The 144,179-nt window shown below is 43.0% G+C and overlaps 1 protein-coding gene across 1 annotated transcript; it reads right to left on the bottom strand.

The window, feature by feature from the left end:
* Positions 1-18,471: 18,471 nt before the first annotated feature.
* LOC117356043 (serpin B10-like) lies at positions 18,472-89,980 on the bottom strand. The gene is made up of 9 exons (XM_033935298.1): positions 89,963-89,980; positions 89,686-89,753; positions 70,653-70,842; positions 57,761-57,880; positions 51,821-51,955; positions 42,944-43,061; positions 28,222-28,364; positions 22,395-22,562; positions 18,472-19,109 (listed from the first exon to the last, which is right to left on the bottom strand). Exons 3-9 carry the CDS (start codon positions 70,818-70,820, stop codon positions 18,705-18,707), a joined length of 1,257 nt encoding a protein of 418 aa, XP_033791189.1. The 5' UTR covers positions 70,821-70,842; positions 89,686-89,753; positions 89,963-89,980; the 3' UTR covers positions 18,472-18,704.
* Between the last annotated feature and the right edge of the window lie 54,199 nt (positions 89,981-144,179).

Here is a 144,179-nt window from a genome sequence, read left to right on the forward strand (position 1 = left end):
TTATTGAAAGACTCATTAGACCTTTACCATATAGGGTAACGTAGAAACTTCTAGCAGTGATAATGGAGTGAACGACATGACCCAGTTCCACAGGGAGCACAGTGGTTAGAGCTACAGCCTCAGCACCCTGAGGTTGTGGGTTCTAATCCCTCGCTGTTCCTTGTGACCCTGGGCAAGTCACTTAATCCTCTCCATTGCCCCAGGTTCACTAGGTAGAGTTTGAGCCCACCAGGAAATATGATAAAGTACCTGAATGTAAAACCACTTAAAAAATAAGTGGTATATAAATAAGTAACTAAAATAAATGTCTCTACCCATCCCATCATGAATAACCTTCAAAACCGCATGCATCATTCACTGTATACTTTACGGAAACTCCGCAGCTCTTCTCATCCAATTCTTCTCCAAGGCATGGTCTACTTCCCGCAGAACCCTCAACAGAATACTTCTAAATCTCCCTTCCACAAAAAAATCTGCAATACAAACGTGTTTTCCACTCCATGCTCACCTTTCTAAGCGTAAAAACATGGAACGACCTTACTGAAATGACCAGGACGGAACCTAACCACACCAAATTCCGGAAGAAACTGAAAACTCATCTATTTGACACCTAATCACTTGTATCCTCTTCTCCTCCTGTATCTTCCTGCTCTCCATTGTCCTCCCTACCCTCTTCTAATCCCTTCCTCTGTAATGTCGCCAAGAGCTTGCATAGGTATGTGCTACGCACAAATGGAAGAAATCAATAAATAAATATTATCAAGGAGGGTGCTGGTCTGCTGTCTGGAGAGGTTTCTCCTGCTCTTCATATTTTTTCTAGAGGTGAGGCTCCTTGTCTTTTTATACAGACAGGGTATGTCCGTAGTGTTCCCCGCTGCATCAGATTTTAAGCAGACATCCTAAGCAGTATGAGATTGCCTCTTCTTTAAACCCCCCTCTTGGTTTCTTATGCAGATTTTGCCGTGTGAGTCATAAGTTGTTATCCCTTTCCCTAGGTCAGGGGAATGATCAAGCAAAAGGCATTTTAAAAGCACAAACAGAAACCATTGTTTCCATGGAGAGCAGATAGCTGGGTATTCCAGCTGCTATTCTCATGACTCCAGTGTGATCATGTTGGCACACAGAGAACAGGCAATGCCTTAATTAGGAACAATCTTAATCCAAACTAACACCCTTGTTCAGTTTTTCCTTCCTTTAGGACAGCATAATTGGCATATACAGTGGCATGCTAGGACATGATTACATGCCTCTTTGGTTCTACAACTTCACAGGTGTGAGGAAAAAGCATGTTTTAAAGTACTGTAGTTTTATGAACTCTGGAAATCCGTTTATAAAATCATTTTTCCATGTTACAGCTCTAACAGTTCAGGCTTCCAGCAAGATGTGCTAACCATAATATCAACTAGACTGGCTAGATGTTTTGGATACTAATCTCACTAGTTTTGGTGAGAAAAAGTTTGTGTGTGGGACTTATAAGAATTGAAGAGACAGATGAAAAGATCTGGAATGTTCAGTGAAGATGAGGGCAACAGCTACTACTGGTTTAAGAAGTGGGATTTATAGCATATACTCATCTATCCAAAATAGTAGAACATCAGAATGGAACATAATTGCACAAACTACAAGGGTGACTTGCTTCCATTCTCTATTATGTTACTATGGGGCTAATACATTAACCAATGGCTGTGGTCTTCATTAATTTTTAAGCTAGGGCAACTTTGGATTCTAATGAGTTGAAGGAGAACGGTCAAATATCTTTCCACGTTAAGCCCTAACACTGCTGACCAATGTGTGTCAATGACATCCATCCTCACAGTTCACCTTCAAACTTCATTGGGGGGGGGTATCCTCAAGGTTGAAAGTATTTTCAAATGCATTCTCTTTTGTCTACTGAGAAATGCCTTGTCTTTCAAGTATGCAGCTCTTCCCCCAACCCACTTCCCCTTTCTGTCCTGAACCTAGATAGAGAGGCAGAAAAGCAACTAGAAAACTAGAAAGACAATGGGGTCATCTTGGAGATCTTTGGGCCTATGGGATTTCCTGTGGTTAGAAGTTTGCACATGTATAATATTTAAATAGAAGCAAACAAGCACCATAGAAAAATCACATACGATAGGTCATACTGGGTTAGGCTAGAGGTCCACCAAGCCCAGAATTCTGCCTCTAAAAGTGGCCAATCCAGATCACAAGTATCAAGCAGTAGGGCATGTCTAATTTAGCAAACTTTACAAACTAGTGACTAAATTAGGCGGTTTTGCATGGTGAATCTAAAGCTATCTTTAGAAACTGCTCAAAGTGAGTCTTGCATCAAATCACAATTGAAATATGTACATAGAAATTAAGTAATTTATTTGAATGTGCAAATAGTCTGAACTGCATCTGCAGCCACATAATTGTCTTTAAATGTCATTTATGCAATTAATTTAATGTTATTTAACACAATCCAGCAAAGAGACCAGATTTTGTTTCAGCTCATGAGCTCCTTGCTATCTGACCCCTGATATAATGTTCCCTCCTTTCCTGATTGTACGCATGATCAGCATCCTCAGTTGTCTTATGTGTACGACAGAAGAGTGGGACTTGGGCGTGATAGTATGTGATGATCTTATGGTGGCCAAGGTGACAGCGAAAGCTAGAAGGATGCTAGGGTGCATAGGAAGAGGTATGGCCAGTAGGAAAAAGGAGATATTGATGCCCCTGTATAAGACTCTGGTGAGACCTCATTTAGAATATTGTGTACAATTCTGGAGGCTGCACCTTCAAAAAGATATAAAAAGGATGGAGTCAATCCAGAGGAAGGCTACTAAAATGGTCTGTGGTCTTCATCATAAGGTGTATGGGGACTGACTTATAGATCTCAATCTGTATACTTTGGAGGAAAGAGGAGAGAGGGGGGATATGATAGAGACGTTTAAATACCCTCGTAATGTAAATGTGCATGAGTCGAGTCTCTTTAATTTGAAAGGAAACTCTGCAATGAGAGGGCATAGAAGTTAAGAGGTGATAGGCTCCGGAGTAATCTAAGGAAATACTTTTTTTACAGAAAGGGTGGTAGATGCATGAAACAGTCTCCCAGAAGAGGTAGTGGAGACAGAGATTGTGTCTGAATTCAAAGGGCCTGGGATAGGCACGTGGGATCTCTCGGAGAGAGAAAGAGATAATGATTACTGTGGATGGGCAGACTAGATGGGCCATTTGGCCTTTATCTGCCATCATGTTTCTATGTTTCTATGGACTGGATGTGGATGGCCAATCTGGAACCACCATAGGCTTGCTCAGAAACAGTGGCATAGTGAGGGTAGGAGGTGCCCGGAGTGGTGGTGCCCCCCCCCCCCTGTTCTTCACCCCAATTCCTTCCCTGTTGCGTGAACACCTTCCCTTCCCCCGTACCTCTTTAACTTTTCACTAGTGCAAGCAGCATCTCCAATTTGCTGCCTTGGCTTTCCCTCTGATGTTACTTTCTAGTCCCGGGATTAGGAAGTAAATTCAGAGGGAGGGCCAAGGCCGGTGTGAGCAGCAGGTTGGAGATGCTGCTCAGGCTGGTGAAGAGTTAGAGGTATGTTGGGGAAGGGAAAGCGCGTGCAGTGGGGGAAGGGTGGGGAAAGAGCAGGCGGTGGAGAGGAGAGGTGCTTGTGCCTTCACCAATACATTGCATGGGGGGCGGTTCACATCCTGCTCCCCCCTTACTAGGCCACTGCTCAGAAATGCCTTGATCTCTGATGCTATGGTACAGGTAAGAGGAAGCTCAGAGATTCCTGAGCTCCAGTCAAGTAATTGGGTGAGTGTAATTGCTTCAGTGTTGATGGATGGTGTTTTCCTGGGTCTCACTCTATTGTTTCCAAGCTGTGTCTACTCATTCTAGCCATATAACTGGCAGATGTATGCTTTTACAGAATAAATGTGTGGAGCAATCTCCCAGTAGAGGTGGTGGAGAGAGACTGTGTTTGATTTCAAGAAAGTCTGGGATAGGCAGTGGGATCTCTTAGAGAGAAGAAGAGATAATGGTTATTGCAGATGGCAGATTAGATGGGCCATTTGACCTTTATCTGCAATCATGTTTCTATGTTTCTATGCGCGTGCTAATATTTTATGCATCTCCGGGCACAAAGGTGCATACACCCTTGAATAGCTTGGTATAGATTTATCCTTGTGCTGAGATTGAAAAAATAGGAAATACACTGTAGACACCATCCCTCAAATTCTATATATGGGGCTTTGAGTTGCGTGTGCAAATTTGGGTGCATGTCCAATTTGTAAATGCAACTTAATTGAATAATGGGTCAGTTAGGGCCAGATTCTATAAACATCACCGGTATCGGCAGCTGATCGTGTGTCAGTCACACACCAGTGCCATTTGTAGATTGTGGCTTCGTGAAAGGTAGATGCTGAACATGTACTTTCATAGTTTCATAGTTTATTTAAGTTTTGATTAAACGCTTATCCGAAAATACAAAGCGTTGTACAAAATATTAAAAAAATAGCTAAGGAACAAACAATTTTAAATTAATTAATTAGGCATACAAGAACTGATTATTAGACATACATGAACCAAACAAACGTACTTATGACTTGTAAACAATGGGAAAGGAGGGTTTTCAAGGCCTACATTTCTGACACCTATCTTTCATATGAAATCACGGCTAAGGAAGCATTTTATGATGCCTAATGCCATTTCTGGCATTAACCACGCCTACCATGGCATTAGGCATCATAAAGCACCTCCGTAGCTGCAATGCAGGCGTCTACATTTTTTCTCATTTTTTTTTTTTTTACTGCATTTTGCACTTATGTTAGGTGCTGGGAGGTCAGCAAGTCGGGCTAATTTTGGCTAAAATGTGTGCACAGCACTACATTACCTAGCAAGGATAAAAAATTTATATCTCGGATTACACCACGGAAACAGTAATGAAGCGCTCTCAATTTCTTGCCCTACGCCCATGCTTGAAGGCTCTAGATGTGCACTATGGCCTTTTGGCGCCTGTCCGTATGAAAATTACTTTCAAAATAAGACCTCCATGTTTCACTTGCCAGCGGATTTGCAGGTATTCATCTTCGATCAAGAAAATCTCGCCCGGATGGACATGGCCAAAGACCAGGACTGATTAACTGTTAGAAACTCATGGACTGCATGGAGATTTTGCCCAGGCGCCATTTGCAATACCTATCGCCAGGGTTTTCTGGGACTGTATTCCAGTGGTGGTTTGACTTATGTTCTCTTAATGCCTGCTTTAGAACTTTTTGCATTCCTATAGTGATTTTTTCATTATCTGTTAAGCTATTCAGAATTCTTTTTCTGGCTGAGGGGGGAGGAGGGTGTATCGGTTTCCATTATCTGGGCTCCTCGTCCTTCAAGTTTGATTATGTGTGGGGTTTTCCGGTTGGTGACTGGGAGGGGGGGGTGTATGAATGATAATGGGGGGTTAGGGTTTCTTTTTTGTTTAAGGGGGTATGACTGTGTTGATGAGCGATATATGAGTGATTGGTTATGGATGTTTTTTCATTGGTGGACTACTTTCTTGTATGCCAGTAGCTGGGTTTCCGCAGGCTGTGTGTGCTGCCCTGTGAGCGAATTGGATACTTCTATCTGCTGAGATAAATGCTCTTCAAATAGCTTCCCTCAGTGTAAAAGGTATTTCACATCCCATCAAATGTAAGAAATTACTATTATATTTTAAACATTTACATGCTTCCATCATTTTCCTACAGGAGACCCATCTAAATTCCACTGAATCACACAAACTCAAGCGAGAGTGGGTGAAAGACTGTATTTTTACCCCTGTTGTTGGATGCAAGGGGTGGGGAGGGTGGCTTTCCAAACACCTCCCTTACACGATAGAAGTTTCCTGCCATGAAGACGCCGGTAGATGGGTTCTGGTTATACTACTTATTGATTCTTGTAGATATACATTGCTTAACATCTATGGTCCGAACCAGGATGACCCTCCCCCCTTTTATCAAAAGCTTCTCGCCACGCTTACTCAACACCCCTCAGATTATTATATAGTTGGAGGTGACTTTAATATGGTATTAGAGTCTCATCTTGATAGAAAATCCAATAGTGCATATAGACCCCATAAGGCTCATTCACACTGGTTACATATGCTTCATGAATTGTCTGGCGTCTTTTTCACCCGACTACTTTAGATTATACCAGGGGTGCCCACACTTTTTTGACTCGTGAGCTACTTTTAAAATGACCAAGTCAAAATGATCTACCAACAATAAAATTAAAAAAAAACACAACGCACACTGTACGCATAGAATTATTAATTATCATTCCTATTCTGGGGTTTTTTCAAAGAGGTCAAAGCAGATGACTCTATGCACTGTCACCTCAGTAACAACCATACAAAAATAGATAAATACCCATCCCCCTCCCTTTTTACTAAACCACAATAGCAGTTTTTAGCGCATGGAGCTGCGCTGAATGCCCAGCGCTGCTCTCGACGCTCATAGGCTCCCTGCGCTAAAAACCACTATTGCGTTTTAGTAAAAGGGGACCATATTGTAAAATATAGACAGCAGATATAAATTCAGACACATTTTGATCACTAAATTTAAAATAAAATCATTTTTCCTACCTTGTCTGGTGATTTCATGAGTCTCTGGTTGCACTTTCTTCTTCTGACTGTGCATCCAATCTTTCTTTCAGCCTGTATGCTTCCTCTCCTCCACACCTCATTCCCTCCCCCAACTTTTTCTTCCTCTCTCCCTGACCTTTCTTTCTTTCGCTTTTCATGCCCCCTTTTTTTCTGTTTCTCTTCTTTCCTTCTGTTTCCCTGCCTGCCCCCTTTCTTTCTTTCTCCCTGCCCTTCCCCAATCCACTGCCACTGCCGCTGCCATTGGGGAACAGGACCCAAACGCCACCAATGGATAACAGGCCCCAAAGCCGCCGCCGCCGCCGCCGCTGCCCCATGCTCTCCCTACTTTGGGCCGACCAGCATTCCTCTCCCCGAAGTCAATTCTGCCGTCGGAGAGGAAGTTCCGCCCAGCCAGGCAGCGATTGGCTGGCCTGAACTTCCTCTCTGACGGCAGAATTGACGTCGGGGAGAGGAAGACTGATCAGCCCGATAGATCGCCAAGGCAAAGTGAGTCCTGGGTGATCGACTCACTTTGCCTTGGCGAGCTACCGGTCGATCGGGATCGACCTATTGGGTACCCCTGGATTATACCTTCCATTCGATGCTCCATAACTCTTTCTCCCGACTGGATTACTTATTTGTTTCCAATACCTTAGTCCAGTCAGTTCTGTCTACCTCGATAGAGCCCATTCACATCTCAGATCATGCCTGTATCACTGTCCGTCTGTCTTTCTCTTCACCCACAATCCGAACCAAGAAATGGAGATTTAATTCAGAACTTCTTAGCGATACGGATTTTGTGTCTCATTTTGTCTTGGACCCAATAATTTTTTTCAGTACTATGACACAAAAGATCTCCCATATCATGTCGTTTGGGATGCCTATAAGACCTATCTCAGAGGGAACATCATTAGCTTTTCTGCATATAAAGCCATAATTCAGTCCCAATTTCTGTCTCAATTGGAGCACAACATCAAGCAATTGGAATCCAGATATACTGTTCTACTGACAGTTGATTTACTAGCCCAGATCCATAAACTAAAATATCAGTACAGCTCTCTGTTGATGGAAAAGGCAGGAGTGCTTTTTAATAAACAAAGTGCGTTCTATCATATGCACCAAAATCGATCTGGGCATATGCTAGCCAATTTCCTTCAATGTAAGCAACGAGCCCTCAAAATTCAAGCTTTGAAGGTAGGAGATCCCCTTTTACACCAACACAGCAGACATAGCGAAGCAATTTATGCTTTTCTATAGAAAGTTGTACACGTCAGGTGTCTCACCCTCTCACGACGAGATATCTGCCTTTCTTAACACTTTCACCCCATCTCCTCTCTGTGTTTCTCAGGCTGCAGCGCTTAATGCGCCTCTCACACTCTCTGACATTGGTCTGGCAATTAAACATTTGAAATTGCGGAAGGCACCGAGTAGTGATGGCTTTAATGCCGAATTTTATAAAGCCCACTGTACAATATTAGGCCCTAAGTTGTTACAACTTTACAACTCTTTCAATGCTACCGCATCTTCGGCGGGAACCTTCACGGAAGCCACTATTCTCATATTACTCAAACCTGGGAGGGACCCCCTGAGTCCTCAAAATTATCACCCCATTTTGCTGATAAATTACGATTGTAAAATTTATGCTAAAGTTTTAGCGGATTGTCTAGCCCTCTGCTTGCCTACTATTATCTCTCCTTCCCAATGTGGCTTTGTCCGGGGATGCATGGCTTCCGATAATACCAGAGTCCTTAGCCACCTTCAAATTCAAGCTATTAAATCTAGTGTGCCCATCTGCCTTATGGCCCTAGATGCCGAAAAGGCATTTGACCACTTTGAATGGGAGTATCTCTTTTCCACCTTACATTGGTTCCAACTTGGTACTCCTTTTATAGATATGGTTTGGGTCCTTTATTCGTGTGTGTTTTTCTTGATAGGTGCTACACGGATTCTTTTTTGCTTTCTCGCAGGGAGACCGTTATCACCCTTCTTGTTCAATTTGGCATTAGATCCTTTACTACGTAGCATTCAGTCACATCCCCTCATTCAGGGAATATCGGTGGGTGACTCTTCCCATGCAGTCATCAAATTAACAGCTTTTGCAGATGATGAGCTTTTGTATCTATTGCATCCTGATAAATCCATCCCAGCTGTCCTTGCCTTATTGCAACACTTTGGTTCCCTCTCGGGGTACACAGTGAACAAAGATAAAATGAAGGTTATGCCCTTCAATATACATTGCACTTCCCACATGATTTCAGCATTTTCACTCAAATGGGTTCCCAACTATATTAAGTACTTAGGGCTTCATTTCTCTTATAATACTCACACTTTTCTATCCTCCTTAAAGACTACTTGTCAATCCTGGTCCCCTTTGTGGCTTATATGGTGAGGGAGATTGGAAGTGATTCGGTTGACACTGGCTCCTCAACTTTTATACATGCTACAGATGTTACCTTATTCCTTTCCTGATACTTTCTTCAAACAGATTGACTCTATTCTGACCAACTTTCTCTGGGGTGGGAAACGACCTAGCATATCTCTCAAGACCGTAAAACATACCAGAATGGCAGGTGGAGTGAATTTCCCAGACTTCAAATGATATAAAACTGCATTTCACCTTAGAGGTGTATGTTGGTGGGTTACCTCCAACCCAGTAGATCCCTCCCCTGTTTGGCTTTCCTTGGAATCTGAGTTAGTGCATCCGACTCCACTAGTGGTCATTATTGGGTCTCCTAACTTACCAGTTATATTACATAATCCTATACTGGACGCTGCGCTTAGGGCCATACACACCTTAGATGCCTGGGTAGCTCACCCCCATAATACTACCTTGAATATATCCCTGTGGGGTAACCCTGCCTTACAAATAGCACATAAATCTATCTATTGGAAACAATGGTATAGCGGGGCATCCATACTATGTGTGATATATTGATTAATAACACTGTTGTTCTCTTTGCTGATTTACAATCCACTTTTAGTCTTTTAGACTCGCAGCGCTTCTCATACACCCAACTAAGTCATTGTGTTCGACGTTATCTGAAGAAACATACGCTACCCCTGGGAGCTTTGATGTCAGATGTTTTGCACCTTTTGCATGTGGGTTCCTTGCAGCTCCATGCTGCTTCATTTTATTATACCTATATGAATCAGGATGCATGCCGGACAACTCATCCCATACTATCCATCTGGGCCGCTGACCTTAAGACTAACATTTCTGCTACACAATGGCAGTCCTTTTGGACTAAGGTTTCACGGCCATGTGGGTCAGCCTCTACCTTACAATCTCTGTATTATTTAGCACATAAAGCCTTTTGGACTCCCATTAAGGGTAAGATGATGGACAAATCATGTTCGGATAAATGCTGGAGTTGTCAGGGAGCCATGGGCACTTTTCAGTACCTTTTGTTTGAGTGTCCTTCTGTTCACATGTACTGGGCAGAGATTTGGAGCATAGTCATGGATATTTTACAGATTAAGGCCCCATTTACCTATGATGTCCTTATCCTTAGAGCAGTGGGACTTCCTGATGTAATGTCCCTGGAATCTTCTCGTTTCTTTAATATCCTGTTATCAGTAGCTATTCAAATTGTTCTGTCCCATTGGAAAAACACCACGCAAGCTACTGTTCCCCAGTGGTAGAATACTATAACACTGTTAAGTACCTATGAATATCATAATGTGGAACGTTATAGGAAAATCTGGTCTCCTGTGGCACAGCATTGTACATTTGCCACTTCTCCTTGATTCCCTTTTTGTACCTATATTTTATGTAGTTTGGTATTCCATACATGCTACTGATGCTTATCCTATTGATGCTATATTATTCCTCTCACTACTACTTGTTTTTCACTACTATTGGCATGCTGGTCACTATTAGTTAGCCATGATTTTGCTCAGTAGCTGATGCAGCTATGTTAACTACATATTCACTCATCTATTGTGGTTCCATATTACTGTATGATATATCGGTCTGTTCTTTTTTCTGTATGTCTTTTCTTTGGTATTTTGTTTCAAAACTTAATAAAATGATTGAACTGAAAAAAAAACCTCAATCAGACACTCAAGCATTATGTCCCTACCTGTCCCGGTGGGCTCTAAAGTACCAGGGTCATTTATTTATTTATATATTCATATCCCTCATAACCAAAAACCGATGTAGGATACAAAAGAAAACATAGGTGAAAAAACACACCTTGATTTTAATCCTTTAATTGGCAGATGGTGAAAAGGCTGCTTTACGTAACTTGATGCTGAACGAGAGCAAAAGTGCCAAGTTACAGGCATTTGAAGATGCAGATCTCCCATAAGAGTCATAGAAGACACATGTTGCTTCTGAGCAACAATGCCAAATGAAGGGTTAAAATACCAACATGCAGTTTTTAAACTTCACCAAAATATACAATCATACAAACTATAAAAAAAAATAATGATCAAAATTTTCAAAACATCTAATATAATAAAATGGTAGGACGCGCATGCGCACTAAAAAAACGTGTTTCCTGATCCGTGGCGAAAACATGAGTGCGCATGCGCGGGTTTTACGTCACCGAACTATGTTCCTCCTCCACCATGCCACGCCAGCCATGTCCGCCGCCGGCCTCGAGCTCCTGGGGGCCCCATGTCCGCCGCCGGCCTCGAGCTCCTGGGGGCTGGCGGCGCGAGCCGCCCGGCCGGTGCTGAGGCCCCGCTTCCGCCCTACACGCTCTTCAATTCCTCCAGGCAGTGGCAGACCAAACAGGACCCGATTGGACACCAGGGTTCTACACACTCGTGGAACCCAAGCTAATGTTCACAAATAATTAATTTTTAAGTTCAGCAGACCCCAAGGTAATGTTGTGGCCGAAGTTATTTTTTAAGTTCTAAGCCGCCGCCGCGGCTCTTCTCATGAGCCGCACCTGCGTCGGAGAAGGCTTCTGACACAGGCAGGGATCGTGAGAGAAGCAGAACTTAAAAATAACTTCGGACACAACTAAGGGAGTCATGGCTACAAAACATTGGGCATTACTTGCGATCCCGGCCGCTCCTCACACCCACTAGCCTGCAAAACAGCTTCCCACGAGGAAATAAGCAAAATGGCCCTACACTCACAGACCCGCGAGCAGGGTTGCCATGGAAATGCAATCGCAAGGGTCAGTGAGAGGGGATCAGGAGCGACATGCACAGCAGGGGCTTAGAGGGCAATACAGTTGCAGTTGGAGAAACTGAGGAAGGGAATGTTCAGATAAAGAACTGAGACTGAAGAAGGAATTTTTTTTTAAAAAAAGGAAGAGACACCTACAGGGAAGTTAGCAGGAATCAGGAACAGGACAGGGTAGGTAAAAGGAAGGGAGAATGTACAGGGGGAGCAGGCAAGGGGTGGTGGTGGACAGCCAAGGAAAAAGAAAGATAGAAAGCGCAAAGGACAGAGAGAGAGAGAGAAAGAATTAAAGACAGACATACACACATATATTCTAGCACCCGTTAATGTAACGGGCTATAAGACTAGTATAGATAATAAAACAATAATGTCAAATTCTGATAACATCATAACCCATCACAGATTTTAAAAAGCCCTCTGAAAGAAGCAAGCCTTCAAATATTTATGGAAAAGTAAAAATGAAGAGATTTGGTGAACATTTTCTAGAAGGGCATTCCACAACTGAGGACCTGCCACCGCGAAAACCCTGGAACGAATAATTGACTTAACCATAGTCCGTATAGGTGTACTCAATTCATGCCAGGGTTTTGTCAGCTTAAATACCTGCCCCTAAGTTAGGCGCCTAATTCGCAAAGAGGTGCCTAACTCTAAAAAACACCCATGATCTGCCCCTAACCTCGCCCACTTTTAGGTAGGCGCTTTGGAGTAGACGCCTAGTTTTTCTAGAATACTGTTTTTCAAGTTAGGCGCCTAACTGTCAATGAAGTCAAATTAAAGCCAATTATGAGGTATTAAGTGCCAATTATTAGTGCCGATTGAGCCAATTAATCAATTACGTTAGGCACTTACATGGCTAGGCAGACTATATAATCTAATCTAAGCCTTAGATTTATATAATAATAAAAATAATAATAATAATAATTTATTTTTGTATACCGCCATACCCAGGGAGTTCTAGGCGGTTCACAACAAATAGATGAGTTACATACAGTGCAGTTGAAAAAGAAGAACATAACAAGACAATCAAAGGGTCAAACTAGTTTACATTGACAATTTAAGTAAGGAAGGACTAATACAGAGCATAAACGGTATTTACCGTAAAAGAGTACAATTGAATTTGAGAGAAGGGGGAGCAAAGCATATTGTATGAGAGGAGGGGGCAGGGATCATTGGGAGGGGGGAGGAGGAGGGGGAAAAAGTAAAGAAAGGTGGGCCGTGTTGAGGGGGGGGGGAGAGAAGGAATATACCATATCATTTCCTGAAATAGGGGCGTGACTCAGTTTACATAAGACTTCAAAAACCAGGGAAATCAGTTTAACTAACAGGGAATTACTAAACAATAGACAATTAACACTGCTTAGTACCATTTCCCCAAAACTGTTGAAATAGCATTGTTTTCATCGATTTATGAAAAATCTGGAGAGAGAAAAGAGTTTTGATATAACTAGGAATTTCATTCCAAATTGCTGTAAACCTATATGAAAAGGAGCGAGAGATATTACCAACAAGCTTTATCCCTTTCACTGAAGGAAATGAAAGTTTGTACTTCTGAGAATTCCTTGAAACAACAGGCCAAAGAGAATTCCATGTTAGAGAGAATATAGGCAAAAATAGACCATGGATAATTTTGAATATCATACAAGCGCATTTAAATTGTATTCTAAGAAAATTCTTAGAAAACTTGATTTGCGTTTTATCAAAATTCTAATAAACTTGAAACTTGATGAACAGGGAGCCAGTTAACGGTGTGTTAACAATATACTCTGTACCTTGGAAGTCAGTGTATATTCTGAACTGCATTAACAACTACAGTGGGATGGGACTAGAGGAAGGAATACATGGGGGCTGTGCCTTACAATTAAGGAAGAACAAGTTATCACATGTCATCTGCTAATGAGGTAGGCAATGCTGTGCCTGTAACACTACCTGAATAGATGCAGCCAACTGCATTATGTTGTTTCTGTGTTAACTAAATAGGAAACTGCTGGAAACACACCCAACAGTTAACACAGAAGTCTTTCAGTTTGTCACATGTAAATATCAGCAATTAACACATAGCAATTGCAAAGTCTTACTTTGGGCTCATAATTCCATTATCATTAAAACCATTTGAAGTCATATAAATTAATTAAATCATATGGTATATGTATTTATTTTAACAACCTTATATACCACAGCCATGCAGATGGTAACCCGAAATTGGAAGAACAATGACTGCCTAAATTTTCCATTATGGTGGGCAAATTTGTGCTTCAGCTATAGATATGAAAACATGAATGCCGATAGTTTTGGGCACAGTAATTTATTTAAGCTGGTTTGGGGGCCGTTGACATCATATATTACCTCACTATAGTAGGTCTTTGATTATGAATCAGTTTTGGTTTATTTTCGTACACATCCAGGAAAGGGTGGGTTAGGGTGGGGGCTAGTTCTGTCCTAATTTGACTTTTTGAGTATGTCCATCAGGGGTGGGAGGATATTTTTAATCTGAATAGGGCTGTGTTTTATTGAATAATCATTGGGTGGGGGAGGGGGAAAATAGTTGGTTATGCATATTTGTAAGTTGAATGTGCTTTTATTAACATATTATATGATATATATTTGTGTAATACACTTTTGAAGTTTGGAAAATCAATAAAGAATTTAAAAAACAAACAAAAAACCCTTTTATACCACAAATATTTTCTTCAGTTATATGCAAAAAAAAAAAAAATTAACAAAAATAAACCAAGCTTTGCAAAGAGTTTTGGTAAAGGTGCCAAGTCAAGTTCACTAGATAGCCTTACACAGATATAAGACAGGTTTATTTGTAACTGGCTATTACACACAGACGTTTCATTTCCACTGGTTATTTTTTTTTTTTTGTAATAATTTTTATTGAGAAAGCAGTCAAAAAGAACAAACAACAAGGCCCAATCTAAGGACCAAAGTACTAGTACAAAGGAAGAGGAGAGTCTTTTGCTGCACGTCTCTGAGCCCGAATTGGACGTGTTCCCCCTTTTATTTTATTTTATCTTGCGGATTTTGGATTCATCCCAAGCGATTGTTTCGTATGCACCTCTCCTGTTGCACGGTTTTGTATTCACTGGTTATTTTAATCCTTTCACGTCTAGACATGGATTAATAATACAACATTTTTGTTCCATCTAGTAGGATTCTGCATACAGAGGTGATTTACTATACATAATCATTTTGATAAGAATAAGCTTCATCAGAATAAAAAGTAGACAGCTAAATAGCTAATTATCAGCGCAAATAAAATCTTTCATATGAAAAAAAAAATAAAACGAAACCCTTGGCCTTTTGTAATATTTCATTTATCCATGTGTATAACATCTGCAACTTTTTCAACTACCATGGCCAAGCTTGACTCTTTGGGCTCATTTTACAAAGCTACGCTAGGGTCTTAACGCGTGGAATAGCGCGTGCTAAATTGCCCCGCGCGCTAGCCGCTACCGCCTCCTTTTGAGCAGGCGGTAGATTTTCGGCTAGCACGTGCTAATCTGGCGCGCGCGCTAAAACCGTTAGCGCGGCTTAGTAAAAGGAGCCCTTTGACATCAACTTGATTTGTTCAGGAACTTTTCTGTATGTACAATCTCAATCGCTTTCCAGTAAATTATAAAGGAACCCAATAGTTTAAGGTCGTATCTCTCAAACCTCTTTAGCTCCGGCACACTAAAAGGAGCCAATGTTTTTTGCGGCACCTTATAATTGAAATGATAAAATTACAAAACCAACAAAAAATGAAATTTGAAAGTTATTCATTTAAAGTTCTTTAAGCTACTCGCAGTCGCATATTATTTAATATGTAATTACAGTTCTAAAATGGGGGAAAGGGGGAGGGAATTGGGTATATTTGCTTTTAGTGATAATGTTTATTATATATTAACTCTGTAAATGTTGATTTTCTTCTTGCATTTGAAACAATTTTTTTTTACTATTTTGTTTGTATTTGAAATTTAATAAATATGATTTACATTAAGCTATGTATAGGTAATTGTAACAACGGTTGTATCCTTATGCACACAGGTGCTAATAACATCAACACTTTTGCGTACGTGACGTACATGTCATCTATTCTAGTGTATACTTATGAAGGGAACTTTTAAAAATAAAGTAAAATTCTGGAATCTCTCGTGGCTCACCCGGATTCTCTTCGGGGCACGCCACTGTGCCTTTTGCGATACACTGCTTTAAGGTATAGAATAATAGTGAATTAAAATTTAAGTTTATCAGAATACTTTTGCTGTGATCTCCTTTTGAGAAAAATAAATCTAAATCAATCATCTCACTTTCTGCTCGATAGGAGTCTCGGTTGCCACAATTCATGACTGGGTCATTGCTGGGAATGAAACAATATATTACACAGAGGAGGGGAGTTGCCATGGATGCATTTGCTGAGTTTCCCTTCTTTAGTAAGTATTGGGATTAAAAATCCTGGAATTTCGTGTGGTCCTTTATTTTCTGCTGTGTATAGCTAGTTATGCAGGTGTGCTATGAAGACGTGAATGTATTTGATAAAGGAGTGCAGGGTAGTTTGAATGATATAAATGCACTACTTTTATTGAAGTACAGTCAAACCTCGGTTTGCGAGTAACCCGGTTTGCGAGTGTTTTGCAAGATGAGCAAAACACTCAGCAAACTTTTGACTCGCAAGCCGAGTGTTGACTCGATTTGCGAGCACCCCCCCCCCCGATCTCTCCCCCCCGCTCGCAAAGGCCCCCTCGCTCCAACCGGCACCCCCCCCACGTGAACCCGCCCCCCCCGCCCGAACAACTTAAACTTACCCCCCCCTCCTCCCCCTGTCTGGAACTGGCACGCAGGTACAGATCGTGCTGGTGCCTAGAAGATCTTCTGGCTTCTGCCTGTCTTGAGCATGCATCTGCGCATGCTCAAGGACTTCTAATTCTCCCTCTCGAGACTATGTCGGGAACTCCCTACAGCAATTTCCTGATGGCGATCTGCACGGGGCAGGAGCGTAGGAAGATCTCTCCTGCCCCGAAAGCCCCCTAGTCCACCAGGTAAGGCCGGGAAGGCGGCAGGGAGGTGGGGGTGGGTCAGAGCCAGATAATCGCGGTTTTTCGGCATTCGCAGTCCGGCTCTGCCCGTATCCCCCGCGAATGACGAGATAGAAGTGTACTAAATCACACCCCCCCCCCCCCCTCACTGGCAGCAATGCTGTTGGAGGACTTCTGTCCAGCTTAAGAGGGAACAGTGGAAGTAGAGGAAGCAAGAAAGTATCCAACCTGTTGAACGATTTTACAATAGCTAAGTGCTGAACTACAACTTGGGCATCTACAAGAAAGGTTGTCACTACTTGCTTCTTTTTCACTGGGCAATTTAATCCTAATATGAGCACTACAAGGGTTATTCTCTTTCTGTGCCTATGGAAAAACTCTTAAAAATAGAACCTTATAAGGACAATTCTTCATCCAGGCCAGTGCATTTTCATGAGTAAGTGGCACTTTAATTGGCATTTATGTTTGCAAGTGTGCCTAAAAGCCATGACACGCACTAGTACTTAGCACGATTCTATAAGGTTCACGTACCTTTTACAGAATTGCATTAAATGCCATTATAGTTGGCACCTATTTTTTGGGTGCCATATATAGAATATGGCCCTTCATACCTGTATTCTGGGGTACAAAACATGTTTTACATGGGATTTAGAAAATTATAGCATTATTTTATCGTATTATTCTCATTGTTCTGGTTTGGTTAGACTTTAGTGTTGATATTCCTGTATTAGAAGAACACATGGGGCAATTCATAAATAGGCCAGGTTTTAAATTTTAAAAGAGGCTACCTATATGATTTTTTTCTAAAAATTAGGAAGTGGAAAGTAGACAATGAAAATTATCCTTTTACTATTGGCACAGGTGAGGAAGAGAATGAAAAAGTGCAGATACAGACATTCCACATCCTAAGTATACCCACAGAAAGCACATCTTTTACCCACATCTATAACCAGGGAGACTGTTAGCCATATTGGAGAAATGCAATTTTTATTCAGGCCATTTCACCATATCAAATATTTTTAGAAATTACCACCTGAAAAGCTCAGAAAGGTGCAGCAGGATGGGTTAAAAAAAATAAATAAATTATTAATTCTGCCCAGTGCATAGACTGTAAGTTGAGGCAGACCTCGGCCACCTATTTCTATGAATGTTTTTCCCAGTGTTAACCTTTTCAGATACTCCTTTTGAGCTAGTTAAATATCCTTATTATTGCTTTGGCATAATCATTTGTTCTCATTTATAGTGGTTTGTGGAAAAATAGAGAAATGGAAACAATGTACATGAGGTGTATGGATACTGTCAGTGGCGTAGCGAGAGCAAATGGTGCCCCTCCCCCACCCTCTTCTCCTCCCCCCTGCTCCTTCCCCCCCCCCTCCCGTGCACTCGCCCCTTCCCGTGTACCTTTTAAATTTTCCAGGTGCGAGCAACCTCACTAACTTGCTGCTCACATCTATGTCGGTTATCCCTCTGACGTCACTGCCTAGGCGCGGGGCTTGGAAGTGACGTCAGAGAGAGGTGACCACAGATGCGGGCGGCAAGTTCGTAATGCTGTTCATGCAGGGAAAATTAAAAAGGTATGAGGGAAAGGAAGGGGCGCGCACACGCATGGTGGGGGGAGGGGCAGGAAGGAGCGGGGCGGAGAGGAGGACAGGTGCTGGTGCCTTTACCAAGACTAACCCCCTCTTTTACTAAGGTGCGCTATGCTTTTTAGCACATGCTATATATTAGCACACGCTAAACACTAATGGGTGCATGTTATCCTATGGACGCATTAGCGGTTAGCGCATAGGTTGATTTAGCACGTGCTAAACATTCCTAAAATGGTTAGCGCACCTTAGTAAAAGAGGGCCTATGTCTTGGGCGGAATACCCTCACCCTTTTTACTATGCCACTGGATACTATATAAGACTCAGGCAGTGTGCAGGTAGCACAGGTGCTTGTGTGGATAAGGAAATGCTGCTTGCTCTATGGACGGCAGCATCTGCCATTGAAGAGAATGGTATTGGTTTTCTTCTTTATGATGAAAAAGAGGAAAGGGTGATCTGCCTGAAACTTTACAGTGATCTCTCTACTTCGCCTCATCACGGTAGCACCCGTTGCGGCTGCAGCCTCTGTTCCCTCCTCATTAATTTCCACAAAGGCCTTGTGAAACACTTTGGACAAGTACAGATCGTTTCCTGTAGACATTCCTGACAGATTGGCCTTATCCTGACTGAAGACGTCGCTCATTCCCATGAGACTCAGAGTTTCCCTAAGGTCGTTTGCCTCTTCGAGCTTGAACTTGGGCAGATAGACTTCCACAGTAACCTTTTCCATCACATTTGGACTGGTGCACTCCAATAATTTTTCTAGCGTCAATTCACTTTCCAACTACAGAGGCAATAAATAAATAAAATCCATCATATGTATACAAAACCTGAATTATTTATATTGCAGAGTTTATGCAGTGAAGTAGGATTATTTTGCAACCATTATATATATTCTCAGACAGACCAGGTTTAACCATAGGGCAATTTGCTAAATAGGGTAAGAACTACAGCTCTCGTTGGCAAACTAGCAGTTAAACAAAATAGAGAGGTATTTTTTCCTATTAGACACTCATCCTAAGCAAATCATCCTAAACTGTATGCAGTACTGTATGCCCTTACATGTTTGAAGAGTGGGTCACTTTAAACACCCTACATAACTCCATTACAAGTGACAATATGTTAGGTGTGTTCAAAGATTCACAGACTCGGCTATTACAGTGCCTTTATACACCAACTATGTAAAAACACAAAAGTGGGCAAAATACTATAAACACCCATATCAAGAGATGTGCACAGGAAATCATTTTTGGTTTGTTAACATTTTTAGCCTTTTTCCCAGTTGTCAGATGTATTTTTATTTTACATATTTGTGTTACTTTTTTTTTTTTTTTAGCATGCATTAGAACTTTTTAATATGTACAAGTCAACTTACCCTTGTTAATTTGTAGTTTTAAAGCAAGTTAAATTGATTTTCCATACACTACATTTTTTAAGGCATGCCCCTTGGGATCCAGGTATGTGTATAGTTTGGCACCCTGACATAGTAGCTCTGACAAAATGGCCCCAACAGAATAACTGTGTAATAAAATAGCCCTGTAACTAAAAAAGCCCTTAACAAAATGGCCTCTGTAACACAATAGCCTTTCTTCTCCAGCATCTCTCTTCTGTGCTCCTGTTCAGCATCTGCTTTCTTAGTGACCCTATCCATTTCTTTTCCAGCCTTTCCCTTTCTCTATTCTTACTCCATGCACAGTATCTCCTGTCTGTGCTCTGTCCCTCCCCTTCACTTACCTTCCTCCCATACCCTAGGTCCAGCATTTCTCCTTCACTATCCTCTGCCCCCCTTCTCATAGTCTGGCATAGCTCCCTCTCTCCATCTGTGAGTTCAGCATCTCTCTTGCATCCCCCACCCCTCAACCCTGTCTCCCTCTTCCATTGGGCCTGATTCTATAAACTGCATCGCTTGATTGCTAGGCACCATTTATAGAATCACGCATAGCGGCTCCTCAGTAAACTTTGGTGTTGCTAGGTGTCCTGGACATAGGCACTGCTCCATTAGGCCCGCCTAATTCAGTGGCGCCTATGTCAGACACCTAATGACACCTAACTCAACCACGCCTATTCTCCACCCATAATCATGCCTACTGTTTAAGATAGGCATTGTTAGGCATCCTTAGGCATGGGAGGGCGCCTCCACTTCGGCTTTGCTAGGTGTCCTAAGAGTTTGGCGCCAAACTCTTAAATTGTTGCATGGTTTTGGGGTTTTTTTGATTGGCTGAAAATCGATGTGGTCAATTACTACACCAATTAAAAAATAAAAAGCACAGATCCTGAGCTTAGGTGTGCTAGGCGGCTGCAATTAGGGTATCTATTGGCGCCTAATGTAGGTACGGTTTATAGAATATGGCCCTTAGACCCAATTTCCACACCAAACTTTGGGCATGAGGATTTATACATTACATTACATTAGTGATTTATATTCCGCTTGTACCTTGCGGTTCTAAGCGGATTACATTAAAAGATGGCTGGTCATTTCCAGGCGATGACAATACAATACTTTACATTACTTTACAAACTTTGCATACCTTACTTTACATAACTTTTCATACATTACTTTACATAGCTTTACGTAGATTTACTTTGCATTACTTTACATTACCTTACAGTACTTACATAACTTTACATTATTTTACATAGCATAACTTTACATTACAGAAAGCTAGATTCAGTTTATAAGTAGAGGTATTGGACGTTTTGAGATATTTAGTGGTTACAATGTTTCCGGGTATGTATTGAAGAATCGTCATAGAGACTTGATTAGATGTTGCCTGAAAGAGAGGAATTGCAAGGAAAGTGCGGTAGGGATAGGAAATGAGGAGAGATTAGGTTGTTGGGATGTTTTTTTTTGAATAGTATGGTTTTGATATCTTTTCGGAACGCTTTATAGTCAGTAGTTGTGATCAGCAGCTTGGAGATGGTGGGGTCAAGTTTCGCCGCCTGTGTAGCAAGTAGGTTGTCATATAGTTTTTTGCGTCTAGTGCCTTTGAGTGGGGGGTAGGTGAACGGGATCTGGGTTCTCCTTATTCTGGGTGAAAGGTTTCGGTGTAGGCGGTTGTTTAGGTAGATAGGTACAGTTCCGTTTAGTACTTTTAATAGTAGACAGTATTGTTTGAATTGGGTTCTTGCTCGTATCGGTAGCCAGTGAGAGTCTAGATAGGCATTGGTGATGTGATCATATTTTCCTAGCGAATAGATGAGTCTGAGAGCTGTGTTCTGTACTGTCTGTAGTTGTTTAATACTAATTAAAACGTAGTGTAAATCCTGGCACATAAGTTAGACATGGTTCCCTGGTGTTCTACAATGCTGAGCACAATATACCATGACTAGTCTACTCCCATGGCCACATCCCTTTTTCAGTTGCATGCTATACGATTTGTGTGTAGATCTTTATAGAGCAGCGTGTAGCATGCTGAACACGAAAATCCAAAATGTTGCCAATTAGCACCAGCAATTGATTATTAGCACCCCAATTACTGGTGCTAATTGGCCGTTAGCCAATTTAGTTGTGTGTTTATCTCAGGATCATACAAAAAAACAAAAACTGCTCCACTCTGTTAGCTAAGAGTAATCGCCTAATAAGCAATGTTATAAAAAGTGTAGAAACATAAACGTGGCGTCTCTCAAAAGCCAACGTTTCACGGATCACTACCACTTCTTCAGGGCTTTCTGGCACCCCACTTCTTCACACAATATGTGTTGTTTGCTTACGTGATTTCTTCCGCTTCAACACTTTTTATAACATTGCTTATTAGGCGATTTGTGTCCCAAGCTGAAATTTAGCCTAGCGGCAAGTGTAAAGTCTTTACGGAAGTTTTTTGTAGCCAATGATGTGGGTGGAGGAGGCTTGAGCACGTTTGCCTGCCTAAACAAACCTAAGGCTTTTTCTTTCTTAGCTAACAGAGTGGAGCAGTTTTTGTTTTTTATATGATCTACATTTATCCACTTCACTAACGTTGATTTAGTAGTACTTATCTCAGGATCATACATAATTATGTGTGTGAAAATTTGTGTGCCGTTTATAGAAAAATAACCTTTAATTCTATTCTGATTCCAAAAGATCGCTTACCTTTTCCAGACCAGTGGAATTATCATGGATCTCATTAGGGAGCATTATGAATAAGCTGAGGCCATTATTATCATATGGCATCTCAAGAATCATGGTTTCTAGAGAATCATCATGGTAGATGTTGTATTTGTCTTTCTTGTACATCATTTGCACTGGTTTGCTTGTTGTCTATATAAATATGATGAAAACAGAGAGAAATTATTGTACAACAGAATGAAATATTTTTTTTCACTCAGAGAACAGTTAAACTCTGGAATGTGTTGACAGAAGATGTGGTAAGAGTGGTTAATATAGCTGGTTTAAAAAAAAAAAAAGGTTTGGACAAGTTCCTAGAGGAAAAGTCCATAGTCTGCTCTTGAGACAGACATGGGGGAAGCCACTGCTTGCCCTGGATTGGTGGCATGGAATGCTGCTACTATTTGGGTTTTTGCCAGGTACTTGTGACTTGAATTGGTTTCCATGAAGACGGGATACTGGGCTAGATAGACCCAGTAAGGCTATTCGTATGTTCTTACGTGTTAATTGTCTTACCATAGTTAACAGTAAGTGATCTGAATGCTCAAATGAAACTAGTTTCCTATTTTTTTCAGGGTCAGCACAGCAGATAAAGTGATACATTTATACAGGAGAATGGCTTCAATAACTATGGATGAAGTGAAATTCCAGGCACCATAAAATTATCTTCTTACCACCATTACATAGAATAGAGGTAAGATTATAGGGATAGAGGTAATTTATAAAATTTAGTCAGAGACCACTGTTCAGGCAGTGGGCCTGATGGGCCGCCACGGGAGTGGACCGCTGGGCGAGATGGACCTCTGGTCTGCCTCAGCGGAGGCAACTTCTTATGTTCTTATATACAATTCTTTAAAAACTTTTAGAACTTTAAGAATTGTTCTGAAATTGAGATGGGACAAAGTAACAATAGCCAATGACATTTTGAAAACACCCTCACAGTTATGTTCAAGCTAAAGTCATCTTAAATGTCTGTCTTTAGGAGTTAAGATGTATATAAGAAGCCATTTTAGAAGTCTTGTGCAGGGTTTACATATGTAAATGGCATGCATATGGAAATACTGTCTTTTAAATGCTATGTATACATGCAAATATTGTGGGATAAGAACATAAGAATATCAGAATAGCCATACTGGGTCAGACCAATGGTCCATCTGGTCCAGTATCTGGTTTCCACAATGACCAATCCAAGTCACAAGTACCTGACAGAAAACTGAATGTGCAAGAGTCAATTTTGACATGTGTAAGTATTGGCAGTTGTTTTTAAATCTACACATATGACAGTATCTAATTAAGGAGCCAAGCTTCTAAATCAAATATTTATGGTCATTTAAATTACCAGAGGGTTAACCACAAGTCCCCTTCCCCCCATCACTCCTCTGAAGCTCTACTTCAAACCTCCTTCCTACCTTAAAAATTTGTATTTAATAATATTTAGATATAATATTAGAGTAAAAGACTAATAAACTAAGGGTGCATAAACCTGTCCCTATATTTTATTAAAATCAATTAATAAATATATGTTGTTAACTTAATTTACTTTCCCCCGATGAAGGTTAACTAATAGCTGAAACGCTCTAAAACAGTTTGAGCGTCGGGTAGCTCATAAACCCACCAATGCTGGTCCTGGCTAGGAAGCCACTAAGATAAGTGTTGCTGTTCTTCTTTAATACAAAAATATAAAAATACATTTGATGGACTGAATGATAGAACATCATAAAGTAAATTAAGTTAATAACATATATTTATTAATTGATTTAAATAAAAGATAGGGACAGGTTTATGCACCCTTAGTTTATTAGTCTTTTACTCTAACTAAATATTATTAAATACAAATTTTTAAGGTAGGAAGGAGGTTTGAAGTAAATGATTACATTACATTACATGCATTCAGGATGAAGACTTGAAATAACATCCAAGTTATAAGAGGTCTCTTTACTGAGAACCATACATCCTTTATGATACTTCAACCTCTTAATTTACACAGCAGGTCAATACACTGATAGTATGGTTGGTTTGTATATTACACAAAAAAATGGTCTTAGTGATAATTAAGTATTCACAAGAAGTAGTCAGACATTGATGTGTAGTAAATGAATCTATTAAATTAGATGTTGTATAAATTATCCGTATTAACCCCCTGTTTTTTCTTGATGATTATTGTTGTGGGTTGGATAACTTGAATAATGATCCGATTGTTTAACAGAAAACTGAATAGTAGCAGCATTCTATGCTATTGATCCGAGGGCAAGCAGTAGCTTCCCCCCATGTCTGTCTCAATAGCAGACTAAGGACTTTTCTTCCAGGAACCTGTCCAAACCTTTTTAAAACCCATCTATGTTAACCATTGTTACCACATCCTCTGGCAATGAGTTGCAGAGAAAAAGCATTTCTTCCTATTGGTTTTAAAAGTACGTTTCCCTATAACTTCATTGAATGTCCCTTGGTCTTTGTAATTTTTTATAGAGTGAAAACATGACTCACTTGTACAGCTTCAATGAGCATGTGCTCTGGGCATGGTTTTCAGCAGTCCAAAAATTATACATGTATTTGCAATCTTGCATGGAAATACACATCTATTAAAAAAAAAAATCTCCATCAGTTTTGTCAGCTCTTCTGAGACGTATATGTGTCAGACAATTGCTTGTTTTGGAATAGAGCTTCAGAGGAGTGATGGGGGGAAGGGAACTTGTGGTTAACCCTCTGGTTATTTAAATGGCCATAAATATTTGATTTAGAAGCTTGGCTCCTTAATTAGATACTGTCATATGTGTAAACAACTGCTGCTTACACATAGAACTGCCAGTACTTACACATGTCAAAATTGGCATTTGCACATAGAAGCTGCTGAGTGATTTACTATATTTCCTGTGGACATAAACTTTTAGAACTTTCACAAAAGAATCCACATTCAGTGAGCTTGTTGTAAAATAGCCAGGAAATTGTGAATGTCTTGATTTGAACATCCCATTTCCAACCTAGACAAATGCAAAAGTGGGCTTCACAAGTCCTCAAAGGGCCAGAAATAGTGTCTGCACTTTTGGATGGCAGATGACTAACAAGCATGAGATGTAGTCAGCTGGATCCAAAGAGCTTTAGGAAGCAGATAGGAGAGAGAGACAGAGGCAGTACCAGAGAAGAGGGAAAGAAGAGACAAAAAAATAAGCAGGATGATAAAGTGGCACTTAAGCTGAGGTGCTCCAATGCTGTGCCCTTATCATCAATTCTGTAACAATATTATGGCACAAAAATTATAAAATACCAGCATAAGTCAGCATTGATGCACGCATGTTTAGGTGTACAGTGCTCCCCCGCGAATTCGTGGTCCATGGTCCCGGTCATTCATGGTATTTTCTGACTGCGAAGGGGAGGCAGAAAAGGGCAGCTGGAGAGGCAGGAGAGGTCAGCCGGAGCGCCGGCGAGTGAAGGAAATCACTCGCGGTATGCTCCGACCGCCTCTTCCTGTACTGAAGTCGGGCCTCACCAATCAGGAGCTGCATGTCAAAACAGCTCCTGATTGGTGAGGCCAAACTTTAGTACAGGAAGAGGCGGTCGGAGCATACCGTGAGTGATTTCCTTCACACGCCGGCGCTCCGGCTGCCCTCTCTTGTCTCCCCTGCCTAAAAACCATATTTGTGGTTTTTCGACATTCGCGGGGTTTCCTGGAACGGAACCCCTGCGAATATCGGGGGAGTACTGTACATTTTGGGCCTGATTCTATAAATGGTGCCTAATTGCGCCTAACATTTAGGTGCTGGTTGGCATGGCTGACAATCAAACACTAGGTGCCACTTATAGAATCATGTTTAGTGGTGCCTAGGCATGCTTAGGCATGGCTGGACATTCTAGCAGCGCAGGATTAACCAATAGGTCAAGTAGGCACGTGCCTAGGGCCCGAAATGGTCAGGGGGGCCCAATGAAGGAAGGCATCAACATTGTTTTTTCCAAATGGCGATGGGCCCCTCCAGCATTGATCGGCAATGCATGCCCCCCCCCCGATTGGCAACATGGGCCCCACCCCAATCGGCAATGCAGCCCCCTCCCATCGAAGGAAAGTAAGACAAGCAAGCAACGCGGGTAAGAAAGGCAACAGGAACTGTAATTGTGCAAGCGGTGCTGCTTGCCCAAAGCTTCCATTTGACACAGCTTCCTGTTTCCACCTGAGTGCATGGTGGGGTGGGGCGGGGCAGGGGGCCCAGTGTACTTGTGTGCCTAGGGGCCCTCGACAAATTAACCCTGCCCTGCATTCTAGAGGTAGATGCTGGTACATTAGGCCAAGTTTTACTTGGCTTAATTTACCAGCGCCTAATTTGGACTCCTAGCGCCACACCTATTCTCCGCCCCTATCCATGCCTACTTTTCAGGTAGGCATCGTCAGGTGCCAGAGGGTGCCTCGACTTAGGCGTCACTAGGTGCTGAAAGGATATCCGTGCACAACTCAAATTATCAATTAAAAATCAGTTTATAATATCATTTAACCAATTTAAAAAAATTAGGTTTCCCATGGATTTAAGTTAGGCATCCGCGACTAAGGTACCTAGCAGCACCTAACTTATACGCCGTTTTTTGAATCAGGCCCTTTATGCCATGCCAATGGCAAGTGTAACCTGGAGAACTTAAATGAGCCAAGTAACATGTGTAATATGTGGAGGGGCATTTTCAATATGACATCTAAATCCAAATTTAGACATTTTGGGAAAAATGGCCATATATCCAGTAAAGAAAATAACCATTTTGAAACCAGAAAAAGCGTCTATCTTCCCCTCCCCTCCAAATGGCCATTTTTGAACCATTAAAAAAACATGTCCAAAGAAAAAATGCACAAAATTCATCCATTGGGACGTAGGAGGAATCACCAGTCTTAGCAGAATGTCCACATAGACATCCCAGAAGAGCAATAAGGCAGCCTAGGGGGCAATGCAGTGAACTTCACACAAAAGGTCCCAGGTACACATCTCACCATAATCTTCTTACATTGTATGGTGAGCCCTCCAAAATGTGACCCAAACCTACTGTACCCAACTATATACCACCCCAATAGCCCTTATGCCTGCAGGTGTCACCTATATGTGGGTTTTGAAAGGCTCACACTCTTCACCGCAAATGTACTAGTTAGGGTGGGATGCAGGCCTGGTTCTCCTTCTCTGCAGTCCACTGCACTGACCACCAGACTACTCCACAGATCTGCTTGCTACTCTAATAGTTTGACCATCTTTTTTGGCACTTATTCGTTATTGAAACAGGTCTAGTCTCAGTCGTCCGAGATTTGCCCTGAACTTTTTCTGCACTGTTCTTTTATTTGCAGAAAAACATCCAAACCATAAATCTAATCCCTCCCACAACACCTCCCCCAACATGCCCCCTTAAGGTTTAGACTTAGGGCAAATAAACAGCAAAGAAAACCATCCAAGGATAGGGGTCTTGAAAATGGCAATTTGGTCATGTTAGCAAACCAAACATCCAAATGCTCATTTATGCCACTTTTGAGACTTTATATCTTTTGAAAAATTAGCCCCATAGTAGTCTATAAACTGCACACATAACTGGGAGACACACCAGTTAAGTGCTATGGCACTTAGGCACTACCTTATGGAGCAGAGCTTAGGTGCCTAGCTGTCAATCAGTGGCACTGTTGATGTGGCTAAGTGCCATATATCTCTTGGCACCAGTTTATAAGATTTCCCATAAAATGTTTTTTTTTCTGTTTTTTTGTAGGGGAGGGAGGGAAGAGCTATAGAGATTTTTGCTATATTCTTCAAGCAGATATTTCTGTAAGTTATCTGATGTGAAACACTAAATTGTAGTTACTTACCTTGCTCAGTCTGAAGATTCTTTCTTTTGTAAGTGATTTTTGAAATTTATTTTCCCATTTTCCTTTGAAGTAGACAGCATTGGCTAGAACCAGTGTAGTAAGTGAGTTAACAGAGCCTTCAGGCAAGAGATCCTTGATTTTATCTATAGAAAACATAAAAATGCATAATTCGTGTTGTATTTTATGATTAGAGGTCTTAGAAGTCACGTGCCATTTCCATTCAGTAAAGGATAAAGGGTTGTGGATATGACATATTACCTTTCTGTGATGCAGCCAAAGTGGTTTACATATGTTATATGTAGGTAACTTTCTCTATCCCTAGCAGACTCACAGTCTAAGTTATGATACTAGGGGCAATGGAAGGCTTATTGACTTGCCCCGGATTACAAGATGTCTGGTGAGAATCAAACTCAGTACCCCAAGTTCTTAGCCCCCTAATATGCAATAACATACTATATCACTCTGCCTACTCATAATTTAAGTGGCTGTCAAAATTACAGTATAATTGCATGCACCATTTTGTTCAACATTTAAACACAGAGCTGTGCAGAAATAGTATCAGTTTAATATTCTGTCCCAGCTTCATATTATTCACATGGACTCTTCAGCTTCCTACTGAAGGACAGACCAATTCTTAAACTACATAAAGTATTGCTGAACACAAATGGAAACACCTTAGGGGCCCTTTTACTAAAGTGCATTAGGTAGTCAATAGGTGAATTAGTGCTCAAGTATGGTAACTGGTTTTGCATTATTTTAATGATTAGCATGCACTAATTCCCAAGTTAAGGGGATATTAAGTTAGGAAGCGGTAACTAGATAGGACAGAGCAAAGATAAGGGTGGAGAATATCTTGCAGTTAGCACATACTATGCACTGACAATTGTGCAGTGAGCATAGTTGCCTTAGCACATTCTAAATAGGATGTATTAAGTGCATCTATGCTAATTGAAATCAGACTGCTATGTGCTAATAGACGTTTTAACATTGAACCTGCAAAGAACATGCTTACCACCCCCCCCAATAGTGCCAGTGTTACAGTACCTGTATAATTTAATGCATGCTAGTAAAGCAACCCCATTGATATTACTGGAGGCAGTGGCGTAGCGAGGGTGAAAGGTGACCAGAGTGGTAACACCACTCTCCCGCTTTCTTCTCTGCCCCTCTACTTCCACATGCTCCTTCTCTGCTCCCTCCTGCTGAACTCACACCACTTCCCTTCCTCTGTACCTCTGTAATATTCCTGGCGCGAGAAGCAACCCCCAAGCTATTATCATGCTAGTGTCAGCTTCTCCTCTGAAGTCGCTTCCTAGGTGCAGGTCAGAGGAAGAGCCAGGAATGTTACAGAGGTACAGGGGATGGGAAGCTACATGCAGGTGTGGCAGGGGTGGGGGGGAAGGAGTAGGGAGGGCTAAGAGGAAGATAGGTACATGTTCCCTCACCAGGATGGCACATGGGGTGGACTCCCCCCCCTGTCCCCCTTACTACACCACTGACTGGAACATAAGAACATAAGACTTGCCGCTGCTGGGTCAGACCAGCGGCCCATTGTGCCAGCAGTCTGCTCCCGCCGCGGCCCATAGGTCAAAGACCAGTGCCCTAACTGAGACTAGCCTTACCTGCATACGTTCTGGTTCAGCAGGAACTTGTCTAACTTTGTCTTGAATCCCTGGAGGGTGTTTTCCCCTATAACAGCCTCCGGAAGAGCGTTCTAGATTTCTACCACTCTCTGGGTGAAGAAGAACTTCCTTACGTTTGTACGGAATCTATCCCCTTTTAACTTTAGAGAGTGCCCTCTCGTTCTCTCTTCCTTGGAGAGGGTAAACAACCTGTCTTTATCTACTAAGTCTATTCCCTTCATTATCTTTCGATAATGTTATGTTTCGATCATGTCCCCTCTCAGTCTCCTCTTTTCAAGGGAGAAAAGGCCCAGCTTCTCTAATCTCTCAATGTATGGCAACTCCTCCAGTCCCTTAACCATTTTAGTCGCTCTTCTCTGGACCCTCTCGAGTAGTACCGTGTCCTTCTTCATGTACGGCAACCTTCTTCATGTAGTGCTGGACACAGTATTCCAGGTGGGGGCGTACAGTGGCATGATATCTTTCTCCACTCTGTTTGTGATCCCCTTCTTAATCATTCCTAGCATTCTGTTCGCCCTTTTCGCCGCTGCCACGCATTGCACAGATGGCTTCATTGACTTGTCGACCAATACTCCCAAGTTTCTTTCCTGGGGGGTCTCTCTGAGTACTGCACCACACATCTTGTATTCGTGAATAAGATTTTTGTTACCGACATGCATCACCTTACACTTATCCACATTAAACTTCATTTGCCATGTTGCGACCCATTTCTCGAACATGTTTGTCATGTTGCCGGTCTTCACAATCCTTCTGTGTCTTCACTACTCTGAATAACTTCATATCGTCTGCAAATTTAATAACCTCGCTCGTCGTACCAATTTCCAGGTCATTTATAAATATGTTGAAGAGCAAGGGTCCAAGCACCGAACCCTGCGGCACTCCACTTGTACCAGTTAAAGCTTGAGAATTATGAACCCAAGTGTTGACTGGAGGAGTCTGTGGCCTGATGACGTTGGTGGAGCTGTAACCCTGAATGCCGTTGAAAAGAAGAGAAGTTTGTATGATACCGGCAGAGTTGGTTAAGTAATAGCAAGTGTTCTGGCGCCAGAGCTAAGTTATATCTTTTTTATCTACCTTTCATCTGTTTTTTGCCTTTAGAACAATGGGCTTTTTTGAAAATTTAATAAAAAGTTAAAAATTAAAAATTATACTATTTTTACTGTGCACAGTAGTGGGTTTTGTAGCTCTCTAGATCCCTACATTCCGTTTGGTGTGAGTTTTTTGCCAATGACAAAAACAACACTTAAAAAATCATCAATAATTGCTACGTGTTAAAGTATTTCTTGAGGCTTTTTCTCCACGTTTTTGGATTGAATGGGGGATCTGAGAAATTGAGTCCACTACTGGCGAGTGACATTTTCATATTTTGTTGTTTTTCTACCACTACGATTTACTGTTTGAGAGACATTTCATCTAAGTGTATAAGAATATAAGAACATAAGCAGTGCCTCTGCTGGGTCAGACCAGAGGTCCATCATGCCTAGCAGTCCGCTCACGCGGCAGCCCATCAGGTCCAGGACCTGTATAGTGATCCTCTATCTATACCCCTCTATTCCCTTTTCCTTCAGGAGATCATATAATCCCTTCTTGAACCCCATTACCGTACTCTGCCCTATTACACCCTCTGGAAGCGCATTCCAGGTGTCCACCACCCTTTGGGTGAAGAAGAACTTCCTAGCATTGGTTCTGAATCTGTCCCCTCTTAATCTTTCCGAATGCCCTCTCATTCTTGTAGTTTTCGAAAATTTGAAGAATCTGTCCCTCTCCACTTTCTCTATGCCCTTCATGATCTTGTAAGTCTCTATCAGGTCCCCTCTAAGTATTTGCTTTTCTAGGGAAAAGAGCCCCAGTTTCTCTAATCTTTCAGCATATGAAAGGTTTTCCATACCCTTTATCAATCATGTAAATTGCTATATCAACTTATGAAAAAAAATAAAAATTGCCATTTTTGCTGCCTTTCACAGTTGACATAATAGCAGCCTGAGTATAAAGCAGTTCAATTTTCATCCTATGAATGTTGACAAGAGAAAGGAAGATGGACTGTAGAATTACATGGGTTAGTATATTTAAAGGGACTTATATAACAGCAGCCACTAAATGTAGAAATCTCCTATCCTTGAATTTTTGGCCAAACTGTGGTTCTTATTTTGGAAGTGCTATTCGAGTTTTAGATGAGCATAAACCAGTATTTATACGATTATATACAAAAAAGTCTAAATCCCAATTTTACAAAACAGAAATACACATCTAAAATTCAAAAATGTGCATCTGGCAAGCGGAGTGATCTGGGCATATTTTGATTGGGATTAGAGGGGTCCACAAAATACATGTGTATTCCCCATTTCAAAAAAGAAAAGTATATCTATGTCCCATAAGACTGATGTCAGGATTTACACCTGCTATCCATAACGTGACCATACATTCCGTTTTTAATTGCCTTATCCCGTTGTTCCGAAGCACACCTGAAATGTCCTGTTTTCGGAGCCCAAGATTTCTTCCTGCGTCTCCCTGCTTTTCCCATGCAGCAACAGGTCAGGTGCTGCAGCGACTACACTGCACAAGTGCCGGGCACAAGCCTTCCCCCCCAACATCAGTGATTGGCTGGCCTAGAACTTCCTCTTCGATGTCAGAATTGACGTTGGGGGGGGAAGGCTTGTAGGCCTGGTGCTTGTGCAGTGCAGTTGCTGCACATGCCTTGGTGCTGTGTCGGGGAAGCAGGGTACGTCGGTGGCAGGGGAAGCAGGGTGCGTCGGGGAAGCAGGGTGGCTTAGCTTGGTGGGGGGAGGGTGCGTCGGGGGCAGGGGAAGCAGGGTGCATTGTGGAAGCACGGTAGCTTGGTATGGCTTGGGGGGCAGGGGAAGCAGGCTGCGTCGAGGAAGCAGGGGGGCTTGGGGGGGGCAGGGAGAGAGAAAGAAATAGGGCAGGGAAAAAGAAAGAAAGGGGGCAGGGAGAGAGAAAGAAAGAAATGAAAGAAATGATGCACACTTAGAAGGAAGTACAACCAGAGACTCAAGAAATCACCATACAACAAAGGTAGAAACAATGATTTTATTTTAAATTTAGTGATCAAAATGTGTCAGTTTTGAGAAGTTATATCTTCTGTCTATATTTTGCACTATATTTAATGGGGTCCGGGATCTAGGGAAGGGTCTGTGTGTGTGTGTGTGTGTGTAGGATCCAGGGGTCCTGTCCCGTTTTGAGGAAAGAAATAAATGGTCATGTTAGCTATCCAGAATGTCTAGATTTCAGAAGGGTCCTGATTTTGCACAGTGCACCACTGCAAGGATTAGGGGAGATTATCTACTTACTGGGGGATGCAGTAAAATCAGCGATTGTCTCTAAACAGGCAATCATTGTGCGTGGCTTCGGGGGTGTCCAGCAGGAGGAATTGGGCATCCCTCCTGCTGTAATCTTTGTGGGGGGTAAGGAACTCACCCCTCCTATGCCTAAAAGGTCTTGGTTTGAGCGTTTGGGACTTGGGCAAATTTTTGGTCGGGAATATGTTTTAAAGATAGATGTAGTAGCGGTCTGGGCAATTAAATGCCTGAACATACAGGTAGGCCATTCTCGAAAGAAACCACATTTTGAATATTTTTGTTCGAGAATGGACATTTCCCTGCTGCTGACTTTGGGTGTCTAGCACCTTAGGCCAAAAAGGGACTTAGACATTTTTTTTTTATTATGCTCTTCCACGGAAACAAGACAGAAAGTAGATTGGCTCATTTGAGCTTTGGGGCTGGAGAAGGATTTTAGGTGTGACGTGGACTTCCAGAAGAACTAACAAATCAATTCTAGAAGAGATCAAACCAGCTATGTCACTCGAAGCCCAAATGATGAAGCTATGACTGTCGTATTTTGGTCACACCATCAATAGAGATGTCTCTTTTCTTAAACTATGAAGATGTAACTTTGCCACCCTATCCTTCACATTTCGTGTATGTCTCATAAGTGTTAGTTTTAAGTTATTTTGTTTACTTATATAAACCTGTTTTATGAAGCTGTAAATCACTTAGTAGCTTGAATAAGCGATTCATCAAATATAAATAAAAACTTGAACTTGAAACTTGAGAAGGACATCATGTTTGGGAAGATCGAAGGAGCAAGGCGAAGAGGGTGATCTGCAATCAGATGGCTGGACACACTGAAAACAACCATGGGGATGATGCTGGCAGACCTTTCTGGACTAGCACAAAACTGATATCTTTTCATTAAGTCGCTTGGACTCCAGAATGAGTCGATGGCACCTAACAGAGAGTCAGTGGTCTATATATATTCATTGCCATTGACTATCCAGAGAGTGATAGTGAATATACATGTTTTAGTAAACACCATGTCCAGCTTTGTGAAAAACAACAACAAAAAAATACCCCAACCCCCAAAACCCACCGACAACTGCATTTGAACCCATAGTGTTTCTACTCTTAAATCATGTAAATATATCTCATGCAATCATCCGACACTAGCATACATTCTGTGCATTGCTAAAAAGAACATATTGTGAAACAGAAGTATTTTTATTTGCTCCACACTCTTTCCTTCAGCATTTTATTTATTTATCTAATTTTCTATCCTGTCCTCCCAAAAATCTTCTTTTTTTAAAATTTCCTACAGTGGTCACCGATACTACCTTGGGAGTAGGGTGGCTAAGTGTATATGACCATGCTGCTGTTTTTGCTCTCTTTGTTCTTTTTATAGTCTAATAAAAGATGTATATTCAGACACCAATCAGTACAGTAATAGTTTCAGTAAATCTTCAATTACGAATTGCACTTTTATTATGTCATTACTTATGGCCTATTCTGGTTTACTGCCAGAGTACCAGAAATTGGTGCAGAGCTAGACTTTTACAGGAAAATAATTCTTATATTTTCTCATTCAAAACCTGGTACTTAGAGGTTTGTTTACCAATGCATAGTATTTACTTTGATTAAATAGAAATAATGTGCTAACTCATAGGCAGCAGAATGCTTTTTTGTATGGAGGGGCCCCAAAAGCTCACCCCAGACCTGCCCAAGCTCTGCCCCAGACCCACTCAAGCTCCACCCCTGACCATGCCCCATAATAATAATAATAGTACTAATTGTAATACCATTTTTCCATTCATTTTTCATATATATACATAAACCCTTAATTTTTTTTTGTCCAGAGTTCATTCAGTACACCACTGGTGAGAAGGCATTCACAGAAATTACCCCAAATCACTAGAGAGCTAAAGACTCATGCAAACCAGCTCAATAGCAATTTGAATGTAGCAGATCTATTCACTGAAAGCAATAATTTGGCAAATGAAGTGAATGAGTTGTAGCTAAGCTGTTTTGTACACACTTTACTCCTGACAGAATTCTGTGCAACTGCACAATGCAGAATTACACACGTAGGATTCCCTTTTCCTGCACAGAATCTTGACTGTATCAGCATCTTTGGGTTGCGGTATCAGCAGCAATTCCCACACGCTGTCTGACACTAACCCGAAAGTGTCACGGCAGAGTGGAGGCTTCCGGGTTAGTGGCAGGCAGCATGTTAGAGTCACTCTCGATACGGAGACCCAAAGAAGCAAGCCTAAGATTACACTGGAGGAGAGGAAGGAAAGTTATTAGAATAGGTGGAGGGAAGAGGGAGAGGAAGGAAAGATGCTGGCACAGGGGGAGGGGAGAGAGACATGCATAGTGAGGGGAAAGGATGAAATTGCACATAATGGAGAGGAGGAAGGGAGAGATGGTGCATGGAGAGGGATAGAGAGATTTGACATAGGGCACAAGGAAAGGAGAGAGAGGTGTTAGATATGGGAGTGGATAAGAGGGAGAGATACACAGAAGAAGAAGGGGGAGAAGGAGGGATATGTTGGATCCAGAAGCAGAATGGAGTGATGGAGAGATACCTGGAATGGGAATGAGGAAAGAGAGTAGGAGAAATTCTGAATCATGGGGGAGAGCACAGAAGGGAAGAGATGTCAGGTTACAAGGGTGGGGAGTGAAGGAAGAGAGAGCAGATGCTGGGCTATAAGGGTGGAGGAAGGAAGATGCTGAGAATGGTAGATACCTGAGGGTGGCAAGGAAACGAATGAGTGGATAGTTATAACAGAGGATAGAAATATGAGAATGGAAGTAAATTGAAGATGAAAGGGAATGGAGGGCTGAAGAAGGAAAGAGATGGGGAATGGGAGAAAAGATGGAAATTTAATAGATAGTTGAAAAGTAAAAATGAGGAGAAGGGTTGCAAGAAAGAGGCAGAAAAAAGCTAAAAAGGAATGATCAATATGTCTGAAGCAGGTGTAGTGAGGGAATAGACAGGAGAGAGTAGAAAAGTCAAATGGATAACAACCACTTGAAGGAGAATTAGCAGATGATAGGAAAGCAGAAAAAAGAAACTGGAACCAACAAGATGGAAAAAAAAATACCCAGACAACATTTTATTTTAAATGTTTTAAATGGAATATGGATAGCAATTAGCAAAAATATTGTTTAAATTTTGACAAAAAAACTTGCAGAATTTGCTAATTTTGTGCACAGAAATCTGACATTTTTTGTACAGAATTTTGAATGTTTTTGCACAGAATTTCACCAGGAGTAACACTTTATTTAAAAATAGATGTTACAAACTTCAAATCGTATGAAAATATTCCACAAAGTGCCCGCTGATTTCTGCAAGTACTCTCACAAGTTAATGCACTTTCTTCAATGCCTTTTCCTCTCCCTCCAGATGTTATAAAAACATCTCATGTACAGGATGACTTAAGACCTATATTGCAATCCTGTCCAGGCAGCTCAATTCAGCAGCAGACTTGCTCACTCTGCTTATTCTTTACTGGGTGATAGCTCTCAGCATAGGCAACTCCTCTCCACTCCGACTGCTGCTGCCCCTGGCAGCTGTATCCCAGCTACTGCCTTCCTGACAGCCTTCTCTTGCCAAATAACTAATTAGCCCCACCTGTACCCTCTAACCAGGATCACATTCCTCTGTGATCAGTACTTTCTCCTAGTTGGCTTTAGGGTATGTTTAGCTGGAACTGGAGCTCCCAGAATCCTCTCTCTTAAAGTGTCATTACTTCTGAGTTTCTGTTTAATGCTCTCTATTTCACCTAAAGTCCAAGAAAAAGTTTCTGCTTGTTTGGCTGACATTGTTGCCTGGTTGTCCTGCCGTCATCTGGAACTAAGTATATCCAAGACTGAGCTGCTACTCTTTCCTCCTAAACCCTCTGCTCCTCCTCCTCCTTACTCCATCTCTGTAAATAATTCTGTCATTGTTCCAGTCTCCTCTGCTTGCAACCTTGGAGTGGTCTTCGATTCTGACCTCTTTTCTACGTATATCCAGCAAGCTGCTAAGACCTGTCGCTTCTATCTCTTCAATATCACCAAAATTCGCCCCTTCCTCTCTGAGCACACTACCTGGACCCTTGTTCAAGCTCTCGTAACCTCACGCTTAGATTACTGCAATCTACTCCTAACTGGTATTCCTCAGTGTCGCCTCTCCCCCTTGCAAAAAGCTTTAATTTCCTGTAGCTTTTGAAAAAAAATCCCAAAACAAATATTATGCAAGTATAACTGTGAAAAAGTACGGTTGCCTTATGCTTAAATTTAACCCTTAGGAACAAAACCATCACGGTATATTTTTGCACTGTTTTGCTTGCAGAACTCTCTCCCAAAAATATTGTTTCCTCAACAGATGATATATTTATTTTTTAAAAAACAGAGCAGGTAAGAGGCAGGATGAAAGTGGAGAAATTAACTGAATTTCTGCCAGAGAAAGGAACTGCAAAGTACGGTATCTTGAATCTACCTGATTACAGGATTCGAGACAGCATATTTGATCAGTTAAAAATCTAAAACAAATCTGATATATTTTTTTTTTTTTTTAGAGGGATAACAGGAAGTTTATTTTGGAAAAGAATGACAGAAAGTTAGGTTCAAGATAGGTAAGCATTTTTGCAGGGGATTGAGTAATCTACAAGGGGATCCTAAGGTTGTGAGCTGAGATAGAAAGTGGTTGAGTAATGCACATGACAAGATGATCTTAAATAAGTTCACTCAAAGGAAAGTTAACATGGAATTGAACAGGAATTTGTATGGATGTCATTTATATTTAATATTTTCATAAGCAATATCTCCAAGCTGCCACTAGAGAAGATGAAATTAAGATCTTGTACACAAAGGGCCGGATTCTGTATAGGACGCTTGGTCTCAGAAGCCACCTAAGCGGCTTTTGAGAATTGCACATGGGCGTCCTATATAGAATTGCGTTGCCTAAGCCCACCTAACACCACAATTCTCTAACCGGCATCCATTTCACAGGCGCTAGTCAGAGAATCGGGTTGCCACTGAGATGAATGTAGCAAAGGAATCTCCCTGCCGCGATCAGTTCCAAACAGGGGCAGAAAGATCAAATCTGACGTAACTGCTAGAAGCCCTTACCCACTACTTAGGAAATATGCAAATGAAATGAGTCTTACAGTGTCAGTACACTGCAGAGCCCTGAAGAAATGATTTTTTAAATCATGAAACGTTGGCCTTCGTCGGCACTTCTGAGAGGAAGTTTTTATGGTGCCTGCATCACACAGTCAAACCTGTATGCTACTAAGCAAAGATAAGTGGTGCTTGCACGTTTCAAATTATTTATTAATTATGCTACCGTTTAAGCCACTTCAACAGGGTTGCCTATGATAGAATGTTGGAGGGAAGCTAATGAGTTATTTAAGCTCCCCTTCATAGCTCCAGAGCAGTGATTGCCCTGCAGCTTCTGAGGCAACTTCCCCAGCAAGTGCTTACTTACTGAAATGAATTGAACCGAGTTCATAAGACATAAAGTGGTTAAATTCTGAGCATTTGCTACAGCATTTATACTGGAGGTTATTAGTTTTTTGTTATTGTGATATGGAAACCGCATAGTTGTATGCAGTAGATAAATTTTTTAATAAATAAAAAAATAGGGTGTTTGACTGTGGCACAGTGAGGGAAGCTCCAAAGTGTTAATAGTGCCCTGTCTACATTAGGCCCTCAAAATTTATTTATTGAGATTTATCAACTGCCTTTATGAAGAGATTCACCCAATGCGGCGCACAGCAGGTATAAATCAACATAAAATTTACAATTTTGTTATCAGCATAACAATAGTAAAAACACCAAACATAAATACAGTGGAACCTTGGTTTGCGAGCATAATTCATTCCAGAAGCATGCTCGTAAACCAAAGTGCTCATATATCAAAGTGAATTTCCCCATGGAAAGTAAGGGAAACTCGCTTGATTTGTTCCACATCCCCCCCCCCTCACGAGGCCACCAGCGCTGCTCGCTTCCACCCCACCACATCCCCAAAAGACCCCCCCAGGCCACTGGCGCACTTCCACCCCACCCCCGAGAACCGTCATCAACCCCCACCCGTGAACCCCCACCTTCGAGAATCATCATGGCCCCCCCGCCCATGAGCCCCCACCCCGAGAACCGGCATCGCCCGCCCAAACACTTACCATAATCTGGCACTGACACGAAGCACCAACCCACAGTACGTGCCGGTGCCGTAAGAGCCTGCCGCTTGCCACTGATCTATGCTGGATTGGCCTTGAGCATCTGTGCATGCTCAAGGCCTTCTGGCTTTCGCTCTCTCCAAATTTTTTAAAAACTTTTTTTATGTAAAAGAGGAGGTATTAGTGATTGTAAGTGCACACCAGGCACTAATTATAAGACAATAATGAGCCTCAATGGACTCAATTGTCACTAACAATTCGCATCATTTTGCTCCTCTAAATGTGTATGCTTATGTGTCTCATAATGAGAGCAAACCCAGTGAAAATGATAGGAAAAGGAGAACCATGTCCAAGGTAAAAAAATAACAGAAAATGAACGCTATCTACTAGCTCAAAAATAAATAGCCTACACATTGTTGTTGATAAACGCTGTTATTTATAAGTGTCAAAAATTGAAAAACCTATCCGATTTGAAGCTCTGGACTGATACATGCTTCCTAGCTCCAGACAAATGTCAGCAAATGATGGCAATGTATATGGCAAGGCTAGGAGGTTGAGAGACAGGCGGATTGACATAAGGAACGTTATAGTTGAACTAATACACTGAAACTAATCTCAAACTCCAATAATTTAGGATTTGTTAATTAGAGTATGGTAAAGTGCAGTTACTGTGACTTAGTTGCAAAAATTAATGTATGGTAGCTGAAAAGCCATGTGGTAAGTGTTAAGAGGTGTGACCAGCATCTCCTTATGCAGTTACCCCGGATTCTGTATACTGTGGCCAAAATTGCATGTGCAAATCTGTATGTATTACCAATTTGAGTGGGTAAATTAATTGCTTAACAAGCCAATCAGTGCTGATAATTGCTAATTATAAAGCAATTATTGGTACTAATTAGAATTTACACACACAACTTTCTAAGCGTATTCTAAAATGTAGTGCACATAAAGGGGCCTAAGGCTTTAAGCGCCCAAAATAATCTCAAAAAATTGTCCAAAATGTGGGTTTTTTTCGAGAATGGCCTACCTGTACGTTCAGACGTTTAATCGTCCAGACCGCCACCACGTCTACCTTTAAGCCCTAATCTCGAAAAAAAAAAAAAAAATCACCCAAGTCCGAAACACCAAAAACACAACCTTTTAGACATGGGAGGGACGAGTCCTTCACCTAAAAGCACGATTCTTTAACTGGCATCTGTCATAAGCGTCAGTTAGAGAATCATGGAACCATCCAATCTCTCCTGCCAGAACTTGCTGCAACCCCCCCCCCCCCAAATTATTGCTGGCAAGAGAGATGCCCAATCTCTCCTGCTGGAATCTGCCGTGACCCCCCCCCCCAATCATTAAGCAGAATTCCAATAGTTTACATTCTGGTAATGACTCAGGGAATCTATGAATCGGAGATTATATCTCCGAGAGCAGTTTTCTAGGTCGTCCAATTTGGCCGCGTGTTCAGCTAGTTGTTTTTGCAAACGCTGTATAGTGGGACCCATGGCGATGTCAGTATTTTCCAAGATAGAGATTCTTTTTTCCATTTCATCCAGGTGACTTGTTGTATCCACTAATAAGGTTTCCATATGAGCAATTTGGGATAAGTGTTGCTCCATCCGAGAGTCCAAAGCCATGTTCACCTCTGAGGTGAGTTGCAAAGTTGTAAAAGCCATGGCATCTTCCAGGCCATGTGGTGTCATTTTATCCTTGGGTATGCAATTCTTCTCCTTCTCTTTTTTATGCTTTTGATTCTGTTCTAAATATTTGTCCATACAGTGATGAGGAGCGATATGGCTTAGTAGATCCGCCATTAAGCCAACAAATGGGAAAAAAATATTGAGGTTGAGGCCTCCTGTCCTAAAACAAGAGCTTAATACGCAAAATTTAGGAACATGTTGTTGATAAGAGTTGGAAAGCTAGCTCATGGTGTTAGAAGAGGAAGTTGTGGTCTGTGTAGCTAGGAAGACAGACTGCTGCATTGTACTCCCGGGGTGGGAGAGGAAGTGGTGAGGGCTAGGCTTGAGTAGTGCAAAGAAGAGATAGTTGGGAGGTGAGCCTGGGATTGAGAAAGAAGGAGGTTGCAAAGGGAGGAAAGGAGTTGAGCTGACACGTCTGCTAGGATCAAGGCATCACGTGATCCTCCTCTGGAAGCTTTTTATAGAATTGCACTAAACACTGACCTTTTCGCCACTGATATTTTAGGCAACATATATAGAATTTATCCCTTACTGTGCGGAGTGGATCTATACTGTTTGTAGAAGATATTTCTACAATTTTGTACCTCCATTTAGGCACCCGAAGGATGCATGGTAGGAGCCTATTCTATAGCAGAATATGTGTGTCTAGGTTCAATTATAGAATATTAGCATAAACAGGGATCAGTGTTCCTAATATTTACACACCTACACCAGCCATAGACCTGGAATAACTGCAGGCACAAAAATGCGGCAAGGTTGCATGTAATATCTGCCTATGTCTCACCTATTCTCTGCTCATTGCAAGATAAACTCCCAAATGTAATCTTTTCTGTTTAAACAGTGTTTTGACTTACACCCATGTCTATGCCAATTTTCATTTACATGCTAAGTAAGTCAGGCGTACCATTACAGAATAATGCTTAGTCACCCTGCTGGCATTTTCATGGTTAAGTATAGACTTACTCGCATAAATGCCAGAATTCTAGAGAGTTACACGAGCAAGGAGCATGTAAATGCATGTAACTAGATTATAGAATTGTCCTTCGTGTGGGTCACAATGTATCAAAGGGGACACAGGTGCAAAACAATGCTCTTCCATCCCCCCCCCCGTCATCTCCCTGACATTCCTTAACGATCCCCCACTCCTCTAACTGTCCTGGCTCTTACCTCTAGTGGGGGCAGAAGCGATTTCCAGACTGGCCTTCCCTGTTATAGGCCTGGGTTCAAAATGGCACCTCTAACTCCTAGTGGTACTCTTTCTGTATTACAACCAGGGGTCAAGCTGGCAAATAAGGAGTGTGCACTCAATATATCAGGCTTTGTGTGCGAACAGTCCTAGCCTTAGTCAAGTTAAATAAGATTACTCAATAACAAAGCAGAAGAAAAAGTTCCAGTGTCAGGTTCCCAGGCTTGTGTGCATAGGACCCAAAGGTTCTACATTATATTCAGACAAAGAGATATTACCTTATGGTAATATCATTCCATTTCCCCTCCGTTGTGAATATTGAGCTTTACTTGTTAAAGAGCGTTCTTAGAAAATCAGGGTGAATGAAAGCACTGCCTTTGATTTCTACTGTTACTTCTGCTTCTTTTTCATGCTGAAGCAACGTTCCCCAGCATTTTGTTCAAGCCACATTAGGTAATGCAAGAGTAAAACAATTAAGGCGTTTTGATCAAGGCAAGAGGTCCAGTTCTTTGTGGCACTGAAGTAAATGGGAAGGAAATCAATTCTAAAGTCTTCTTCAGTGTGTGTTTACTTTCTTTTCCCTTGTCACTGTAATTACATTCAAAATGATGTAGGTGCTTGTGAAGACAAGTTTTAAAAATATATAGTAGATTTTGATCTTCAAGTCCTTTCCATATGGTCCTGTACGAAAAAGCTTGATTATGCTTTTCAAGTAGAGAAAAATGTCAGTTTAAGGCTGTTTTACACTTACTGTCTGTTTGGTTTTCGACCCAGCGATTAATTTCTTTTCTGGCATCTTCTGCTGCTGTTGCAAAGTTAACAGTTTGTGGCTTTGCATGGAAGTATGTCTCCATGAGTTCTAAGTATTCCTTTAAAACAAAAGGTGAAAAGGGCATTTTAAAATTCTCTATATTATCAAATGAAAGAGGGTCTATGACTTTAATACAAGTGAAGGCATGGTTCTAGAATTGGCAGTGCATTGTAAATGATTTGTTTTAGTATCCTAACAATAAGTAAAAAGAAAGTTCTTCAAAGTCTAAGTCAGGGGGGAAGTTTTGAATAGCCAAGGTTGTACATGAATACTGTAGATCAACATTTTCAGATTAGTACATGACTAATTTCCGACGTGATTCATATTGGAAATTAATCACGTAGTTGCAATATTGTGAAATCTGTGGTTTGTTCTGTCTACTCATGTTGTTTTTGTGATGACACTATTGTTGTATTTCAGTGGGAGAAATTTGGGAGTGCTTCTTTCATTGAAACTGAAATAATCTCCTAAGCCTGAAATAATTGGTCAGAAAAAGTGTGGTGGGTTTGCTTGATATCATTCAATGGAAGAACTTCAGCAGACCGTCCCTTTGAAGAACTTTTACATCAGAGAGAAAAATAGCACTAATTGTGAGTCATCATGTGATATACATAAGAACATACATAAGAACATAAGCCGTGCCTCTGCTGGGTCAGACCTGAGGTCCATCATGCCCAGCAGTCCGCTCACGCGGTGGCCCATTATTCTATGCACGTACCCTTTGGTGTACAGGACTAAACAGCTAATACATCTATGGCTCAATGAACATGAAAGTTATTTAAAGTGATTTATAAATACTACAAATAAAAATAAAGACTAGGATGTGTTCTGTTCTGTGTGTGGCTGATTGGATAAAGAAATGGCATTTTGTTGTAGATTTTAGATGGTAAGTCATTGATGCAGTACCTGTGAAGGTACTGGGAGGGGATTTTGACCATGTTTTTAATTTACAAGAACATTATTGGACTTATATTCTAAGGTTAGTTCGCCTGCTGGATTGACATTATTTTATTTTGGGAGATGTGCTCTGATAGGTTGATCTGAATGGAGGATTCTTCTTGGAGATAGCTTTAAGGCCTGTCGACACTGTGTTTAACTGAGCATCATGACAGACTGAAAAATGGAAACTTTTTTTAGACTATTAAAGAGAAGTCCCTTTTGAAGGTCGGTTTGAAGATTTCATGTGAGATTCCATTTCTGAAGCAAAGTGTTGGCTTGAAACATATTGTGTCAGGTATTATTTAAGCATTTTGAGAGGGCTCTCCAAAGTTTGAAGCTAAATCTATTGCACATTTCTTTTGAAGATGAATTTTGAAAAATATTGTCCCCCAGATTCTACACATGATACTCAAAATTAGGCACAGATTTCTGCATGTAGCTTAATAGGTTAATTGGCTCTTAATTGGCAGTAAGATTTAATCAATTGACCTTAACAAGTGTGGATTGGAGCCAAGAGGTTATGCACAGAGATACTGCAGGCCCTATACTAAAACTCCCGTGCCTACTTTCCATTGTGTTCAACTTCAAAATGGGTGTATTCATAGGAGTATGGACGGATCAGAGGTGTGACTGGAAATAAGGTGCATGGTTACAGTATATTATCATTACCGTGCCCAGTGTCAGTATTTACATCAGCCTTTAGCTAAAATAAATGCTTGCGCCTAAAGTTAGGCATGAGAATGCACACTAAGCTGGTTTTCTATAAAGACCATTCCACACTGTAAGGTCTTTATAGATTCACTAGTGTTTAAGCCCGTTACATTAACGGGTGCTAGGATATATGTCTGTCTGTCTTTCTTTCTTTCTGTGTCTCTCCCTGCCCCTGTCTCTCTCTTCCTTTCTTTCTGTCTTTCTCCCTCCCACTGTCTGTTCTTCTTTCTTTTTGGTTCTCTCTCTGGCATCCTGTCTGTCTGTCTTTCTTTCTTTCTGTCTCTCTCCCTGCCCGCTGTCTTTCTGTGTGTCTGTCTTTCGTTCTAATGCGCTGCTTGCCTGCCTGTCTTTCTGTATCTCCATGGCCCCCTTCTGTCTCCCCTCCCCCAAAGCAAACCAAGATTGCTCCCAGGCCCCCTTTCCCTCTCCATCCCCTCCACTTCCCTGTGCAGCAGCAGCAGCATTTCCCTCCCACCCTTCCCTGTGTAGCAGCAGCATTTCCCGTCCTTCCCTGTGCAGCAGCAGCAGCATTTCCCCCCCCCCCACACACACACTTCCCTGTGCAGCAGCTGCATTTCTCACCCTTCCCTGTGCAGCAGCAGCGTTTCCTGGCCTTCCCTGTGCAGAAGCATCATTTCCCCCCCGCACACACACTTCCCTGTGCAGCAGCAGCATTTCTCACCCTTCCTTGTGCAGCAGCAGCATTTCCCAGCCTTCCCTGTGCAGAAGCAGCATTCCCCCCCACACTTCCCTGTGCAGCAGTAGCATTTCTCAGCCTTCCCTATAGAGAAGCAGCATTTCCCCCCCATACACACACACACTTCCCTGTGCAGCAGCAGCATTTCCCAGCCTTCCCTGTGCAGCAGCAGCATTTCCCGGCCTTTCCTGTGCAGCAGCAGCATTTCCTGCCGCCCCCTTCCCAGCCGCCTTGTTTAAATTCAGAGAAAAGCGCTGTACCGCGCTACCGCTGACTTTGGCGTCTTCTATCCACTGCGGCCAACCCTAGCAGAAACAGGAAGTAGTGAGAGAGGGCGGGCCGCAGTGGACAGAAGACGGCGAGGCCAGCAGTAGCACGGTGCAGCGCTTTTCTCTGAATTTAAATGCGTGTGAGCCGGCGAGAAGGAGGAGGCTTAAAAGTAGCTGGTTTTGGCGGTAAGTGAGGGCAGGAGGGGGGAGTCACTGGCTGTGCTGTGTCTCTCTGTGTTCGAATTCGAAAATGGAATTCGGCACGAAGGGACACAGCACTTGTCAGTGGCCACCGAGGTCGGCAATCGGGTGGGCGAGGACGCAGCTCAGGAAACTGGGAAGGTGTTGGCGGGCGGCGGTGGGGGCCTTCTCCTGCAGGCGCTCATATCTCAGGGGTCCGGCTCATCCCGGCAGGGAGAGAGCTTGCCTGCACTTCCTCGCAGCAGCAGTTAGTGAGTGAGGGCGGGAGGAGGGGAGTGGCCAGAATGTTCCCTGCCGCCGAGTTCTAAAATGGAACACGGCCATGGATCACACACCACAACGGCAGGGATCATGCTTGTTTAACAGCGCATGCTCCGGTAAGCTTTTATTATATAGGATGCTTAGCGTGTATCAACCTGACACTTAACTTTGGGCAACCTATACTGAATTTCCCTCCTGTATGTATGAAGAAAGAAAAATGGTTTAAATAGAATTTGCACTTTATTATGCACAATGGTCCGGATTCTATAAGCAGCGCCAGGATAGGCAGCTTCCCCTATTAGTGATGCCTATCATGTGTCAATCATGCAATGGTGCCATTTATATAATCACAGCCACGTCACAGATAGACAACGGAAATATAGGCCAGGGTTTTCAAGGCCTACATTTTCGGCACCTATCTGTGATGAGAATTGCAACCAGGAGGCACTTACAAATACCTAAGGGTACTTCTGGCGTTAACCATGCCTATTTTTCCCTTAGGTGCCCTTAGGCACCTATATAGTTGCAGTTCCAGTGCCATTTGTGGAGTCACTGTCCTTTTTAAAAATGACTGTTTAATTGCTTTTAAATGACAATCACATTGATTAAAGCCAATTAAACCAATTAGGCAGTGGTAGGGCAACTACCACCGCCTAAATTTTAGCGGCTCTTGAAGAATCTTGTCCAATGTGAATAACAGATCTATGATCAAAGCATGATAGAGGTTATCTAAAGTTTTTATTATTTAGCTTTGATCTCATTTGGTTTAATGGTCCAAAAATGTTTATGAGAAATATACTTCTTGTTTTGGTAGCTGTATATAAGGATTTTTGTGCTTTTGCATTATTTCTCATTTTGAAAGTTTTGGGATTTGCATTTACAATTTGTTAAAACTTTATATTCTGCCTGGCAACTAAAGATCACAATGGTTGGCAATACTAAAAACCATGTACGTAAATATAGAACAGATAATATAGAACTCCATTTTGAATAGAAAAGACCTAAGCAAAGTCAAACATACAGCATTATAAACAAGCGAGAAATATAAAACTCACACCTAAATTCCCAGATCTGGAGATAATGGGTTGACTTTTACAGAATAGGCTTAAAATAGATTGATTTTTGGAGACCACACAGAGGCCTTCTGTCCTAAAACAAGAGCTTAATATGCAGAGTTTAGGAACAAGTTGTTGATAAGAGCTGGAAAGCTAGCTCATGGTGTTTGAAGAGGAAGTTGTGGTCTATGTAGATAGGAAGACAGACTGTTGCATTGTACTCCCGAGGTGGGAGAGGAAGTGGTGAGGGCTAAGCTTGAGCAGTGCAAAGAAGAGATAGTTGGGAGGTGAGCCTGGGATTGAGAAAGAAAGAGGTTGCAGAGGGAAGAAAGGAGTTGTCTTGAGGTGAGGGAAAGAGAGACCTAAGGTTTCAAGCTTGAGGAGGGGATGAAGAGAATGAGCTGGGGAATATTCCTGGGGATTGTAGTACATAAATGAGCTAGGAGAGGGGTAGGCAATTCCAGTCCTCGAGAGCCACAGGCAGGTCAGGTTTTTAGAATATCCACAATGAATAGCTCAACCATATTTATTGTGGATATCCTGAAAATCTGACCTGCCTGTGACTCTCGAGGACCGGAATTGCCTACCCCTGAGCTAGGAATTGAGTCAATAGAGGGAACAATGCAAGGTGGAGAATCTAATGAGGGAAGGAGTACAACCTTGGAATAGTAAAGTCTGGTATGGAGGGACCAGGATTTTTGAAGCACTTTTACTGTATGAGGTACATGAGTATCTTTCAGTAATAACTTTTCCTTTGTTGCATTTTAAATTATTCATTACTCAGACAGTGATTATACTGTGTTAAGATCACAAAGAATAAGCAGAATTGTACAATATTCTGAGCAGAAATTTTATTTCTTTTTTTGCATAGAATTTGCACTGTGCACATTAAACTAACTCTCAAAAGGAAGCCACTTGCATTCTTTCCTATTTGAAATGAGCAGATTCAGAATGTGTGTATTGAAAAGCATCTGCATACATTATTTCTGCAGCTTATGCAAATGGCCGAGCAGAGCCAGATTCATGTGCATATTAAAAAAAATTATATTAGCACAAGCTGTTTTTCTCTTCTGATCTAAACAATGCCACAGGAACATCTATTGCAACTAAATGCATGTACATTATTAACCCTGTGCCTACTGTTAGCTGCATTCAAACCCTTATCTTTTATTAAGCTATGAGAGGTTTTTACAGTGGCCCAGAGTGCTAAATCCTGCTGGTCCGATGCTCATAGAATTCCTAAAAGCGTTGGAACATTTAGCACCCCGGGCCACGGTAGAAACCTCTACCGTGGCTTAGTAAAAGAGGGCCAAAGTTAGCCATTTTCAGTGGAGTCCATTTTACCTAGATAAATACCTTTGAAAATTGCCCTTTATTGTCCTTTCAATACACTTTTAACTTCTTAAAAATTACTCTTATATCAACAATATATGCTAACAGTTTATGCTAATATATAAGGGGCTGCTGAAAAATTCTCAGCCCAACCAAGAAGAGAATGATGTGGAGCCATGAAACTTGCAAATTATTCCACACTTTTCATTGAAAGGAAAAGTATCAAGAAAAGTGTGCAATAACTTGTAAGTTTCATGGCTCCACATCATTTTCTTCTTGGTTGGACTGAGAATTTTTCAGCAGATCCTCATATATTCCAGGTATAATATTTTTAATTAGGAATTTTATTTTATTGTATTTTTTATAATTCTTTATTCATTTTTAAACTTTCAACAAGCAAGTTATAATACAATCATATCCACTTTAATATCACTTTTTAATCATACATTTATTAAATCATAATATAATTTATCCCTCCCTCCCTCCCATATATTAGTATAATTTCAGATAATTTGAAATTAAACCCTTCCACCCCCCACCCTATACTTCAATTAATAAAAGGGGAAGCTATAAATATATTAACTATAACCAATCTTTACAATAATTTGTTAATGGCTCCCAAACTTCAATAAATTTTTTATATCGTCCCTGTTGAATAACTAATATTTTTTCCATTTAAAAAAATATGACACAATGAATTCCACCAGAAATTATAACTTAATCTATCAATAATCAAGCAAAATGAGAATGATGAAAAATAAAATACAAATTAAATACTCCTCTTTAATCTCTAGATATCTGCCTCTACTTACCAGCAAGGCCACTGCCTCGATTTTGCCTTCTTCTCCACCTCCAAATCCTTCCTCCCATCACTTTCTGCCCAGACCATGCCTGAGTACTTCCGTGACAAAGTTTACAAGGTTAAATTTGAGTTTTCTACCAGGTCACCTCCATCTGCTCTTCCCCCCATTTCATTCTCATAACCTTCCTTCAACCCCTACCACCCTTGATCCTTGCCTAAAATCACAAAAGAGGAAATTGCATATTCACTATTTGTTTTTGACCCCTCTGTTTATCTCAAGCTATTCTTTACGCACTACAATCTGGCTTTTGCCTTCTACATTCTACAGACAGTCCTTGCCAAAGTCTGTAGTGACTTGGTTATGGTCAGATATAAAAGTCTTTACTCTGTCCTCATCATTCTTGACCCTTCTGCTGCTTTCTACACTTTTGATCACCACCTCAGCATTTCAGGGCTCTATTCTGCCTTGGGTTGATTCTTATCTCTCCTATTACACCTTTAGTGTATGCTCTGGTGCACCCTCCAATATTGCTGTCCCACTATCAGGTGGTGTACTTCAGGACTCTGTCTTGGGATTTGTTTTCTACTTGTTTCCTTAGTGCACACCAATCTCTTTCCATTGTTTTCAGTATCATCATCATGCTGATGATGCCCAGATCTACCTTTGTGCACCAGAAATTTCATCAGGAATTCAGGCCCAAGTCTCAGTCTGCGTATGTGACACCGGTGCCTGGATGTCCCACTGCCATTGAAAAATGAACATGGCTAAGACAGATTCTTAGCTTTTTCCATAAACATGTCTGTCCTGTTCCTCTGTTCTTTTTTTCTGTGGATAATGCAGCCATTCTCCCTGTCCCCCCCAACTCATAACTCTGGGGTCATTTTTAACTCCTCTCTTTCTCTACACACCTCCAATCGACTAAAATATGTCCCTTCTTTTTAACATCATCAAAATTCACACCCTTCCTTTCTGAACACACTACCACCTCTCCCCTTCAAACTGTTCTTAATTCTGCTGCATAACTTGGATCAAATAAGAAACAAACACCCAAACTACTAGGGAATGCAGGTCTTTGTTACTGTCCTGCCCAAACCACTCTCCTCCCTGCCCTCCCCATGTTCCCTTGCTAGTTAGATGTAGTGAGCTTCTACATGTTTGAATAGACCCTGTTTTGAAATGGAGTTTAAATGTCTGGGCCTCTCTAGATGTATAAAGGCTGCCATTCAGACCTGTAAGCTGTGGATGAGTCTATAATAATCACTGCCTATATACTCGAGTATAAATCAATCCAAATATAAACCAAGGTGACTTTTCCCCAAAAAGGAGGAAAAAAGATTGACTCGAATATAAACTGAGATTAGAAAGTTGGACAATCCTAGTGAGAAAGTTGACAAAGACTAGACATTTTTGCCATAAGTTTTAACACATTTTTTTAAAACTTGAACTATTGTTTAGTACAAAACCACATAATATTTACAATAACAGCAGTTTAAACAATATGGCCTTCCAGAAGAGGGCCCTCAGGACAAGGGTGGCCTATTGACTCAGAAGAAGTTCCTGTGATTTGAGGTTTTTGTTCCCACATCCCCTAGTAGCTTGAGAAGCCTTTGAGAAAAATGTATTTTGGGGGTCTGCCCATGAAGGTTCCCTAGTGGCTACATGAGCTTGAAGGAAGGAAACAGTAACATAGAACAGGATAGTATAAACAGAAAAAAGCCTAAACCCGTATACCCTATCCAGTCCACCCATCCATGCTAACTGCTCAGCTCCATAATCCCCACCTTGACCTCAATTTAATAATCAAGCACAACAACACTTGTAAACCCTCCCCTTCCTCGATGAATACAGGCACCACTATCCTTCATGGATACCCCTCCCTCAGCTGGTATTGTACTTACCGCTAAAGAAAGCTGCTTCTGATGCTGAAGAAAGCTGATGCCACTACCCCAAACTAAGCTGCTGCCACCGATGCTATATGGTGATCTGGTGTGGGACAATGAGCATCTGTGAATGCTCAAGGCCTGCCGGCTGCCACCTCCTTTGAGAATCTCAGAGGGGGCGGGAGCTGGCAGGACTTGAGCATGCGCAGATGCTCAAGGCCCCACACTGGATCACCATACAGCATTGGCAGCATCCCTTTTAATGGTAAGCGCGATGCTGATTGAGGGGGGTCATCCATGAAGAATAGTGATTGGGGGGGGGAGTGTATGATGGACAGATGTTGTATTGTGGTGGCAGGGGAGTGGCACACACATGGAAGGCTACAGCCTTGGTGGTCATTGAGGGTTGAGTGGAAAAGGGCAGTCGCACCGGTGGTCAGTTAGTAGCTTGAATATAAACCAAGATCCCCATTTTTGGGTCTTTTTTTGGCACAAAAATCTTGGTTTATATTCAAGTATATACAGTATATTGTTGCTGAATATACATATCAAGTTAAATACTGTGGCTGGCCTTTAAATTAAAATATTGACCACTGCCAGCAAATATTACTCCTTTAGTTAATTTGAATATTATCTGCTTGTCCAAGCATTCAAAAATGTGTAACTTACATTCCTGAATGTATAATATTGATTTGCATACAAGTTGTTGGCAGTTCTCAGTAGGTAATTACTGTTAGGTTTGTTGATTTCAGAGTACAGTTCTTGGAATCCCTGAAGAATTCTGGTGGTATTGACGTTACCTGGCTTTAAAGGGGGAAAAAAAAAACAATTCTCATTAAATTTATTTCAGGTGATTAGACTTTTGATGATCTACAGCTGCTGCCTCCGCACCCTAAGGTTGTAGGATCGACCCCAACACTTCTCCTTGTTATCCTGGGAATGTTACTTTACCCTCCATTGCCCCAGGTATATAATAAGTACCAGTATATATGTAAACCGCTTTCAATGTGTAGCCACATAAAGCCGGTAAACAGGTCCCATCCCCTTTCCCTATTATTCTGATTTCTAACTCGTTTTCTGGCAGTCCCAATAGTTTATTTTCTTTCATTATTTAATTTGTATCCCACGTAATCCAATGTTCTTAGCAGGTTACAAAAGAACATTCATGACTAAAATAGCATGAATGATTAATATAATTATAACAAATACTCATAATAGTCAACAGCCCGAATTGTCTCTAGCTTTAGATATTCTCCAATAAGAACATACATAAAGGATCCAAAGCTTATTCAATTTTTTTCAAATCTTTTTCAAGAACCTCAGAACACCACTGCAGGCTCTTTTTGCTCATAGCCTTAAGCTTGACGTGTACGTTCCTCACCGGTTCAGATTTTAAAGAGCATTGTTTATAAAGATTCAAATTTCTTTAAATAGTTGAAATAGTTATTTTTCATTTAACTATTTGAACAAATTTGAATATTTATAAATGATGCACTTTAAAATCTGAACCGGTGAGGAACGTACACGTCAAGCTTAATAATATAATTCTAACAACATAAAATCATTAAAATAATTTTAAATCACCAATAAAACATTCGTCCTAAATACCATCTTTTTCTAGATCTGGACACTTACCCCCCCCCCTCCTTTACAAAGCCGCACTACCGTTTTTAGCGCCAGCAGCGGTAAAGGAATTCTATGAGTGTTGGATCTGTTACCGCGACAGCTGGTGCTAAAAACGCTAGTGCGGCTTTGTAAAGGATGGGGTTAGTGCAGCACTAGTTAGCACCGCTTTTTAAGTGACATATGTAGAATTTGGCCGGTGTATATAAATAGGAGTTCTACCTATGTCCCACCTGTGCTTCACCCATGTGTTTGTTACCCCTTGCATATACATGCTATGAGTTAAGCGAATATTTGTAGAATAGCGCCAACATGCCTTAGTGGCACTTACATACTGTAGATATAAGTGCATATATACATATAATAGCTAGTATTCTAAACATGCACATGCACAAAATGGGCACAAAAATATTATTACAAACAAGAGAAAAATCCAACAGGAACTACAGCAAAACCAAGCAAAAAGCAAAAACCAAAAACAACTGCAGACTATGTACAAGATGCAGGCACTGTTTATTTCAAACTCTAATGGTATATACAACCTTATTACCAACCGAGGGACCCGACACGGTCCGTGTTTCGGACAACAAACCTTCCTCAGGGGTCCGTGGTAGATAAGGTTTTGCATTAAAGGGAAAAACAAGTGCCCGAACGAGTGTAGTATTGGATTGTAAAAAGCAATGGCTTTTCCATTGAGATTGCAATGCTTTTTACAATCCAGCACTACACTCGTTCGGGCACTTGTTTTTCCCTTTAATGCTGTTTGTTGCAAAACCTTATCTACCACGGACCCCTGAGGAAGGTTTGTTGTCCAAAACACAGACCGTGTCGGGTCCCTCGGTTGGTAATAAGGTTGTATATACCATTAGAGTTTGAAATAAACAGTGCCTGCATCTTGTACATAGTCTGCAGTTGTTTTTGGTTTTCACAAAAATATTATTGCCTAGTTTATAGATTTGTGCTGTATAAGTAGAATCTAAACTAGGTTCGTAAGATCAGCAGTAGCCAAGTTAGATGCAATAAATTCTGAGAAATACCACAAGACGTCTAGAATATTCTAAACTAAACTAAACCTTAAGGGCTTCTTTTACGAAGCCGCGTTAGCGGTTTAACGCGTGTAATAGTGCGCGCTAATTTGTTGGCCGCTCTAGCCGCTACCACCTCCTTTTGAGCAGGAGGTAGTTTTTTGACTAGCGCGGAGGTTAGCGCGCGCTAAAAACGTGCGTGCGATAAAGCCGCATCCTCTCCATAAAGACAGAGCTCAGCACGGTTTACAGGAACTTTAATATAATGAAGGAAAAACATAATAAGAGATAGTGATTATAAAGAGGATAGTGAGCTTTACATTTTTGAGAATAGCCAGGTTTTCAATTTTTATTTTTATATATTTATTCGTGCAATAAAATCAAATTACTGCACAACATAAACTCTATCTCCCCATGGTTAGCTTCAGTGCGCACTTTATGGAATCAGAGCCTAAGAGACTTGTTCACTAAAATGCAGTATGATTTTAGAATTACCTTGTGCTAATGGCCAAATTTATTGTACAGTAATTGCAAAACTGCTGTATTAACTCTTTGGGGGGTTCCTATTGCTTTGCCGTTTAGTTAACACTGAGCATTAGCATACACTAAAAAGGTTAGTGTAGGCATATAATACATAACATTAGCATTCGCATTCCCGTCACCTGCAACTGAAAGCTAATCACCATCAATCAATAATCACACAACTCAGTTTTATTGGAATAAATATTTGGCCGCAGCTTTATTATCTATCTGAATATTATCTTCACTTACAATACAATCTGTGTCCAAAAACCAACAAACCCCCAATGCATATTTCACACATCCCCAGGGAGCTATTCGGTGTCGAAACTAGCTCCAGTTAAGTCTTTAAATTTATAACATTCCCCCAAACATGGCCCACGGTGACGCAAGGCCATGCTTCCCCTCCCCTCCCCCCAAACATGACCCACGGTGACGCCAGGTCATGCTTCCCCTCCCCCCAAACATGACCCACGGTGACGCCAGGTCATGCTTCCCCTCCCCCCAAACATGATCCACGGTGACGCAAGGCCATGCTTCCCCTCGCAGCGGTATCGCATACGAGTGTTACATTTATTTATTTATTAACTGCTCATCTCCCAGATCCAACTGGGCCAAACCCCATTTTCCGCCCCACCCAAAGCTGCGACCACCTCCCCCAACCCCATAAGCTTCACCAAATCCACCCAAGTCGACATATAACATGTACACCCCCCACCCCACCCCACAACACTAACACAAAACATAACACCAGCACAAATGGGAGGGAGGGAGGGATAATCTTTTCCTGAAGAGACTACTCTACTGTTCCCCTTTCCTCACAGAATTCACTCCAAACTGCCACAACATCCAACCAATCACGTGACTGCTCCACCCCATCACCTTAGAAACCTCCCTAATCATTTTTCTTTCTTACAAGCTCTGTCTGTTAACCCTTTCTTACTTCCTCTTATAAAATTGTCAATCTTTATTCTACAGACCCTTGATAACACCTCATATATTCCCTTTACCCTCTGTCCACCCTGCCCCCATCACTCAATAAATATTACCAGCTGGTGACATCAGCTCAGCTAATGTTATATCACACCAGATGAATCTGGTGTTCTTCTATATAGATAGTTACACCTATTCATGTGGAATTAATAGCACCGCATTTCTATATTTTTGGGGTCTTCCTTCTGCTGCAGTAAACATTATGACATAGTAACAACCTCTGTGATAAGTGTCCATATTCGTCAGATGTTCTTATGATTGACAAGACTGTTTTATGTATGGTCCTTATTGTTTATTGTTATTAAAGCAGGGCTTGAAGATCAGGCTCACTCTGCTCTTTTCTATTGGATTTTTTTGCTACTTCAGCATGTCTGCGGTGTTCTTTGCTCACATGTTTAAAGACAATAGACTGTTTTCAGTCCAATGCTTTATATGTGAGTTTGCAAACAATTGGACCCCTGAAGAGGCAGGGCCCGGTTGAATTTTTACCACTGTATTTTTTATCATTGTATTTTCATGTTTTTATATGTCAGTGTATAATAAATTATCTCCAGAACATCTATATCCACAGTTTTTTGTTTCATCGGTGGATTGTTTTCACTGTGGATCATTGGGTCTCCCCATTTTTTATTGTATACAGCCAAAGCCATAATAGTTTGAGGCGGTTTACAATAAGAAGTACTGGACAATCAGTGAAAAATACAGTGCAGACCATCAGAAATACATACAAGATAAAAAAAATTAAAATAGTGAATCATTAGGTTACAAATCGATGAAATAACTGTGTTTTTACTAATTTTCTAAAAATAGAATAAGATGGAGCACGCATAATAATATTACCCAGCCAGTCATTCATTTTTCCTGTCTGAAAGGCAAGAGTTCTATCCAGAAATCTGTTAAAATGACAAGCATTAACTGTTCGGTAAGCAAACATATACGGCCTCTTTTACAAAGCCGCTCTAGTGGCTGTGCTGCGCTAACAGCCCCGAAGCCCATAGAGATTTAAAGGGCTTCGGGGGCTGTTGCTGTGCGGCTTTGTAAAAAAAGGCCGATAGAGTCTGCATGTAGGCCTGCTAAAACAGTCTAGAAAAAAGTGAGAGACCAGATACGCAGGAGCCCTACCAAATATTGATTTAAAACAAAGAACTCTTGCCTCCACTGGCAGCCAGTGTAGTTTTTGATAATAGGGAGTAATATGATCCCATTTTTTTTCAAACTAAAAATCAGTCGAACTGCTGAATTTTGAATAACTCGAAGTCTTTTCAAGGCTTTCTTGTATGTTCCCAAATAAATAATATTGCAATAGTCAAGCATACTTAAGGTGGAAGACTGAACTAGCAGACGAAATTATACTACATCAAAATACTTTAATGGTTCGGAGTTTCCATAAAGTTTGGAGTTTCCATAATACCAAGAAACATTTTCTGACTAACACCAAGGCCCTGAATCTATAAAAAGCACCTAGGCTAGGCACTGGTAAGTTCCTAGATCGGTGGTGTCTAGAGATGCCTAGCCAATTTCCATGCAAAAATCATAATTTTTTGCAATTGGCTGAAATGGCGTGATAATTGAAAACACCATTAAAAGCTATTTAAAAAACAACAACAACAAAAAAACCCATTAAGAGTTCTGCGTCGAAATCGGTGTGGAATGACTTAGGTATCAATAATATATAACTTCCACAAGTGATAAAGAATCGATGTTATAATGAGCTTAACTATGCATATGTCAATGCTCAGGTATCCAGGGATTTTCAAAAAGCCACCCGAGTAGCATAATTCATGGTGGTAAAATCCTATATATATATTACTATATTAGGATTTTTTATATACCGCCTATCAAGGTTATCTAAGTGGTTTTACAATCAGGTACTCAAGTATTTTCCCTATCTGTCCCGGTGGGCTCACAAACTATCTAACGTACCTGGGGCTATGGAGGATCAAGTGACTTGCCCAGGGTCACAAGGAGCAGTGCGTAATTTGAACCCACAACCCCAGGGTGCTGAGGCTGTAGATCCAACCACTGCACCACACACTCCTCATTAATCCCAACCTAGCATTTATGACGTTTTGACAATTTTTTTTCTTTTTACTTATTTTATTTATGGAATGTACTTTATGTATGTATATAAAGCCAACTTAACTTTTATATATATGATTTCTGTCCCCTTAGGTATCAATAAGCATCTACGGTATGTTAGGTGCCAGTAAATAAACTGATGCCTAATATTTATCATGCCTGCAAGCACCTAAGCTGAGTTAGGTGCCGCTAGGTACAATGCTATCAATGACGCCTAATTTTGATTGATGTTTCCAACAGCGCCTACCAATCTAGGCACCATTTATAGAATTAAGAGCCATGAGGAAGCAAGTTAAAGAAAACTTAATCAATTGCAAGAAAGCCTTTTCTAAAAAGAAATCTCACTGGATGAGTATTTTCAGTGCTTTACCTTTGGGACTGGAATGCGGTAATCCGGTTTTTGCGCCTGCTGTTCCATGACACAAGGGTCAAATGGTACTATGGCTTCTGTAGCACTTTCATCTTCTTGAGCATTGGTAAAGTGAAGCACCTACATTTGCAATAGCACATAGAGCAAATGAACCAAAAAGTACACAATCTCAAAATACTTTTTTTTTTTTTTTTTTACAACATGCAACAAGGCTAGTCTGTTCATCTTTAGGATGGGTCTGCCATCGCTATCATCTTCACAGACAAGATTTCGAACAAAAGTTGGCAACTATGGTGTATCAATTGTTTACACTCACAGGTTTTCTTTCCTTTTCTTGATAAGTTTCTATTCCTTCTGTCTACTTCCTTCTATCTCTCTCACCCTCTCTCATACCCTTCAATAGACCTTGTAGAGAGCGAATTTCAGCAAAAAGAGATGTGCTTTGCTTATATACAGTAGATAAAAATATTTTCAGAAAAATGGCTAATAGATCAGAAGGCTATTAAGCTAGGTTTACATTGCAGAAAAAAAAAATCCATTAATGTGCACAGAAGAATGGGATTATTTTTTGAATTATTTCACTCTATGTTGCTTTTTTGAACACAATTTAGCTTTTGTGACGCACATTGATAAAAATATTCATGGCTAGATAATCAACTGGAAAAACCATACACTCAGCTTATCATCTCTATTTGCATATTTAAATTAAGGGCTCCTTTTACAAAGGTGCGCTAGGGGGGTTAACGCGCGCGACTTTTCATCGAGCGCTAACCCCCGCGCTGGCCAAAAACTGCCGCCTGCTCAAGAGGAGGCGGTAGCGGCTAGCATGTCCGGTGATTTAGCACACGCTATTACGCACGTTAAACCGCTAGTGTACCTTTGTAAAAGGAGCCCTAAATTAGGAAAATTGAATAAAACAACAATATTTGTATTTATTTTTTTACAAAACTTAACTGCATCTCAGTGAGGTGCAATGAAGTTTCTTGCAATAAAGTCCAGAATTATGTGTAAACTTTATTGTTAAGACTTTGGCACAGACCTGATTTAAATGTTACTTTAGTGGACCAGTAACATACTGAAAATTTGCCCCAAATTGTGCTGTTATAAATGTTATAAAGAATGTCATAAAGCTAACAATGTGAGACTTTATAGTACTGAATTTCATCAAATGATGCCGTAGATGTAGCAATTGTTCAATTTGCACCTTTTTTGAAGACTGAGGTTTGCTGGGATAGGTTTAATATTCTGAAAAATTTGAATACACTTTTTATGGCAACAGTTAAAAGCACAGAGGGGCATAATCGAAAGAAACGCCTAAGTCTGTTTTGGGCCTAAGTCGCTAGTCGCCCAAAGTCGGCAGTGTCTAAAGTCCATTCTTGAAAAATACGTTAAAAAAAAAAAAAAAATTGGTGGACGTCACCGGCACGAATGGACGCTTGCTAGGTGAGCTCCGTTCTAGCCCGCACAAAAATCCCCGTTTCGGCTGTGTGGCGCTGGTTGCACCCTCGGGTACGAGACTATTCTTATTTTTCGCGGGTACATGCTTCTTATTCCAGGATTGACTATATTTTTGTTGAACGGGGTCTCCTTCGCAGAGTGGAGAGGGCGGGCATTGAGCGGACCACTTGGTCCGATCATGCGCCTGTTTGGTTACAGCTAGCTGGTACGGGTGGTGGGGTTGGGCAGAAATACTGGCGTTTCAATGACAGCTTGTTGGATGATCCTTCGGTAGCGGATCAAATTGAAGGGTGGATTCAGGATTATTTCACGGACAATTTGGAGTGTGGGGCCTCCCCAGAATCTGTCTGGGAAGGATTGAAAGTTACCCTCAGGGGTCGACTGATTTCTTTGGCATCCTTCCGGCGCAAACGCCAGCGGGAGGAAGTGGATGCCCTGTTGGCCATAATTGGGAGACTTGAGGGGACCCATAAGCGCCAGCCCTGGAATGTAACTGTGAGCAGCCAGTTACAGAAGGTGCGTAGTGACTTGCATGCTCTTGAACTCGACCGCTTGCATTTCAACCTTCAGTTATTACAGCAAAAGTACTTTGAGTTCTCCAATAAGGCTAGTCGTTTAGTCGCTCACTGGTTGAAGGTGCGTCGTTCTCAGAACCATATCTTGGCTCTCCGGACGGCTTCCGGGGAGCTTCTTCATAGGGAAGATGCAATGCGGGCACGTTTTGTTGAGTATTATGGTAAGTTGTATACCCCTGAGGCGGAGGGTACCCCCCTTGATCGGGAGCGCTATATCGAGTCGGCCTCTTTGCCTCGGATAGCGGAGGTTGATGTGGAACGCCTGGATAGACCCCTTTCAGTTCTGGAAGCGACTGGGGCTTTGCGCTCTATGCATGTGGGTAAATCTCCTGGGTTGGACGGTTTTACGGTGCGATATTATAAACGCTTCCAACATTTGTTGTTGCCCCCGTTGGTGACTTTTCTTAATTCTTTGCAAGGGGGTGGTCAAATACCCTTTTTCATGCGCTTGGCGGGGGTTACAGTGTTGGCTAAGGAGGGGAAAGATCCTGCGCGCTGTGAGTCTTATCGCCCAATCTCTCTGTTGGGGGTGGATACAAAAATTTTTACACGGGTCTTAGCGGATCGTCTGATGAGTTGGATTCCCCGTTTGATTCATCCTGACCAGACGGGCTTTGTGGTGGGACGGCAGGTTGGGGATAGTGTTCGGAGAGTTTATGATTTGCTGGAGTTGGCTCGGACCCGGGGGGGACGATACTGTGTTTCTTTCTATGGATGCCGAGAAGGCTTTCGATAGGGTTTCTTGGCCATTTTTGTTTCAGGTCTTGGAGGCTGTAGGGTTGGGGCCCCGCTTGAGGGAATGGATCCGTATTTTATATACTAATCCGCTGGCCTGCTACTTTCCCCTTATTTCGGGGTATCCGGCAGGGTTGCCCCCTATCTCCTATCTTGTTCGCGTTGGTGGTGGAGCCCCTTGCACAGCGGATCCGCGCCAGTGCCCGCATTCAGGGAGTCCATACTCCTTCTGGGGACTACAAAGTGAATTTGTTTGCGGACGATATGCTTTTTACGGTGGAGGACCCGGACACCTCTTTGCCTGCAGTGTTGGAGGAATTGAAGGAGTTCGGGGCGGTGTCAGGTTTTCGGGTCAATGTTGGGAAATCGGAAGTGTTGAATGTGAATTTGTCGGCGGATCGGGTGGGGGAGCTAAAGCGACGGTTTCCTTTTCGGTGGGTTAAACACTCTTTGAGATATTTGGGGGTGTATTTTGGGCCTCCTGGTTCGAATTTGTTTGATCTTAATTATCTTCCTTTGTTTCGTCGTATTCGTTTGGACTTGGTCAGTTGGGATAGTTATTATTTTTCTTGGCTGGGGCGAATAGAGGTAATTAAAATGATGATTCTGCCTCGCCTCCTCTTTTTCTTTCAGGCTCTACCCTTGTGGATCCCGCGGAGGCTGTTGGAGGGGGTACAGCGGAGCCTTCTCCACTTTATTTGGGCGGGAAAAAGACCGCGGGTGAGTCGCCGAGTCTTGTATTTGGGCAAGGGCGAGGGTGGGTTGGCGGTACCTAATGTGCTGAAGTATTACCAGGCGGCGCAGCTGCGAGCACTCTTGGAGTGGCAGACTCAAGCCCCGAAACTCTGGGTGGACCTTGAACAGGGCTTGGAGGGGGATGTGCCCTTACTACATCTGCCGTGGGTCCCGGGGAGTGGGGGGGGTAGATGTCGGATGTCCTCCGTCCGGACAGCGATGCGGGTGTGGAGAGCGGTGCGCTGTGTGCTTTTACAGGGGCGGCGATATTCTTGGTATGCCCCTTTGCGCTTTAATCCTGAGTTTATTCCGGGAAGGGGGGCCGGGGTGTTTAAGAGGTGGGAGGCTCAGGGTTTGGTTTGTTTGGGACAATTTTGCGATTTGGAAACGAAGAGGGTGAGGTCTTTTGGGGAGCTCCAGCCTCGCTACCAGTTGTTGCCCCGGGATATTTTCCCCTATTTGCAGGTGGTTCACTATGTTCAATCCTCTGGTTTCCTGACTGAAATGTTGGGGGGTAAAACAGGATTTGAGCTTTTATTGGGCCCTGTGGTTCGGAAGGGAGCTCTGTCGGCGATCTACAAGTGTTTGAATTCTGGGGGGGTGAGTGTATTGCCTTATGTGACGTCCTGGGAGGGTGATTGGGGTGCCCCTATCCCGAGGGAGGTGTGGGTGGAAATTTGGCGGGCGATCTCTTCTTCTGGTATTGCTACTTTGATTGTGGAAAATGGGTTTAAGGTTCTGCTCCGGTGGTATTATACCCCCCTGATATTGGCCAAGATGGGGAGGGGGGGTGGGGGTCTCTGTTGGAGGGGTTGTGGGGAGGTGGGCTCATATCTTCATATGTGGTGGTCCTGTAGGATTGTGCGGGATTATTGGATCGGCATTTTTGATTATATCTCTGTCATTCTGCAGCAGAGGATTCCAGCGGACTGGCGTCATGCCTTGTTGTTTTGGCATGAGCTGGACCTGGAACGGGGAGAATCCACCTTTTGCATATTAGCTCTTACTGCTGCCCGCTTGCTTTTGGCCTCTAGGTGGAAGCAACCGGTACCTCCATCATGGCAGGAGGTGGAATTGAAGTTGCACCAGTGGCAACTCTTGTACCGCCTTACAGCGGCTCAGCATGGGCTCCGCCATAGCTTTGCTCATATATGGAGGAATTTTCGCTCCCTTACTTGACTTCTGTGGGACATCTACTGTGGGGGGTGGGTCTATTTGGTCTCTGCTTTCCTTTCGGGGTACCTTCTTCTTTACTTATTGTTCTTTGAACCTTTCCTGTCCACTGTTGGAGTGGGAGTCTGGGCTTGTCACCGGGGGTGGGGGGGGGGGAAGGGCTTGGGACGTTGTTGATTCTGTATTTTTGCATATTTTATTGTACATCATTGTTTTTCTTATTTTGTTATTGAGAGCCTGATTATTGATTGCCTTTGTTTTCGCTTGTGATGTGTACTGCCTTGCTCTCTTGTGCATTTTCTTTATTAATAAAAATTTCAATTATAAAAAAAAAAAAAAAAAAAATTTGGTTTTTTCGAGTCGTCTAATTGTACGTCCAGCTGTGTGATCACCCAGACCGCTAAGTCGTCTATCTTTATACCCCATTCTCATCTAAAAATTTGTCAAAATAAAAAATGCCTAGAAAAGGACTTTTTGGACATGGGAACGTCCAGCAAAGTAATGGACTGGACACCTAGACATGGCAACAGAGTAGTGGGGCACCGTACAGGGCACTGCTGCGAACTTCACAAAAAGGGTGCCACATAAACATCTCACCATAACTCCCTTATAGGCCCCCCAAAACACCCCCAAAATCTACTAGACCCACCTGTCTACCACCCCAATAGCCCTCACGGCTGCAGGTGGCACCTATATGGCAGTACAGTAGGGTTTGGGGGTACACATGTTCTACCATAAATGCAGTGGTTAGAATGGCTTATGGGCCTGGGTCCTCCTCTCTATGGTTCACTAACCCACCCCCCACACTACTTAAGCCACCTCTGTGCTGCTCTACTAGGCTTTGCTATGCCAGGTGCTGAAGTTCTGGAGGCAAGTATGTACGTTATTATTCCAATTTTTATGGTGTTGGGGGGTCAGTGATCACTGGGGCAGTGTGTGGGGGTCTGTACTTTGAGTCTGCAGTGCTTATCTGATCACTTTGGATACCTTTTTGGCACTTAGACCTGGTTTTACATGGCTTAAGTCGCAACGTATAAGTTCCATCCAGGCAGCCTCGTTAAACTTTCAGTTATACTTGCAGTATAAGTTTAGATCAGCCCACATCCCGGCTTCACCACTCCTCCTAAAACGCCCCTTTTAGCTCTGGTCTTACAGCAGCACTGAAAAGGCCTAAGTCATTTTTAGATACGTCTAAAACCCAGTTTGATTATTGGCACTTGGATGACTTGTCTTACTGATCATCCAAATGACGATTTAGGCTAGTTTTTAGATGTATTTCCGTTTCGATTATGAGCCCCACAGTGTATAAGACTAGTATAGTTAAGGTGACCATACGTCCCGTTTTCAACAGGATGGTCCCGTTGTGGGACCGACTGTTCCGTTGTCCCGACCCACCACTTCGGGACACTGAAATGTCCCGTTTTCAGGGACAGCATCCCATAGCTGTGCGCGGGTACACCGGGACGGGCAATCACTTTCCCTCCCTGCTGCGCCAATTCAAACACCAGTCTGCCGCTGCTGCTTCTTGTCTTCTTCTCGATGCCAATTTTGACGTCGGAGAGGAAGTTACAAGCCAGCCAATTGCTGACTGGCTGGCCTGGAAGGAAGGGAAGGAGGTAGGCAGGCAGGCTGGCTTCGGGGGAGGGGGTGGGACAAAGGCTGGAAGGCAAGACATAGGAAGGAGGCACTGGGGGCACTAAGGACACAGGACGGAGGCACTGAGGGCACTAAGGACATAGGAAGGAAGGAGGGAGGGAATAGAAAGGGACAATTGTTGGGCCTGAGTGCAGAAAGAAAGAAATGAAAGAAAGGATATACAGTCAGAAGGAAACACAACCAGAGACTCATCCAGAAAGCAAAGGTAGGAAAAATGATTTTATTTTCAATTTAGTGATCAAAATGACTCAGTTTTGAGAATTTATATCTTCTGTCTATATTTTGCACTATATTTGCTTATTTTTCTATAGTTATTTTTCTATAGTTGCATATTTTAAAGCCATCTGCTTTGACATCTTTGAAACCCCCCAAATATAAATAATAATTAACATTTTCTCTGCATATAGTGTGCTTTGTAGTTTTTTTTTAAAATTTTATGGTTACCATTATGAATTAATAAGATATTATGGGGCTCATAATAAAAAAAACGTCTAAAAAGTGGCCTAAATAACTACTTGGATGATCAAAAAGCCTGATTGTCCAAGTACCCATAATCAAAGTTGGTTTTAGACGTATCTAAAATCAGCTTAGGCCTTTCCCTTGCCTCTAAACGCACAGAAAGAAAGGCTTTTATAGAGGAGGGGAAAGGGCCGGCGGTGGGCGGGAGGTGGGCCGACCTACACCTAGGCGTCCAGCAGGTATAACCAAAACTTCAGGAAGGATGCCTAGTTGGCACTTACACGTTTTGACTTAGACCAAGTCAAAACAGGTATAAGTACCGAAAAGGGGCTGCTGAGCTGATTGTGGCTGCTGCAATCAGCTCTGAGCCCCCAGCAACCTGCCTACCCCCTACAGCAATGATCGTGGCAGGAGAGATGGCTCATCTCCCCTGCCGCGATCCACCCTTCCCCCACTACCCCCGACAACGATCAGGGCAGGAGGGAGCCCAAGCCCTCCTGCCCCGCGGCACCCCCGACCTCCCCGACACTATCGGGGCAGGAGGGAGCCCAAGCCCTCCTGCCCCGCGGCACACTCGTCCTCCCTGACACTATTGGGGCAGGAGAGAGCCCAAGCCCTCCTGACCTGTGGCACCCCCGAATCCCCGATGAAGATCGGGGCAAGAGGGAGCCCAAGCCCTCTTGCCCCGTGATCCCCAACCCCCCCCCCTTGAGTCCGATGGGGCCAGGAGGGAGCCCAAGCCCTCCTGGCCATGCGATTTCTAACCCCCTTTCCCCCCCACAATCCGGCCAGGATGGAGCCCAAGCCCCCCTGGCCCAGTGACACCCCCTAACCCCCACCCCCCACTAAAATATGGGCAGGAGAGATCCCAGGCCCTCCTGCCCTCGATGCGACCCCCCATGACCGGCCCCCCCAAACCCCCAAATGCCCCCCCTGCCGACCCGTGACCTCCCTGCCGACCCCACGACTCCCCCACCCCAATCCCATTCCCCAGACCTTGAAATCACTGGCCGGATGGACGGGTGCCAAGCTGGCCCGTCCAGTAGGCCAGCCATCTCAGGAATGGGGCTGGATTGGCCCAGGTGGCTCAAACCCTGCCCACAGTAGGCCCAGGAGCCTTAGGCCCCTCCTGTGGGCAGGGCCTTAGGCACATGGACCCAACCCGGGGTTCGGGGGGGGCCGATCGTGGGGGGGGGTTGCGTTGAGGACAGGAGGGCCTGTGATCCCTCCTGCCCATATTTTAGTGGGGGATAGGGGTTAGGGGGTATCTCCAGGCCAGGAGGACTTGGGCTCCCTCCTGGCTGGATCGTGGGGGGGAGGGAAGCGGGATTGGAAATTGCAGGGCCAGGAGGGCTTGGGAGTGTCGGGGAGGTCGGGGGTGCCATGGGACAGGAGGGCTTGGGCTCCCTTTTGCCCCGATGTGCCCCGAGGGTGGTGTGGATTCTGTAACCGGTGTTGTTTTTGACAGACACCGGTTACAGAATCCAGCTTTTAGGCGAAGGACTGGCTCCTCCTTCACCTAAAAGCCCTTGATTTGGATGTTTGGGGCTTAGGCTTTTTTTAGGTTGATTATATGATATAAGTTTAGACGTAGTGGTGGTCTGGGTGTTTAAACAGCTGAACGTAGAGGCAGGTCATTATAAAAAAAACCCCTCCTTTTGGACATTTTTTTTGATAATGGACATTTTCCCTGCTTCTACTTTCAACGTTTAAGGCCTTAGGCCAAAAGGGGACTTAGACCTTTTTTTGATTATGCCCCTCCACGTGTACATGAAAAATGAATGGAAGAAATTGGGGGTGGGATTAGGATTGGGGCGGGGCTAGGGTGGGGTTGGGGTGGGGCTAGGACGGGATTGGGGGCAGGACTGACAATTAATAGATGTCACCTTTTGATGAAAAAAATAAATGGTCACGTTAAGTATAGTGCTACCTTATTTGGCCTTTTGATAGTGGTAATTACCACAAGATTATTGCTAGAAGGCTTTGGCAGACATTTTGAGGACAGGAGATGGCTGTGGTATGAGTAAACAGGGCTTGTTCCTGCCCTTTTAGTAGCTATCAAGGAAGCCCATGGTAGATGACAGCAGAGTTGGGGGTAGAGGTGGGTTCACTATGAAAAAGATTGGAAATTGGGAGGGGAAGGGTCACTATAAAGGGGTTTGGAAGTTTCACAAGTTTATTTTCCATAGAAGTCAGGCCTTTAAAATGTTGTGGACCTGAATTGGGGCCTACTATTTTATTGATGCTGGAGCCAAGAATGTATAGTATTCTTGGCTGCAGCAACACAAAATGAAATTCATCACCCAAGTCACTTACCTGAGGTACTTTGTGGCCAATTTTGCTATAGTAAATTGCAATATTTACCACATCTTAATATCTAGCAGCCAGTGTTTTTATTGTCAACATGTTTGTTCTTATGGAGATTTCAATTTTATGTGAATCCAAACAAAATAATCACCATACATAGAAACAGAGAAGAATTAAAGCAGATACAAGACAATGGCCCAGATTCTCTAACCAGCGCCGTTGTCGCCTGCCACTTTAAAAACAGCTGCTATTTGTGTCTCAATCTCGCGATGGTGCCAGGTAGAGAATTGCAGTACTGGAAATGTAGGCTATGGTTTTCCAGGCCTACTTTTCTGGCACCTACCTTTGATGTGAATCGTGCCTCCATAGTTGCTTTAAGCCACCTAATGCCACTTTTGTCATTAACCATGCCCGCAGTGGAGTTAGCCACTGTAAAGCTCCAATGGAGGTGTGATTCCGGTACCAATATTTTTTCCCACTTCCACTGTCATTAGCCATGCCCACTAGTAGGTGTCTTTAAAATCTGTGAAAACTGGTGTTTAAACTGAGTTTTTCACTGAGCTTAGGCGCCTCTTGGCACCTAAAAAGCGAAGCTGTTTAGAGAATCCAGGCCAATATGGCCTTTCCAGTCTGTCCATACCTTATACCAGGGGTGCCCACACTTTATGGGCTTGCGAGCTACTTTTATAATGACTAAGTCAAAATGATCTACCAACAATAAAATTTTTTAAAAAACACAAAGCACATTGAAAGGCAGAGAAAATGTTAATTATTCATATTCCGGGTATTTTCAAAGAGGTCACGGCAGATGACTCTATGCAATGTCACCTCAGTAACAAAATACAAAAACAGACAAATATACCCCCTCCCTTTTTACTAAACCATGATAATAAGTTTTAGCACAGGGAGTTACGCTGAATGCCTCGCACTGCTCTCAATGCTCATAGGCTCCCTGCGCTAAAAAACGTTATTGCGGTTTAGTAAAAGGGAGCTATAGTGCAAAATATAGACAGCAGATATAAATTCTCAAACAGACACATTTTGATCACTAAATTGAAAATAAAATCATTTTTCCTACCTTTGTTGTTTGGTGATTTCATGAGTCTCTGGTTGCACTTTCTTCTTCTGACTGTGCATCCAATCTTTCTTCCTTTCATTCAGCCTCCTGTATGTTTCCTCTCCTCCAGACCTCATTCTCTCCCCCAACTTCTTCTTTCTGTCTCCCTGTTCCCCCTTCTTTCTGTCTCCCTGTCTGCCCCCTTTCTTTCTCTGTGCCCTCCCCCAAGCCACTCGGTTTGCTGCCACCGCCATCGGGGAACAGCCCCCAAGCCACCGCCGTCCCAAGCTTTCCCTGCAGAAGCATCGCGCTGGCCAGCATTCCGCTTCCTGACGTCAATTCTGACGTAGGAGAGGAAGTTCCGGGCCAACAAGGCATTTCTCCCCATTCCATCCAGCCTGAGCCCCATCTCTCCTTGATCCAGCATTTCCCTTCCGTGTCTGTCAGAATTACCATTCCACCTATTTTCCAGCATCACCCTTCTTTGTGTCCATCTCACCTATATCCCTATCTCACCACTTTTTCAGAATCTTCATTTGTCTCTGTCCTTGTCTTTACCCCGTGTTCACCATTTGCCCTTTCAATGTCTTTATCTCCCCCCCCACATACTTTTTCAGCATTACTTCTATGTCTCTATTTCACCTCCTCTTCATGTCCCCTCTGTATCTCTATCCTTATTCAGTAGGTCCTGCTTACCCTTTCTCTTCTTTGTGTCACTATCTCCATTTTCAGCTTCCCCCCCCCCTTTTCCTTTGTTAATGCACCCTGTAGCCAGAATCTTTCCACCCTCCCTCCACTCCGGCCAGCCCAGTATGAAATATTTCCTTTTGTTTCCCTCCCCTCTCTCTTTCTCTCTCTTTTCTGCTCCCTCACCCACGAGTCCTGCATCTGGCCCTCTCCCTTCTACTTGCACCCGGCAACACCCCCTGCTCTGCGGCTCTCTTCAGCAACTCGTCAGCAGCGGTGATCAAGACAGGCTGCCGACATCGAGGCCTTCCCTCTACGAGTCCCGCCTTTGTGGAAAAAGGAAGTTGAAACAAGCGGGACTCGCAGAGGGTAGGCCCTGAAGTCAGAAGCTTGTGTCGATCGCTGCTGCTGAGTTGCCCAAGAGAGCCGCGGAGCAGGGGGTGTGGCCGGAAGCAGGTAGAAGGGAGAGGGCCAGATAGGAAGGCTGCTGGAAGAGGTAGAAGCTCTGGAGCATGACACCGACCCGAGCCAGGATGATTTCTTTTTCAGGCTGCTGCTGCAGCCGCCACGCCCCCTCCCCCCCCCCCAAAATGACAAAAAACAGCCTAAAGTGGATGCCCGGCGTCGGCGTCTTTGATGTCGGGGAGAGGAAGACTGATAGGCCCGGTAGATCGGGACGGCAACACGAGTCTATCACGGAGCCCGGGATGGGCTCTGCGATCGACTCACGTTGCCTTCCTGAGCTACCAGTGGATCGCGATCGACGCATTGGGCACCCCTGCCCTATACTCTCCCTTTCACTCATTTAGAGATTCTGATTGAGTCACTTGAAGCAGGTGTCAGTGACGACATAGAAATTTTTGATAGTAAATGTGCACTTGTTAAAATGAACTATGTATAAATTACCACTCCGGCCATGCAGAGTTGTTGCTGTTCATTTATATTTTACTGCATGCTGCTATTTCCATATTTAAATATGGACTTTCTCAGCCTTTCTAGTTGACAGGGTAGTTTGGGGGTGGAGGAGTTTATGGATGGTGCAGCAGTAGGGTTTAGGGAGTTGCAAAAGGTACTTTTTGGGGGTGGGGAAGTTTACGGGGTAGAAGCAGTTGCAGGGGTAGGGGTAGAGCAGTTTGTGTGGTGGTGCAGTTTCAGAGGGTAGGTTTTATGGTTGGGAACATATTTTTGGGGTAGTGGGGCCATTGTTGTAGGTATAGTATTTGTGGGTGGGGGCATTTTGGAGGGAGGGCTATTAGAGAACTGGAAGAGGTGGTTTGAAAGGAGGAATTATGTAGCTGTTGTGTTTCACCATATGCAAATTTCTATGCTGTAACAGATGGAACACCTTTTGCACAGAAATGTACTGGGTCATTTTCAAATTTGATACTGGTTTCATCACATTCTGTTAAATTTTCAATGCTACCACAGCAGCTAGAATTCCTGTTCCCATAGAAATCCACTGGACCATTTTTTTCAAGGAGGGGGATTTGTTCTCTGGAACTCACAGTCCAATCTGGCACATTTTCTATTTACTTTTTTCACAAACCAAGTTTTATCCAGTTCCATTAATTTTTCTATTTTACAGAAGCTATAAGGGTCATAGGTCCATCAAGCTCAGTATCCTGTTTCTAGTGGGGATATACAGTGACACTGAACAATATAAGAAGGCAGGGGTCTCATTAACCCCTCCCCCATTTTGTTAAGCTGCACTAGAGGTTTTAATGTAGGCCGGCAAGGTAAGCGCTCCAATGCTCATAGGAATTCTACGAATATTGGAGTATTTACAACACTGGTTCACGCTAAAAACTTCTAGTGCAGCTTGATAAAAGGGGCCCTAAGTTCTGATTTCCCCTAAGTAAAGGAAGCATTAAATCATTGGACTGAATCTCCCTATCTCCAACCAATGCAGCTCCAAATCTTCCTCTTAAACTCATAATCTAATTTGCATACTAAAAACTGGAGCCCCTGGGAAATCAAAATTGAAAGCAAGCTTCATACTTGGTGCCAACAGAAGTATTTTTTCATGTTTCATATTTCCATTTTTGCTTACCTCTGCCATCTGGGTTGCAGTGTTGCCTCGGGCTCCTTGGAAAACCATCCCTAAAGCTGTAATAATGCTACATGGTGAAAAGAATATATTTTTGGTTTCATCAGCTTTAGCAAATTGTTTGTGCATGTCAAGGGCAAAGGCATTGTTTGCTTTACTGAGATCTTCCATTATTGGTTGAAAGTGGAGCAATCTAGAAAAGAAAAAGCAATGCATATCAGAATTAATTTCATGGGCTTTTTTATTATTCATCTCTGCCTCTTTGAAATGGATAAACTCAAGTATTTAAAAATCTATATATATATATATGAATTTTAATATTTTTCCTGTTTTTAGAAAGTAATAATTTAATTTGAACCATTGATCCTGTTTTTGATTTATATTTTTGACAAAAATAGAGTATCCTGAAATTCTTGGTTCATGCATTTTCATACACTTCTGATACACCAATCTGTTATTATTTTTATTCCCTATAGGGGAAAAGATCAGTCTAGTTGTGATTTCAGGATGCTCAGAGCACACTATAATGTCATCAAGCATTTTGAAAGCTGCCTTTTCATTGGTTATACAGTATAATATCGTTATAACGGACTTCAAGGGACCTGGAAAAACGGTCCGTTATATCCAGAGTCCGTTATATCCAGAGTTGCATTTTTTTAAAATTTTATTTAGGTCAACTTGAAACAACGTTCAACCAATGAACAACAGTCATTACACAACCATATCAGCAACATCAATAACAAAACTCAGCAAGCAAGATGTATCAAATGGGAAAATGCTTGATTTTTCACGACTGCAACAATCTTTTGGTATTTCAAAGTCTCAAATTTATAAGTGGTTGCAGTTGAAGCAAGCCATTCAGAAAGGGTTCCCTGATTGGCAAAATTTAAAAAATCATTATAGCATGCAGGTCCTGTGCTTCCAGACAGATTTGCTAGGGCATCAGGCCGCCCGTTGGTATAAAATAACATCTGAATTCCTGAATAAAAAGCCAAAAACTAGTCTTAGGGACATTTGGAGCGTTGAGATAAAGCAGCATATTTCTGCATCTCAATGGCCATGAATTTGGACTTGGAGGATAAGATATACAGCATCAGCATCTATGAAACAAACATGGTTTTTTTGGGTTACATAGAAGTTTCTGGACCCCTGTTCATTTACAAAAATTAGATAGGTCTAAATCTAATAGATGCTGGCACTGTCATCTTGATGTAGGGACACTGGATCATCTGCTGTTCTATTGACCTTTGATACTTAACTTTTGGAAGTCAATATGGGCACAGATTAATACCATACTGGAGGCATCAATTCCATTGACGTATGAGGTAGTTATATGCGGAACGTTATTGCATATTAAGCCCCCCCCCAATGGACGGCTATAAATGCCGGCATTTCCTTATTATGACTGGGATAGCCATGCAAATGATTACTCGCAATTGGAAGAATTGGGATCACTTTAGTTTTCCTTTTTGATGGGCGAGCTTAAGTTTAACTTATAAATATGAGAAAATGAATGCTGACATGCTGGGGCATAATAAGATATTCAAATTAGTTTGGGGTCCATTGCCATCTTTTGTAGATTTGCTATAGTTGTCCTTTATCTTTATCCGGGAGGGGGAGCAGGAGGTGGGTTATATCTTTTGTTTTGGTATTATTCCTGATGGTAATGATGGATGGGGAGGGAATTTTTATCTTTTGTATAGATACTGATTGATTATAAGTGCTTGGTTGATTATCATTATTTGTATTATAAATTGTATTGCACTTTTTGTTGGCATTAAAAACTACATAAAGTAAAAAAAAAAAAAAAAAGACTCAGCAAAACAATGGTATGGCACGAAATGATTGCAAAACCAGAACACTAAAAGATTTTCTAAAACATTATGTTGTAATGTACTGGAAAGAAAAATACTCTGTCATTTTCTTCTGGGCTGCATTCTGATACTATATCACCGGCATGCCACATGCCTTCTAGGTGGAACCTGCATGTCCATTATAGTCGAAGAAAACTACAGCTAAAAACAGCTCTGGGGACTATATTAGTTGTCCGTTATATCCGAAAGTCCGTTATATGTAAGTCCGCTATATGCGATGATTTTCTGTATGTTTATATTGGTGCATGGCTGGGACCAGCGGACTTCATCCGCTATAGGCGAGGTTCCATTATAAGTGAGTCCGTTATAATGAGATTATAATGTATTCATAACTACCATATATACTCAAATATAAACCCATATAAAGTTAACTATTTTTGCACCTCTTTTCAGGGGACAATTGGTATCTCGAATATAAACTACTACTACTACTACTAACATTTCTATAGTGCTGAAGGGTATACGCAGCGCTATACATTTTGACATTAAATAGACAGTCCTGCTTGGAAGAGCTTACAATCTAACTTGGACAGACAGACATGACATAGAGGGTTGGGGATGCAGAACCCAAGATGAGAAGAGTTAGAAGTTGAAAGCAGTCTCAAATAGGTGAGCTTTTAACTTGGACTTGAACAAGAAGGTTATATTCCACCATTTCTCCCCTACCACTCTCACTCCTGGTAGTGTCCCTCCTTCTCCTTTTCCGCTGCTGCCATTCCCAACCAGCACCCACTCCCTTCCAGCAGAGCTCTCCTGCCAGCAACAGCACCACCCCTCTGAACCGACAGACCCCCCCATCTGCATGCATGGCCCCCTGAGCACCACCACCATCACCAGCCCCTTGAACCGGCAGCATTCCCCTACTTCTTCCCCCCTGAATAGGCATGACCCCCCCTCTCGGACCTAGCGGAAGGACTCCATATCTCACTGTGCTCCCTGGTGGTCTAGCAGGAGCGATTCCCACTAACTCCTGCCCAAGAACTCTCAGCAGTAAAAATGGCTGCTGCCACTTCTAGGGGCGATCCCAGCATGTTGGCAATTCAGTCATGTGATAACATCTCAATTGGCAGACAGGCAGAAGAGCCCCTCGCTTTGAGGTACAAACAGAGCAACAAGAAAAGACAAGGTATGTCTTTTCAACCAAAAATAAAGTCTTTATTTGAAGCATCTTTTGTTAAGGCAGAGGCACTTAAGGCCATATTCTAAAAAGGACACCTATATTAGGCACCTCCAGGTACTCTAATTGCAGCTATCTAGTGACGACTAAGTTTGGGATCTGTCCCAAATTTTTTTTAATTGGCCTAATCGGCATGGTAACTGATCATACCAGTTTTGAGCCAATCAAAAAAATAAATAAATAAAAAGATTAAACAATTTAAGAGTTCGACTCCGAACTCGTAGGACACCTAAGTTGAGGCATCCTCCCATGCCTACGGACGCCTAACGATGCCTATCTGTAGTTAGAGGCAGAAAATAGGAGCCGTTGAGTTAGGCATCGTTAGGCATCCGACATAGGTGCTGCTAAATAAGACGAGAGAAAAGCTGGACTAATGGAATGACGCCTATGTCTAGCTCGCCTAGCAATGCCACTTAGGAGTTGCTATGTGTGATTCTATAAATGGCACCTAGTGGTTAATTGACAATACGCTAGGCGTTGTTTATAGAATCTGGGCCTTAGGGCCCAATACTCTATATGGTGCCTACAAATTAAGTACTGACTAGTGCAACACTATGCGTGATTCTATAAAAGTTAGGCACACTTTATGGAATCACTCTTAGTGTTGCATATATGGCCTTAGACATTGCTAGGTGTCCTAACTTTAGGCCAGGGTTTTCTTGGTTTAAATACCAATGCCTAAGAAAAAACAGATACCTACATGAAAAGGCGCCTAACCTTAGAATTTGCCTGTTAGTGCCTTCTGTTTAGGAGGCACTAAGGGGCTGATTCTATAAATGGGCATCCTGATTGTAGGCAGATCACTGCTGTCTGGCAGCCAATCGGGATGCACGTTTTTAAAGGGAAAAAAAAACCTACCCGAGGCAGGCAGCCTATATTGTAGGCTTATTCACGGGTCTAAGGAGATGTATAGGGACACCTAAGTTTGCCTAAGGCTGGGTGTGGGTGTGGCTTCACCAGGAAGTGGCCTTGGGTGAGCTTAAGCAGCCCTAGATGTCTCCCTAGAGTCGCGACATACGTCTGAAATGTAGGCCAGCAAAATACCGGCCTACATTTCAAATAGACACAGCCACTGAGCTGATCATGGTAAGGAAATCTCCCTGCTGTGATCAGCTGAGCCACTGCAACAGGAAACCCCATCCCCCTGTGAAGTCAGCTGGCAGGAGGGATGCCCACTCCTTCCCACCAGAACCCCCAAAACCCCATGCAAACACGGCCAGCAGGAGGAATGTCCACTCCCTTCCACCAGAAACCCTGAACCCCCACCCACAAAGTAATCTGGGCAGGAGAGATGCTCACTTCCTCCTGTTCTGGAACCCTCCCGAAGCAAGCCAGGCAGGATGGATGCCCACTCCTTCCTGCCCAGGAACCCCCCCCCCCAAAGCAAGCCAGAAAGGAGGGATGCCCACTCCCTCCTGCCACCACCCTCCAAACCTGAACACCCCCCCCCCCAAACAGTTCCCCAAGGCTCAGGAGTAATCTAAGGAACTTGTACTTTTTTTTCTTTTTTTACAAAAAGGTTGGTAAATGTGTGGAATAGTCTCCTGGCAAAGGTGGTGGAGACAAAGGCACACTGAATCTCTTAGGGAGAGAAGGAGATAGTGGATGCTGCGGATTTGCAGACTGGATGGGTCATCTGGCCTTTATCTGCCATCATGTTTCTATGTTTTCTAATGTATGTTTCTATGAAGTCAGAATTGGGATGTCGTGCTCATAATGTCCCCCCAAATGTCCATTTCACAGCCATTTTAGAAGAGAAAAAGAATTGGGATTTCCTGTTCAAAACTCTTTGAGAAGGACACTCTTGCACTGAAAACATCCAGAATAAACTGCCATTGTCCAAAATGTGAACGCCATAAAACCAGGCACAAAAACATCTGTCTGGCATCATTTGTGCAAAAATGGCCACACTGACACCCCCGCAGAGCAGAGGGGCAGCCTAGTGGGCAGTGTAGTAAATTTTAATAAACAGGACCCAGGTACAAATCTCAACTTAATTTCATTTATGTTATTGTGAATCTTCCAGGAAGATAAAACCTGCTCTACCTAAAAGTGTATCACTATAATAGCCGTTCTTCCCATATGAAGAACGTCTAAGCAGGCTGCAGTTATATTCTCTCGAGGAACGCAGAGTGAGGGGAGACATGATAGAGATGTTCAAATATCTTACAGGCTGTTCTGAGGTGGAGGAAGATATCTTTTTCCTTACAGGTCCCACGGCAACAAGAGGACATCTGCTCAAACTCAAGGGTGGGAGACTTCATGGCGACATTAGGAAGTACTTCTTCACCGAAGGGTGGTTGATCATTGGAATGGTCTTCCACGTCAGGTAGTCGAAGCCAGCAACGTGCTCGACTTCAAGAGATGATGGGATAAACATGTGGTTTCACTCCGGGGAAATGCTTAGGGGAGGGTTCTTTGAGTGAGCAGTCTTGTTGGGCCATCGGCCCTTTTCTGCCGTCATACTCTATGTATTCTATGTCAGGCTTGACATGTTTTAGAAATACCTACTGTTCCTGAATTTATGTGTGCCAGGAGGGCTCACATGTTTATATAGAAATAAGAGATAAGGTGGAAGTTGCACCTGGGTCCTGTTACTCAAAGTCCACTGCACTGACCACTAGACTACTCCTTACTCTTGCTTGCTGCTCTATATGGAATGACCATAATACCTGAAGCTGTCATAGAGTATGGTATCCACTGTCATTTCTTAGAAGGGGTAGAAAGGGGTCCATAACCACTGGGAGCATGCCTTCATCCCTCAAGTGGTAAAACTGCTCAATCTGAGCACCATTCTGTAGTCTGGATGTGATTGAAAAAAGTCTAGATAAAAACATTCTTGTTTTTTCTCCTTGGATCTTTCTTTCCATTCAATTATTGCTAGGACATCCTAATTTTGGGTCCTCCCTCCTCCTACCCAAAGCATGACTCTAATATGCCCTTCTTGCTATTTGGATGAACTAAAGTATAAAATGCCCAGATTTCCTTTTGAAATTCACAATTTGGATGTTTTTGGCAGATGGACTTTTTGGGGGCCATTTTGAGAAGTTTATCTGCTTAAAAAATAGGCGTTATAATTTATAGTATTCTATAAACTACACATATATGTGGAAGACACACCCATGGCCCACTCATATTACAGGTATGTGTACGCCCTCTTGCAGTTAGGCCTCATGGCACTTAGATGTAGAGTTACCAGATGTTCGGGAAAACCCGGACATGCCCCCTTTCCAAAACCTGGCAGTACGTCCGGGTTTTGGAAATCTCCAAGCTCTGGCTGTGTCTGGAGAGCCTTCAGCAAGCATGCATGGATGATGTCACATGCATGTACACATGCTGGAGGCCCTCTTGACGCGGTTTGGAGGTCAGCAAAAAAGAGACAAGGCTTTGGGGGGTGGGGCTGGAGGCAGAATGGGGCGGGTTGAGGCGGACCAAGGCGGGCCCATGCTTCTGGGTTTCCCATTCTTAAATATGGTAACCCTACTTAGGTGCTACCTTATAGAATAGTGCCTAATTCACAAAGGGCCTGATTCTATAAATGGCACCCAGCAGCCTATCAACTGCTAGGCATCATTTATAGAATTACACCTAGCAGCACCTAACTCAACTTGAACATCAGTAAATGTCCTAATGTTAGGTACCAGTATATTAGGGCAGGGTTTTACTGGCACCTAACACAGACTCCTATCTTCCTTTCTAGAATAGAAGTGTAACTGGGTATATACAGTATATGGATGTTATGTTTAGGCATGAACACTAATGTCAGTTGTAGAGCTGGGGTAAATGTTTGTGCCTACATTTTGGAACATCTGTCTGCAACTTATAGGGCCTGATATTCAGAGCAATTTCAGCAGACAGGAGACATGCTGCTTAAATCGTTCTCGGCTGCCTAACTGACAATATCCAGGGGTACTAAACCAAGCAATTTTGATGAATATCGTCTCTGACCTCCAATGTAAGAAGGGAGCAGGTTAGAGGCGGTATGGGGGGTGGCACTGGGGAGGAACTGGAGGTTATGTCGGTACTGGAAGTTTTCAGTGCCAGGACCCGCATAACTTTTTTTTTTTTGAGCTTCCCAATCCCCCCCAAGCCCTTCTCCTTTCTTCACTCCCCCCTCCCTCAGCCTGCAAGTTACAAACCCTTTCCACCCCTCCAGAACTACCCCCCATCTATTACTGGCCAAAAAAGGGCAGTAGTGAGTGGTCTTTATGCCTGCGCATGACAGTCCTACTGGACCACCAATGATATCGGGTAGGTCTGGGGGGTGGGGGGCTACCAAGATGGGGGCAATGGGGAGTTAAAAATAAAGAGTTATTTGCATCTGGGAACCTTATAAGCTCTGGCAGCCAGGCCCTTTCATTTAGCCCTGCATATTCAGTGGCGGTGCCCAGATATGACTTGGCACTGTATATTGGGTGTTAATCTAGCCATCAATAGCAAGCATTTGAAAAAAAAATGTATCAGCTGGATATTATTGTGTAAGTTATATGTTCTGTCTAAGCTCTGTTTGAGTGCCCACCTGCAAAATTGCACAGTTACTTACCGTAACAGATGTTATCCAGGGACAGCAGGCAGATATTCTCACATGTGGGTGATGTCATCCATGGAGCCCCGATGCGGACTGTCTCACAAGCAGACTTGCTTGTAAAACTTTAGAAAGTTTGCGACTGCCGCACCACCTGACGTAGGGTGCGCATCTCCTGAACGTCTACTTAGTTCAGATAGCTAGCTAAGAAGCCAACCAGGGGAGGTGGGTGGGTTGTGAGAATATCTGCCTGCTGTCCCTGGATTACACCTGTTACGGTAAGTAACTGTGCTTTATCCCAGGATAAGCAGGCAGCATATTCTAACATGTGGGTGACCTCCAAGCTAACCAAAAATGGATGGTGGGAGTGTTGGCAATTTAGGAGAATAAATTTTGTAAAACTGCCTGGTCAAAATGGCCATCCTGTCTGGAAAAAGAATCCAGACAATAATGAGAGGTGAAAGTATGAACCAAGGACCAAGTGGAAGCTTTGCAGATTTCCTCAATAGGAGTGGATCTAAGGAAAGCTACTGATGCCGCCATGGCTCTGACTTTATGGGCTGTGACTCAACCCTGTAGATGCAATCCAGCCTGAGCATAGCAGAAAGAGAAGCAAGCAGCCATCCAGTTGGAGATGGTGCGCTTGGAAATTGGATGTCCCAACTTATTTGGATCAAAGGAGAGAAAAAGTTGAGGAGCAGATCTATGTGATTTAATGCGTTGCAAGTAAAAAGCCAAAGCATGCTTACAGTCCAAAGTATGAAGAGCTGTTTCTCCAGGATGAGAATGAGGCTTTGGAAAAAAAACAATGGAAGTACAATAGATTGGTTGAGATGAAATTCTGAAACCACTTTTGGTAAGAATTTAGGATGAGTATGGCAAACCACCTTGTCATGATGGAAGACTGTGAAAGGTGGGACTGCTACTAAAGCGTGTAGCTCACTGACTCTGCGAGCAGAAGTGAGAGCAATGAGAAAAACCACTTTCCAAGTGAGATATTTCAGATGAGCCGAAGACATTGGTTCAAATGGAGGCTTCATCAACTGAGCAAGAACAGTTTGAGAGGTGGCTTGACATTGAAAAGTCCTTTCATAAATCTGGAAACCATGGGATGAGCAGAGAGGGGTTTCCCTTCTATAGGCTGATGGAAAGCAGCAATTGCACTGAGATAGACTCGAATGGATGTGGATTTGAAGCCTGATTGAGATAAACGCAATAGGTAATCCAAAACTGAAGACTAGGAGGTAGATTGAGGCTCCTTGTGATGAATGGTGTACCAAGCAGAAAATCTGGTTGCAACATTGCCTAGTGGTAGGTTTCCTAGAAGCCTCTAAAATGTCCTCGACAGATTGACAGAACTGTAGAGTGACAGTTACATTGAGAGATACCAAGCTGCTCGAACCAGCCTCCTTAAACACACTGACCAACACCCTAGTGATCTCTTGTATATATTGTAATGCCCTATATAAGGGCATTACAAAAAAGGAAATTAGACGGCTTCAAATTGTACAAAACACAGCTATTAGGATCATTTGCGGCGCAAAGAAATACGATCACGTCTCACCCTTGTTGATTAGCGCACACTGGTTACCAGTTGAACATAGAATCAGTTATAAAATCCAGCTTTTAACATTTAAAACAAAATTAAACACCCAACCAGAATTCATTAACAGACTTCTAATTCCCTACAATACTATAAAAACTCTTCGTTCAACATCTCAGAATCTTCTTGTTATAATTTTGCTGTCACTGCCCCTACTCTATGAAATTCATTGCCCACTTATTTGTGCAATGAGTCCGATTTAAAACAATTTAAAACAAAACTAAAAACATTCTTGTAAAAAACATTCTTGTTCCAGGACGTCTTTGGATAACAACTGTCCTCTTAAGGACATCATTTAGATTAAATTGATATTTTTACCCTAACCTATTGTACTTTCCCTTTATGTTGCACTTTTCTTTCACGATTGTAGTTCTTCCCCACTCTCCTATTGTTTGAAATAAGTCCATATGTCTATCAGTGTTTTGTTATGACACTTGGTTTTTATCCAGTATCCCTTGTTTTAACATGTATTTAAATAATTTTAGAGTGTACACCGCTTAGAATACCGATTAAGCGGTTTAAAAAGATTTTTAATAAACTTGAAACTTGAAACTGTCAGGTGCAGAGACTGCAAGTTGGGATGAAGCAGAGACCCCTGACTTTGTGTAAGCAGAGACGGAAAAACTGGTAGAAGAAATGGCTCCCTGCTGCTGAGTTGAAGTAGAATGGAGAGCCACGGTTGTCTGGGCCACCGAGGAGCTATCAGAATCATGGTGGCATGTTTGTGTTTGAGTTTGACGAGTGTCTTGAGAATGAGCGGAAATGCATAGAGAAACTGATTCGTCCATTCCAGAAGAAAAGCATCTGCCTCGAGGCGATGAGGAGAGTATATCCCGGAGCAGAATTGAGGCAGTTTGTTGTTGTGGGGAGACGCAAAGAGATCTATCTAAGGAGTTCCCTACTGAGAAAAAATGTGATGGATAGGCAAGGAATTGAGTGTCCATTAGTGAGGTTGGAGAAGAGGACTCAATTTGTCCGCCAGACAGTTTTTCTCACCTTGAATGTAGACCGCTTTTAGAAAGGTGTTGTGAAGGATTGTCCAATTCCAAACCTTCTGAGCTTCCTGGCAAAGAAGGAGAGATCCTGTTCCTCCCTGCTTGTTGATGTAGTACATGGCAACTTGATTGTCTGTCCAAATGAGGACTACTTGATTTTGGAGAAGATGCTGAAAAGCTTTGAGAGCATTGAAGATCGCTCTGAGTTCGTACAGATTTATGTGATACTGACGATCTGTGCTGGACCAATGGCCTTGAGTATGAAGAACATCGAGATGAGCCCCCCAAGCGTAGGTCGAGGAATCTGTCATGAGGACCTTCTGATGAGGGGGCATTTGAAACAGTAAACCTCTGGAGAGATTGGAAGAAAGCATCCACCAGTGGAGAGACTGTCTCAACGAAAGAGTCACTGTAATGTGCTGAGAGAGTGGGTCGAAAGCCTGCGCCTACTGAGATGCCAGTGTCCACTAAGGAATTCTGAGGTGAAGTCTGGCAAAAAGAGTCACGTGAACTGTAGAGATCATGTGACTAGGAAAACCATCATTTACCTTGCTGAGAGTGAAGTGAGGGATGATACTTGTTGACAAAGCTGAATGAGAGCATCCTGACGTTGAGGAAGGAATGCTCTGAGTTGCACAGTGTCTAGAACAGCTCAGATGAACTGTAGAGTCTGAGAGGGCTGTAGCTGGGATTTGTGGAAGTTTATTTTGAACCCAAAACTTTGGAAGAACCAAGTAGTCCATTGAGTCGCTCGAATAACCCCTTGAGATGTTGAATCTTTGATGAGCCAATCGTCCAGGTACGGAAAAACCTGAAGACCATGGTTCCGCAGAGCTGCTGCCACCACTACGAGGCACTTGGTGAACACTCTGGGAGATGATGCCAGGCCGAAGGGCAGCACTCTGTACTGAAAAAGATGATTTCCCACCCGAAATCTGAGGAATTTGCGAGAGGCTGGATGAAAGGGAAAGCAAGTATAAGCCTCTTTGAGATCCAGACAACATAACCAATTGTTCTGATCTAGAAGGGGATACAAGGATGCTAGAGACCATCCAAAATTTTTCTCTGACTAGAAATTTGTTGAGAGCTCCGAGGTCCAATATAGGTCGCAGATCTCCCATCTTCTTCGGATCTAGGAAGTAACAGGCGTAAAAACCTCGGCTCTGCTGTTCCAGGGGAACTTCCTCGATGGCACAGAGACGAAGCAGAGCTTGAGCTTCCCAAAGAAGAAGGGTGGTCTGCGACAGATTGGAAGGATGCTCTCTTGGGGGAAGATCTGGTGGAATCTGGATGAAATGAAGAGAGTAACCCTCCCTGATGATAGTGAGGACCCAGAGGTCGGATGTAATGAGCTCCCATCATTGGTAAAAACGATGGAGACGACCCCCAATGGGAAGAGGAGATGACAGAGGCAGAACGACTGAGGTTATGCTCTGTGTTAGATGGTCAAAAAGACTGAGAAGCTTTAGGTGCAGCAGAAGTCTGAGGTTTTTGCTGCCGTTGTTGCTGCTGTTGCTGTTTCTTAAGAGGCAGCCTTGTACATGAAAAAAAAGAAACAAATTAATTTTTTTAAATTTTTTTTGAAAAATGAAACGTGCAATAAACACAGCGACCCTGTAAAGAAAAAATACGAGCTGCGGTAATAGAAGGCACAAGTAGAACTAGCACAGAGCGTCGAAACAAGGACTTCTTGGCTCCGCAGAAAACTGAGAACTGAAGAGATGCTCAGGAGACGCACGCCCTACGTTGGGCGGGAAGACACTCGCGCACCCACATGTGAGAATATGCTGCCTACTTGTCCTGGGATAAATATACTATTGAAGATATGTGAATATTTACAGAATAGATTACGTGATTAGATTGCTGATATTTACACATGTACATGTTCACAAATGTGTATGCAATGACTAGAATATCAGCATTTCTTTGTATATTTGCCACCTAACCTTAGGCATGAAATTACCTCCTATACGCGCAATTGGAAACTGAGTACTTGATTTTTCATACACCAGTGTTACTGCTCATAGAAAGTCTGATTTTCAGTCTCTCTATAGTGCTTTGAACCCTGTGTGCAAACTGATTTTTTAAAGAGACACTCTACGCAGAGTTTTTCTTTGAAAATTTGTTGCCAGTCATGCTAAGGGTGAGTCCAAATGAAATCACTGTGCTTACTTTCTCCGAGTTATCCCCGCCCTGCTCCCCATGCTGCTCCTTTTTCTATGAGGAGCCACTAAAAAGTTCTCAGCTCCACCCAAGAAGTGAATGATGTGGAGCCATGAAACTTACAAGTTATTCCACATTTTTCTTGACACTTTTCTTTTCATTTCATATCATTGAAACAAAAAGTGTCAAGAAAGTGTGGAATAACATGCAAGTTTCATGGCTCCACGTCATTTTCTTCTTGGGTGGGATGAGAACATTTCAGCGGCCCCCTCGTAGTGCAAAAACTTATTTTTGCTTGTTTATTTATATTCCGCCTTTATCAAGGTGGAGCACAAAAATAACATACACATAGTACAAACATGTACATAGTTGGTGCAAACACATTCACCCTCAGAAGGTCTGGAACAATTTTCAAAGATAAATGCTTGTTTACCCACAGGAATTCTCTCAGAAATTTGCCCCGTCTGAGTCAGTTATTTTTTTCAGTGTATTCTTCAGTAAGGGAGTGGAAACAGCTGAAGCAGCTCCACTAGTGCCTCACGTTATCACATGCAAGACTCATGGAAAGAATGAAATAGATAAAGGGTGTGCCCTCTAGCAGTGAGCAGTAGAAATACTGTGGTTTGTAGTTTCTGCTTTGCTAATGCCTGCATGTACAACAGAAAGTGCTTTTCACCAGTGTGTCTCATCAGCAAGTTAAACTCTGAAATGAAGGGGCACTTAAATTCATTCTGAACCAGCCTGGCAACGGGGTACATATTTGTAGGGAGGACAGAAATTCCTCACACATTCTTCTTGACATACTAGGCAGTGGGTGTAGTTGATATAGTTGCCAGGTTGCTGAAGTGTATTTAATCAACTAAACTGTGATGCAACAAACACATTAATCTGTCTTCAAAGGCTTTTATGGCTCTGGGAAATATTCCCTATAATAACAATCTTGAGGGCTTGCCTTAACAGAATATACTGCAGTTGGAAGGTTCCACTACACTCCAGTTAAAGGAGAGGTTTTTCGAAGGGGGAGAAGTTACCATAGGATCAGTATATGTAACCATTTCTCTATTCATCCCCTTCCCAAAAGAACCCTCAAAACACCCCTCTCCCCAATCAAAATTAATATATATATATATTCCTAATTACCAAAAGAAATTGTGTATACCAAAGGATTTTAAATGCTGCAGGTTAAATATATCAAGATGATTTTATATTTCATTGTATTCCATGTATGAAAAATATTAAAACAAACAAGAAAACCACATTTACATTCTTTACTGCTACCTTTGAATCTCTGTGAGCAAGACAGCGATCAGATATGGGCTCCTTTTACAAAGCCGCGCTAGTTGTTTTAATGCAGGCACCAGATTAGCGCACTAGCCGGAAATCTACCGCCTGCTCCAAAGGAGGCGGTAGCGGCTAGCATGTGCGGCAATTTAGCGTGTGCTATTCTGCACGTTTAGACCCTAGCGCGGCTTTGTAAAAGGAGCCCTACGTGTATCTATTTTTGAGTTTTTTGTGGCATAATATACTAACTTTAATGCCAGGCAAATCTAAATGGTGTACAATTAGGGATACAAGATTTCCTCTTTAAAAAATAAAAGAGGACACCTGGCCCTGCCCCAACCCTACCACACTCTGCCTTCAGCCCCACCCCCACAAGAACTGCGTGTCTCTTTCCCCAAGCTTGGGGCCTTGTCTGAATTTCTTCTGTTCATGCGCAGAGGACATCCAGACACAGTCAAGAAAAAGATCCGGGTGTCATCGTGGACAATACGCTGAAACCTTCCGCCCAAAGTGCGGTGGCAGTCAAGAAAGCAAACAAGATGGAAGGAATTATTAGAAAAGGGATGATAAACAAGACTGAGAATGTTATAATGCCTCTGTTTCGCTCAATGGTGTAATCTCACCTTGAGTATTGCTTTCATTTCTGGTCTCCTTATCTCAAAAAAAGATATAGCGGCACTAGAAAAGGTTCAAAGAAGAGCGACAAAGATGATAAAGGGGATGGGACTAAAGAGGTTAGCTCTTCAGCTTGGAAAAGAGACAGCGGAAGATTGAAGTCTACAAAATCCTGAGTGGAATAGAACGGGTACAAGTGGATTGATTTTTTTTTACTGCATCAATATTTACAAAGACCAGGGGACACTCGAAGTTACAGAGTAATACTTTTAGAACCAATAGGAGTAAATTTTTTTCACGCAGAGAATAATTAAGCTCTGGAACACGTTTCCAGAGGATGAGGTAAGAGCAGTTAATGTAACTGGTTTAAAAAAAGGGTTTGGACAAATTCCTGAAAGGAAAAAAGTTCTTAGTCTGCTGTTTAGACAGACATAGGGGAAGCCACTGCTTGCTTTGGATTGGTGGCATGGATGCTGCTACTATTGGGGTTTTGCCAGGTACTTGTGACTTGGTTTGGCCCCCATGAAAACAGGATACTGGGTTAGATGGTCCATTGGTCTGACCCAGTAAGGCTATTCTTATGTCCTTATGTTATGTTCTTATATAGAAGACAATTCTATAACTTGGGGCTCCTTTTACTAAGGTGCGCTAGCGTTTTTAGCGCACGCAGGAAAGTACTGCGCGCTACACTGCGTGCTATGCTTCTAGAACTAACGCCAGCTCAATGCTGGCATTAAGGTCTAGCGCGCGGGGCAATGTAGCGTGCACTATTCCACGCGTTAAAGCCCTTAGTAAAAGAAGCCCTTGGTGGCTCATTTTTGGCACCTAAATGCTTTATGTGGAGCATACCTAAACCCTTGAATTTAAATTTGCCTAAACCCCTTTTCTGAATATTTAGGGCATAATATGAACATCGCTGAGTGTAAACAACCTAGTCATGAAAAAAAGAAAAAATCTTCAGCATGTTAACCACTTTAAATAGAAGGTATGGTATGTTTGCCTCGTTGTTCTTTGGTATCAACTTTTCTACCTGAGGATTCCCCCTTGTACTTGTGTCAGGGACAATTTCTTCAAATGAGTTAGAAATATGTATGTTCATGGAAGTAATTATGTTTGTTTCTCTAACATCTTTGCAAAGTTTTATTTACTCTTGATGTAGGCTCGAACCCTGAAAAAAAGCTTGATTTATTGAATGTTGGTGGATCCTGTTTTATAGTGTGTCTCTCTTTTTTTTTTCAATCTTTTTTATTTTTTTAATCTTTATTAATTTTCAAATATTAACAGTGCATTACAAAAATTTTAAACATAAACGAATCAGGAAAAGCACTTTAAATATACAAACATTCTGAAAACAATCATTTTCTCTCCCCCCCCTTTCTCCCATTCATCCATATAAGTATAACCACAAATAGAATTTCAATAAACTAAATACAAGAAATAATGATGCCTTCCCACCTGCCTCCCACCTTGGATGTGTAAGGAAATTAACTAAAAAGAAAAGATATATGACAACTAATGTGATTCAACAAATGATGTCAACGGGCTCCACATCATTCTAAATGCATTACTATATCCCAAAAATTCAGCGTTCATTCTTTCATATTTGTAACTGCAACATAAGTTCGCCCACCAGAAAGTATAATTAAGTCTATCATAACTCTTCCAATTGCGTGGTTTTTCAATCATTTTTATTAGAAAGGGCTCAACAGGGTAACAGGAACAACACAAATGGGGGGTGGAGGACGGGCAGTTAGGGTGCATGGGGGTTGTTACAAGTTGGGAGAGTTGGCTGTTTGGGGGATGGCTTTTTGGGAGGGGGAGGAGGGTAGAGGGGGATGGTGTCTGTGTGTTGTATGGCTGTGGTTGAGTGTTGGGATATGTATGGGGAGGGTGGGGCCGGGGTAGGAAGGGTGGATTTTTTTGGCAGAAGTGCGACTGGGGGAGCTGTTGGGCACGTACCTGCTTTTCCTGTATTACCTTCTGGACATGGGCCTAGCTGTTTTTTTCTCCTCTATTCATTTTGCACATACCACGAAAGGAATGAATGTCACTCCTAAGCCAGGATATATGGAGTCTCTGAAATTTACTGCTAACACTCACCATGAAACTTGCATTGTGCCAAAGAGAGCTGCTGTATGGCAAACTTGCTCATCTTTGAAGAAAACTTTCCAAGCTGTACCAGCTCTTCTATTGTAAAGGAGTTTTTTTTTCCTGTTTTCCATATTTGTGCAATTTACATTGACTGAATTTAGGGGCTCTGTTACTAAACCATGGTAAAACTTTTACTTACAGTGACGTAGTGTAGGATTTTACCATGTAGTAGATGCATCTTTTAAAACAGCACCTATTGGGTGGGGAGTGGGGAGTATTCCCATGTTTGTAAGCTCTACTGAGCAGGGTCTTTCTCTTGTATGTCTTAATGTACAGCATTACGTATGTCTAGCAGTGCTATAGAAATGATTAGTAGCAGTAACAGTTTTTCTGTTGCAGTTTGTGTATTTACATTCAGATTAATGTGTAGTTCCTGCTCTTTGTTAATGTGGAACCATGTAGAGTCAAATTTTATATATATCACCTAAAAAAATTGGTGCTGTAAAGGTTGGCACTTAGTGCAATTCTATGAACTGTGTACGGAGTCAGTGGCGAGGTGGGGGGAGGGTCACCAGGTTGGTGGGAGCGCCGGTACCCCTCCTCCTTTCTGCCACCCCGCCTCTTCCCATTCCTCCCCTCCATGTGCGTGCCCCCTTCCCTCCCCCCCCATACCTCTCGTTGAAGTTGTTGTTCATGGCGGTCAACAACGTGCTCTTCGCGACTCCGTCGGCTCTCCCGTTGACGTCACTTCCGGATGCTGCGCAAATAACTTAACCCTCCATTGCCCCAGGTACAAAAATAAGTACTTGTATATAATATGTAAACTACTTTGTCCCCAACCCTATATACCATGTCTGTCTGTCCAAGTTCGATTGTAAGCTCTTCTGAGCAGTGACCATCTATATTGGTCAAAATGTACAGTGCTGCTTATGCCTTTCAGCGCTATATAAGTGATAAGTAGTAGCATAATAGTAGTAACCACAGTAAAGTTAGATATCAAGTCCCATTCCCTTTCCCTTACACAGTGTTGTAAGCTAAACATCAGAGAGATTCCCTAACCCATAGAGTTTACAACTAGTAAAGACCAACAGAGCAGACAAGTATATTTTGGTGAAATACAGAAAAAGATTTAAAGTCTGAAAGACAGTAAAATATACCCCCTCTTTTACAAAGATGCGCTTGTGTTTTTAGTGCATTTTTAGTAACAGCTCCGATGCTCATAGAATTTCTATGAGCCATGGCCGGTGCTAAAAACGCTAGCGTGGCTTTGTAAAGGAGGGGTTAACTAGCTATTGGTAGTTTATTTAATAACAGCATGTACTAATGCTTGTAACTCACTTTACTTGCCACAGGGCATTTCCAATAATTAACATGCATTAACGGTGTTAATATATGCTAACTATAAATGTGGGAGTATTGAAAAGAATCTATATAAGAAAAACAGGAAATGGGGATGGGGATGAGTGAGAATTGTTTAATACTGATTTTCTCAAACTGTCTCAAATATTGTAGTAACTGAGGTGGACTCCATATTAGAAGAGACTTAGGGCTTCTTTTGCTAAGCTGCGCTAGTGGTTTTAAGCGTGCGCTACAATGCCCCGTGCGCTAGACGCTAACGCCACCATAAAGCTGGCGTTAGTTTTTCCGCGTAACGCGGGGGTTAGCACGCGCTAATCTTCAGTACGCATTAAAAACGCTACCGCAGCTTAGTAAAAGGAGCCCTTAGAAACAGAATTTTTTAAAAAAAATCTTAAATCAAAATATTTACAAGACAAAATGTACTGTATTCCTTTTCTTTCTGAAAAGCAGGTAAGCTGAAAGCTCATTTTCAAGCCATCAGAATTTCTTATGACGAGAAAAAGTTACACTCGTTTCGTTAAAGCTTTAAGGATAAGTTCATCCACAATGGGATAAGGGAAATGGAGTTTGATATCCCACTTTTCTGTGGGATTTTTTTAAAAAAATTATATGCAGAAACGGTCTCTCTTCCTAGTGGGCTCACAATAAGTTTTGTACCTGCGGTAATGAAGGGTTAAGCAACGCCTTCATCAGGGGTCCCAGGTTGACAGGGTATCAAATTAAACCGCAAGCAAACAAAAGAAACATGAGCCTGTGTGAATTGGGAATGATCGTCGACCAGAGGTCTCTGTAAAAACTTGCTTCACATAGGCTCGTGCTTCTTTTGTTTGCTTGCGGTTCAATTTGATACCTTGTCAACCTGGAACCCCTGATGAAGGCGCGTTACACGAAACACGGACCATATCGGGTACCTTGGTCTGTTCAAAGGTGGTAATATTAACCGCATTCAATAATTGGTATAATAAACATAGCCTGCATCTTGCCCGCTTGTCTGCAGTTTTTCTTTGTGCTGTTTTTTTCCTCACTGTGTTGGATTTTATTTTATTTTTTTTTCCGTTTTGGGTTAAGCAACTTGCCCAGAGTCACAAGGAGATACAATGGGAACTGAACCCAGTTCCCCAGCTTCTGAACCCACTGCACTAACCAATAGGCTACTCCCAGCTTGAATAAATAAATCTATCAGCCCAAGTACACTCTACTTTCTTCAAAGATTACCCTGGATACTACCAGCTACACTGCTTTCCTCAAACTTTAATTTCCCCCTTTCCTTTATTGCATTTTCTTGACAGGCTTTGAAAACACAGACCAGACAAAACCATTGAGAAAGAGCTTATTGCATGCACAGCACTCTACCTGGCTTTCTTCAGAAAAGGATTCAGCAATTAGCCTCTGGTTTGGTGATCTTCACATTCAGAAATGTGCTGAAAATATATATAGGAAAGGCCACGCCTGTTAGTCAATCTCCAAATTTTTTTTTTGTTTCCTTTTCAGAATGATTCAGCTTTGGTGAAAAAAGAGAAAATAGCCTCAAGGCTGAGCAAAAATGAGGCATTCTGCACTGCAATAGGGTTGTCATTAGACCAATAACAGAGCTTGAAGACTCCCTGTGCCTACTATTCTCAGTTCTCACCTAGTTCTTCATCCCAGTGCAAAGATCTGCCTGCAGAAAGTTGGAAAGGACAACTTCATCTTTATTTTCACAAGCAGGAATGTACATCATTAACCATTTCCTAATAATATGATGTGTTTTTAATACCACTTCCTGTTTGCTGATGCCAACTCCCAGTGACAGGATTCCAAATATGACATGGTAAAACCTTGCAAGGATTTTGTGAGACTACGGAATAACCTCGGCACCTTATTAACTTTAATACAATGCAACCTTTCTTTGGCATCTCTTCAGTGAAGTTTGTCTTCGAGCATCATATCTCTTGTCAGCATGTACTAGCATACATGAAAGGAAGGAAAAATGAAGACGACTCACTGAAAAGCAAAACCTCAGAGGAATTTTAACAGAAATTAAAAAATTCTTAACAATCTATACCAAAATCAGGAATTTTGGGCAAGCAAATAGTGTAATAAAATTCAGTTTTTCAGTGTTCTAGGATAATCTGAGCCACAGCCTAAAAAGAATGAGATAACCAAGATGGGGAAAAAAAAAAGTGTAATACCCCATGTTCAATTAATATGATGTTTTTAATTAGCTGTTTGATTTTTCCAGGGAATTTGCTTTAGTTCATATGAGCTGCCATATTCTATAATTACTTTTGTTTAACATGAATTTTTATGGGCTCTTTTTACTAAATGGTGCTAGAGGATTTCAGCGCAGGTCAGCGAAGTAAATGCTCCGACGCTTATAGAGTTCCTATGAGTGTCGGAGCATTTACCTCGCTGGCACGCACTAAAAACCTCTAGTACCATTTAGTAAAACCCAGTGAATGTTTTTAACCCTCTACTGTCCCAGGTACAAAATAAGTACATGCACCTAAACAGGGGAATTCTATAAATGGTGCTTAAAAGTGCATACCCAAATTTGGGGCATGCGTCCAATTTGCACGTGCATTTTAACTGAGTAACAAGCCTGTTAGTGCCAATAATTGGGTGCTAACAATGAATCATGGGGTTAATTGGCAATAATTTGGATTTATGCACATAAGCTATTTTACAGTATAAAGATGCGCACGTAAATTCTTTAATTCTCAACTGAAAAGTGAGCATTGGCACGGTAAATGCATGGATAGGTCAGGGGTATTCACTAAAGATGCACACACCGTTATAGGTTTTGGGGGATCTGCGCCTAATTTAGGCATGGGGATTTACAACAGGGTTCAGCTGGTGTAAACCCTCGCCCCTATAAGTTGAGCGCAGATCTCAGCGCTATGTGTTACTGTATAAAGAACACTCAACTTGGAGCACCACTTATAGAATAGTGCTCAACACATCATTTTGGGGGGGGGGAGCTCAGATTTTGGGCGCCGTTTACTGAATTTAGTCCAAAATGTAAGCCGCTCTGATTGTAATTACAGAAAAGCAGTATATCAAATCCCATTCCCCTTCCTAAAGGTAATTATAGTTTCCCTCATTAGCCATCCCTCCCCCTTTACTAAACTGCGGTAGAGGTTCTTACCTCGTCTCAGAGCGCTAAATGCTCCGAATGTGCTCACAGGAATTCTATGAGCTTTGGAACAGCGTCAGAGTATTTAGCACTCTGGGCTGCGGTAGAAACCTCTACTACGGCTTAGTAAAGTGGGGGTAAACTTGTACTACTGTTAAATGGACATGACCTTTTTCGTATTATTTCACATGCAATAAAAATCTTGTTGGAGTCTTCTGGGAGCAATTCTGTGATAAAATTGCCTGGAATTATTTATTTGGAGGGCATGCAGGAGAAGCCAGCTTTATAAAGTAAAATAGATGCCTTCTTTCTGTTATAGGGTATAAATGGGTATACTGTATATTCATGTAGCATTCAGGAACTACACCAGCCATAGAGATGCTGCAAGTGTATGTATCTAAGTATGGCAGACACCTATGTTCCCTCTAAGCTGAGCACATGAGCAATTGCTCATATTTTCTAGGAGTGTTGCTAATGGATTTTATATTAGCGCTCACAAAAATAATTGCAAATCTAGAATATTGTTTTTTATAAATTGTTGCTCATATTAAAAAAAAAAATTACTCCACCTCCCCCTTTAACAAAACTATAGCGCAGTTTTAGCACCAGCCATGACGTTAAGAGCTCTGATACTCACATAATTGTTATGAGCATTGGAGCTGTTATCTGACATCAGAGGAGGGGCGGGACCGCGACAGAGGAAACAGCTCTGAAGAAGTACATAGATCGCTAGCAACGCGATCTTGTTTGCAGGCTGTTCCTGGAAGGTAAACAGTTTGAGGAGGCCAGGGGGGAAGCTGGCCACAGTGGGAGGCGAGGAGGAACACGCAGGCCTTCCGGGGCGGGGAGGGAGTGAGCAGTCCTTCGGGGTAGGACAGGCAGGCAGGCCTTCAAAGGAGGGACAGGTCTTCAAGGGGGAACAGACTTTCAGGGGAGGGGGGCCCTGGTATAGAAGGACACGGAGGGAGGGAAAGGGGGGTTCAAAGAGATGTGCATATGCCAAACTTTGGGGAGGAAGAAATGGGTCTGAAAACAGAGGAGAGGGAGAGAGATGATGGACAATGGGATTTAGGGAGGGAAGGAATAGAAAGGGAGAGAAGTTGGACGCAAGGGATGGTGTGGAGGGAGGATAGAGATACTGGATAGGAGGGTAGTTGGGAAAAGAAAGGGAGAGATGGTGGACCCTGGGGTGGTGGGGAAGGAAGGAGAGATGCTGGATGAAAGGGTAGTTAAGAAAAAGTGGATCTGTGGAGGGAGACAAAAAAAAGGAAAGATGCCAGACCTCCTGGGGAGGGAAGAGAAATGGAAGGAGAGGACAGAGATGGAAGATGGATGGTTAGCAGGGAGAAAGAAGAAAGAAGGAGACCCTGGCAAGCAAGTTATCAGAAGACAACCAGAGCCTGAGACCAACAAAATTTGAATAATGACCAGACAACAAAAGGTAGAAAAACTAATTCTATTTTCTGTTTTGTGATTACAATATGTCAGATTTGAAATGTGTATCCCGCCAGAGCTGGTGTTAGACCGCAAACATGAGCTAGGATTTAACAGAGAGAGGAAAAGTCTTTTGTTTGTTTATTTTGTTTACACCATAGCACCAGTGTGGTTAGGAGAAGGCAAAGAGGGTGAAGAGGCTGTAAAATAAACCCACCAGGAAGTTTGAAAAAAAAAAAAAAAACCCACCCAATTGGGCAGGAAAATCGAATCGAATCGAAAAACCAATTCAATAGGCTGAATCGAATCGAATCAAAATTTTTTTTCCTGAATCAGGCAGCTCTAGTAGGGACCCCTTTCAAATACACGCTATGAAAATTAAGTGAATATTTGTAGCATAGTACTTAGGCAGCATGCTGGCATAAATTTGTGTCTATACTAGTGTTCTAAAATTTATGCTTAGGACCAATATTCTATAAATGCTGCCCAAAAAATCTGCAGTTAGAACTATTCTATAAACCACCTCTGGAGTTAGGTGTTGAGTTAGCACCAGTCCTCGTGACTAACATTTAGGTGTGGCTATTTATGCCAATGAAAACAGACCTAAATGCCTATTCCGAAATTGTGTGCTGATCGGGCATATTCTATAACAGTGCCCCTCCTGTGGCCACACCCTTTTAAGATATATACACTAGAACAGGGGTGCACAAATTTTTTTGGCCTGCGAGCTACTTTTAAAATGACCACGTCAAAATGACCTATCAACAATAAAATAAAAAAACACACAAAGCACACTGTACGCAGAGAAAATATTAATTATCATTTATATTTGGGTTTTTTTTAAAAAAGAGGTCAAGGCAGATGATTTTAAAATATGCAATGTCACCTCAGTAACAACTATACAAAAACAGACAAATATACCCCCTCCCCTTTTACTAAACCGCGATAGCGTTTTTTAGTGCAGGGAGCTTCACTGAATGCCCCGCGCTGTTCCAGACACTCATAGGCTCCCTGCGCTTAAAACCGCTATCGCAGTTTAGTAAAAGGGGGCCATAGTGCAAAATATAGACAGCTGATATAAATTCGGACACATTTTGATCACTAAATTTAAAATAAAACAGACTCATTTTGATCACTAAATTTAAAATAAAATCATTTTTCCTACCTTTGCTGTCTAGTGATTTCATGAGTCTCTGGTTGCACTTCTTTCTTCTGACTGTAAATCCAATATTTCTTTCTTTCTTTCTGCCTCCTGCATTCTTCCTCTCTTCCAGACCTCATTCCATTCCCCAACCAACATTTCTTTCTGTCCCTCCATGAGTCCAACTTTTTCTTCCTCTCTCCCTCCCACTTCCCTTTCTTTCTTTCTCTCTCCCTGTCCCCCCTTTCTTTCTTTCTCTCTCCCTGTCCCCCCCCTTTCTTTCTGTCTTTCTTTCTCTCTCTCTCCCTGCCCCCTTTTTTCTTTCTTTCTTTCTGTCTTTCTTTCTCTCTCACTGCCCCCCCCCAAGCTACTGCTGCCGATTTCTCCCTGTTTCCCTGATGGCAGGCCAGGCGCATACAAGCGCCGAGCCAACAAGTCTTCCCCCCCTCGCCATCAATTCTGATGTCAGAGAGGAAGTTCCAGGTAGCGATTAGCTGGCCCGGAACTTCCTCTCCAATGTCAGAATTGACGTCGGGGGGAAGGCTGTAGGCCTGGTGCTTGTACACGCCTGGCCTGGCATCAGGGAAGCAGGGAGAACAGAACGCATAGTCAACGCGAGTCCAGCGTGGAGCCCGGGATGGGCTCTGCGATCGATTTGAATTGCCTTTGTGATCTTCTGGTCGATTGCAATCGACCTTTTGGGCACCCCTGCACTAGAATTTATGTGTACCACTTTATAGAACAGTCTTCAAAAACTGTGCACTTAGGGGTCCTTTTATTAAGGTGCAATAAAGATAAATGCTAAGTGCCCATAGAATATAATGGATGCCTTAACATGTAGCATGCGCTAAATCGGCTAGTGTGCCTTAATAAAAGGACCCCTTAAATTCTAATTAGCACCAATAATTGCTTGCTAATTGGCAATCATTGGCACTGTTTTTTAAATTAATTAAGTTGTTTGCACAAATTGGCAATGCGCACAGATTTACATATGCAACTGTGGCTGCAGTGTATGGAATCTGAGAGGAAATGTACATGTAAATATTACTGCTTAGTGTCTGCCTCATCTATCTGACTTGATTTCTTTGTTGTTTATATCTGTTACATATCTTATATTTGTTACAGTTTTCCAGTGAAGTTTCCCTGAATCTTCTGCAGTTTTTATGTACTCCTTTCCTTTGATCTCTTTTATTATCTGTGTTTCCTTCTATTTTTCTTGCTGATCCATAACATATACTCATAGATTAGGCTACAGTATTTCTTCCCTTGTCTTAGGGTTATCTTTTGATTCTCACTTAAATTGCATGCTCCAAAGCATTGAGGCCCTTTTTTTTTTTTAAACTTTGCTAGCTGCCTTAGATAGAGGTGGAATATACTGTAAATTAATAAAACATAAACCATATTGTACCTGTCCATCTAGCTAACTTAATCTTTTGATTTTGTGTTTCACTTATAACACACAGGGCTCCTTTTACGAAGGTGCGCTAGTGGTTTTAGTGCACGCGCCGGATTAGCGGTGCACGCACCGGATTAGCGCGCGCTAGCCGAAAATCTACTGTCTACTCAAAAGGAGGCGGTAGCGGCTAGTGTGCACTGTTCCACGCATTAAGGCCCTAGCGCACCTTCGTAAAAGGAGCCCATAAAGATCACATCTTAAAAAAAAAAAAAAAAAAAGGCTGCTCACGGTATGGTTTAAATCTACTACTTGGTAGCTTCATTGCATACCCCCTTAGTCCTAGTATTTTTGGAAAGAATAAGCAAGCGATTTACATCTACCCTTTCCACCCTACTCAGTATTTCATCTCTCCCCTGAGCCATCTCTTCTCCAGGCTGAAGAGCCCTAGCCATTTTAGCCTTTCCTCCTAGGGAAGTTGTCTCATCCCTTTTATCATTTTCTTCAGCCTTCTCTGTACCATTTCTAATTGCACTGTATCTTTTTCGAGATATAGCAACCAAATTGCACACAGTATTCGAGGTGAGGCTGCACTGTGGAGCGATAACAAGGGCATTATAGCATTCTCATCTTTTTGGACAAGATCTAAATAGTGTTGTGCATTTATACTATAGGAATTCTTAGACTGTGGTTATGGATATACTCTGATGTTACAAAAGCCACACAGGAGAGACATAAAGCTTTCCAGAGGATGAGGCAAGAGATATGGGTGCCAGTTTTTAACTGAGGTATGCTTGTAAATGTTGGATTAAATGTTTTTCAATTGCTAGAACCCTTTTTGTTCACGATTCAAAGAAATGGGTCAATGTAGTCACTAATGTTAATGTAGAAGAGACAGGAGTAATTTAAGGGATGATCACGCTAATGGTCTTTTCATGATTATGGGCTCCTTTTACAAAGCCGCGCTAAACCTCCAGCTGCGCTAGCTGCTACCACCTCCTCTTGAGCAGGCGGTAGTTTTTCGGCCAACACGAGGGTTAGTGTGTGATTAAAAGTCACGCACGCCAAAGCCGCTAATGCGGCTTCGTAAAAGGAGCCCTATATCTTTTTTTAAATTATTACTTTACTCCTTTTTTCTATCTCCAAGAATTAAATGATTTGTGCCAATTTAAGAAACTTTTAAAACGGCATTTATTTTGCCAGATGAAATGTTCGCATCGAGCTAATTACTTGTCAGAAAGATTGGATTTAATGATCCTTTCAGAAAATTATAAAGAAAATTTTTGTTATCTTATGTAATGATGATGTTTTACTGTTTGTGTGGTATTATGAATGCTAAGTTATTGTTTTAATTATGAATGCACTGTTGTAATCCGCTGTGTATAAAAGTGGACTATAAGTAACGAACTGCAAACTATACCTATGAATTGCATTGCACTTAACCCACACTAACGTGTTGGCACAGGCTTAATCCGTTAGCTTGCCTTAGTAAAAGGGACTTTTAGTGGTTTAATGTTTCACTGAGATTATGTGATATTGTTTCTTCTTAAGTTTACTTGTATACTTTTGTTTCAGAATTATTTTGACAGACATGGGAGAAGCCACTGCTTGTCCTGGGATCAGTAGCATGGAATGTTGCTATTATTTGGGTTTCTACCAGGTACTTGTGATCTGGATTGGCCAAAGATGAAAATGTTATAATGCCCTTGTATCGCTCTATGGTACGGCAGCAACATGAATACTGTGTGCAGTTCTGGTCACCGTATCTCACAAAAGATATAGCAGAATTGGAAAAGGTACAGAGAAGGGTGACAAAAACGATAAAAGGTTTGGGATGACTTTTTTATGAGGAAAGGCTACAGTGGCTAGGGCTCTTCAGCTTGGAGAAGAGATAGCTCAGGGGTGATATGATAGAGGTCTATACAATACTGAGTGGAGTGGAATTGGTAGATGTGAATCGCTTGATTACTCTTTCCAAAAATACTAGGACTGGGGGGCATGCAATGAAGCTACTAAGTAGTAGAATTAAAACAAACCAGATAAAATATTTCTGCACACAACGTGTGGAATTCATTACCAGAAAATGTGGTGAAATCAGCTAGCTTAGCAGGTTTGAATAAGGGTCTCGATAATTTCCTAGAAGAGAAGTGCATAGGTCATTTTTGAGATGGCTTGGAGAAATCCACCGTTTACGGTATTCCTAGGATAAGCAGCATAAAATCTGTTTTACTATTTGGGATCTAGCTAGGTACTTGGGACCTGGGTTGGCCACTATTGGAAACAGGATACTGGGCTTGATGGACCTTTAGTCTGTCCCAGTATAGCAATCCTGATGTATCCGTAGAAGTTTCGTCAGCCGGAAGCCCGAAGTCATAATGCCTTTGTACAGATCCATGATGAGACCTCATCTGGAATATTGTGTACAATTCTGGAGGACACATATCAAAAAGATGTGATGAGAATTGAGTCGGTTCAACGAATGGCCACCAGGATGGTCTCGGGGCTCAAGAATCTCCCATATGAGGAAAGACTGAATAAATTGCAGCTATACTCACTCGAAGAACGTAGAGAGAGGGGGGACATGATTGAGACGTTTAAATATATCACAGGCCGTACCGAGGTGGAAGACGATATCTTCTTTCTTAAAGGACCCTCGACCACAAGAGGGCACCCGCTGAAAATCAGGGGCGGACAATTTCATGGCGACACCAGGAAGTATTTCTTCACCGAAAGGATGGTCGATCATTGGAATGAACTTCCACTGCAGGTGATTAAGGCCAGCAGTGTGCCAGATTTTAAGAAAAAAATGGGATATGCATGTGGGATCTCTAGCGGGGTGAAGTTATGAGGGTGGGTCATTAGGGTGGGCAGACTTGATGGGCTGTGGCCCTTTTCTGCCGTCATTTTCTATGTTTCTGTTTATTGCTGGAAACAGGATACTGGACTAGATGGACCATTGGTCTGACCCAGTATGGCTATTCTTATGCGCTCTCTTCCTCTATCTCCCAATGACTTGCTCACAAAGAACTCCCACCCAGTGACTCACACTTACAAAGAGCACGCCTGCTTCTTCACACATGTTCCAGCCATTCTGACAATTACTCATGCACATCGCAGCCTACCCACTGACACAGAGCCCATACCCCCATTCACTGATGCCAACTCCCTTGTACAGGCACAGAAACCACACACCCACATACACTGGGGCTGGACATGGAGAAAATGTTGTTTTGTTTTTACATCACTCACTCATTCAGTTCTTTATTGGATCCGAAATTGCTTTGTTTCCAATGGAAAAAAACAGTTTTGCACTCCAAGTGGTGAATTTAATTAAAGGTGCTTCAAATTAGGGCACTCAGCTAGTATTCCATAATGGCATATTAGCACACCTTATCTCTTATAGAATACTAGTGTAAGTTGACATTTAGGTGCCCAAGTTATGACCCATCCAGTTATGCCGTGTTTATGGATGGTGTCAATGGGTATGCTAAAATGGCTGCCACGACCTCTCATGGCAGCTCATGGTTTGGCTAAAATCTACTACAAAGGTGTGCTAGTGTTTTTAACGCACGCACTGGATTAGCATACGCTATAGCGCATGCTAGCCGAAAATCTACCGCCTGCTCAAAAGGAGGCGGTAGCGGCTAGCGTGCGGTAATTTAGCGCGCTATTCCACCCGTTAAGGCCCTAGCGCGGCTTTGTAAAAGGAGCCGTTAGTAGCTTCATTGCATACCTCCTAGTCCTAGGGAAGGAATAAGCAGCAGTGCACACAAATGGACGTATTCCAATAAAGCATGCGCTAAACTAGCAGGAACACCCAGGCCTAACCCATTCCCATCTCATGGAAATGCCCCTTTGTAGGCAGACATGAGAATGCTTAGGCGCCTAGTTATAGAATAGCTCCTAAGTATGGTTTATGGTTTAATGGTTTAATCTTGGTACAACGCTTAGTATCTTCGGATAAGCATTCAATCAAAACAAAAACATGAATAAACTGGAAACTAGAGAAACATGAAACTGGAGACCACAGAATCACCCTGGTCCTGCCCCCCAGGGAGTCCACAGAACCACCCCAGTCCTGCCCCCCTGGGGAGTCCACAGAACCGCCCCGGTCCTGCCCCCCGGGGAGTACACGGAACCGCCCCAGTCCTGCCCCCCCGGGGAGTCCACAGAACCATCCCGGTCTTGCCCCCCCGGGGAGTCCACAGAACCGCCCCGATCCTGCCCCCCCGGGGAGTCCACAGAACCGCCCTGGTCCTGCCCCCCCGGGGAAGTCCACATATGTGTGTATCTGGCATTTTAGCCCCATCTCAAAGCTCCGCTACCATTATGTCCCATTTGCCTACAGTTGGGCACCTAATTGGTGCCTAACCTAGAGCTTCCTATATAGAAATACCCTTTATTGATGAAATTCTATACATGGCACTGGAAAAGTCAGTGTTGAATAAAAACATGCTCAGCATTATTCTGCCTCATACAAACTGCTCCTAAAGTTAGGTGTGGTTTACAGAATATTCGTGCTGGCTAAAATTTAGGTGACAGCATTTATGCCAACTAAAACCTGGTGTAAGCGTCTACATTCTGTGTGAATGAAGTATATTCTGTAGCAGTGTGTGTATTTTTTTAGGAGTGCCTATGACCAACCTATGCCCCACCCTTGGTCACACCCTTGCTGAGATCCGCACATTAGAATTAAATGCATCGCTTTATAGATTAGGCTTAGAAAGTTGTGCATGTAAATTCTAATTAGTGACGATTAGTATCAATTATCGGTGCAATTTGGCTGCATGGTGACATTTGCATGTGCAACTTTAGTCGCCATATATAGAATCTGGGAGTATGTGTGTAATTTACAGAATACTATCTGGTTGAAAATGATTTAACCAGCTAGAAACAGCCAATGACTTGTTTGGGGCACTTAACTGTTTTTTTTTTTTTGCTGCTGAAATGAAAGCCAGCTGTGTTTGGTGCAGTCTGGGGGAGGAGTGAGCAATGGACCAAGCCTGGACCTTATTCAAGGACTCGGTGAACGAGGCACAAAACCGGTATATACCCAGATTTAGAAAAGGGTACAGAAAGAATCAAGCAAAAGACCCAGCAAAGTTAACCAAAGAAGTTAAGAAGGTGGTACGAGATAAGAAAATATCCTTCAGGACGTGGAAAAAGGACAAAACCGAGGAAAATTGGAAAGAGCACAGGAAGCACCAAAGAGAATGTCACCGCGCAGTCAGAAAAGCAAAGAGAGAGTATGAAGAGAGACTTGCAAAGGAGGCACGGAACTTTAAACCTTTCTTCCGATATGTGAAAGGGAAACAGCCGGCAAGGGAGGAGGTGGGACCCCTGGACGAGGGGGACAGGAAAGGAGTAGTAAAGGAGGAAAAAGAAGTAGCGGACAGATTAAACACGTTCTTCTCGTCGGTCTTCACAAAGGAGGACACATCCAATGTACCAGAACCGGAAAAATTCTTTAAGGGGGACCAAGAGGATAAATTATCGTGCATGGAGGTAAGCCTCGAAGATGTACTCAAACAGATAGACAAGCTAAAAACTGACAAATCTCCGGGCCCGGACGGAATCCACCCAAGAATACTAAAAGAACTTAGAGATGAAATAGTGGAGTTACTGCAGCAGATTTGCAACCTATCCTTAAAAACGGGGGTAATACCGGAGGACTGGAGGATAGCAAATGTTACACCTATCTTCAAGAAGGGATCCAGAGGCGACCCGGGGAATTATAGACCGGTCAGCTTAACCTCAGTTCCGGGGAAGATGGCCGAAGCGATAATCAAGGACAGTATCAATGAGCATATAGAAAGAAATAAGCTGATGAGAACAAGCCAGCATGGTTTCTGTACTGGAAGATCTTGCCAAACGAACCTGCTGCATTTCTTCGAAGGGATAAGCGGACATTTGGACAAATGTGACCCCATAGACATAGTATACCTGGACTTCCAGAAAGCCTTTGACAAAGTACCTCACAAGCGCCTACTAAGGAAACTGTGGAACCACGGGGTGGAAGGAGACATACACAGATGGATCGGTAACTGGCTGGCGAACAGGAAGCAGAGGGTAGGAGTAAAGGGACACTATTCTGATTGGAAAGGGGTCAAGAGTGGGGTCCCACAGGGGTCGGTGCAGGGACCACTGCTATTCAATATATTTATTAATGACCTGGAAACAGGGACAAAGTACGAAGTTGTTAAATTTGCAGATGACACGAAACTCTCCAGTAAGGTTAGATTTGTAGAGGAATGTAAAGAACTTCAAATGGACCTGAACAGACTGAGTGAGTGGACAAATAAATGGCAGATGAGCTTCAATGTAGAAAAATGTAAAGTTATGCAAATAGGGAAAGGGAACCCGATGTACAACTACACAATGGGGGGGATGGTACTGGCGGAAGGCAACCTAGAAAAGGACTTGGGGGTTTTGGTAGATAGAACAATGAAGCCGGCGGCACAGTGCGCAGCGGCCTCAAAAAAGGCAAACAGAATGTTGGGCATTATCAAAAAAGGTATCACTACCAGAACCAAGGAAGTTATCCTCCCGCTGTATAGGGCGATGGTGCGACCGCATCTGGAGTACTGCGTTCAGTACTGGTCGCCGTACCTTAAGAAGGATATGGCAATTCTCGAGAGGGTCCAGAGGAGAGCGACAAAAATGATAAAGGGCATGGAAAACCTCTCATATGCTGAGAGGCTGGAGAAGCTGGGGCTCTTTTCCCTGGAAAAGCGGAGACTTAGAGGGGATATGATAGAAACTCGTAAGATCATGAAGGGTATAGTGAAGGTAGAGAGGGACAGATTCTTCAGACTAGCAGGGGCAGCAAAAACTAGAGGCCACTCAAAAAATTGAAGGGAGATAGGTTCAGAACAAATGCTAGGAAGTTCTTCTTCACGCAGAGGGTGGTGAACACCTGGAATACGCTTCCAGAGGAGGTGGTAGAGCAGAGTACGACTTTGGGGTTCAAAAGGGGACTGGACGAGTTCATGAAGGAAAAGGGGATCTATGGGTACAATTAGAGGGTTACTATACAGTACAGAAGGCTGTAAAGTAATAGAATAGTAGAGTAATAGATCACTACAGGTCATTGACCTGGGGGGCCACCGCGGGAGCGGACTGCTGGGCGTGATGGACCTATGGTCTGACTCAGCAGAGGCAATGCTTATGTGCTTATGTGTCGATATTCCGCACTTAACCGGTCAGAGTTACCAAATAATGGGACCTCATAAAACACAGTTCTGTCTTTATGCGGCATCCCATGGCTAGTTAAGTTCTGCATATTTATTTATTTAATACATTTATATACCACCTTAATTCTAGGCGGTTTCCAGTATCAAAACACTCATAAAATTCCATGACTCAACTGGCTATGAGTTAGCCAGCGCTGCATGAACCGGATATTTAATGCCAAAACCCGGACCTGGCTGCCGGATGAATATTTACTCCTATAGCTATATGTTTGTCTCTGCTGGGAGAGGGGAAATCGTCAATATTTGCAGGAATTCCCAAAGTTCTGGAAGAGAAAAAAAAATAGCACAAGCATTGGCCTGAAGGCCCCAAGACACCAAAAGAGGAATAAAGCAGCATCGGCATTGGTATGAAGACCCCCCTCTGAATAAGGATAAAAAGAAGCACCAGTAAATTAGAATGTAGCCTAAAGTTTCATCTGTATTGCTCCCCTCCCCCCATCACAGAAGAGTAGCTACTATTGACTATTCCCAAATACAGTTGTGACATTTGAAGGTGATGGACTTTCTACTATTACTATTTATTACTTTTGAAGTGCTACCAGACGCATGCAGCACTGCACATTAAACATATAAGAGATGGTCCCTGCTTGAAAGAGCTTACAATCTAAGTATGACAGACACAGAGGTCAAAGGTAAATTTATACATGATTCTTAGGTGGGAATTACTTTCTCTTTGCTACGGTTATCCTATGCTACTATTTAGAAGGCTAAACAGAGTCCCCAGCCTGATAACAGCACATTTCCTTGAAACCAACGCTAACATTGTTGTTTGGGCAAATGATATATCCGTGCGTATTTGATAGATGGCCCAGTAACTTTCTTCTACTGATGGGCTTCTGGCATTATAAGCTGTATTCAGTAAATGGGGCTCAAAATTCATGCAAAAAAGGGCTGAATGGTATTCTATAGCAGGCATTCTGGGATTGGAACCCTTTATAGATTAGTGCATAGTGGCAGGAACTGCACTCAACTTTGAGCATGAGGAGTTACACCAACTTAAACCAGGTGTAAATCCCAGTGCATAAGGTGGATGTGGATCTGCCCTATTCTATAACACTACACACATTCTAAGGAAACACCTATGACCCACCCATGCCCTTTCCATGGCCACTCCCCTTTTGCAGATCCACGAGAAACACTTAGGCGTTATTCTATAAATGGGGTGTGCTTCTGTCATTTCTTCACCATTTTAACAGCTTGCATGTGTTAGAACCCTTTTTTGGCACCATATATAGAATTCCCCTGCAAATTTTGTAAAACACTGATCTTTAAGCCACCACCCTTTCCGTGAAAAAGAACTTCCTAACATTACTCTCAACCTCGATTTATGTCCTCTAATTGTACCAATTTCCCTTCTGAGGGAAGTGGTAGAGAGGAAAACTGTGATGGAATTCAAAAAAGCTTAGGATGAACACAGAGGTTTGCTAATTAGAATATGAATGAGCAAATTTTCACAGTCTAAAACCAGCAAAGGAAATGGTTAGGATAGGCTGGAGAGAGCTTCAATGAGAGTTCTAGTTGGAACCTGAGGACAGTACTGGGCAGAATTCTAATATCTATGGCCCCGAAATAACAAAGAAAAAACATTTTAATTTAATCATGAAATTATAATACATGTGATTACAGGGCAGACTGGATGGACCATTCAGGTCTATATCTGCCGTGATTTACTATGTTACTATGTTAGAGTGAAAAATAACATATTGTAATTTATTTATATCATGTCACTTTTTATGATAGCTATCTGCAGGATCATTCACACATGGATTTTGTCCATGATGCACTGACAAAATCTGCTTTACTATGACATGGGGACAGAATTTGTCTCCTTCTCCACGGTTAACCACAGGAAACCATCCCTGTGTCATTCTTTAACGAAGAGAGGGAAGAATCAGAGTATAAACGGGCACAGCTAGTGACCCTCAAGCCTTGCATTGAAGAATGATGGTGTAGAAGGACAGAGGTTGAGATAGAACAATGATATGGGATAGTTCCCAGGGATGGGGGACACCTTATGTAATATCTACCACTCTATTGAGCAAATAGTTATTCTTTTCTTTTCATATTTAGTATACAATGTAAGGGCTCCATCTACTGAAACTCTATGGAACCACAAGAGTCTTACAAATTTTCTCTATCTTCATATTTCACACTATTACTTTAAGAGTGGTTTCTAAATCATTGGCCAGAGCATTTGCTAAAATCATTCTGTATGTCATTGCTACATTAAATCCACACTAGAGAATGACATGATGAGAAAATTCATTACAGTTCCCGTCCATGCGGATAATCGGGGGAAACGATCTCCATGTCATTCTTTAAGGAGAGAGGGACAAACAGAGTATGAATGGGCACAGCCACTGACCCTCAAGACTTGCATTGAAGAATGCTGTGTAGAAGGACTGAGGTTGAGACAGACACTAAAGAATTGACCCCATAATATTAATCACTGCAATAAATTACAAAGGCATTACGATATTAAAATTTGCAATTGAAGTTACCATGATTTCAATTTCACTTTTGTAATAACAGATATCTCAAGCATTTAACACAAAACTCAATTGTTGCTTCTCTCTCCTCAGTATCACAGCAGTTTGAACCCAGTATGCTGCAGTGAACAACTTATTTTAAAGACCACAGCAATTAGGTAAGTACATCATTATTTTTCCCCTTAGTGTAGACTTAAGCCTTCTGTCACAAGAACCTGATTCTTTTTTTCCTAATTTCTCTTTTGTTAACTGTTATTTTTCAGGTCTCCGTGGACTCGCACACACCCAGCCCATGCTCAGGAGAGGGGTAATGTGAGTATGGTGGCTCTGGCGGAATATAAGCCATGCAGCAGAATTTTGAATGGCTTGAAGGGGACAGAGACGGTTGAGTGGAATACCTGAGAAAAGCAAGTTTCAGTAGTCTAAATGAGAGGTAAAAAGTGTAGATAAAGGTTTTGATAGTGTGCTCGGAACGGAGAGGTCAGATTTTGGTAATATTATAAAGGAAGAGACGACAGGCTTTAATGGTTTGTTGGATCTGAGAGAGAGGAGACAAAGATGAACCTAAGATTCTGCGCTGACAGGACAGGAAGGAGGAGAGTGTTGTCTATAGAAATAGAGAATGGGGGGGGGGGGGAAGACAAGGGGGACGGACGGACGAGGCTTTAGGCAGAAAGATAAGGAGCTCAGTCTTAGCCATATTCAGTTTTAGGTGGTGGTGAGACATTCAGACTGAGACTCGGGCCTGGATTCCTCTAGAAATGTCTGGTATGGAGAGGTAGATCTGCAAGTCATCAGCATAGAGGTGATATTGAAAGTCATAGGAGGAGATCAGTGCACTGAGGAAGTGGATATATATGTAAAAAAGGAGAGGGACCAAGACAGGGCCTGGAGGTATAGAATGACATGGGGACACATTTTTCCCCGTCCCCACAGGAATTCATTTTTCCGTCCTGTCCTGGAAAGTTTTTTTCCTGTCCCTTCCCCATTCCTGCAAGCTCTGTCCTCATCTGCACAAGCCTCAAACACTTTAAAATCATAAGTGTTCGAGGCTTGTGCAGTTAAGGCAGAGCTTACAGGAATGTAGCAGAGGCAGAGATAGTGACAAAACTCATGGGGATGGGATGGGGAAATTGAGTTCCTGTGGAGACGGGAAAAATTTGTCCCTCATGTCATTCTCTATCTTGAGGAACACTAATTGACAGTGGGATAGCAGTGGAGGAGGATCCAACATTGCATACGCTCAAAGTGCGATGGGAGAGGTAGTAAGAAAACCAGGAGAGAACAGAACCCTGGAATTCCAGTGAGGACAGCATATGAAGGAGTAGGTGATGATCAACAGTACTGAAGGCAGCAGATAGATCTAAAAGGATGAGGATAGAGTAGAGGCCATTGGATCTGATCAGGCTGCTAGAGACTGTGGCAAGGGCAGTTTCCATGGAATGGAATAGGTGAAAGCCCAATTGAAGTCGGTCAAAAATAGCTTGAGATGAAAGTTGAGGCAATGATGGTGAACAACACATTCAAGTAGCTTGAATAGGAAGGGGAGGAGGGAGATGGAGCAATAGTTGGAGGGACATGAGGGGTCTAGAGAGGATTTTTAGAGGAGAGGTGTGACTACAGCATGTTTGTAGACATCAGGAACAGTTGCAGTGGAGAGTGATAGGTTGAGGAGGTAAAAAATAGGAAGGATGACAGTGGGAGAGATAGTATTGAGTAGGTGGGTGGAAATTGGATCAGATAGTGGGCTTGGAGAGGAGAGAAGATGTGCAGTTTTCTCTTCAGTGATTTCAGAAAAGGAAGCAAAGATGGTAGGGGTTGAAGGGAGGTTGGTAGAGTGGACAGTTGGAAGGGGTGGGGAGAACTCAAAGTGAATCATGTGAATCTTGCCATAGAAGAACTCTGCCATTGTTTGGGGGAAAGTGAAGGAGGGGATTGGAGGTGGGGGCACTTTGAGTAGAGTGGTGAGTGTGCCAAATAGACAGAAAGAGTTGGAACTAAGAGAGTTAGTTAAATTGATGTAATATTCTTGTTTGGCAAGTGAGAAGCAGATTGGAAAAATAGCAGGAATTTGAAGTGTATTAAGTGAGCATGTGTGCGGGATTTAAATTAAAGATGTTCAGCAGATCGGGCACAGGAGCACAGGTAGTAGATGTGTGTGTGTGTGTGTATGTGTGTGTGTGGGGGGGAGGGGGGTCAGCAGGGCTGGAGTTTGGTGCGCCTTACAGGACGTGAAATGGGAGGAGCGAAAGTATCTAGAGCACAAGGAGAGCATGGCATTATAGGAGAAGATGGCTTAAATGACAGACTTGTGAGACATAGTAATTGAAAGGAGAGGATGGGAACGTGGTTGTAGAGAGTGTCAGGTTCAATAGCCTGAAGGTTCCTAAATGTATAGGTAGTGATTGGTTGTGTCTGGGGGGGGGGGGGGAGAGTGAGTTGTGAAGGTTAACAGATGGAGAGGGAAAGAGTCAAGGTGGTAGAGCAGTTGGAGAAGGTCAAGGTAGTGGTGATTCTGGTGTGTAGGGGTGGTAGCAGGGCCAGATTAAAGGATAGGTCTAGTAAGCATGTGCCTAGGGCCTGAAATTGTGAGGGGGGCCCTCTGAAGGAGGGCAAACAGATCAACTCACTATCATCGTTCCAACTGGTTTTTTTTTTTCCAAACAGTGACTGAGGGAGGGAGGGACGGTTGACAGCAAGATCGGGCCCCCCGCCATCATAGGCAGCAAGATTGGCAATGGCAACTGAAAACGGTGCTCAGCCCAAAGCTTCCCTCTGATGCGAGCCACCTAGGCTGGAAACAGGAAGCTGCATCAGAGGGAAGCTTTGGGCTGAGCACCGCTTGCAATTGCCATTGCCGATCTTGCTGCCTATGCCGGCGGGGTGCCCGATCGTGCTGCCTATGCCAGCAAGGGGAGGGGGGACAGTCTTGCTGCCTATGCTGGGGGGGGGGCAATCTTGCTATCTATGCCGGGGGCCCGGTCATGTTGTCTATGCCGGGGCCTCCCCAATCTTGCTGTCGATGCTGGGGTCCATTGTTGCCATTTAGGTGAGGGGAAGGGAGGGCGATGGGCCTGGGGTGGAAGCTCAGAGTGGGAGAGAGTGAGAAGGGGCTGTCGAGCAGATGATGAAAGTGGGGAAAAGGGAGAGAGAGAAGGGGCAGGGCAGATGAGGGAAGTTGGGAAAAGGGAGTGAGAGAAGGGGCAGGGCAGATGATGGAAGTGGAGAGAAGTTAGAGAGAGAAGGGGGCAGGGGCAGATGATGGAAGTGGGGAGAGAGAGAAGGGGGCAGGGCAGATGATGAAAGTGGGGAGAACTTGTGCCGTCAGGGTCAGGAGCATGTGGGAAAGCAGCAGCAGCAGTGAGGAGGTGAGGGGGGCAGGATAACGTGATGGAATAGGGGTGGAGGAAGAGAAGGAGAGAAGGGGCAGATGATGAAAGTGGGGAGAAAGGAGAGAAGAGGGAACATAGATGTCAGTTGAGAGGGGAGAGCAGATGCTGAATGGAAGTAGAGAAACAGAACACATACTGGATGGAAGGAGGGGATAAGGAAAAAGGGCATATGCTGGATGGGGAAGAAAAGAGTTAGTGAGATATTGGAGGGGTGAAGGAAAGGGGTGGCAATCTATGGGTAGACACAGTGAAAAGAGAAAAACTGAGGACTGAATAGTAAGAGAGAATTTAATTTACACAGAAGCAGAAAATAAAGAGAAAGAGATGCCATAGCATGGGGGGAAAGGGGGAAGGAGACAGAAATATCAGATCTGAGTGGAGGAAATGAGAAGAGAGAGAGGAAAGGAAGGAGAGATGGAAGGATAGAGATGCCAGACCATGAGGGGATCAGAGGGAAGAAGCCAGACTAAGGGGGCAGGGGAGGGCAAGAGGAGAAATAGAAAGATGAAGGAGGTTGGCAGACAGTTTCTGGAAGTCGCAGACAGTAGATGGAAGGAAGAAAATGACAAGATGAGGAAAGCAGAAACTGGAAGACAAAGGTTATTAGGTGCCATCTACCGTATTTTCACGCATATAACGCGCGCGTTATACGCGTTTTTACCTACCGCGCATACCCCTCGCGCGTTATATGCGTGAGCGCGGTATACAAAAGTTTTAAAACATAGTTCCCACCCCGCCCGACGCCCGATTCACCCCCCCAGCAGGACCGCTCGCACCCCCACCCCGAACGACCGCTCGCACGCGCTCCCACCCGCACCCGCATCCACGATCGGAGCAAGAGGAGCCCAAGCCCTCTTGCCCGGCCGACTTCCCGACGTCCGATACATCCCCCCCCCGGCAGGACCACTCGCACCCCCACCCCGAAGGACCGCCGACTTCCCGACAATATCGGGCCAGAAGGGAGCCCAAACCCTCCTGGCCACGGCGACCCCCTAACCCCACCCCGCACTACATTACGGGCAGGAGGGATCCCAGGCCCTCCTGCCCTCGACGCAAACCCCCCTCCCCCCCCAACGACCGCCCCCCCCAAGAACCTCCGACCGCCCCCCAGCCGACCCGCAATCCCCCTGGCGACCCCCACGACCCCCCCACCCCCTTCCCCGTACCTTTGGTAGTTGGCCGGACAGACGGGAGCCAAACCCGCCTGTCCGGCAGGCAGCCAACGAAGGAATGAGGCCGGATTGGCCCATCCATCCTAAAGCTCCGCCTACTGGTGGGGCCTAAGGCGTGTGGGCCAATCAGAATAGGCCCTGGAGCCTTAGGTCCCACCTGGGGGCGCGGCCTGAGGCACATGGGCCCAACCCGACCATGTGCCTCAGGCCCACGCCCCCAGGTGGGACCTAAGGCTCCAGGGCCTATTCTGATTGGCCCACGCGCCTTAGGCCCCACCAGTAGGCGGAGCTTTAGGATGGATGGGCCAATCCGGCCTCATTCCTTCGTTGGCTGCCTGCCGGACAGGCGGGTTTGGCTCCCGTCTGTCCGGCCAACTACCAAAGGTACGGGGAAGGGGGGTGGGGGGGTCGTGGGGGTCGCCAGGGGGGTCGCGGGTCGGCTGGGGGGGCGGTCGGAGGTTCTTGGGGGGGGCGGTCGTTGGGGGGAGGGGGGTTTGCGTCAAGGGCAGGAGGGCTTGGGATCCCTCCTGCCCCGTAATGTAGTGCGGGGTGGGGTTAGGGGGTCGCCGTGGCCAGGAGGATTTGGGCTCCCTCCTGGCCCGATATTGTTGGGGAGTCGGCGGTCCTTCGGGGGGGAGGGATGTATCGGACATCGGGGGGGGGCATCAGGCTTTTAGGATGGGGACAGACCTTCAAGGGGGGACAGTGCACGGAAGTCAGGGGGAGAGTCGGGACAGCGCACGGAAAGTCAGGGCGGGCGAAAGGAGCGTCGGGCAGCATGCGCGGTATACCCGTGAGCGCGGTATACCAAAGTTTTTGTACATATCATCGTGATTTCTGCGCGCTATACCCGTGTGCGCGTTTTATACGGGTGCGCGTTATTTGCGTGAAAATACGGTACTCATGCTCGAATCCTAGTCCAATGTTAGATGAATATTGGAGAAGAGCAAAGAATACCAAAAGAATACCTTAGCTTCATTGACTACAGCAAAGCTTTTCACTGTGTGGATTACAATAAACTATGGAGAACTCTAGTTCAAATGGGAATACCGAAACACATAATTCAGCTGATAGATAGCCTATATGAAAATCATGATGACAAAGGAAGAAAAAAAATTCTATTTTTTTTATTTTTTTGCTTTAGGATAAAATAGTATTGTAGCTGTGTTGATAAATGTTTAAAAATAGAAAATGGAAACACGGTGATCATTTTATTGGACTAATTTGAATACATTTTTGACTAACTTTCAGAGACCAAATTCTCCTTCCTCAGGTCAGGACAGGATACTGTAACAGCAGTATACTTTACTGGCCTAAGGAACGATGGTTTGACTTCTAAAAGCTAATTAAAGAGTATTAGTCCAATAAAATGGTATTATCTTATTTTCCATTTTTTGTTTTATTTTTATTTTGTAAAGTGATTTATTTCTCTTTTTTCAAATTTACATCAGCTATCTTTATATTTTGTTCAGTATTGGAGGATATGCACCACTGTTTCTTCACCCCATAAACTGTACCCCATTCAACTCCCCGCCCTACCACCTGTTCAGGAAGTCACTAAAAACCTACCTCTTCGACAAATTCCGCTAACGCTGCCTTCCCCCCTTCCCAGCACCCTCCTGACCTCGATATGCCTCCATGCCCTCTGACTACGCCCCCTCCCAAGCCACTATGGCCTCTCTTACTCAATCTCTGTTTTATCTAATTGCTCTGCCTTATCATTGCCTCACATTTAACATCACCATAAATGTATCACCGCTATAACATGTAACATCGCTGTATACGCACAGCCTCCTCTGTAGTATATGCCTTTTTATTACTGCTATTTATGTAACATCTCTGTAAATGTAACAACACTATAATATGTATCATCGCTGTAAATGTACAGTCTCTTCTATTGTTAACCGCATTGAACTTCCATGGTATTGCGGTATACAAGAATAAAGTTATTATTATTATTACTGTTCCTTCGGTTTGTAGCCCAAGCCAGCATGCTGAATGCTCTGCACTGCTCCGATGGTCATAGAATTTCTATGATTGTCAGAACAGCGCAGAACATTCAGCCCGCCAGCCAGTGCTATAAATCTCTTCTATGTTTTTGTAAAAAGGGGAAGGGGTGTTAGTTTGTGATTACTTATTCCATACTGGGTGAGGGTGGTTCTGTGTCCTGAGTGTATGAAAGAGCTGCAGACTGAGTCACAATAAATGGAGTAGGAGGGCTAGTATGTTAAAATTCGTAAGGGTAAGGAGGTCAAAAATAATATGAAAAATGAATGCTATAAAGAACTCCTAACAAGAATGTTATTAAATAGATTGTGTATAAGAAATTCTTATCACATACACTCAGAAATGTGTAATCCAGCCAAAAGCCGAAGCTCCTATAGCCGAACCCACCACCCCATCACTGTGTATGGAATTTTTGAAAAAGTGCTAATAAGTGCTATTCAAAAGAATACTGCAATAATTTTCAATGGCAAAAAGAAGGAGAGAAAAATAACTCCCACTTATCTCTGAAGTTGTTCAACAGGTCCCGCATGGATGGACAAATCCAGATCCAATAAACGTGCCTAAGGAGAAGTTGGAATAAGACTGCCAAAAGAACTTGGGCCCAAATTCACTAAGCAAACCGATCATGTACCGATCGGATTGCAAGCCCTTTGCGACCAAATTTCCCTCCAACCCCATTCACTAAAGCCTGTAGCAAAACCCCATGCAAAATAGCCAAGCGATTGATTCACTAACAAATGCTTGGCTATTTTGAATCGGGTTTTACTATTAGCAAACCCGATTGCTGTAGACCTGTCGGTAACTGAGTCAGGTCTGCAGGTTTTTTTGACAGGCCTGCCTGTCTTTTTTATTCATTTTTTTCCATGGCACAGATATTTTGTGTGTGTTACACATGCAAAATATCTGCCCCATTAAAAAAAATTAATAAAAAACAGGCAGGCCTGTCAAAAAAATGTACCCCCACACACACAAATGCACCCCTCCCTAAAGAAAACGTGCCCCCCAAGCATGGCCGCCCCCAACCGGCACGGCTTTGGCCCTCCCTCCCTCCCCATGACCGGCATGGCATTTCCCCCCCTCCCGGCACGGCCTCCCGGCATGGCCCTCGCCCCCCTCCTGGCACAGCCCACCCAACCTCGGCACCAAAAAGTTGGGAGCAAGAGGGGTGCTCAATCCCTCCTGTTCCTAGGGCTTCCCACCCCTGGTCGGCCCAGGCGATCAGGCTTGGCCCACCTACCCCGGTACCTTTAAAATAGTTGGGAGCAGGAGGGGTGCTCAGTCCCTCCTGCTCCTTGTGACAAGGCTCCCATCTTCAGGAGCAGGAGGGGTGCCAGGTCCCTCCTGCTCTTACGCCAATCTTCAGGAGCAGGAGGAAAGTCCTCCTGCTCCTGCTCCCCCGGGCCACTGCACAATAGCGTCCTTAGGCCCCGCCCTGGCATATCATCTGATGCACAGGGAGGAGCCTAAGGCACTGATTGGCTGAGGTTCCTCAGGCTTCTCCCTGGGAGGAGCCTGAGGTGCCTCAGCCAATCAGTGCTTTAGGCCCCTCCCTGTGCATCAGATGATGCGCCGGGGTGGGGCCTAAGGCCGCTATTGCACAGCGGTGGCCGGGGGAACAGGAGCAGGAGGACTTTCCTCCTGCTCCCGAAGATTGGTGTAGGAGCAGGAGAGTCTTGGCATCCCTACTGCTCCCGAAGATGGGAGCCTTGTCACAAGGAGCAGGAGGGACCGGGCACCTCTCCTGCTCTCAACTATTTTAAAGGTAGGTGGGTGGGCCAGACCCGACTGCCTGGGCCGACTAGGGGTGGGCCGGGGGGTGGGAAGCCTAAGAGCAGGAGGACTGAACACCCCTCCTGATCCCAACTTTTTTGTTGGGGGGGTGGGCCATTCTGGGAGGGCTGTGCCGGGAGGGGGACGACGCCATGCTAAGCCGAGCTGTGCCGTGCTGAGCCGAGCCGAGGGAGGGCGAGGGAGAGATCCGGGCAGAGTAGGGCAGGTAGGAGAGATCGGGGCCTGGGGAGGGGTGTCCGGCAGGGCCGGTGTGTTGGGCCGGTGGGTGGGGCTAATGTAGGCTCTCCTGCCTGCCCTGCTCTGCCTCAATCTCACTTGCCTTTAGTGAATCTGGGCCTAAGTTCCTTCAGTGCCCTCAGATGTTCACCATCCAGCTCCTTCACTTTGTCCACCTTGAGTTTAGTTAGCTCCTTACAAATACAGTCCACAGTAGATGCTTGTTATGTCTGGCTCTACCTATCAGCTTGCTTCATGATGTTTGGGATCCCTTTTTCTCTGACTTGTTTATGCTATGTGTTCTCTCTGGCTCCAGCCATTCACAGAACTGGAGGCATTTTTAAAACTTAGTTTCTCAAAAAGTCAGACAGAAACATTGCTACCTTTATCTGTCTGTCATTGCTATTTCATTCTTCAGTCTCTTTTGTCCCTAGAACATTTGAGCCTGAAAGATTTTTAAAACTCGTTTTTTTCTAACAGTAAGATAAAAAAACAACAACAACACAGAACTGACAATCTCTGTCAGAGCCCTATCTTGACGTTTGTATGTTTTCTCTATTTTTGGACTTTAGCAAAATTATTTTCTAAAGCCACAACCTTCTTACCTCTTTCTGAATGCAGCATAAAAAATGATGCAGGACTATTTTTAGTTTCAGTTTCCTGATGAGTTGCTGGGATCATCACTCAATAGATTTTGGAAAAGGGAGGAAGGGATAGACCTGTATAGCTGCTTGTCAAAAATTTCAACTTGATTTGTAGATTGACTCATGTATCTTCCTTTCCCTCATCCCAATGTTGTCTAACCATATAGATCGCAACATTGTCGCCAATGAAAATCACAAGCAAGGATTTGGCTTCTTTTTGTGCCATATTCATTCAGTTCTTTTAAAGTTAAGGACAGGTTGTTCACCCTCTCCAAGGTAGGGAGAACGAGAGAGCACTCTCTAAAATTGAAAGGGGATAGATTCCTTATGAACATAAGAAGTTCTTCTTCACCCAGAGAAAACTGGAACGCTCTTCCAGATTCTGTCATATGGGTAAACACCCTCCAGGAATTCAAGACAAAGTTAGACCAGTTCCTGCTGAACCGGAACGTACGCAGATAGGTCTACTCTCAGTTAGGGTGCTGGTCTTTAACCAGAGGGCCGCCGCTTGAGCAGACTGCTGGGCACTGGTCTGACCCAGCAGCGGCAACTCTTATGTTCTTATGTAACCAAAAAATGCCCTCAATAATCATGCTTTACTATTATTTTTAAAATGAATTCACATCCCTGTTAAGTAACATACAATATCTCGTAATACCCATCATAGAACTGAATGGTTTATGATGAACACTGCATTTTACTAACAAAGGGATTACTTTCTGTTCCCATCCTCACTGGTCTTTTTTTCATGAGTATTTCCAGCCATTTACTTTTGTCTGTTTTCTAGGCTGAAGCTGGCAGCTTCTTAGTTTCAGGATATGTGGACATCTCACTAAAATGTGAAAATCTACCGGATCATAATAGTGTACTACATAATCCCTTATCGCAGGGGTAGGGAACTCCGGTCCTCAAGAGAAGTATTCCAGTCGGGTTTTCAGGATTTCCCCAATGAATATGCATTGAAAGCAGTGCACGCAAACAGATCTCATGCATATTCATTGGGGAAATCCTGAAAACCCGACTGGCATACGGCTCTCGAGGACCGGAGTTCCCTACCCCTGCCTTATTGTGATCAAGATCACTATAGAGGAGCTTTTCTATTTCAATGAGTTAGTCAAGTATCCCTATCTATTATATAGGATGCCTTCATGATCAGTATTAAATATATTATTATTGTTTCTACTCATTCAAAAAGTATAGAAATATTACAATACCATTGAAAAGGCAAAACAAATAGAAAACCATATGGCCAATTCATCTGGTAACTCTTTATGAGTATTGGTTTGTCTACAGAAGCAGAAATATTAATATACCAGAGTGTTCATCCAAAGGGATAGAACTAGAGAGGAGCACAGGCATAAACAATTTGGCATATGGCAAGAGGCCATGTTTTGTCTTTGTCAGATAAGTGTCTGCTAGTTTACTATTTTGGAAAATATAGCCAGCCATTTAAAAGAGTGGAGGGGCATAATAAAAAAAAAAGTCTAAGTCCCTTTTTGGCCTAAGGCCTTAAACGTTGAAAGCAGAAGCAGGGAAAGTGTCCATAACCAAAACAAACGTCCTTGTTTTGATAATGGCCTGCCTCTACATTCAGCTGTTTAAACGCCCAGATCACCACTACGTCTACATTTGTACCCATATGACGTCACCCAAAAAAAACACCTAAGCCCCAAACATCCAAACAAGGGCTTTTAGACGAAGGAGGAGCCAGTACTTTGCCAAAAAGCTGGAGTCTGTAACCGGTGTCTGTCAAAAACAACACCAGTTACAGAATCCAACCCAACCCCCCCCCCACGACATCGGGGCAGGAGGGAACCCAAGACCTCCTGCCCCGCGATTCCTAACCCCCTCCCTGATTATGGTCGTGCAGGAGGGAACCCAAGCCCTCCTGCCCCGGGTACCCGCGGCACTCTGCGACAACATCGGGGCAAGAACAAGCCCAAGCCCTCCTGCCCCGGGCACCCACGGCACTCCACGACAACATCTGAGCAAGAGGGAGCCCAAGCCCGCCTGCCCCGCCAGCCGCGGCACCCCGTGACAACATCAGAGTAGGAGGGAGCCCAAGCCCTCCTGCCCTGCCGATTAACATCGGGCCAGTAGAGAGCCCAACCCTCCTGGCCCCAGCGATCTGCGACCCACCCACCCCCCACCGATTACGTTCAGGGCAGGAGGGAGCCCAAGCTCTCCTGCCCCGCGGGCCCCCGCCCGATTACAATCAGGTCAGGAGGGAGCCCAAACCCTCCTGACCTCTCACCCCCCACCTCCCTACACAATCGGGCAGGAGGGAGCCCAACCCCTCCTTCCCAGGCGGACCCTCCTATCCCCCACCCCCCCACTACAATATGGGCAGGAGGGATCCCAGGCCCTCCTGCCCTCGACACAACCTCCCTCTCTCCAACGTCCGCCCCCCCGAACCCCCGATCGGCCCCTCCCACCGACTCGTGACCCCCCCCGCCGGGTTGGCCCCATGTGCTTAAGGCCCCGCCCAGAGGAGGAGCCTATTCTGATTGGCCCAGGCACCTCAGGCCTAACCTGTGGGCGGGGTTTCAGCCGCCTATGCCAATCCGGCCCCATTCTGGAGCCGGCTGGCCTGCCGGACGGGCAGGCTTGGCACCCGTCTGTCCGGCCAATGGTTTGAGGTACGGGGAAGGGGGTGGGGGTGGGGGGGTTGTGGGGTCAGTGGGGGGTCGCAGGTTGGCAGGGGGGATTGGGGGTTCGGGGGGGCAGACGTTGTGGGGAGGGGGTTGTGTCGAGGGCAGGAGTGCCTGGGATCCCTCCTGCCCGTATTGTAGTTAGGGGGGTCCGCCTGGGTAGGAGGGGTTGGGCTCCCTCCTACCCCGATATTGTCGGGGTGGGGGTGATATATCCCGGCAGGAGAGATTGGCCATCTCCACTGCCGCGATGCGATCACTCCTCTACCCGAACTGCCACAACCCGCGGCAGGAGAGATTGGGCATCTCTCCTGCCGCGGGTCACGGCAGTTTGGGTAGAGGGGTGATCGCATCGTGGAAGGGGAGATGAGGCATCTCTCCTGCCGTGATAGTTGTGGTGGGTGGGTGGGTAGGATGCCGGGCTGCTGAACTGATCGCGCCAGCAGCCTTCAGCTCAGCGGCCCCTTTTTTGGCACTTAGACCTGTTTTGACTTCGTCTAAGCCAAAAAGGTATAAGTGCCGACTAGGCAACCTGCCTAAGGTTTTGATTATATCTGCTGCACACCCGCCCTTTCCCCCCTCCTCTAAACCCGCATCTTTTCTCTCTGTGCGTTTAGTGGCAGGGGAAAGGCCTAAGCTGATTTTAGATACGTCTACAAACCAGCTTTGGTTATGGGTACTTGGATGATCAGGCTTTTTGATCATCCAAGTAGCCATTTAGGACACTTTTTAGACGTTTTTTTAAATTTTTTATTATGAACCTCATAGTTTTCAAATGCTTCAGAGGAGGGGTTTTTGTTGTTTTTTTTTTTTTTTTGCCAGTGAAAGAAAGTAGTCCCACAATAGTGTGTAATTTAGTTGATGCGACTTTATGCACTGGGACTTCTGAGACTTTTTCCTTCTTATTATTAGACTGGTGGTTTCATTGAAGTGTGTTGAATTTTCACCATTATGTATTCTTTGGAATATTGTCTACAATTTTTGTGTTGGGATTTCTCCTTGTTATTTACACATGTTTTGAAATATTAACATACACATAGGGCTCCTTTTACTAAGGTGTAGAGAATGACACGGTGGCGGTTACCCGCGGCTAGCCGTGTTTAGCCGCGGGTAACCCGCCAAAACGGTGACCAAAAAAAATGGTCACCGCAAGTTCGGGGACAAGGCAATTCACCGCCCCGTGGGGCGGTGAATGGTAGCACGGGGCGGTGAACCATCTGGAACATGTGGTGAACAAGCGGCAGCCCACTCTCTCCCGCCGGCTGGCCGACCATGCATCTCCCTCCCTTCTTTGCCCTTACCTTTTCTTGTTAAAACGCGCGTTTTCTATAAGGCTAGGAGCTGTATTACAGCCGGAGCCTTGAAGTCAAGACGTGTTGCACACTGGAAAAAGTCTCCTCTGACGCAACTTCCTGTTTCCGGCTGCATCGGAGGAGACTTTTCTAGCCGGCAACCCGACGCGACTTCAAGGCTCCGGCTGTAATACAGCTCCTAGCCTTATAGAAAACGCGCGTTGTAACAAGAAAAGGTAAGGGAAAAGAAGGGAGGGAGGGAAATGCACGGCTGGCCGGTGGGAGGGAGCTGCTGGACCGCGTGAATGGTGCTGGGGGTGGGGGGATGGAGAGGAGAAGACGCTGAAGACGGGGATGGGGCCGGGGCAGTGAAAGAGACAACGGGGCTGTGACGGGGTGGTGAAGGGGACGGCAGAGATGGGGACGGGATGGTGAAAGGGACAGTGGGGACAGGGCGGTGCAGAGGATGGTGGTCCGGGGACGGGGCGGTGACATAATTTTTCCCGGTGTCATTCTCTACTAAGGTGCACTAGCGTTTTTAGCGCATGCACAAGATTAGCACGCGCTATAGTGCGGGCTAGCTGAAAAATTGCCACCTGCTTACAAGGAGGCGGTAGCGGCTAGCGTGCGCTAAAACCGCTAGCGCATCTTTGTAAAAGGAGCCCATAGATGTGCCAGGAGATAAATTTGTAGGGAGCCAAGTTGACAAATGAAAGACAAAAGAAGGAATGCCTCTGCAAAGGAATATCAAAGAAGGAACAGCGGTGATGACTAGGAGAGTGAAAGGCAATCCTGGAGTCCAACTAGTTAATGAAAAGAACATTGATTAGATAATCACATATTCCCAGCATGCATGTGACTCAACACGGATGCATTTCAGCTTATGATGTCTGCATCAGGGGGTCTTCTACAATATGCTAGTAATGAATACAAATAACTTCATCCTCTGCCCTCTCATTCCAGATCTTCCTTTCAAATGACAGACTCGACTCATGCACATGTACATCACGTAGGTATTTAAGCGTCTCTCAGCAACAATTCAATCACAACAAATTTCCAAAATGTTACTCGCTAGCAGTGGGTTTTACCTAGGAGATCTACATTATTCAAAAAGGGTGGAGAAAAAGCCTCAAGATTAATTATTTTCACGCAGCAATCACAGGTGATTTCAAGCTGGCGTTTCTATTATCATCGGCATAAAAAACTCACACCCGTATAAATGTAAGGATCTAACAAGGATACTATTTCCCTGCTGTGCACACCAGAGTTAAAGATAAGTTAAAAAAAAATCAGTTGAAAGACATAAATTTAAGCTAAAGAAAAAGTAGGGAAAAATAGGACTTAGCTCTAATGCAAGGTATCCAACACTAGAGTTGCACTGTGAATACCGCCTTCATCCACTTTTCATCAGTGCTAATTTTACTGGAAATTCTGTAGCAAAACACTAACAATGCAGGTGTGAGAGCTCAAAGAAATTCTCCAACAATGCCTTGGTTCACCAACTCGTGGCTTCTTCAGGGATTCTCATATCACTCCTTCATCCCATCCAAAATCGTGCACAACGGCACAGGAGGACTACCGCTCAAGAAATAGAAAGCTTCAGATCCACTTCCGGTATCACTGCTTCCAGTGGATGACATCATCAAGAGTAGTAAAAAGTGCACCATTCAATTTTCTGATTCAGACCCGATGGCCACGGCGTGTTCTGAAAGAATATCCAACGATGTTCATGTTGATATAGTTGCCTTTACACATTACCGCTGGTTTGAGCAAATGGAATGTGTTCTAACACAAAACATTTGAATTCAGAAAATTGATGTTTTACCTGAACACAGGGTCACACATGAGACGATTTGGCGTCCCATTTGAAGAGAAGCCTGATCGGTCGGGATACACCCTGAGGCAGCTTATTGTGAAACGCTGGCCATCGTTGGTGTACCGATCAGCCGAAGATAAGTTGAAAGTTTTCTTCTATCTTTTATTTTCATTAGTGTAGCACAGCTTTAGTGCACTTTGAAGGTTTTTTTGCCAATGAGGTGACCGCTCGACCACCTTTAACAAACCACTTCGGTGGAGGTGGGAGGGCCCTTTCTGAGGCTTTTTCCTTCATTTTTTAAGCTAGTTTTTAGCCTTTGCTTTTTCTTATATCTTTAGTATAGGACATCATAGTAATCATTATTGAAAGTGTTTATCTTTACATACTCTAGGTCAGGGGTAGGGAACTCCGGTCCTCGAGAGCCGTATTCCAGTCGGGTTTTCAGGATTTCCCCAATGAATATGCATTGAAAGTAGTGCATGCAAATAGATCTCATGCATATTCATTGGAGAAATCCTGAAAACCCGACTGGAATACGGCTCTCGAGGACTGGAGTCCCTACCCCTGCTCTAAGTACACCACTGTTTACCACAGTTTAATAAAATAACTCTTTTATTTTAATCTCTGCTTTTTTTTATTTTTTTTTTGACTATGTACATTTCTGTTTCCTTCTGGAAGAATATATTATGCTGTGATGTTTTTACCCTTAAAGCTCTGACATAAAGCAAAATAAGACTGTAACCTACTTGCTCCCTTCCTAGTTTGTGCAGAGACCAATAAATTCCATGATCTTGCATTGCTCCATGCCTTCTTCCCCGTCCCTTCGCCTCCACTTAGTTTTTAGCTGTGCGCTGTAAAGATAATTTACTGTAGAATTAGTGATTACTTTGCTTGAGCTCCAGCTCATTTTCATCACCCCAGTCATTCTGGGCTGAACATTGCACCCGATGTGTTTATCCAACCCCAGTCCTTGAGAGCCCTTCTCAGCAATAAATATCCAGCTGTTTAAATCAATCTTCAAACGTGATCCCTCCGATTGGTTGACTTGGACATTAAGTACCCTTAAGTCAGTCTAAGTGGGCAGAGATTTATTACCGAGCAGGGCCATTAGTGCAGAGCCTACACAGCGCGATAGAAGACATGCTATTTCAGGCAGAATGGTAATGCATCCCCTTTGATCTGCACTCAGGGGCTTAGCTGCTTAGATCCTGAAAATGGCATATTTCTCAACAAAGGTATGCCAGATTGATGCATCGTGTTGCACATAAAGCCTCCTTCTCGTTGTGGTCCATTAGCTCAATCATTTTTTTCTCTCTTGATGATAATACCTTTCACAGATCCCGGCTCCTTTCTGATGTTTTTCTCCCCTGCCTGTCCTACTTTTGAAAAGAAGAAGTCGCAGGCGACACGATGCCCTCTCATTATGGTTTGTTCTGTCCTCGGAGAAAACAGCTGCCAGGTAGACGTTCCGGTAAAAAAAAGGCAAAAATTGGCCGGCTTCTGTTAGGTGTTGGTAACCATTGAAATGGATTTATATGATAGCCTTGCACTGGATTTCATGCACTTTTTTTTTCCCAAGAAAATTAAAAGAACTGTGATTATGAGGGCAACTTTCAGCACAATCTAGGCAAATAGCCCAATTTGCCAAGGTAAACTTTTGTTTGAAAACCACTCTTTTGGCTAGATAAAAGTATGTGCTACATTCACAGCATTGTACAGTACAAAGAGGCATGCCCAGAGGTGTGTTTAGATTGGAGGAGGAAAGTAACACAGTTATTTATTTATTCAATTTTCTATACTGTTCTCCCAGGGGAGGTCAGAACAATTTACAAGAATTTATTCAGCTACTCAAGCATTTTTTCCTGTCTGTCCCAGTGGGCTCACAATCTATCTAATGTAGCTCGGGCAATGGGAGAGGGGGGGAGGGGGGGGCGATTAATGTTCTTTGCCCAGGGTCACAAGGAATACACAACCTCAGGGTGCTGAAGCTGCAGCTTTAACCACTGCACCACACATGTGGATGGGATTTTCAACAATGTATGTGCTGAAACCTGTCCCCCTTCCCTTTTGGCCGCTGACCAAAAATATACAGTAGCAGACACAAATTACACAGTCACTTTTAGTGCATACTTTATAGTGGCAATTTTTCAAAGAGAAGCTGATTTTTTTTTCTGAAAGTCATCTACAAACCTGGGAGCTAAAGTGCCTTTGTGCTTTGCAACTAGATGGGCTATCTGAAAACTGAGCCTCATATATGTGAAACTTTTTTTTTTTTTTTAAATTCTTTATTGATTTTTAATCAAAAACAGTGTCATACAAATGAAAGAACACAAGATATTCCACATATTCCACTATTATCTATACAGGTAACATAAATATCATTCAATAATTTCATTTTCCTGCATATAATAATATAATAATATATCCTAATATACAATACAAATAAAGAATAAAGTTACCCAAATATCACTATCAATATTTATTCCGCTCCCTCCAACCCCCCTGGATGTGTAAAGATAAATAAACCAAAGAAAAGAAGAGATATGATGAAAATACATTATTATGTTTTTACAAATTTAGTCAATGGGCTCCAAATTTTATTAAATACCTCACTAAAACCCCTACATTCTGCATTAATTCGTTCGTATCTGTATGTAGTACACACATTCACCCACCAAAATGTATAATTAATTCTATCATGGTTTTTCCAATTACCTGTAATCAATTGAATGGCTATACCTGTTAGGATCATAAATAGATGACTTATATTTATCTAGTTCGGGTTTCACATGTAAAGTTGTTCCACAAATTATAGCCTCATATGACATTGGAACATTTGAATCTAGTACTAAATTTATTTGTCCCCAAATTGACTTCCAATATATTAATATAAACGGACAAAAATACAACAGATGATCCAAAGTCCCTATACCAGTATGACAATGGCAGCATCTATTAGACTTAGAACTATCTATTTTATTTAATTGAACTGAGGTCCAGAAAATCCTATGTAACAAAAATAACCATGTTTGTCTCATAGATGCTGACATTTCAATCTCCAAGTCTAAATTTGTGGCCAACGAGACACAGAAATATACTGTTTTATCTCGATGCTCCAGATGTCTCTAAGACTATTTGTTGGCTTTTATTCAAAAATCCAGAAATCAATTTGTATCACTGAGCAGCCTGGTAACAAAGGATTTGCAGTCTAATATAATATATGTGAAACTTAAAGAAGAATTGGTCTTTAGGACAAGCTCCCCACCGTCTAGGAGGGCAGCAGCGACAAAAAGGCCGAGTCCGTTGCCCTGGGTGGGATTTAGGGGGGGAGGCAGCCAAAAAAACAGGTGGGTGGCCAACTGGGGGGCAGGGAGGTAGGCCCGAGGGGTGGGGTGAGTGAGGGCGAGGCGACCAGGTCCAGGGCAGAGGCTGCAGTTCGGCCTTTTGCAAGAGCGGCATGGCGTCATTTATTTTTCTGAGCTCCCCCACTTGCGGCCTAGTTAACCTGCCTGCCTATATGCTCCCCTGATGTGGTGGTTTCCGTTTTGTCTGAAGCGGCTGTTCGAGATCATGAGGCGTGGTGGTTCATCCCTCTGGGAGGAAGAGGTCAGCTACATTGCGGTGTGTGGTGAGCAAGGGGCAGTTCCGGGTGGGCAGCACAGTAGGTCTGGGAACGTGCGCCTGGAAGACTGATGGCGTTTTTGGCTGGGTCGGGTGGTGTGGAGCATTTGGTGCAGTGTTGATACTCCAGCACTGTTTGCCAGCCACGTCTGCCGTGCAGCAGTGGGGCACGCTTATGCTGCATCGGCGCTGCTCTGGGAGGGTGATGCTGAGCGTTTGGTATTTTAATGGCTGCTGAGTGGAGATGGGCTTTGTTGAGTGGAGAGGGGATTTAATTCTCGGTCCAACATGGCAGGAGAGGTGAAGGGGATGCATCGAGAGAGTGTGCACATGGCTGATTACCACGTGGTTGGGTGAGGAGTAGGCCCGCGCTTTCACTATTTCAGTGTACTTTTGCATCCTTGCCTCCACGTGGTCCAGTACTCCAGGCACTGCACAGCTGCACTGTGGATAGCTGGAGGACTGTACCTTATCTGCAGTGCACCTCGGTGCAAGACCGGTCGACTCGTGGAGGTCAGGAAGGTTAGGGTGTAGTGTGATCAACCCAGATTGGTCAATAGGCGTTTAGCCTAAACGTTTGGGTAGTGCTATTCGGGGATGTGAACATTATCCAGACGTACCCTGGTACTAATCACGGTGAGGGGCAGGGCGTGAGTACAAAAACAAAACCACCAAATATATGCCATATGTGAGTGTTGCAAGTGAATTACATTGGAGTGGTTACACTAGTTGTATTATATGAAAGTAGTTGGATTATATGAATATATCAGATTTTTATTTCTGGTAGGGGTGTACATGTTAAGGGGTACAGGTAGGTGTCTGTATTACTGTAGATTATTTCCATACATATTGTATAGGCACACATAGCTGTGTGTATGGGCAGTGTGCTATTTAGAAGACATGGGATGGCTTGCCCTGGATCAGTAGCATGGAATATTGCTACTCGTTGGGTTTTGGCCAGTTTTTTGTGACCTGGATTAGCCACCGTGAGAACGGACTACTGGGCTTGATGAACTATTGGTCTGACCCACTAAGGCTATTTTTATGTTCTCATATCAAGCAAGGGTGGTCATTTGGCTCCGGCACATAATTTCCGGGGTGTGCATGTGTGGCTGGGGAGAAGTTTTCCAGTGGAGACAACATTGGGTTTTAGCATTTTAGTGACCACCTGCAAGGCAGTCGGATTATACCAGATGACGGGGGTCAGCAGGAGGGTGATTGGGCAGACGGGTGCTTATATAGTCTGTGTCCCACATGTGGCAAAAAAGGAAAGAAATCTAGCATGGGGGATTGGAGTCCGATGCCGATCAAGCTTGAACAGTCTGTGTCCTGCACTTGGTGTGAGACTAAAAAGAGTGGCCAAATCCAGTAGGGGGGAATGGAGCCCGATGGCCAACAAACTTGTATAGTCTGTGTACTGCACAGAGCAAGAGACAAGTAAGGGTTTGTCAATTCCTGTGTGTTGATCTTTTTATTGTTATTTACTGCGAGTGGGGAACTCAGCAGCTTTGAAGGGAGGGGAAGGCGTCTTGGCTGGTAAGTTGAATAATTACCAGGGCGTGCATGTGTGGCGTGCATGTGGTGATTCTGTTCATTCTTAATTTTCGCTAGTGTGACAATGGACCATTTCATAAGGAGCTTCCTTGAATCCCCTTTGGTGGGACACGAGCCCCAATGGATGGTACAGGCTAATAACAGTGGATAAGAGTCCTCGGAGCACATAAGGTTTCTCTTGGGTAAACAATATTAAAGTGAAATGTCTACTTAGGTCCTAGACCCGGACTTCTCTGAAGTGGGAGGGCGTCGGTGCTGAGATCTAACTCCTTGGAAACCTTGGCATTATCCTCTGTAACAAATGCTGCCTTTGCTTTAAGGGAAGAAGTGAGTTGGAAAACTTCATATGTAGTTTCAACGGATCGAGTACCTCTTTGGTGGTAAGAAAAGATTTAGGCCATCACCCGTCCCCCCTAGGCCCATATACGGACATTGCTGTGAGGGGCTATTGAAAAGACATGGTTTTCGTCCAGTGTCACACAATTTTATGATTGGGGTCATGCTCGTGATAAAATGGGGACCTCTAACGACTTCAGGATCAGGATGTACCAAAAGCAGTGGACAGGGGGTTTTATTGTCTGAAGTTATGGCATTGGGAGAGGTGGCAATTTTTCATCTCGGAGTCATGCTCTGAGTCACAGCTTGCGAGACTATAAGAGCTTAAAATAATTTAGGTGATCAGGATGCCCCAGTAAAGGAACATTTTCTTTATGAACATCTTGCTAGTCATTGTTCTTGAGCAGGGGTATAGTACAATGCTTTGTTGTGGGTGGACATGCCAGTCCCAGGCATGGAGCAGCAGCCACTTGCAGTGTCTTTTCAGGTGATGTTGGGCCCATATCACTAGGGTCCAAGTGACCATTTTCTTCACATATGTCTCTAGTTTTGTAATGTTTTCTGCAAAGATTGGGCTTGTGGGACTCATCTCAAGAGAAATCCTGGTCACTGATATTCATGATCCATGAACATGTGGTTTCAGCCAGATCATTAAACACAGTTTACAGTATCTTGCAATTATATACATGAGTGCAGCTTACAGTATAATGCAATTACATATATGAATCTCTGTAAAGATTCTATCTAGTTCACTTCAGGGCAGGGTGCCTAGCCTTTCGAGTCACACAGCTCCCACTGTTTTCCACCTTACCAGATGAAGCACAATTTCCACCCTGCCTGGGCATACACTATATAAATGCTAATGCACTACCATCACTTCATCGGTGGTTGACATATAAGCACATCCCCTGGCTTGGCCTCTCCCCGCTACGGAAGATGGCGCCTGAGGTGTAAGGAGCATTAACTGGTCCCATCTCTGACTCGAGCATTATGCCCATTAAGAGTATGATCCATGGGCTGCGGTGGTCTGGTGAGAAGTATTAACATCAGGTATAAGTGGTAGATCTCTCCATTACTGCCAATCTTGGGCTTCTGTCACGTAATCACACACTTTTTGGCCTATGACCATGGCTTGGGGGGGGTGCGTGCAGTATGTGGCAGATGTCACCTGGATGGAGGGAACACTAGCTGGTACCACCTTTGACTCAGGTTCAGGCTGGGTGTTTTCCTTTTTTTTTTCTTCTTCGCTGCTCAGTAGGAGTAAATTCTAGGCCAGGGGTAGGCAACTCCGGTCCTCGAGGGCTGGAATCCAGTCGGGTTTTCAGGATTTCCCAATGAATATGCATGAGATCTATTTGCATGCACCGCTTTCAATACATATTCATTGGGGAAATCCTGAAAACCCAATTGGATTCTGGCCCTCGAGGACTGGAGTTGCCCACCCCTGTTCTAGGCGATAGGATCCATAGGCGTCGGCGGTGGTCTGGTTGAGGTATGCGGTCAGGTTGGGGATTACATAGGGCTTCTATCACATAATCCGATACCTTCCTACCCATTCCTTTTGTCCTCCTGCAAGAGGTTGCAGTAGGTGGAGGTCAGTGGAAGGACATTCAGTTTGAGCCACTGTGGAAAGCACATCTGCCTTCTGCTGTACCTATCATTTAGCTCAGCATTCTGGAAGTAAACTGACTTGCAATATTTGGTAAATAACTTGACTCTCTGGACTGGTGACATCATTCCAGAGGCTAGGGTCCATTTCTTTGTTATGTCAATTTTCCAATCAAATTTGTGATGACTGTGAATGGAGGAAACCTTCAGAGAATGGAGAAAACCTTTGTGATGACTGTGAATGGAGGAAACTTTCCTTGTTTGGCCTTTGGTATTGCCCTGCGACCACACGGTACTTTGGCTACTGCACACGGATGGACCCCTTCTCTTAATCGCCTATTGCAAACCTCGTCTTGTAGCAGCTTGGCTGTAACCTGGAATACCCCTAGAAGTGGCTAGGTCACGCATGCCAGGGATACTCGGTTCCATTTTGGAGGCTAGGTGACTCATGCCGGGGATACTTGGATTAGTTTGGGGTTAGGTGGCTCATACTGGGGATAATAGGATCAATGTTGAGTCCCCTCATTGCCACTGATTATTGTAAATTAGTTATTCTCATCAGGGATTGTTAGCCTCAAACTTGCACAGGCAGTCATTACTTTCTCTAGTGATGCAGGCTCCAAATAGTTATCATCAAGCTCATCTTCGGCCTAGTGTGGGCACCTGCCACACACATGTTCGGTGTGCAGCTGTGGTATCCCTTGTCAGGAATGCTACTTATGTCAGTTGACTGGCTCATTCCAGAGTAGTCGGATTTCTGCATCATCACAAAACTGGGGATCAGGATATTATACCTATTGCAGTTGATTTCTCAATCCGGAGTCGCCTGGTTGCTGCATCATCCTCAAATTAGGATACCTTTGCATTTGTTCACAGCCTACTGATGAGCCCTATGAAGGCTATGATTGGAAGAATCCTTCCTTGCTTGCCCTCTTCTTAGGGTATAACTAGTGCACATACCCAAGTGTAAACCCATCTTAGCTACCAGGTATGTGTCAGTAGTTAAGCCCAGAGACCAGTGGGGAGTGCAACCAGCCCTTGATATTAATTCCGCATGATATTTTGGGAGTATCAGCTCAGAGTGTTTTTAGTCCTGAGAGTGGATCACCTGGATTCAGTTACATTAGATATTCTACTATTCAAGGCTGGCTAGATGGCTGGTCTTCCAGTCCATGAGCTGTATGGTGCTTGCGGAATGACCATTCCTAGCTAAATCACATCTTCCTGTTCCACTACCTGTATCTGGCTTACTTATAGAAAATTTAGGTCAATGGCAAGGAGTTTTTGTCCAGTCACATGCGAGTTGGTTTGAATAGTGACCCGGGCATATACTGGCCCGATGCACCTACTCATAAAAAAATCTAAGACCCAATGTGCTTACTCTTAGAAGAAATCTAGGTCAAGGTCAAGGAGTTTAGCCCATTACACATGAGTGGGTTTGAAGGGGGGGGGGGCACAGGGCCGCAGCCATATGCCTGGTGGGGAACCCTGAATAAGCGAGGTTTCACTATCCCGGGTTGTGGCAGGAGATCATAGTGGGGTCATAGGCATAGCATACAGCCATGAAAGAACACAGCGTTACATTTGTTGGTAGCAAAAGAAGTGGCAACATATAGCATGACAGAAGCAGGTGATGTAAACATTTAGAGGTATGTTTCCCTGCTTGGACGGCGGGGAGGCCATGTGGCATTGATTTCGACAGCTGACAGAGGAAGGGACCCTTCCTTGAACGGGTGGGGAGAAGCTGCAGGGGCAGCTTGAACGGCTCACCCAGGAGAACAATGGTAGCCTGGCCAGATATGCTGCACAATCTACAGATGAGTTGCTTGTTATATGAACTGATATGCTGAAATATGAAGTTCTGCAATGGTATCTAAAATGTTCCTTGTTAATGGTCTTGGTATGTTGATATTTGCTAAACTAAACTAAACTAAACCTTAGGTTTATATACCGCATCATCTCCACAATCGTAGAGCTCGGCACGGTTTACAAGAGTTGAGAGAGAAAGGAACTCCAATGAGGTTAAAGGGTATAGTGAGAAGGATATTTGGGGGGCTTAGGATGCCAAAGATGGGGTAGGTATTAAATTTTTGAAAAAAGCCAGGTTTTCAGATGTTTGCGGAAGAGTTGGAGAGAGCTCAGGATCAGGAGGGGGGAGGTAAGGTTGTTCCAGAGCTCAGTGAATCTGAAAGGGAGGGAGGTCCCTAGTTTTCCTGCACTGGAAATGCCTTTTAATGAAGGAAAGGATAAATTTAGTTTGTGAGCGGGTCTGGTGGTATTAAGATTTAAGGAGTTCCAGGAGAGTGGGATGAAGGGAGGGAGGATGCCGTGAAGGATTTTGAAAATTAGGCAGGCGCATTAAAGTGGACCGTGGCGATAATCGTAAGCCAGTGAAGCTTAGACAGGAGCGGTGAGACATGGTCGAATTTACTTTTTGCAAACATGAGCTTGGCTGCGGCATTCTGGATCCGCTGAAGTCTATGAAGGTTTTTCTTGGTAAGGCTTAGTAGATTGAGTTGCAATAGTCCAGTCTGGATAGGATAATAGATTGGACGAGAATGGTAAAGTGATTTTGATGGAAAAAGGATCTTACTTTCCTCAGCATGTGAAGGCTGAAATAGCATTTTTTTGCCAAGGAATTGAGGTGATCGTTGAAGGACAAAGTTGAGTCGATGATGATGCCCAGAACATTGCTTGAGGACTCCAACAGCAGAGTGGAGCCAGATGACAGGGGGATGGAGGTGGGAAGTGAGCAAGGGACATTGACGCCTTCTTGAAAGCTCAAGGTTTGAAAAATAATAAAAAACATGCAAAATGACACCAGTGCAAGGTTTTAAAAATTATAATTAAGATTTATTGAGTTATTGTTTCTATTTTTCCATTATGAGATTCAAAAGAATAAAGCATAATTGCTTGCATTAACAGTTGCGCTAATGGGAGATCGTTATAGTTGCCAAATGTTGGCCTTCTGATAACGAGCTCACCTCAGTATCTCAAGTCACTCTATTATATACTTTTGGCTCAGTGACATCATCAGTTTGACAACCAATAAAAATCAACAAAAGAAATGTTTCAAATTAGACAAAGACAAAAGTTTCAGAAAAGTACATTTGTTTGCTTATAGTCGTTTCTGAATATAAATCATAATTTTCACAAAAGTATATTAAGAGAAATTATTTGTTAAAAAAATGCTGAAATGTTCTCAGCCCTATGAACCATGCTGAAAATTAGTCAGCCTTAGAGGAAAAGAGAAGCTAAACTGACAGGTTCAAATTACATAGCCATTACACAGAAGGCTTCCTAGAAAAGGAGGAGGAGGGGCTGGTCTCCCCCTCTCTTCACTAGAAACTGTTACTCATTTCCAGATGTTTTAGGATTTCTTTAGGTTGCTAAGATATATAATATGTTTTCCAAAACCCATTCTTTTGTTCAATACACAGTCACACAATCACATACTTCAGTCATATTTGCTTGGCCAAGCATTCCATACATAATTTTCATTCATAACTATATTTAATTCCTGTTTTATCTTAGTTTGGGACATGTTATCTTCCTAACTATCCACTCAATATAATAATACACCGGCTATATATCACATCCCCATATTAATAAAAGGATGGTTATAAGAGAATATTTTGATACTCAATCCTCAGAGGGAAAATGTACCCGTTGGCTCAGGTGTATGAAATACACTGAACCCACTCTTCACGGGATCTCATAGGATCAAAATATATCATATTATGCAAAATATTTATTGGTTTTTCTGTAATAAATATGAACTTGTACTTAGCTTATAAAGTTCTTTCTTTTTTTTGAACTTATTTAAAATAGGAGCGCCTCCACCAACATGACCATGTTTCATGTACTTTCCTCAGGGTCGAGGCTCCCTTGTTAATTATTTTCTTGTGAGATTCGCTCCTCTCGATGTGAAAAAATGAAAGATTTCACATCGAGAGGAGCGAATCTCACAAGAAAATAATTAACAAGGGAGCCTCGACCCTGAGGAAAGTACATGAAACATGGTCATGTTGGTGGAGGCGCTCCTATTTTAAATAAGTTCAAAAAAAAGAAAGAACTTTATAAGCTAAGTACAAGTTCATATTTATTACAGAAAAACCAATAAATATTTTGCATAATATGATATATTTTGATCCTATGAGATCCCGTGAAGAGTGGGTTCAGTGTATTTCATACACCTGAGCCAACGGGTACATTTTCCCTCTGAGGATTGAGTATCAAAATATTCTCTTATAACCATCCTTTTATTAATATGGGGATGTGATATATAGCCGGTGTATTATTATATTGAGTGGATGAAGTTGGTCCGGCTATCTGCATAGCCACTCGGATAATTTCTATATCTTCCTAACTATAGCACATGTGGTATTAATTAACACCACGATGCTGAGAACAAAGACTTGGAAAACAAAATGGATTCCAAAGACTGAGAAGATATAGAAAAGACAGAGAACCAAAATGGATTCCATGTAACCCTGGTTTCCTTCATGATCTGGCCCAACAGCAAAGTACATAAAAATATTATTATACTTTCCCTTATATTAATCTGTAGTGTGTTTTTCTAGCTTTAGCTACATTTATATTTAGATTTTTATTCACCAGTTTGTCGTACGCTTCTATTGGGCGTGGCCCTAACGAACACATATGCTTCTATCTAACTAGAAGTACCCAGAATCATACGAAAAACAGGCAGTTCTGTAGAAAAACTCCACAAAAATACTGCACTATCATGTTCTGATATCCATTCCATTACCGTCCCATAAACATCACCCCCTACTGGCCATGAGCCACTATTCCTCAAAAGTTGGTCTAGTTTAGGGCCGAGCCAAAGTAGTTTAGTTTTGGACTCATTCAGTTTAATTTTGACAGTATGGGCCCAGGACTGGATGTTCGTTATACAGGAGGATATGTTCTCCGAGAGGTTGGAAAGGTTTGGGTCTGTCTCGAGGAGGACTAGGATATCGTCAGCATAAGTGTAAATTGTTTCTAGGGGGATAGATGGAGGAGTTGCTGTTCGAAGATGTTTGTAGTTTGGCATTTATGGCTGCGGCCCTTAATAAATCCACATTTGTTGAAGAACCACAGGTCTGTGTATTAATTGCAGGTGTCCTGAGATGACATGGGGGGGGGGAGGGGGTCAACAAGTGCCGAGTGCCCATTTTGTGGAAAAATTGCCAGTATTATTCGAAGTACTAGATCAAAATAAAATAAAAATGAATGTATATTTTAATACTTAAGTAAAAGTATGGTGAAGAACACATTAAAAAATTTAATCAAGAAAGTACTTGCCTAATATATCCTCCACCCCCTTTTTTATCAAGCTGCGTTGCCAAACAGCACAAGCTATATGCCGGGATACCCAGAGGATTAGAATGGGGTGGTTCAGCATTTAACTCACACTGCTAAGCAGTGTGGCTTGATAAAAAGGGGGGTGTTGGGGAATAATGCTTTATGAGTACAAAGTATCACAACTCAATGTCTGTTCACCATGAATTGCTACCAGCTTCAGCTTCTTGTCCACTCCACTTTAAAGTAACACAATTCATCACCAGTTCAAACACAGGTAACTCCACTGCTCTTATCTATATATATAAAATCGGATGTATGTATGTATGTGCTGCGATCACGCAAAAACGGCTTGACCGATTTGAACGAAACTTGGTATGCAGATCCCTCACTACCCGGGATGATATGTTCTGGGGGTCTCGCGGCCCACCTGCACACGTGGGCGGAGCTACAAACAGATAATTGTATTTCACCCATTCATGTCAATGGAAAAAATGTAAAGAGCTGCCAACGCAAAAACGGCTTGCCCGATTTGAACGAAACTTGGTATGCCGATCCCTCACTACCTGGGGTGATATGTTCTGGGGGTCTCACGGCCCACCTGCACATGTGGGCGGAGCTACAAACATAAAATCAGATTTCACCCATTCATGTCAATGGAAAAAATGTTAAAACAGCTGCCAATGCAAAAAACGGCTTGCCCGATTTGAACGAAACTTGGTATGCAGATCCCTCACTACCTGGGGTGATATGTTCTGAGGGTATCGCGGCCAACCTGCACACCTGGGCGGAGCTACAAACAGAAAATCAGATTTCACCCATTCATGTCAATGGAAAAAATGTAAAAAACTGCCTCTGCAAAACCGGCTTGCCCGATTTGAACGAAACTTGGTATGCGGATCCCTCACTACCCGGGATGATATGTTCTGGGGGTCTCGCGGCCCAACTGCACATGTGGGCGGAGCTACAAACATAACTTCAGATTTCACCCATTCAAGTCAATGGGAAAAAATGTAAAAAGCTGTGGGACCGATTTGAACTAAACTTGGTATGCTGATCCCTCACGACCTGGGGTGATATGTTCTGGGGGTCTCGCGGCCCACCTGCACACATGGGCGGAGCTACAAAACAGAAAATCAGATTTCACCCATTCATGTCAATGGAAAAAATGTAAAAAGCTGCCATTCTCACAGTAATTCACAAACGGCTTGACCGATTTGAACGAAACTTGGTATGCAGATCCCTCACTACCTGGGGTGATATGTTCTGGGGGTCTCGCGGCCCTCCTGCACACGTGGGCGGAGCTACAAACAGAAAATCAGATTTCACCCATTCATGTCAATGGAAAAAATGTAAAAAGCTGCCATTCTCACTGTGACCAATTTGGACGAAACTTGCTATGCAGATCCCTCACTACCTGGGGTGATATGTTCTGGGGGTCTCGCGGCCCACCTGCACACGTGGGCGGAGCTACAAACAGAAAATCAGATTTCACCCATTCAAGTCAATGGAAAAAATGTAAAAAGCTGTGGGACCGATTTGAACGAAACTTGGTATGCAGATCCTCACTACCTGGGGTGATATGTTCTGGGGGTCTCACGGCCCACCTGCACAGGTGAACGGAGCTACAAACAGAAAATCTGATTTCACCCATTCAAGTCAATGGGAAAAATGTAAAAAGCTGTGGGACCGATTTGAACGAAACTTGATATGCAGATCCATCACTACCTTGGGTGATATGTTCTGGGGGTCTCGCTGCCCACCTGCACACGTGGGTGGAGCTACAAACAGAAAATCTGATTTCGCCCATTCATGTCAATGGAAAAAATGTAAAGAGCTGCCATTCTCACAGTAATTCAAAAACGGCTTGACCGATTTGACCGAAACTTGGTATGCAGATCCCTCACTACCTGGGGTGATATGTTCTGGGGGGTCTCGCCACCCACCTGCACACGTGGGCGGAGCTACAAACAGAAAATCAGATTTCACCCATTCATGTCAATGGAAAAAATGTAAAAAGCTGCCATTCTCACAGTAATTCCAACTACCTGGGGTGATATGTTCTGGGGGTCTCGCGGCCCACCTGCACACGTGGGCGGAGCTACAAACAGAACATCAGATTTCACCCATTCATGTCAATGGAAAAAATGTAAAACGCTGCCATTCTCACAGTAATTCAAAAATGGCTTGACCGATTTGAACGAAACTTGGTATGCAGATCCCTCACTACCTGGGGTGATATGTTCTGGGGGTCTCGCGGCCCACCTGCACATGTGGGCGGAGCTACAAACAGAAAATCAGATTTCACCCATTCATGTCAATGGAAAAAATGTAAAAAGCTGCCATTCTCACAGTAATTCCAACTACCTGGGGTGATATGTTCTGGGGGTCTCGCGGCCCACCTGCACACGTGGGCGGAGCTACAAACAGAACATCAGATTTCACCCATTCATGTCAATGGAAAAAATGTAAACAGCTGCCATTCTCACAGTAAATCTAAAACGGCTTGACCGATTTGAACGAAACTTGGTCTGCAGATCCCTCACTACCTGGGGTGATATGTTCTGGGGGTCTCGCGGCCCACCTGCACATGTGGGCGGAGCTACAAACAGAAAATCAGATTTCACCCATTCATGTCAATGGAAAAAATGTAAAAAGCTGCCATTCTCACAGTAATTCCAACTACCTGGGGTGATATGTCCTGGGGGTCTCGCGGCCCACCTGCACACGTGGGCGGAGCTACAAACAGAACATCAGATTTCACCCATTCATGTCAATGGAAAAAATGTAAACAGCTGCCATTCTCACAGTAAATCTAAAACGGCTTGACCGATTTGAACGAAACTTGGTCTGCAGATCCCTCACTAACTGGGGTGATATGTTCTGGGGGTCTCTTCACCCAAGAATTTATATGTTCTTGCTCCTGGAGGTGAAACTAAAAATGTTGTTTATAATTAAGTTTTGTGTTAGTTGTATTGTATTCATTTTGTCAAATATTTCACATTATAATTTGAATATTGTACTTTTTATAAAGCTGTATAATTTCATTCACCACTATAAAGTATCTTTATTTGAATCCATTTACAGTGTTATTGCTATAATTAAATACCCGTGCAACGCCGGGCCATCAGCTAGTAGGCTATATTCATAGGGTTACCGTATGGCTCCAGAAAAAGGAAGACGGATTGTGACATCTGAGTTTTACCTCCATTGGTGTCCCCGAGGCAGGGGGGAGTGGGCATTCCTCCTGAATTCAGTGATGGAAGTAAAACCCAGATATCTCAATCTATCCTCCTTTTTCTGGAGTCAGATGGTAACCTTATGTATTTACTGAACAGCAACATTTAAGATGAGATGATCCACGGTGTGTGTGACGAGGTTTGCAATAGCAAAATCCTGTTCCCAGTTTTGCTTTTTCATTTGGTTTACCGAGGAATTGTCACTTATATCTGATGCTTACAATTAAAAGTAAAAAGTAAAAGTGGAGAGAAAATGTAACAAGGAAAAAGTAGCCAAAATTGGTGAAATTATTACTTCAGTAAAAGTAACAAATGTTATCCTGTATTTCTTTACAAGTGAAAATAACAAAAAAACTTTTACTTAAGCACAGTAATTAGTTACATTTACTTAGTTACTATATAATACTGTAAATTGCATATGAAAATGGCGGGTGTGCGACAATTGGTAGGAAGACAATTAGTAGAACGACAATTGGTAGAATCTTCCAACTAATTTTCATCCTACAAATTGTCTTCCTAGCAATTGTTGTACCCAATTGTCCTATATTTACCAATTGGCGGATATTTACCAATTACCTTCAGGTGGACTCCTGCCAGATCAGCTGATTGGGGATTCCCCTGCCAGATCAGCTCAGCTGGTAGGGAGACCCTTGATTCCTCCCTTCCTCCTGCTGGCTCAACTGATCAGGGATTCCCTTACTGTGATCAGCTCAGCCGGCACGGAGAGCCCTCAATTCCTCCCTCCCCCACTGGGCCAAGGACCCTCGACAATCCCCTGACCCCCTGCCTTTAAATTGAATCAGCAGAAAGTATGCCTCTCCCTCCTGCCTCAGAGATGCCTCCCCCCCACAACCCCCACCCCTCTCTAACTTTACGCTTAAAATTGGCAAGAGGGATGTCCACTCCCTCCTGCCTCAGGCCACCTCTTCAAACTGGCAGTCCTACCCCTGCTCAGTGCATCCTGGAATGCACTGGGAGGGGCCTAAGGCCATGAGTGGTTCAGGTGCCTACGGCTCCTCCCCTCATGTATGCAAATCTCATGCATATTCATTGGAGAAATCCTGAAAACCTGACTAGATTGAGGCTTTTGAGGACTGAGGTTGAACACTCCTGTGCTAAATATTAGTGCAATATATACCCTTAACCAAGGCTAATGTGTTCACTGTTTGTGCCAAACGATGTTACGCCTTGATTACTTTCGGAAAGTCACCTATAAGAACTTGATCTTGCAGGTAAAAGATGGGAGGAAGAAATGTAAAGAGGCAGAAGGAAGGTGGAGACCAGGCCATGCATGGCATACAGGAGAGAAAAACAAAGTTTATTTTCTTATCTTAGCAAGAACTACTACAACTATTTATCATTTCTATAGTGCCGAAAGGCAGCGCTGTACATTTAGCATTTAGTGGACGGCCCCTGCTCAAAAGAGCTTACGATCTAATTTGGACAGACAGACAGGACATTTCAGGGTTGGCGAGTTTCTTTTTTTTTTTTTTTTGCAAATCATTTTTACTAAAGTCACTCAAGGGAACACACTGATTACAGAAGAAACATATGCGCAACAGGCAAAAAAAAACAACAAAAAACCAAGAACATAACAGTAGCATAGAAGATAGAAACATCAGGGCATCCATATACAAAGAAGCCCCATACTGCTGCATCAAAAGGTGACAGGCGAGTTTCTAACAGAAGGAATAATACAATGGGTAAAGGTTTCCGATGGTAAGTGGGAAAGCAGCGTCAAAAAAGTGGGCTTTTAGTTTGGATTTGAATTCTGCTAGAGACGGAGCATGATGTATTCTCTCTGGCAGCTTGTTTCAGACATACGGTGTGGCAAGAAAAAAGGGATGGAATCAAGTTGGTGGTGGAGGAGAACAATACAGATAAGTGGGACTTACCCGATGAATGGAGTTCCTGAGGAGCATAGGGGGAGGGAGAAAAGTGATGAGAGATATTGAGAGGCTACAGAGTGAATGCACTTGTAAGTCTGTAAGAGGAGTTTGAACTCTATTCAAAAACTTGACTTGAGGAGAGGAGTAATGTGAGTAAGTGCACTTGCATGAGGCTAAGAGAAGGCAGGCTCCCTAGCACACTTCCTGGGGCAAACTTCCTCAGGCTTTCACTGGAAGTAAAATCAGGATGTCTCAATCCATCCTCTTTTTTTTCTGGAGCCATATGATAACCCTACACTTTCAGGGACCTCCTTGCTCTGGGAATAGACAACCCAAAATGCCTGCAGCCCCCCTCACTGAAGTTTTTAATCCACCCCCACCCCCTAGGTTTAGACCAGGAGCCCAGCTTGATGGAAGCCCCTTTCTAAGTCCCCTCTCCAGTCTTAATAATTCTTTTTCTTTCTCTTAATAATTCTTATGGACTGCTATCCTCTCCCCCCTTCCGAGCTTTAAACCCATTCTGCAATACCTTTTGTGGGAATCTGGTAAGAAAAAAGGGCAATGGGTGCTAGGAGAGTGCCTTACCCATCACACATTCTGATCTATCACAGGTCAGGGTTTGTTTGTTTTTTGCCAGATTCTGGCTTCACCTTATGTTGTGAGTGTAAAATTCATCTGCATACTTTCAATCATGTATTTTTCAGCTCTGTTTTAACAATGATGGGTCTAAAGGTCACAAAATAATTGCTGTAAACACTGTAAGCATTGCTTGTGCAACTATGGGTTTTAGCTTTATAATCCATTTAAGAGTAATTTTTGTTTAGACACAGGGAGGGTCATTGTAAAAGTGATTTTTTTGTGCGAGTACAAAAGTGATTTATTTGAAAAAAAAAATGCTCTTTTGAAAAACTAATCTCTTGATATACAAGTAAAGGGTCAACTCAAGCCTTATATCCACACAACTTTACTGCATCCAGAAAAGGTGTTGGTGGGAAGGGTTGTCTTAGGGGATTTTCCTTTTTGTTCATATTTTGATTTTTAAAAGTATGTATAGACATTTGAACAGCAAAACTATCGCACCAAATAGCAATTGCTTTCTCCTACATACTCGTGACATCTCAAAAGCCTACACATTGTCCTTCTCCAGTTTGTTGTTCCATAACTTTCTTCCCCATAGCTAGATAATACATTTTTAAAATAGGAAGCACAACCTGTTGAGGAATCTTTAATATTCTATCAAGTATTTTTGAACATTTCTTTTGGTGCTAAGGAAGATGATTTAGGATAATTAATTAATCTGTGATTAGCACGCCTTTCCAAACTTTCAATCTTATATCTCAAGGCAACAGGGGGGATCTCGGTCAGCTCTGGGCTAGAGTTAGCATTCAGACCCAATGCAGCTATGACCTTCACCCTAAAGCTTCCTCGAGAATCAATGTGGTCACTGGATATTCATAGGGGTAATAAATCTCCTGACTTTATGAGGTGTTGAAAATTTCTCAGCCCAAAGAAGAAGAGAATGGCTTAGATATGGTTCAATCAATGATCAAAACAATGTGAAAACATAGAATTTTATTTCTGCAAATTGGCACTAAACAAAATAACACTTTTTTCAGCTACAATGGCAAAATAATGCTCAGAATTTAGGAAGTTAGTTGTTTGGGCTGAGAACTTTTCAGCAACCCCTCGTACACCATAATCTTCCCTTATGGCTGACGGACTACAGCATGGGACTCTGGAGAACCTTCCAGCCACTTTCTCACAGAAGACTTTTGCTGATCAGGGCTTAAACAGATGCACCAAGTTACTGGGCCAAAATAGAGGTAGCCCTCAGATACCTGTGCTGCACGGTGATCAGAATAATCACACTGAGATAGCAATGTACAGGTGTGCACGTTATCTTTCATCGGGCATACATGTAATTTTTTTGAATTTTTTAGTTATGCTTATAATTTGGTGGAAAACAGCAAACAAAATGTAGTGATAAATAGTGCCACTTATCTTTTAAGTGAATCGCTCGTTTGCTGAGCTTGAACCAGTGGCCCAACGGGACCCGTTTCACCGAATACGGCTTCTTCAGGGGTCTATTTTTGTCAAGCTATCATAATAAAAGAGGAAAAATAATTTGAATGTTGAAAATAATTAATAAAAAATTTAAAACCAAATGTCCTTATTCAGTAACAGTACTCACCGTGTATAGTGCGGTCTGCCTTTGCAGAACTGAAAAATGGCGTCGGCACGCTGCCGATTCAACGCATGCGTTATATTTACAAAATGTAATGACGTCATGAAATTATATTGATGTCATAATAACCCAAAAGGCAAAATTACTGAAAACCATCAAAATTATGCTGGCATGTCATTCAGAAGAAAGCATGCTAGTCGATGGAACTATTTAAACCTGATGGTTTCAATGTACCAAGACTAAAAATCCATCTACATTCTTTTTGGTGCAGATGCTTTTGTCTATTGCCCCCTCTACATCTATCTTATCGATACAAAAACACTTAAGATCTTTAAAATTATGACCTAACTGTACACAGTGTTCTACAAGAGGAGCTGTCAACTTTGCGTGTTTCAAATTAGATTTGTGTTCTGAAAGTCTTATTTTGAATGCTCTGGTAGACATGCCTATATACCATTTTGCACAGGGACATATTAATGCATAAATAATATGATCAGAAGTGCAGGTCAAAAAATGGCGTATCTTGTGAACTTTACCAGTTTTGGGATTCACAAACTTTTTTGTGGGGACAGCTACATCACAAAAGCTGCATCTACCACATTAAAAAAACCTTGAGGTAACAGCTTCGAGGTAGATGAACATTGTTGAACAGATAGAGCTGGAGAAAGCATGTCTTTGAGGTTTTGGTCTCTGGAAAAAGCTATTCTTAAGATGGATTGCTGAAACAATGGATGCGATTGCACAATTTTCCAATTGTTTCTAAGGATCGCCGCTGGAATGTTACCATGTGCCGAATAGCGTAAAATGCAGGTCTGTATATCTTCCTTCTCGGCTTGATCTTTAGTGAATGAATTGTATAGAAGGGCATCTCTATCATAATATCTTGCTACATATATCCTACTGAGTGCTAGCAAGTCCTTTTTGCTTTATCATAGTATTCTCCTGGGACTTGACACCATTACTTCTGAAGTAGTGAGTCTCCAAAATAGAGGTGTCAAAATCCACAGCAATGCAGAAGTTGAAATGAATAGTGAATCCCAGATAAAATAGAAGATGATCTTTATTTCAAGTGGTTTAAAAATGCCCGATGTGGGCCATGTTTTCATCCAAAACAGGGCTGCATCAGGGGTAACATTCTAAAACATTGTATTACTATTTTAAAAAGGCAATAAAAGGCCTTCAGTCACGTTCCGCACTGGACAGAATGCCAGGAAATCAAAATAGTATACATATTAAGTTTTATTACATATATACAATATTTCTAGCCATAATATTACATATATACAATATTTCTAGCCATAATATTACATATATACAATATTTCTAGCTAGAAATATTGTATATATGTAATAAAACTTAATATGTATACTATTTTGATTTCCTGGCATTCTGTCCAGTGCGGAACGTGACTGAAGGCCTTTTATTGCCTTTTTAAAATAGTAATACATTAATTGGCGTAGTCGGCAGGATTTCTCTAAAGAAAACCTGAGCGCTCTTGTGATACAGGAATGTTCAGGAAGAGAGAGAAATCCTCAAAAGAACCTACAGAGGTGCCCAGCTGGACCGAGGCACCGTATAATTTAATAGCACAAGAACTAGCCAATAATCATGGATTAGCAGAGTCATGGGAAAAGGTTCTGGGAAGTGCAGAACCAATTGATCTTGTACAAGTTTAGAAAAATGCCCCGATAAATTGGGTGATGTAGTTGCCCCGATAAATCAGGTGATGTAGTTGCTCTGGGTTCTGGGAAGGGCAGAACCACTTGATCTTGTACAAGCTTTAGAAAAATGCCCCTATAAATTGGGTGATGTAGTTGCCCCGATAAATCAGGTGATGTAGTTTGTTCTGGTTCTGGGAAGGGCAGAACCACTTGATCTTGTACAAGCTTAGAAAAATGCCCCGATAAATCAGGTGATGTAGTTTAGAAAAAATGCCTTGCTGCCACAAAATATAAGATGTTGGAGTAAAAGTTCCTTTGTTTGAAAGAGCGAACTGCAAAGGGAGGGATTTTCACCCCCACCTTTTTCCTCCTTCGATGCTATCATGTGAGCTTGACGGCGAGCTTTTTTTGAGTTTCTACTTTGTTTCCCCAGGCAGAGGGGAGGGGGAAGTGGGAGGAAAGAGAAAAAAAAAAAAGGAGAGAGAACAGCATGGGGTCTGTCTGCAATTCTACGAATGTTGCAAAAACAGGGATCGATATTTAAAATATGCTTAAATATTAACAAATTATGGATTTAAATGTAGGAATTTGTAATGAAATTAATAATGTAAGCAAGGAACCAAAGGGTTTATGGATAAAACTTTACCAAGCCTTATGCTATTTGGAGTTCCGATTAGCCGATATAAGCTACTTGAAGTTAATTGAAAGTTGTTTTGCTGTTCAGGAAACAAAGAAAGTTTATTTAAGTTTGAAAGAGTTTCTGTAGGGTAGATCTATGCTGTTAAGAACAATGGAGGTAATTTAGAAGCTGTTTGCCTGATGTAGCCTGAATTTTTTTTCTTTTCCTTGTTTCTTTAAGAGATGGTTAAAAGCAGGGAGATAGTCTGTAGAAAGAACGTACAAGAATGTGGAAGAAAGCTTTGTGAGACGTGTTAAGGAAGGATGTGCCTTTGGTTGTAGTAACAAGCAGGCTGACTAGTCACTGTCTGAAGGCTGGCCGCAGGACTTTTCAGCAGTCCGAAATAAGTATTTAACGATAAAAAGAATATTGGAAATGTTATAAAATGTTTAATGTATATTCCTGTAAGTAGGTTTCAGGTTTGTTTGAAACGGCCCAATCTACTTATTACTAGGCTACCACAGGGATGGTTACATAGTCCTACCATTTGTCCCTCAAATAGTAGCGGAAACATTTAGATGAATTTCAGAAATTCACCTCTATACAAATTTCTCATTATGTTGACCGACATATTGATACAGGGAACAACGAAGGAAGAGGTGAAAGGGCAGTTGGATTTATTAATTGACCATATGAAAAAGAAGGGAAGGGAAATAAATCCAACAAAAATACAAGGACCGGCAACGTCGGTAAAATTTTAGGAATTCAGTGGAATAGAGGATATTAGGGAAATCACAGAGAAAGCAAAACGAAAAATATTAGATTTTCCCACTCAAAGATATACAAGGTAACTAGTACAAAAATATGAGTTTTATGTGGGGAGAAGAACAGCAGGTTGCTTTTGAAAATGCTAAACAAAGCCATACAGACCACTGTAGAATTTGTGGCCCATGAGAGAGGGGGAAGTGGAATTACATGTATATATTCCCTTCGAAAAACAACTTTTAGCATGTTATTGGGCGTTGGCTGAGACCGAACAGATACCTTAGGTCATACAGTACTATTGCGACCACAAATTCCAATTATGCAATGGATAATGTCTGATCCCAAGTCAAATAGAGTAGGATATGCTCAGGAACAAAGTATTATTAAATGGAAATGGTACATTTCTCAAAGAGCTAAAATAGGTGAGCATGGGGTAGCTACTTTGCACGAAAAAATAGCTAATATTCCTAACGGTGAGCTGGAAATCATAAAGCCAGTATATGCTCATGAATCCCCAGTGAAATGGGAAGTGGAATATCTTTTTACTGACTCCTGGTCGGTCGCTAATGGTCTTGCTACATGGTTAATGGGGTGGAAGTCCCATAATTGGTTAGCTGTGGGGTAAAGAATTGTGGCAAGACATAGAAAAAAATTGTACAGGAGACAATAGTGTCAGTATTTCATGTAGATGCACATATGCCTGTTGATTCAATGGAACGATTGTTTAATTCCCAAGCAGATGCCGCAGCTACCATTTCTGTAACAACTACTAATGAAATTCCTAAGGTGGAAGAATGGTTGGAAGGTACAGCCATTTGGACACATCAGAAAAGTGGACATCTTGGAGAAAAAGCTACTTACAGGTGGGCTCAGGAATGAGAGATTCCTTTGACGATAGATGTGATCAAACATGTGATCGGAAAATGTCCGGTGTGTCAACATATCAAGAACGGGAAGTACCACATAAGGTAATGGGGCACATGGGCAGGGGGCGATTTGCCAGCCCAGATTTGGCAAATGGGTTTCATTAGGACCGTTACCCGAAAGTCATAAATGTAAATATATGTGTACTGCTGTAGATTATTATTAGCATTCCCTTGTGCTCTGCATCACAATGGAGCACTCTAAGGACTTTAGACATGATTATTCAGTATTATGGTATGCCCTTACAAATACAAAACTGATAATGGATCACATTTTATGGGAGGGCAGATAAAAGAATATGCTAAGAAAATAATATTGAATGGGTATATCACATGC

This window comes from Geotrypetes seraphini, chromosome 2, assembly GCF_902459505.1.
Source record: "Geotrypetes seraphini chromosome 2, aGeoSer1.1, whole genome shotgun sequence".
NCBI classification, from domain to species: domain Eukaryota; kingdom Metazoa; phylum Chordata; class Amphibia; order Gymnophiona; family Dermophiidae; genus Geotrypetes; species Geotrypetes seraphini.

Excerpts from the sequence above, each read along its gene's own strand:
- LOC117356043 (XM_033935298.1), bottom strand. The coding sequence starts at position 70,820 with ATGGAAGATCTCAGTAAAGCAAACAATGCCTTTGCCCTTGACATGCAC. Across the intron at positions 28,365-42,943 it reads GGTCGAAAACCAAACAGACA|ATAAAATCAAGGATCTCTTG; the intron begins GTAAGTGTAAAA and ends TGTTTTCTATAG. Across the intron at positions 22,563-28,221 it reads GAATCTTCAGACTGAGCAAG|ACAACAAGCAAACCAGTGCA; the intron begins GTAAGTAACTAC and ends ATATTTATATAG.